General features: G+C 44.6%; 1 protein-coding gene across 2 annotated transcripts; it reads right to left on the minus strand.

The window, feature by feature from the left end:
• Positions 1 to 8,981: 8,981 nt before the first annotated feature.
• On the minus strand, positions 8,982 to 117,973 carry LOC122921102 (synaptotagmin-A-like). 2 transcript variants are annotated; one of them, XM_044271039.1, is made up of 9 exons: positions 117,915 to 117,973; positions 90,369 to 90,459; positions 62,159 to 62,236; positions 53,361 to 53,528; positions 51,903 to 52,015; positions 48,864 to 49,244; positions 42,898 to 43,017; positions 16,374 to 16,485; positions 8,982 to 11,096 (listed from the first exon to the last, which is right to left on the minus strand). In XM_044271039.1, exons 3-9 carry the CDS (start codon positions 62,172 to 62,174, stop codon positions 10,795 to 10,797), a joined length of 1,212 nt encoding a protein of 403 aa, XP_044126974.1. In that variant the 5' UTR covers positions 62,175 to 62,236; positions 90,369 to 90,459; positions 117,915 to 117,973; the 3' UTR covers positions 8,982 to 10,794. The 2 variants fall into 2 exon arrangements, with proteins under 2 accessions (XP_044126974.1, XP_044126973.1); XM_044271038.1 differs by lacking the exon at positions 117,915 to 117,973 and adding an exon at positions 115,910 to 115,982.
• Between the last annotated feature and the right edge of the window lie 26,206 nt (positions 117,974 to 144,179).

The following is a 144,179-nucleotide window of genomic DNA, read 5'->3' on the forward strand; positions in this document are numbered from 1 at the left end:
ACAGTACATTGCACGGCGCACGCGCAGTGCCCCAAATTGGAAGTAAGAGGACCGACCAAGCATCTCCCGGTTTCTAAAATCTATTCCAAACACCGGCCCCTGATAGGGGACAAAACAGAGCTTAAACTGGTAAGAACAGATTTTTTTCAATAAAAAAAAAAAAGAAGAGGATAGCCTCTGCGGAGCTGGGTATTTTTTGGCCGCGTTACTGAACGCTCATGCACAATGGCTGTAGGCTCATGCGTCCTTTTGCGGAGGTGAAAAACCTGGTCAGTCATACCCAAGGCAACATCATCGACCTCATCGCATATGCATTTTTTCTGGAGCGTGCCCTGCGAAGAGTGCTGGATCAGGCCGTAGATGAGCATGAACATGAAGAGGAAGAGTTGTGGTCACCATCACCACCAGAAGCAGCCTTGTCGTCGTTGATTGCTGGACCTGCGGCAACGAAGAGAGAGGAGTCTGAAGAAAAGGAGTCAGAGGAGGAAAGTGGCTTTGAGGAGGTGGAAGACCAACCACAGCAGGCATCCCAGGGGGCTCGTTGTCATCTTTCAGGGACCCTTGGTGTTGTACGTGGCTGGGTGGATAAAGAGACCCAGTGAGGACAAGGAACAGGACATGGCTAGCTTGGTATGCAACCTTGTGCAAATGGGGAGTTTGCGGTTGTGCAAATGGACTGTTTGCGGTGCGTTAAACGGGGAGTTTGGTCTGTCATAGTTTGGTGTGTCACTGTGAAGCGGGTGTAACCCTTACACTACCTGATCGATACAACATCACACCTGATGTTTTAAAGCACGTTATTCCAAACAATTTAGGAATGTTAGGTGATTTATGCCCTTTATGGATTAAAACCCGACTCTGCGTCAACTACTTAATTCTCCATGGGCGTTTTACCATGGATCCCCCTCCGGCATGCCACAGTCCAGGTGTTAGTCCCCCTGAAACAACTTTTCATTCACTATTGTGCCCAGAAAGAGTCCCTGTGGATTTTAAAATTCGCCTGCCTATTGAAGTCTATGGCGGTTTGCCCGTTTGCGAACATTTGCGGAAATTCGCGTTCGCCGTTTGCGAACTGAAAATTTTATGTTCGAGACATCTCTAATCTGTGGTCTGCTGGTGTTTGGTTCTTGGCTGAGTTCCTGTTGCTGCCATAGCTACTGGAAAGTTAAGTGTTTCTTTTACCTTTTGCATTTTGATTTGGTTTATCTGTGTGTTGTTTGTTTGCCGGCCTGAGGGAGACTCCTGGTACTCCTTCCTTTCTGGAGGAACAGGTAGTCTCAGTCCTGTCACTATTGCCAGGGTTTTATAGGGTGAGTTAGGACTCTAGGTACTCCTGCGTATGAACTCACCTACCTTTGGGTTCATACTGATAGACAGTCAGGACTGTGACTAGGGTTTTGACTTGGAGGTGTCGTTCTTTCTTCCCTTGCTTTCAGGCTTTATTCCTTGTTCCCTCTCCTTCTTCGTCTGGTGTGGTGTCTCCCTCCCTCACACGGAGTGAGACTTGGATCCCACAGGGCTGAAGCCCCACACAAGCTTCTCAGCCTCTTAGAGTTGACTCTTTCCGGGCTGAAGCTTCACAGTCACTTCCCCAAGCTATCGCTCTGACTTCCCTCATTGATGGCACTCTAGCCTTTCTGTGTTGCACAGATTCGACAACCGAGGACAGTGGTTCTCAGTACCAACTTCAGAAGACAGACTGTGAAGCTTCCACACAGGTACTCTTCACTTGTTCTAGTTTTCAATTACTGCTCTCACAGACTAACATGTCTTCCAGGCATCTTATGCAGTCTCACCAGACACCCAAAATGCTGATGCACGTTCTTGCAGCCCGCAAAACACGGACACCGGCCATGTGCATTCCGCAATTAGTGGAACAGAACGTCCGGTCCATAAAGGAACAGTCCTATCCTTTTCTGTAATACAGACAAGAATAGGACATGTTCTATATTTTTGCGGGTACCACAGAACGGACATATGGATGTGGACAGAACACCATGTGCTGTCCACGTCTTTTATGGCCCCATTGAAGTGAATATGTGCACATTTACCCACAAAACATACAGATCGGAGGTGGACTAAAAAATTATGTTCACGTGTATGAGCCCTAACTGGTTGCAAACACTGTCCCTTTAAAGACTCAACTCTGCCCCTATACCAGCGCTGCAGCACAGAGTTTCAGTGCCACCATGCACAGCATCAGGCTCCTCCAGGGCCATCACTGACATTGGCATCTGTTCCTGTAACCTGCCATCCAGGACAATACCCTTCCTGCTGTCCAGAAATGCTGAGTGCCCACTATCCCATGGACCAAGGTGTACAGTTTTTTCCAGTATAGTATATAAGTGCAGGATGAAGTGTTACATCTAGTAAATATAGTGGGGCACATTTATTAAAGGGGTTGTCCCATTTCGGCCTTTGGGGGGGGGGGGGGGACTAACCCACAGTAAGTGCCAATCCAAGGGGGCAGACTTATGGAAAGGATTGGGGAGTTTGGGAATAGAGTAATTTCTGTAGTATATTTGTGTTGCTCTCATTCACTGCTATGAGAGTTATAGGAACAGCAGAGCACCAGCTGCTTGTTTCCATAAGCCCACCTCCCAGGGTGAGTGCTTACTGTGCGCATTCCCAGCGCAGTCATGCAAGGGGTTATCCCATCTCTGCCTTTACAACTTGTTTTCAAAAGTACACCAGCCATCATCCATTTACTGACACCAGCAAAGACTGACATTGGTACCAGTAGAAGTGACAGGGAATTTCATAAATATGACATTTATTTAAAAATTGGCGAAATTCTCAGAGAGAGGCCTACATTTTGCTGATTGGCTCCCATCATCTGCTTCATTTTATTTGACTTCACCATGTTAAAGGGACACATCCTTCAACATTTTTTTTTATCAAATCTTAATGGCTTCATTAGCAGAGTGTTTGCCCCCCTTCCTTACCTGGCCAGTTTTTCAGTTTTAGCAATAGGCTATCTAACTGCAAATAGCTAATTAATTTCTAAGCCCACCTACATGTATTTGATATTATTTTTCATGGGATACTCTAGACCTTTCTTTTGTGCCATTAGATGACAGAATTTTTTTTTCAAAATATTTAAGGAAAAAACTAAAAATTCTGAATGCATATATTTACTTTCTATTTTTTCCTGTTACAAAAGGTTTCAAGCCAAAATATATTACTGTACGTACTGTGAAAATAGATGCTACTTGTGTAATTTATCTACTGGCTGGGCCCACCGCAAGGTTTCAAAAGACTAGAGTGCATTTTTAATTTTAGCTGCCTGTTTTTCTATTACTGGTTGTATGGCACCATACTGCCAGTACAGATGATGTTCTGCGCTAAATCATTAGAAGCCCCTTCAAAGTCAGTTTTTATGTTGTCCCACTAAGGCAATTATCTTGGAGAAATTTGGACATTTTAAATGCCATGTGCACCATTGAATTTTTAAATTATTGCATTGAACGGCTGCGGCTGCGCATGCGCAGTATGAGGGGATTGCAGATATAATCACAATCCTAAATGCAGGTTTCAGAGCCTCTTTTCAGTGGTTGTAGGACAGTCCATCACATTGTCTGGGAGAGGAGATCCTCTCCTCACTGGTCTGCAGGTTGTTGAAAGGTTATCAGTCCTGCTGGCTTGTTGGTGTACCGCAGAAAGTCTTAAGCCTTCTTCACATGGGTGTCGCGGGTGAGGACCGGATGCAATGCAGGTGCGTTCATGGAAAAATGTGCGAGTAGGCGAGCAATTTCAGTCAGTTTTGACTGCAATTGCGTTCCACTCAGTTTTTCTGCGCGAGTGCAATGTGTTTTGCATGCACTTGAGAAAAAACTGAATGTGGTACCCAGACTTCTTCACTGAAGTTCGGGTTTGGTGTTCTGTAGATTTAAATTTTTTCCATTATAACATGGTTATAATGGAAAATAATAGCATTCTTTATTACAAAATGCTTAGTATAATGTCAATTGAGGGTTACATTTTTTTTATAAAAACATAACTCACCTCATCCACTTGATCGCGCAACCGGGATCCTCTTCTTTGTTCTTTTTGAAGGACCTGTAAAAGGATTTTTGCTGACGTCATCGCGCACACCATCGGGTGGTGTTAACTTTGGCAGCACCTGGGCACTACTGAGGCTGTCAGCCAGTTCCTGGGCACTGCTGAGGTTAGCCCTGACTCTGCTAAACAGCCGATGCAGCCTGCACTGGGAAGTACTGAAAAACTTAAACAGTTTCACATATTCTAGCAGGAATAACGTTTCAAAATAAATTTAGCTTGGATTAACTCAGTCCCTGGGTTTCAACTCAGTGCAAAATAACTCAGTCCTTGGCAATTTGAGCCTTTGATAGGGTGAAGTATGTTTACTTCCCACCTCCCCCGCATCAGATGGATTAAACAAAACAAATGCCCCATTATGATGTTTGTCAATCCAACACTGCCAATGGAACCAAGAGGTCCCCTGCCAAAGGAAAAAAACATGCTAAACCATACACTCACCTAAAGAATTATTAGGAACACCTGTTCTATTTCTCATTAATGCCATTATCTAGTCAACCAATCACATGGCAGTGGCTTCAATGCATGTAGGGTTGTGGTCCTGGTCAAGACAATCTCCTGAACTCCAAACTGAATGTCAGAATGGAATGTAAGGTGATTTAAGCAATTTTGAATGTGGCATGGTTGTTGGTGCCAGACGGGCCGGTCTGAGTATTTCACAATCTGCTCAGTTACTGGGATTTTCACGCACAACCATTTCTAGGGTTTACAAAGAATGGTCTGAAAAGGGAAAAACATCCAGTATGCGGCAGTCCTGTGGGCGTAAATGCCTTGTTGATGCTAGAGGTCAGAGGAGAATGGGCCGACTGATTCAAGCTGATAGAAGAGCAACGTTGACTGAAATAACCACTCATTACAACCGAAGCATGCAGCAAAGCATTTGTGAAGCCACAACACGCACAACCTTGAGGCGGATGGGCTACAACAGCAGAAGACCCCACCGGGTACCACTCATCTCCAATACAAATAGGAAAAAGAGGCTACAATTTGCACAAGCTCACCAAAATTGGACTGTTGAAGACTGGAAAAATGTTGCCTGGTCTGATGAGTCTTGATTTCTGTTGAGACATTCAAATGGTAGAGTTCGAATTTGGTGTAAACAGAATGAGAACATGTATCCATCATGCCTTGTTACCACTGTGCAGGCTGGTGGTGGTGGTGTAATGGTGTGGGGGATGTTTTCTGGGCACACTTTAGGCCCCTTAGTGCCAATTGGCCATCGTTTAAATGCCACGGGCTACCTGAGCATTGTTTCTGACCATGTCCATCCCTTCATAATGGCTACTTCCAACAGGATAATGCACCATGTCACAAAGCTAAAATCATTTCAAATTGGTTTCTTGAACATGACAATGAGTTCACTGTACTAAAATGGCCCCCACAGTCACCAGATCTCAACCCAATAGAGCATCTTTGGGTTGTGGTGGAACGGGAGCTTCGTGCCCTGGATGTGCATCCCTCAAATCTCCATCAACGGCAAGATGCTATCCTATCAATATGGGCCAGCATTTCTAAAGAATGCTATCAGCACCTTGTTGAATCAATGCCATGTAGAATTAAGGCAGTTCTGAAAGCGAAAGGGGGTCCAACACTGTATTAGTATGGTGTTCCTAATAATTATTTAGGTGAGTGTATATCATAGTTTCATTGTACACTTACATATACTGTACATGTACTATTCTCAATTATTTGTTCAGTACTTGGCCTAATATGCAATAACATTTCCAAAATAAAAACGTATACATAAAGTAGGTTACACTTCATGGCGGTTCTCATCTTTGTTGTTAACACATTCAATAAACAATGGCAATCAATATTTTTCAATGGTCTTGGATGGCCTATCTCTCATAACACTACCATGCTACCACTTCCTTTTAGTTACTCATAACACATTGTGGTGTAAAAGCAAATAGCTGATTTTTTATGTGCTTTGTTATAAATTAATTCAGATCCGATTTTTGGGGGAAATTCTACGAAGCATCCAAATCGAATTTTTAAAAACTTTGCTCATCTCTACTCAGAAATGAAAGGGTGTTCGAACTTTGGTGTGGGAAGAATGGAGTGTGACTTCAATCTTTTATGGTTCAGGATATCCTGAAATTCCTGCAACAGAGATTCGACAAAGACCTAAAGACTGGCACAATTAATGTGCAAATATCAGCCTTATCAGCTTCATTGGGGAAGAAGTTATCTCACGACCCTCTAATAAAGAGGTTTGGTAAGGCAGTACAAAAAATTAGGCCTCAAGTAATTGACACACTTCCAAAATGGGACCTCTGTGTGGTTCTAGACCAGCTGTGCAATATTCCCTTTGAACCACTGCAGAAGTTGCATATAAAGTTCCTGTCCATCAAGGTCTGTTTCTTAATGGCAATCACTTCGCCCAAGCATGTGAGTGAAAAACTGTACAAGCTCTGGCATGTAATGATCCATATATGAGTTTCCTACAGGACAAAAGTGTTGCTGAGAACATTACCATAATTCCAAAAGAAAATTCCCTCATTCGATAATCTAAATCATCTGATAAAATACCAAATTTTTTCTCAGACCCTTCTTCTTCAGAAGAAAGCAGACTTTATTCTTTGGATGTAGACAGAGTTTTAAAGATATATGTTGAGAGAACAAAGGTGTTTAGGAAGACAGACCACCTATGTGTATCTCACTCAGGGAAAACAAAAGGAGGAAAAACTGAAGACAGCTTCTTTATCCAGATGGATAAAGGAGGCTATTACTAGAGGAGAGGTCTTGAAGCATCTAGGCCGATAAGAGCTCATTCAACTCGAGCTGAATTGGCAGAGAGGAATTATATTCCGACAGTCCCAGATCTGTAGAACAGCGTCCTGGAGCTCTTCAATACATTTGTGAAACATGACAGGCTGGACATACGGCAGGTGTAAGAGACAGATTTTGGCAGAGTGGTTATATATATATATATATATATATATAGAAAAAATGGGCAGCACTCCAGAAAGTAAAAAAATGCAAAAAGTCTTTATTTACCCCAGTGGGACTGCTGCCCATTTTTTCTTTTTATGTATTTCTGGATTGGCTTTGATCCGCATTGGGCCAGTTGCACCCACCAGCTTACACCAAGGACGGTGCTGCCATTGTCTTTTCATATATATATATATGTAAATATATATATAGATATAGATATATATATATATATATATAGATATATATATATATATATATATATATATATATATATAAGGTTCTGTGAGAGAACCGAAAAGTTGTCACTTGATATGTGTGAATAAAAGAGCACATTTTATCTTTCAAGGAGTGCTGCGGACTTTTTTTTGCTGTTTGCCGTCCTGAATCGAGGGACCATCGCGGGCACCCTACATTCTACACAAGTTCTCAAGGGAGTGCTGCCACAGTTTTCTTATGGATAGATATATATATTTATTAAGGGATTGTTCTCTCAAGCAGGGCGGCGGTGACAAATTCCTTTGCAGACAACAGGATTAAGTCCAAATGGTGTTTTATTTTATGACACTCTGGCAATTTACAGGCAAACCCAGTTATAATTCACTAGATGCAGTGAAGTTCCAGCACCACAAAACATAAACCAAAACAAAAAAAATCCTGCTCATCTGGGCTCTAACTAATACATATTAGTTCCTAGCTCACCTATTGAACGCAGTTCACAAGCAGAGAATCCGGCGTCTCTAGCCAGCAAGGCAGCCAGCTTCCTAGGCTCTTTTTTCCAGGCATAACTCTCTTAAACTGACAGCCTGGGATGTGCTTTTATTTTCCCCCCAATGATCCCAGCTGGCTACACCCGGGGATCTCTCAGGCTAGGGGAAACCTGCTCTGGAATGGGGGTGGACTGGGGAGGTCCCACTACCAAACCTACCTTCCCAGTCCAAATAAAATGCAGCCCTTGAACTTTAACAAAACTGTTTCAGCAACTTATACTTTGCTGAAACCACTTTAGCTTTTCTGGATTTTACTTACCTCACTCAGTTGAGGAACCAGGGTGAGATATACACCCCTTCCAAGAGTTTTCCATATACTTTAGCACAATATATATATATACGTCATAATGAAAAAGCTGATCAGCGGTAAGTAATATTGCTTTGGTAAGTAATATTAGTTACCCTAAATGCTCTTTCCTTTAGTCCAATCAGCAGCACATATTTTTCCGCCCAATTAAGAAATTGCTGCAACAGACCTTGAGTGCTTTATTGTGTCATTGGTGCTTCGTTATAAAGTACACAATAGGCGGTTCTAGGCTAGGGAGTGTTATAGGATCCCAAATTAATTGACATCTCCCCATAGGTGCTGCTGTTTGGGACTAAAGGAAAGAGAATTTACGGTAAGTAAATTTAAACTTTAATTTTTTACAGTGACAACTTTTAACGCCCTTAAGGGGCTAGAACCTGGGATCTTTTGATCCCTTTTCCTATTCACCCTAATAGAGATCTATTAGGGTGAATAGGATTTTGACGGGCTTCTTGCTGAGCTGTGCCTTGTGCACAGTGCAGCATGGAGGTTACCATGGCAGCCATGGGAAGCTTCAAAAGCATCCAGGCTGCCATAGTAACCGATCAGAGCCCCTCAATTTCACTGCGTGGGGCTCCGATTGAAAGGCAAAGGGAGCTGCATCCCTCTGCCTTACCTCACAGATGCCGCAATCAGTGTTGATCGTGGCCTCTGAAGGGTTTAAAAATAATTATTATTTTTAACCCCTCAATGGACATTTTACTAAGCATTCTGTATTAAGAATGCTATTATTTTCCCTTATAACCATGTTATAAGGGAAAATAATAAAATCTACAGAACACCTAACCCAAACCCAAACTTCTGTGAAGAAGTCCGGGTTCGGGTACCAAACATGCCGATTTTTCCCACGCGCGTGCAAAACGCATTAAAACGATTTGAACCCGCGCAGAAAAATCACGCATTTTCCCGCCACGTACCCGCATCTTGTCCGGCCTTCAGACACGACGTCCCCGTGTGAAAGAGGCCTTACAGTTACTGCCACTGCAGCTGCTAAAACCGCTCTCCCTTATTTATAATGATATGTGATTAATTAATTTGCAACAAATCAAATTTGATCAAATTAAATTTTTTGAAACTTCGCTCCTCTCGGTGCACTGTGTCACTGTGACACTGTGACAGTGACACAATGCTTTTAAAAATACAAACCTGCTGTACTTTTGGTCACAACTTTGAATCCACATGCAATATTGTCAACTTTAATGTAAGTTATTTATGACTGCAACTCACTTTACAATGCATTTGATCTTCAGACCTTTTCATTTTTTTTCATATTGTATGTTGCTGCCTTGTGCTAAAATAATTAAGTTTCCCTCATCAATCTGCACTCATTACCCCATAATGAGAAAGTGAAAACCAAATATTAGAAATGTTTGCAAATTTATTAAAAAGGAAAAACTTTGCATGGACATAAGTATTCAGACCCTTTGCTTCGACACTTGTCATTTAGCTGCGGGTCCTCTCATTTCTCTTTATCTTTGAGGTGTTTCTACACCTTGATTGGATTCCACCTGTGGTAAATTCAGTTACTTGGACAGGATTTGGAAAGACACAACCCTATCTATTGAACGCTCATTGGCGATGATCTGGCAGATTAATACTGCTGATTACCCGATGAACGAGTAAACACTCATACATCGGGTAATTGGAGTCTTTCAACATGTTTTAAAAAAAATTTTGCCTGCGGCAGATCGTGTCATGCAATCAGCACTCTGCCGCCAGCAAACAATTATTCGATATGGAGACAAGAGATGGCATCAGAAATCACTTGTCCCCATACTGAGGAGGAGATCGCTGCATGTAATAACAGCAGTCTCCTCCACTACCGAGCAGGCGATTGCAGGGAAGAAATGCTACCCTCCTGTCAATCGCCTGCAGAATCTGTAGGTGTATTTGGGCCCCTGCTTGTTGCTGATCACATCTTTTATGCCAACCTAAAAAAATCATTGTAGATCAGATCTAAATCAGCACATATAAACAAGCATCTGCAAATGTTACAACATGTAAGTGCCAGTAAGTGTGATTATCTCACTATGTCACCTGTCAGCACTGTGTAAATAGACCCTTATGTTCTTCGAAACATGGAAAACCATACAAAAGTGCACAATCTTTGTACAGCTGCATTCCATACAAAGCCATGTGAGGTAAGTGAAATGCGGTCTGTGTGACAGCCACATATCTCAGACTAGCAACAGCTCATGTTAGCCGAACTCCCTGCATCATAGTGATCTATGATCCTGTGAGTTCCCAGCCCAACCAAGGTTCTGTTGCCCATACTCAAACGATGCTGTGAGTATGGGACAGTAGACCCACAGTTGGGATGGAACTCACACCATCATAGATTGCTATGAGGCGAATTCGGCTCGCCGCCGCTGGGCCAGACAATGTGGCCATCCCACAGACCCTACGCGGCCATGTAAATGGACCTTTGATCAATGCCCTTTTTTCAACTGCTTCTTTCAGGCATTGTTACAATGTGTATTGTTGTTATGTACCATCATAAATCCACCTTGTGGTCATACAAGTATCTTTCTAGATCACCTTCTTAGAATAGAGCAAGGCACAGTTCATTATGCCTGAATGTGGCATGAGCATATAGATATCCTATAAGAAGCCTCTAGGTATTAAGCTAGTGTGGGTTGAAATCCCAGAAGTCGAGGGAAGAACAACCATTCACACATCTAACGATCTAGGAGACAGTAACAGAAATAGACAGCAGTCATTTCTTTAAATATAGAGTGGATGCCAGTCAGCTACTGGCTGACGTAGTGTCTGCATCATCATATCCCAATGATTATCTTTTACTTTTGTCTTCTGGCTGCCCAGTGTGGTTTGCCCAATAAGCTTCTTTCCAGTAGACAAAGTCTCATACAGTGAGATAAGGATCAAGCATTGAGTTTTACCCGGGTCAGGGAGGCTAAAAAGAAAAGTCTCATTGAAAACTGTCACTTTTGATTTTGCTCGTAGACTTGATTTCTGATGCTTTTGCTTTTGATGATTACTGAATACATCGATTCTGGCATATACATCTGAAAAGGAAAAACAAAGAAAATAATACATAGATTTTTTAAATGACCTATACAGTTATTATAATACATAAAATGATATATTTTATAGATTTCCTCAGCTGTTCTAAGAATTAGCATCAGGACCAGGCATGGTGACCAGGCATGGTGTTGGAACTGCAATACAGTCTCATTCACTTGATAAGCATTGCTGCATTTCCCAACTGAGCACTAGGATGGGGGGGGGGGGGCACAAATTTGGGAAAAAGTCAAAGATGTTCCAGTGCCTTCATTCTAGATATACTCGGCAGATTCTGCAGATAATCAAAGTGGTTTACATTTTTTTTTTGTGTTTATGACAAATGTCAATGTCTGATTTATGGTGATAAAAATGATGAACTTGCAAAAACTGCACATTGATGGATAGGTATGCCATTGGTGCTTGTGCTTATGGTGGGATATACTCTATAAAGGGGTATTCCTATTTTAGCCATTCATGACAGAGTGCCTGTCATATATGGCAGCCAGAGATGCAGTGGATACAGATACAGATGAGTTTCTGTAATGACCATAGAAGTGAATAGTAGCTACAAAAACAGTGTAGCGCAATGATCTGCGCTGTTAGGTCCTCAGCTAAAAAAAAAAAACACAGCTCGCTGTGCTATGGTGTTTCCATAGCTCAGATTCACTTCTATGGGATTTATGGAAATGTAGATCAGCCCACTCAGCTGCTCCCATAGTTCCAACCACCTGGGACCGCCAAATATGAATGGATGGACGTGAATACCCCTTTAAAACTGGGCAGGTTCTACAGAGAAATCACCCAGCCTTAATAGCTTCTGTAGAGCACTGGCAGTCGATACAGACTGACAAATAACATGAAGTCTCATTTTAAAGAGACTCTTCTCACCTCCAGCAAGCCCTAATAAGTACAGTAACGCACGTGTAGAACACCTACTGCTGACTCCAGAGCAGCAATTTGTATATCGATATTCACTCCCATTACCCCTCTGTGCACTGTAAACCAGCTGAGGAATGCATAGAGGGGACTCCTGCACATGCCCACACAATAAAGAGGACGCCGGGAGGAGTCTTCTCTATACAAATCATTGAGCAGGCACCTTGGTACAATGCCCAGGGGGTCCTGTGACCCCCCCCCCCCCCCCGTGTCGGCGATCGCAGCAAACCGTAGGTCAATTCAGACCTGTGGTTTGCTACGTTTCTGGGTTATTCGGGTCTCTGGTGAATAGGACAATGATCCATTTGCCATAAAGTCTTGTGGAAGACCTAAAGGGTTAACAAAGTTTGTAAAATCAGTTTTAAATACCCTGATGGGTGTAGTTTCTGAAATGGGGTCATTTTTGGGTGGTTTCTATTATGTAAGCCTCACAAAGTGACTTCAGACCTGGACTGGTCCATAAAAAGAGGGATTTGGAAAATTTCTGAAAAATTACTGAATTTGCTTCTAAACTTCTAAGCTATGTAAAATCCCCAAAAAATAAAATGGCATTCCCAAAATAATACAAACATGAAGTAGACATATGGGGAATACAAAGTCATCAAAAATTTTGGGGGTATTACTATGTATTACAGAAGTAGAGAAACTGAAACTTTGAAATTTGCTAATTTTTCCCAATTTTTTGTAAACTTGGTATTTTTTTGTGAATTTTTTTTTTCTTTTTTGACCCAATTTTATCAGTGTCATGAAGTATAATATGTGGCAAAAAAAACAATCTCAGAACGGCCTGGGTAAATCAAAGTGTTTTAAAGTTATCAGCACTTAAAGTGATACTGGTCAGATTTGCAAAAAATGGCCAAGTCCTTAAGGTGAAATAGGGCTCAGTCCTTAAGGTGTTAAATTTCATCTCCATTTGCCAATAACTCTTGTAGAACACCTAAAGGGTTAACAAAGTTTTTAAAAACTGTTTTGAATACCTTGAGGGGTGTAGTTTCTTAGATGGGGTCACTTTTATGGAGTTTCTACTCTAGGGGTGCATCAGGGGGGCTTCAAATGGGACGGTGTAAATAAACCAGTCCAGCAAAATCTGCCTTCCATAAACCACACGGCGCTCATTTCCCTCTACGCCCTACCGTGTGCCCGTACAGTAGTTTACAACCACATATCGGGTGTTTCTGAAAACTACAGAAGCAGGGCAATAAATAGTTTTGTTTGGCTGTTAACCCTTGCTTTGTTACTGGAAAAAATGGATTAAAATGGAAAATGTGCCCCAAAAAAAATAATCTTTGGGTGGTTTCTATTATGTACCCTCACAAAGTGATTTCAGACCTGAACTGGTCCTTAGAAAGTGGGTTTTTGAAAATTTCAGAAACATTTCAAGATTTGCTTCTAAACTTCTAAGCCTTGTAACAGCCCCAAAAAATAAAATGGCATTCCCAAAGTGATCCAAACATGAAGTAGACATATGAGGAATGTAAAGTAATACCGTATTTTTCGCCCCATAAGACGCACTTTTTCTTCCCCCAAAATGGGGGAGAAATGCCCCTGCGTCTTATGGGGCGAATGCGTGGAGTTTTACATCGCTGCCAGCGATGTATCAGTGAGCGGGGAGGGACTGGGAGGAGCTGGGGGCCGGCAATAGCGGCGGGGCGGTGCAGTCAGTGTAGTATAGCACCGCCCCGCCGCTCTGGTATACTAATATAAGAAATCATATTGAAGTAATAGTTATTAAACATGTCCCCAACTGCTATTACTACCTTCCCTCCTAATCGCTGCTGTAGAATTCAGGCCAGTCGGGCGGGCGGCAGCGTAACTCGTGTCACGTGCCTGCGCCGCCTACTTTATGAATGAAGTAGGCGGCGCAGGCAAGTGACGTCAGTGAGACGCGCCGGCCGGCCGTCCTGCCGGTCTGATTTCTACAGCAGCGATTAGGATGAACGGTAGTAATAGGAGTTGGGGGGCATGTTTAATAAATATTAATTCAATATGACAACTTATATTTTGTGCGGCGACGGGCGGGGGGGGTCGACAGTTCAGATTGCGATCTGTGGATGGCACTGTTACAGGGGGGGGGAGGGGGGATCTGTGAATGGCACTGTTATGGGCTGGGGGGGTCTGTGCATGGCACTGTTATGGGCTGGGGGGTCTGTGGATGGCACATATATAACAGTGCCACCCACAGACCCCCCCCCAGCCCATAACAGTGCCATCCACGGATCCCCCCTGTAACAGTGTCAGCCACAGACCCCCCCCTGTAACAGTGCAAGCCACAGATCCCCCCCCATAACAGTGTCCGTCATCCACAGATCCCCCCATAACAGTGTCCGTCATCCACAGATCCCCCCATAACAGTGTCCGTCATCCACAGATCCCCCCATAACAGTGTCCGTCATCCACAGATCCCCCCATAACAGTGTCCGTCATCCACAGATCCCCCCATAACAGTGTCCGTCATCCACAGATCCCCCCATAACAGTGTCCGTCATCCACAGATCCCCCCATAACAGTGTCCGTCATCCACAGATCCCCCCATAACAGTGTCCGTCATCCACAGATCCCCCCATAACAGTGTCCGTCATCCACAGATTCCCCCTATAACAGTGTCCGTCATCCACAGATTCCCCCCTATAACAGTGTCCGTCATCCACAGATCCCCCCTATAACAGTGTCCGTCATCCACAGATCCCCCCTATAACAGTGTCCGTCATCCACAGATCCCCCCCATAACAGTGTCCGTCATCCACAGATCCCCCCCATAACAGTGTCCGTCATCCACAGATCCCCCCTATAACAGTGTCCGTCATCCACAGATCCCCCCTATAACAGTGTCCGTCATCCACAGATCCCCCCCATAACAGTGTCAGTCATCCACAGATCCCCAGTAATAGTGCCATCCACAGACCACCATTAGTTCCAAACCCACAGCACACCTTTTGGTTAAAAATGTTTTTTTTCTTATTTTCCTCCCCAAAAACCTAGGTGCGTCTTATGGGCCGGTGCGTCTTATAGGGCGAAAAATACGGTAACTATTCCTGGACGTATTACTATGTATTATAGAAGTAGAGAAATTGAAATTTGGAACTTTGCTAATTTTTCCAAATTTTTGGTAAATTTGGTATTTTTTTATAAATAAAAATTATTATTATTTTTTTTACTCCATTTTACCAGTGTCATGAAGTACAATATGTCACGAAAAAACAATCTCAGAATGGCTTGGATAAGTCAAAGCTTTTTAAAGTTATCACCACATAAAGTGACACTGGTCAGATTTGCAAAAAATAGCCTGGTCCTTAAGGTGAAAATGAACCCGGTCCATAAGTGGTTAAAGTCTTGTGGAAATGCTTAGGGAGGCTAGAAAGGCTTCTTGTCAAGCTTTTCAATAAATATGCATCAATACAAAAAAAAAAATTTTTGGTAATCTGTTAATATCAATGTCATGCCTTCGCAAGCAGTAATATCTGGTTTATTGTGTGCATTTTCATATTCCCCATTGTAATGTATTGCCCGCTGCTAATTACTTTGCAAACAGCGCCATCTACTGTCACTATGCAGCCTGTTTCATACCACTTTCTATATCAGTAATTAGCTCCTCCTGAACTCTCAGAAAGAGTTTAGCTGCATGTCAACTCATTCTCCTGTCAACGTGTGAGGTTGGCAGAACAACCAGTTTTTCTGTTTTCTTGCAATAAAAAAATAATATAAACATTAAGGCCGCTTTCACACATCAGTGTCTGTTATAATATCTGTGACAATATGGGAAGTGGTTCAACCATGAAGAATCTGCATTTGTCCTCATGTTTGTTTTTTTCCCTTGAGTGTCATCCATATTCCACATACACTGCTAGGCTGAAAATTAGTTTCTAGAGTATCTCCTACCAATGGTCTGTGAAAATCATAGAACAAAGATGCCATCTTTGTTGTTCCAATGATTTTCATGAACACATAGAGACTTATCAAACTGGTGTAAAGTAGACCTGGATTAGTTGCCCATACCAACCAATCAGATTCCTCCTTTCATTGTTTACAGCTCCTTTGGACAGCTATGGGCATCTAAGCCAGTTCTACTTTACACCAGTTTGATAAATCTTCCCCATAGACTTCAATGGGTGTGTTTGCATCACGCACCAAAGTAACATATGCCTCCGAGGTTCCTCCACTGACGCGTGAACAAACACGTTAAAATCAATGGTATGAGTGCTGTGAAAGACATGTGAAAGAGGCCTTGGAGTTATAGGTCATAAACTAAAAGAGAAGGTTAGGCTTTAATTTGACCAATACTACATTCAATGGAAATTGTATTAAATCTAATACATCATAGCTCAGTCTTCGATTTTAATACATACCTCTCTCCTTAATGATGTTAGAGGAACTTGATCTGAACTTTAGTATCCCAACTTCTATTTTCTGTGCGGTAGGGAGACATTTTAGTGATATTAGAACCTCTCCAATGATGTCCTGTAAGTGAACGAAAACAAGAATATCTTATGGCCTATAAAACAGAATTTCCCTCTAATTTCCCTTTGAATGACACAACAGCAATGTAGTCTTAGACAAGTCCCAGGTTGACCATATTTCAAAATCTCTTATATACATAAGAGGACATTTATCATCCCCTGTATGCCAGAATTTTGTCATCATAAAGTAACAAATGCAACACACGTGTACTAGCCCACAACTGCAAAGTGTTAATTATTGATAAAAAATAATAAGTTAATGCTTTGTGTTATGCTTTCTGCATGATCCCAAGAGCTGTCTATAGGTGACGCAGCTTAGATATTGTGCCCTACTCAAAAGAAGGAAGTTTTTTTCATTTTCCCTCTGAGAGAGGAGCTGAGTAGTCTGATTGCATCATCTAGGGCTGTGATGGCCAACCTCCGGCACTCCAGCTGTGGTAAGGAAGTTACTGTGTGTGCATTTCATTTCTGTGTGTCCGTTCCGCAAAAAAATAGAACATGTCCTATTATTGTCCGCATTACCGACAAGGATAGTACTGTTCTATAAGGAGCCAGCTGTTCCTTTCTGCAAAATACGGAATGCACACGGATGTCATCTGTATTTTTTGTGGAACGCAAAATACATACGGTCGTGTGCATGAGGCCTTAAAGCACAAAAACTGATCATACTATCAGGTACTAACCGTGTCCTAAGACAGGTTACAGCTTTTCCCTGCAAAGGATACAATGCAAAAGAGTTGACAATGGAGCAGATTTACTAATCTTGTCTAATATTTAACACCTTACTTTTTTTTACTTTTTTTTAGACCCCCCTAAGTGGACCCAACATGCAATCATTAGATTAAAATTTGTATAAAGTAATAGAATTTTATCTATTACCATATACAAAGACCGGTATATCACAATTCAGGGCTGCCATCTTCTGGCCTGAATTGTAATATCACCCCAAAACAAGAATACACAGCAATATAATGTATAAAACACATATTTTATTATTCAAATATACAAAACTATATAAAATCCAGTACTAGCAACATACATACACAGGAATAAAGAAAACCCGACCACATACAGCCAGGTTCATAAATATTGGGAGATCGACAACTCTATACACCACCATAATGGATTTGAAATGAAATGAACAAGATGTGCTTTACCTGCAGACTGTCAGCTTTAAGTTGCGGGCATTTACATCCAAATCAGGTGAACGGTGTAGGAATTACAACAGTTTGCATATGTGCCTCCCACTTGTTAAGTGACCAAAAGTAATGGGACAGAATAATAATCAAAACCAAACTTTCACTTTTTAATACTTGGTTGCAAATCCTTTGCAGTCAATTACAGCCTGAAGTCCGGAACGCATAGACATCACCAGACGCTGGGTTTCATACCTGGTGATGCTCTGTCAGGCCTCTACTGCAGCTGTCTTCAGTTCCTGTATGTTCTTTGGCCATTTTCCCTTCAGTTTTGTCTTCAGCAAGTGAAATGCATGCTCAATCAGATTCAGGTCAGGTGATTGACTTGGCCATTGCATAACATTCCACTTCTTTCCCTTAAAAAACTCTTCGGTTGCTTTTGCAGTATGCTTTGGGTCATTGTCCATCTGCACTGTGAAGCGCCATCCAATGAGTTCTGAAGCATTTGGCTGAATATGAGCAGATAATATTGCCCGAAACACTTCAGAATTCATCCTGCTGCTTTTGTCAGCAGTCACGTCATCTATAAATACAAGAGGACCAGTTCCATTAGCAGCCATACATGCCCACGCCATGACACTACCACCACCATGCTTCACTGATGAGGTGGTATGCTCAGTATCATGAGCAGTTCCTTTCCTTATCCATACTCTTTTCTACCCATCACTCTGGTACAAGTTGATCTTGGTCTCATCTGTCCATAGGATGTTGTTTCAGAACTGTGAAGGCTTTTTGAGATGTCGTTTGGCAAACTCTAATCTGGCCTTCCTGTTTTTGAGGCTCACCAATGGTTTACATCTTGTGGTGAACCCTCTGTATTCATTCTGATGAAGTCTTCTCTTGATTGTTGAGTGTTTTTGATCTGGCCAACTGTTGTGAAGGGTATTTTCTTCACCAGGGAAATAATTCTTCGGTCATCCACCACAGTTGTTTTCCGTGGTCTTCCAGGTCTTTTGGTGTTGCTGAGCTCACCGATGCATTCCTTTTTTTTTAAGAATGTTCCAAACAGTTGTTTTGGCGAGGTCTAATGTTTTTGCTCTCTCTCTCTGATGGGGTTGTTTTGTTTTTTCAGCCTAATGATGGCTTGCTTCACTGATAGTGACAGCTCTTTGGATCTCATCTTGAGAGTTGACAGCAACAGATTACAAATGGAAATAGCACACTTGAAATGAACTCTGGACCTTTTATCTGCTCATTGTTATTGGGATAATGAGGGAATAACACACACCTGGCCATGGAACAGCTGAGAAGCCAATTGTCCCATTACCTTTGGTCCCTAAAGAAGTGGGAGGCACATATGCAAACTGTTGTAATTCCTACACCGTTCACCTGGTTTGGATGTAAATACCCTCAAATTAAAGCTGACAGTATGCAGTTAAAGCACATCTTGTTAGTTTCATTTCAAATCCATTGTGGTGGTGTAAAGAGCCAAAAATGTTAGATTTGTGTTGATGTCCCAATATTTATGGTCCTGGCTGTATAAAGTGTCATAAGTAGCGTTGAGCGGACACTTGAATGTTCGGGTTTGACGGGTTCAGCCGAACTTCACGAAAAACTTCCAGTTCGGGACCCGAACTTGACCCCAAACCCCATTAAAGTCAATGGGGACCCAAACTTTTGAGCACTAAAATGGCTCTAAAAAGTCATGGAAAGGGCTAGAGGGCTGCAAATGGCAGCAAAATGTGGTTAAGAGCATGGCAGGTGCTCTGAAAACAAATGTGGATAGGTAAATGACTTAAAATAACATAAAATACGTAAATCTAAAAAATATTAATCTTGATCTAGGATGAGGAGGTCCATATGGACTAGGAGATTGAGGAGGCGGTGAATGTGGATGTGGAAGCGGCGGTGGAGGAGGTAGCCAACACTGGTTTTTGGTTTTAATTTAAATTTTTTTTTGTTTAAATTAGGGTACACCCCAAAACATTGGGAAATATACCCTGTGATAACCCCCTCCAGCCATGCTAAACAAATGTTCAGACAATAAACTGGCTGCAGGGCAGGCCAGCACCTCCAAGGCGTAAAGGGCAAGCTCAGGCCATGTGGCCAATTTGGACACCCAGAAGTTGAAGGGGGCAGCCCATCAGTCAGTACAACCATGTCACACGTCCCAGTGACGTCCACGATCCAATTGGATATCTTCTCTATCAACTTTCGATGTTATTTTCTGCGCCTACCATGGTGATCACGGGTAGTGGGGAATCAAGGTTCCAGGCCGGAGAGGGAGCCTGAGAAAGGGATAGCATATCCAAGGGAGGTCAATGGATGAAATTTTATGTGATTGAGCGGAAATGTGGGACAAGTTGTTAACCAGCTCCCGACCGCCTAATGCAGGGATGCGTCCTGCGGGCGGGCGGTCTGTTCCTCCTTGACGCGCCGGCGCGTCATCTAGCGAGACGCGAGATTTCCTGTGAACGCGCGCTCACAGGAGCGAGCCTTCACAGGATCAGAAGGTAAACGAGTTGATCTACAGCCTGCCAGCGGCGATCATTCGCTGGCAGGCTGTAGATGCGATTTTTTTTAACCCTTGAAAGGTATATCAGATGCTGTTTTGTTAACAGCGTCTGATATACCTGCTACCTGGTCCTCTGGTGGTCCCTTTTACTTGGATCGACCACCAGAGGACACAGGCAGCTCTGTAAGTAGCACCAAGCACCACACTACACTACACCCCCCCTGTCACTTATTAACCCCTTATTAACCCCTGATCACCCCATATAGACTCCCTGATCACCCCCCTGTCATTGATCATCCCCCTGTAAGGCTCCATTCAGACGTCCTATGTGTTTTGCGGATCTGCAAAACACGGACACCGGCAATGTGCTTTCCGCATTTTGCGGATCTGCACATTGCCAGAACTATAAAGAAAATGCCTTTTCTTGTCCGCAATTGCGGACAAGAATAGGACATGTTCTATAGGCTCTACAAAAAACGCAGTGTTCGCCCGATCAGGCCTGATCTTGTGGCATACTTGCGTTCAGTCCGCCCCACCGCAGTGACAGAAATATATATTTTTTCTGATCACTGCAAAAACACCGTAAAATCGCTGCGGCGCTATAAAGATCACTTTTGAGGGGCACGGCGAGTCCAGATTTTTTTTTTGGGGCACAAGTTAGCGGACAAGTTAGACATTTATATTCCAGACTTCTCACGCTTTAGGTCCCCTTTTTTAACGCTGTTTATCCGGGAAAGGGGGGGGGGGTTGGGTTAAATGTTCTTTTTAGAGAGAAGATTTTTACGGACGCGGCGATGCCCAATATGTATGGCTCTCAGACTTTGGAGACACTAAGCAGGCATCTTCAAACTGCGGCCCTCCAGATGTTGTAAAACTACAATTCCCACCATGCCCTGCTGATAGCTGTAGGTTGTCTGGGCATGCTGGGAGTTATAGTTTTACAACATCTGGAGGGCCACAGTTTGAGGATGCCTGCACTAAAACTAATATTTTTGTGGAAAAAATTTGTTTCCGTGTCTCCAAAGTCTGAGAGCCATAGTTTTTTATGTTCTCTCGGGGACTGTTGGGGATTATAAAAATTTAGTACTCCATGGAAGTGTAATACTCCCTGAAGCAATCAATAACGCAGAGGCCCGGATGACCGGGGCAAGTGTCACTTTGAGTGGTGGTGTCCTTCCGTATCCCTATCCTGTGACACACTCTGCACTTTTTTGGGGTTCGTCCCTTCTTTCCAGTATGGGGGACCACACCTGGAAAATGTTGGCCAGGGACGATCCGGGCGCCTCCAATTCCCGAGGTACTCCGGCCTGCTCTTTCCCGGTCTGAAAAGATCAGGTCCTTGAGGACTGCCTCATAGAATTGGAGGAATGTCTCTGTGCTGCCAGCGCTTCGGGATAGTACAAAAGCGCTGTACAAGGCAACCTGTACCAAGTAGACCGCAACTTTTTTGTACCATGCCCGGGTTTTGCGCATGGCATTATATGGCTTGAGGACCTGATCAGAGAGATCAACTCCTCCCATATACCGATTGTAGTCGACGATACAATCGGGCTTGAGGACCGTTGCCGCGGTACCTCGCACAGGGACAGGGGTGATGCTGTTACCGTGGATTGTGGACAGTACAAGGACATCCCTCTTGTCCTTTTACCCAAACCAATAAATATACACTTATTGCATTTTTATTTATCAAAGACATGCAAACAATAAATTTAGAGAAAAATTTATATAGAAATGTAGTTTTATTTGAAAAATGTCATTTTTTTGCAAAGATTTCTGTCAATTTTGATTAATATAAAAAAAATTAAAAATGTCAGCAGCAATGAAATACCACCAAATGAAAGCTCTATTAGTGAGAAGAAAAGGAGGTAAAATTCATTTGGGTGGTAAGTTGTATGACCGAGCAATAAACCGTGAAAGTATTGTAATGCAGAATTGTAAAAAGTGGTCTGGTCCTTAACCACTTCAACCCCCCTAGCTAAAACACCCTTAATGACCAGGCCACTTTTTACACTTCTGCACTACACTACTTTCACCGTTTATTGCTCGGTCATGCAACTTACCACCCAAATGAATTTTACCTCCTTTTCTTCTCACTAATAGAGCTTTCATTTGGTGGTATTTTATTGCTGCTGACATTTTTACTTTTTTTGTTATTAATCAAAATTTAACGATTTTTTGGCCAAAAAAATGACATTTTTCACTTTAAGTTGTAAAATTTTGCAAAAAAAACGACATCCATATAGAAATTTTTCGCTAAATTTATTGTTCTACATGTCTTTGATAAAAAAAAAATGTTTGGGTAAAAAAAAGAAATGGTTTGGGTAAAACTTATAGCGTTTACAAACTATGGTCCAAAAATGTGAATTTCCGCTTTTTGAAACAGCTCTGACTTTCTGAGCACCTGTCATGTTTCCTGAGGTTCTACAATGCCCAGACAGTACAAACACCCCACAAATGACCCCATTTCGGAAAGTAGACACCCTAAGGTATTCACTCATGGGCATAGTGAGTTCATAGAACTTTTTATTTTTTGTCACAAGTTAGCGGAAAATAATGATTTATTTTTTATTTTATTTTTTTCTTACAAAGTCTCATATTCCACTAACTTGTGACAAAAAATAAAAAAATTCTAGGAACTCGCCAAGCCCCTCACGGAATACCCTGAGGTGTCTTCTTTCCAAAATGGGGTCACTTGTGGGGTAGTTATACTGCCCTGGCATTTTAGGGGCCCATATGCATGAGAAGTAGTTTGTGATCAAAATCTGTAAAAAATGACCGGTGAAACCCGAAAGGTGCTCTTTGGAATGTGGGCCCCTTTGCCCACCTAGGCTGCAAAAAAGTGTCACACATGTGGTATCGCCGTAATCAGGAGAAGTTGGGGAATGTGTTTTGGGGTGTCATTTTACATATACCCATGCTGGGTGAGATAAATATCTTGGCCAAATGCCAACTTTGTATAAAAAAATGGAAAATGTTGTCTTTTGCCAAGATATTTCTCTCACCCAGCATGGGTATATGTAAAATGACACCCCAAAACACATTCCCCAACTTCTCCTGAGTACGGCGATACCACATGTGTGACACTTTTTTGCAGCCTAGGTGGGCAAAGGGGCACACATTCCAAAGAGCACCTTAAGGATTTCACCAGCCATTTTTTACAGATTTTGATTTCAAACTACTTCTCACGCATATGGGCCCCTAAATTGCCAGGGCAGTATAACTACCCCACAAGTGACACCATTTTGTAAAGAAGACACCCCAAGGTATTCCGTGAGGGGCATGGCGAGTTCCTAGAATTTTTTATTTTTTGTCACAAGTTAGTGGAATATGAGACTTTGTAAGAAAAAAAAAAATCATCATTTTCCGCTAACTTGTGACAAAAAATAAAAAATTCTAGGAACTCGCCATGCCCCTCACGAAATACCTTGGGGTGTCTTCTTTCCAAAATGGGGTCACTTGTGGGGTAGTTATACTGCCCTGGCATTTTAGGGGCCCTAATGTGTGGTAAGTAGTTTGAAATCAAAATGTGTAAAAAATGACCTGTGAAATCCTAAAGGTGCTCTTTGCCCACCTAGGCGGCAAAAAAGTGTCACACATGTGGTATCACCGTACTCAGGAGAAGTTGGGGAATGTGTTTTGGGGTGTCATTTTACATATACACATGCTGGGTGAGAGAAATATCTTGGCAAAAGACAACTTTTCCCATTTTTTTATACAAAGTTAGCATTTGACCAAGATATTTATCTCACCCAGCATAGGTATATGTAAAATGACACCCCAAAACACATTGCCCAACTTCTCCTGAGTACGGCGATACCACATGTGTGACACCTTTTTGCAGCCTAGATGCGCAAAGCGGCCCAAATTCCTTTTAGGAGGGCATTTTTAGACATTTGGATTCCATGTATCCGTGGATCCGTAAAAATCATACGGACGCCTGAACGGAGCCTGACACGGGGGTGATCAATGACAGGGGGTGATCAGGGAGTGTATATGAGGTGATCACCCCCCTGTCATTGATCACCCCCCTGTAAGGCTCCATTCAGACGTCCGTATGTGTTTTGCAGATCCGATCCATGTATCCGTGGATCCGTAAAAATCATACGGACGTCTGAATGGAGCCTTACAGGGGGGTGATCAATGACAGGGGGGTGATCAATGACAGGGCGGTGATCAGAGAATCTATATTGGGGGTTAACCTGCCTGTCATTGATCACCCCCCTGTAAGGCTCCATTCAGACGTCCGTATGTGTTTTGCGGATCCGATCCATGTATCTGTGGATCCGTAAAAATCATACGGACGTCTGAACGGAGCCTGACAGTGGGGTGATCAATGATAGGGGGGTGATCAATGACAGGGGGGTGATCAGGGAGTCTATATGGGGTGATCAGGGGTTCATAAGGGGTTAATAAGTGACAGGGGGGGTGTAGTGTAGTGGTGTTTTGTGGTACTTTACACAGCTACCTGTGTCCTCTGGTGGTCGATCCAAACAAAAGGGACCACCAGAGGACCAGGTAGCAGGTATATTAGACGCTGTTATCAAAACAGCGTCTAATATACCTGTTAGGGGTTAAAAAAATCGCATCTCCAGCCTGCCAGAGAACGATCGCCGCTGGCAGGCTGGAGATCCTGTCTCTTACCTTCCGTTTCTGTGAACGCGCGCGCCTGTGTGCGTGCGTTCACAGGAAGTCACGGCTCTCGCGAGATGACGCGTATATGCGCCACTCTGCGCAGAGCTGCCGCCTCTGGACCGCAGATCTGCGTTAGGCGGTCCGGAGGCGGTTAAAGGGGTTTAACCTAGTGGGGCTGAGGTGGTTAAAGTGGAAGGATCGAATGAAAGGAGGGGGCGCACGTCAATTAAAGACGAATTTTGGAAATTGAAGTCCCTGTCACCTATGCAGAGCAGGGGTTTTTCATTGGCAAAAATGGGTTAATGTCACCCACCAATGGAACAGACGCCTTTTAAAAATTTCGGTCCCTGTCAACTATGCAGAGCAGGGGTTTATTCACTGAAAAACTGTGTTCATTTCACCCCCCCAGTTGAACAGACAATTTTACAAAAATTAAGTCTCTGTCACCCACTCTTTACCCCTGCCCTGTCGGTCTGCAGACTGCAGAAAGCCGCAGCAGTTGGCACCTGTGTTTTGTCATCATCAGAGACGTGCTGCGGTGGTCTTTACATGTCCTCATCCTGAAACATAAGTGGTTGGGCATCAGTGCACTCAATCTCTTCCACTTCTGGGGCAGGGCTATGTAGATGGCCCTGGGAAACCCTGCTAGCAGAGTCATCAAAAAGCAGAAGAGACTACTCCATCACTTGCGGCTCAGACTGCTTGGCTGATTTGCAAGGGGGTGAGGTGAAAGACTGATGGCCATGGGCTGCAGGTGCCAACTCTGATCTTTTAGCAGGAGACTGGGTGGGAGACAATGTGAAGGCACTGGAGGCACTGTCAGCCACCCAATCTACTATCGCCTGTACTTGTTCTGGCCTCACCATTCGTAGAGCCGCATTCGGCCCTACCAAATAACGCTGAAGGTTCTGTCGCCTACTCGCAACTGAGGAAGGTGTTTTACTTGTGCGTATAGCTGGCACAGATCGACCACGTCCTCTCCCTGCAACAGGAGCTCCACCAACAGCACCATGACCGGGGCCACATCCCTTATTTGATGCTCTCCTCATTCTTTGCGTTCACCCACCAACCTAACAGATGGTTTATGTCAGGCGACAATGTAAACAACAGCCAATAGTCAACAAATAAGTTCACTGACATTAAGGCAGTGCCGGTGTCATAAAGAGGAAAAATTTCTTGAGGTCACACAACAGTGTGACAGGCGAATTTTATACAATTACTTCATGGTCACAAAAATTTTTCATTTGTCAACCAACAATGTAACTGCAGTATTGACTGGTTGTATTTGACTGTGACAAATGCAGCAAAGGCCCCAAATGTAGTGTATTGCACAAAATGGGTGTTCTTTTAATACTAGAATATAACAGCAGTATTTAACGCTTGTATTGGACTGTCAGAAATACAGCAAATGCCGCAAATTTATTATCTTGCCCAAAATGGGTGTTTTTTTAAAACCAGAATATAACAGCAGTATTTAACGCTTGTATTTGACTGTGACAAATGCAGCAAAGGCCCCAGATGTAGGGTCTTGCACAAAATGGTTGTTGTATTTAAAGCTTGTATTTGACTGTCACAAATGCAACAAAGGCCGCAAATGTATTATCTTGCCCAAAATTGGTGTTTTTTTAAAACCAGAATATAACACCAGTATCTAACACTTGTATTGGACTGTCAGAAATGCAGCAAGGTCAGCAAATGTATTGTCGTGCCAAAAATGGGTGTTTTTTTAATAAAAGAATATAACAGCAGTATCTAACACTTGTATTGGACTGTCACATATGCAGCAAAGACCCCAGATGTAGTGTCTTGCACAAAATGGGTGTTTTTTTTAACCCAGAATATAATTGCAGTATTTAAAGCTTGTATTTGACTGACAAATGCAGCAAAGGCCCCAGATGTAGGGTCTCGCACAAAATGGGTGTTTTTTTAAACCCAGAATATAATTGCAGTATTTAAAGCTTGTATTTTACTGTCACAAATGCAGTAAAGGCCCCAAATGTAGTGTCTTGCACAAAATGGGTGTTTTTTTTTAAACCAGAATATAACAGCAGTATATAACACTTGTATTTGACTGTGACAAATGCAGAAAAGGCCCCAGATGTAGGGACTTTCACAAAATGGGTGTTTTTTTAAACCTAGAATATAATTGCCTTATTTACAGCTTGTATTTTACTGTGACAAATGCAGCAAAGGCCCCAGATGTAGAGTCTTGCACACAATGGGTGTTTTTTTAAACCCTGAATATTACTGCAGTATTTAAAGCTTGTATTTGTCACAAATGCAGCAAAGGCCCCAGATGTAGGGACTTGCACAAAATGGGTGTTTAGGGGTGCTGTCACAACCAGACAGCTGAGAAGCTCTGACAGAGGCCTTTCAGAACCTCCTCCTTGAGTTCTCTTTGTTGTGCTGTTCAGTTTCTCATCTCGTTAGCCTCTCTCAGCTGTCATGGAGTTGGACTGATTGCTTCCCTTTAAATCCCTCCCCATGGTGCATTGCTGGGCGGCTTATACTTCCTCCTGGAGTGTGTGTGCATGCTGATCTTGGTTTCCTGTCTGCTACAAAGTTAAGTGCTGAACATTGATCTGTTATTTTCTGTTTGCTGGATCCCAGGTGACCCTGACTCCCTCCGTGTCTGGAGTAGGGAGCCGGTGGTCGTGTCCCCTCCCTATTGTAGGGTGTTCAGGGGTTATATAGTCGAGGTACGTGGATATGCAAACCTCCACCTTTCGGATCTTTGCATAGGCTGAGCAGCCAGGGATAGTCTCAGGTCTTGTGCAGGGGTCTCCCTTTTGGTTCCTTAGCTTTGGATCCACTCAGTCATATATGCATGTTGCTTTGTCTTGTTTCCTGTACACCGTCCGTGACATTATAAGCCGCCAAAACCGTCTCAAGCATGGATCCGGTTTCACTTTTGGCTGAACGCTTCCAGGGTCTTTTATTGGAGGTGGCTGATCTCCGTAAGACTTTTTCTCAGCTTCAAGTGACCGGTTCAGCTTGCGTTCATGGAGTTTGTTCTGAGCCTAAGATCTCGCTCCCGGATACGTTCTCCGGGGGTAGTGAGAATTTTGTGCGTTTTAGAGAGGCTTGCAAACTCCATTTTCGCCTTCTTCCCCATTCCTCTGGTGATGAGGAACGGAGGGTGGGGATCATTATATCGCTGCTCAGAGGTAACGCTCAGTCCTGGGCCTTTTCGCTGCCGGAGGGGGCACGGCCTCTCCGTTCAGTGGATGAATTCTTTTTAGCCCTGGGTCAGATATATGATGATCCGGATCGTATTTCTCTGGCTGAGTCTAGACTACGTCTATTATGCCAGGGTAAACAATCCGCAGAAATATACTGCTCAGAATTTCGGAGATGGGCAGTTGATACTGGTTGGAATGATGCTGCACTCCGAAGTCAATTTTGCCATGGTCTTTCAGAGGGATTAAAAGATGCATTTGCCTTTCATGAGAGGCCTATTTCTTTGGACTCTGCTATGTCTCAGAGTTCCTCTCCTGCCAAATGGCGACCGTGTGCCTTTTTCTCGAAAAAACTCTCCTCCGCAGAGAGAAATTACGATGTGGGAGATAGGGAATTGTTGGCCATCAAGTTGGCTTTTGAGGAATGGCGCCATTGGCTAGAGGGAGCCAGACACCCTATTACCGTATTTACTGACCATAAAAATCTGGCCTACTTGGAGTCAGCCAAGCCTCTGAACCCGAGACAGGCCAGATGCTCGTTGTTCTTTTCTAGGTTTAATTTTGTGGTCACGTTCCGCCCTGGTGTTAAGAATGTGAAGGCAGATGCCCTGTCACGTTGTTTTCCGGGAGGCGGGAATTTTGAAGACCCGGGTCCCATTTTGGCTGAAGGTGTGGTGGTCTCTGCTCTTTTTTCTGAATTGGAGGCAGAGGTGCAGGCAGCCCAGTCAGAGGCTCCTGATCTTTGTCCTCCTGGGAGGTTGTTTGTGCCTCTCACTTTAAGACACAAGATTTTTAAGGAACACCACGATACGGTCCTTGCTGGGCACCCGGGGGCAAGAGCCACACTGGATCTCATCGCTCGGAGATTCTGGTGGCCTGCGCTTCGTAAGTCGGTTGAGGGTTTTGTGGCAGCCTGCGAGACTTGCGCTCGTGCTAAAGTCCCTCATTCACGGCCATCAGGTCCTCTCCTTCCCTTACCCATTCCTTCCCGTCCTTGGACACATCTGTCCATGGACTTTATCACGGACCTGCCTCGTTCCTCGGGGAAGACTGTGATTCTGGTGGTGGTGGACCGTTTTAGCAAAATGGTGCATTTCATCCCTTTTCCTGGTTTGCCCAATGCTAAGACGCTGGCGCAGGCATTTATTGATCACATTGTCAAATTGCACGGTATTCCTTCAGACATAGTCTCTGATAGGGGCACGCAGTTTGTTTCCAGATTCTGGAAGGCTTTCTGTTCTCGCTTGGGGGTTCGGTTGTCATTCTCTTCTGCTTTCCACCCGCAGTCGAATGGCCGGACAGAGCGCGTCAATCAGAATCTGGAGACATATCTGCGCTGTTTTGTGGCGGAGAATCAAGAGGATTGGTGTTCTTTTTTGTCCCTTGCTGAGTTTGCTTTAAATAACCGTCGTCAGGAGTCCTCTGATAAGTCACCATTTTTTGGTGCATATGGGTTTCATCCGCAGTTTGGGACTTTCTCAGGAGAGGGGTCTTCTGGTTTACCTGATGAGGACAGATTCTCCTCGTCTTTGTCATCTATTTGGCAAAAGATTCAGGATAATCTAAAGAGCATGAGTGAGAGATATAAGCGTGTGGCAGATAAGAGACGTGTGCTTGGTCCGGACCTGAATGTTGGTGATCTGGTGTGGTTGTCTACCAAGAATATCAAATTGAAGGTTCCCTCCTGGAAGTTGGGTCCTAGGTTTATTGGGCCTTACAAAATCCTGTCTGTCATCAATTCTGTTGCCTACCGTCTTGATCTTCCTCAGACTTGGAAGATCCATAATGTTTTTCATAAGTCCTTATTGAAACCTTATGTTCAACCCATTGTACCCTCGCCTTTGCCTCTTCCTCCGATTATGGTTGATGGGAATCTTGAATTTCAGGTCTCTAGGATTGTGGATTCTCGTCTTGTTCGCGGTTCTCTTCAGTACCTTGTTCATTGGGAGGGTTATGGTCCTGAGGAGAGGATGTGGGTCCCAGTGACGGACATTAAGGCCTCTCGTCTCATCAGGGCTTTCCATAGGTCCCATCCTGAGAAGGTGGGCTCTGAGTGTCCGGAGTCCACTCGTAGAGGGAGGGGTACTGTCACAACCAGACAGCTGAGAAGCTCTGACAGAGGCCTTTCAGAACCTCCTCCTTGAGTTCTCTTTGTTGTGCTGTTCAGTTTCTCATCTCGTTAGCCTCTCTCAGCTGTCATGGAGTTGGACTGATTGCTTCCCTTTAAATCCCTGCCCATGGTGCATTGCTGGGCGGCTTATACTTCCTCCTGGAGTGTGTGTGCATGCTGATTTTGGTTTCCTGTCTGCTACAAAGTTAAGTGCTGAACATTGATCTGTTATTTTCTGTTTGCTGGATCCCAGGTGACCCTGACTCCCTCCGTGTCTGGAGTAGGGAGCCGGTGGTCGTGTCCCCTCACTATTGTAGGGTGTTCAGGGGTTATATAGTCGAGGTATGTGGATATGCAAACCTCCACCTTTCGGATCTTTGCATAGGCTGAGCAGCCAGGGATAGTCTCAGGTCTTGTGCAGGGGTCTCCCTTTTGGTTCCTTAGCTTTGGATCCACTCAGTCATATATGCATGTTGCTTTGTCTTGTTTCCTGTACACCGTCCGTGACAGGTGCATCAGGGGGGATTCAAATGGGACATGGTGCCCAAAAACCCAGTCTAGCAAAATCTGCCTTCCAAAAAAACGTATGGCATTCCTTTCCTTCTGCGCCCTGCCGTGTGCCAGTACAGCAGTTTACGACCACATATGGGGTGTTTCTGAAACTACAGAATCGGGGCCATAAATAATGAGTTTTGTTTGGTTGTTAACCCTTGCTTTTTAACTGGAAAAAAATATTAAAATGGAAAATCTGCCCAAAAAGTGAAATTTTGAAATTGTATCTGTATTTTACATTAATTCTTGTGGAACACCAAAAGGGTTAACAACGTTTGTAATCAGTTTTGAATACCTTGAGGGGTGTAGTTTCTAGAATGGGGTCATTTTTGGGTGGTTTCTATCATGTAAGTTTCACAAAGTGACTTCAGACCTGAACTGGTCCTTAAAAAGTTGGTTTTTGAAAATTTCTGAGAAATTTCAAGATTTACTTCTAAATTCTAAGCCTTGTAACATCCGCAAAAAATAAAATATCATTCCCAAAATGATCCAAACATGAAGTAGACATATGGGGAATGTAAAGTAATAAGAAATTTTTGGAGGTATTACTATGTATTATAGAAGTAGAGAAATTGAAACTTAAAAATTTGCTAATTTTTCAAAATTTTGGGTAAATTTGGTAATTTTTTTATAAATAAAAATGCATATTTTTTTACTCCATTTTACCAGTGTCATGAAGTACAATATGTGACGAAAAAACAATCTCAGAATGGCCTGGATAAGTCATAGCGTTTTAAAGTTATCACCAGATAAAGTGACACTGGTCAGATTTGCAAAAAAGGGCTTGGTCCTTAAGGTGAAAAAGAGCCCGGTCCTTAAGGGGTTAATGGGAGAGGCATATAATTATGGAGATGAATTAGGTCTGGTTTTGAATCCTGATTATGGAGACACCTTTGGAAATATATTATCATAGAGTGTTACACTATTATGAGATTAATATTTTTTTTATATATTTTTATTTTTTGCGTTTTGCATCATGAATTATTTTATGTAAGGTTCTTATACACATATTTGTCTGATGTATATAACAACACATTTTGTTCTTCACTCAATCACTCTTTACACTGCACTTTTTGATACAATTTTATTTGTTTATATCACTTTTTTGCACTTATCTATTTTATTAATTATGTAGTCATTTAATATTAATTATATTTTTGAATAATTTTGTGATATTCACTTTGCAATCATGATGTTTTTTTATTTTTTACTTTATAATAATATATCATGTTAATATGTAAATGTACTTATAGAATACTAAAGTGTTGGAGAAATTAATAAATAGGAGATATTGGGAATATTATTTTACTGATTAGATCTAAGCACTTTGATTAAAACACACAAAACACATTAACTAGTATAACCATCTTATGTTTAGGCTGGATTAAACACGTGGTGACGTGTGCATCGGGCCTCGTTGTGACCCGGCATGCAAGTCCCAACAACTTCCAGCCTGTTCTCCTCCTCCATCCGGCCTTCCGATATCTTGTGGCCGCTATGAAATTGCCGCACATGTTATCAGAGTAAATTAATAGAACAAGGTTTGCTATTGATCAAGGTTAATCATGTTATGTGTAAAAGGAGTAGGGTTTGACTGTTCCTATGTATACCCGGAAGAAGCCTTAAGGCGAAACGGCGTTGGGTGGACGGTGCCGCCATAGCGGTCTGTAATCCATAGATGTGTCTTTTGATAATATTATTGTTTTCTATATTATATGTGATGTTATTTTATCGGATTCTTTGGAGTCCCTGTATGGTTACAATTCTTTTTTTGTTAGGCTAGTTGTCTTATTGATTTTTTGATTTACAAATGTGGATTAATTATGGCCTGATATGGTGGCGCCATATTCTTTCTTGGATTTCTGATCACTGCCAACTGTTATACTAGTGTAAATTTTTTTATTATTTACTAAATACTGAATTATCAATAAAGCCTATTTAAACAAAAACCTGTTTTAGAGGTACTTTTGGTTTTGGTGCATTCACATATGTAACGCTGTAAAAATAAAACCCATAAAAATATGGCAGATGTTTTTTTTTTCAATTTCGGATCATTTGAAAAAAAAAATCTGATTCCCACTACATCATATACAATATTTTTGGCACTAATAAAAAAAATGCAACTTGTCCCGCACAAAACAAGACCCATACAGCTATGTGATGGCTCTGGGATAGCAGGGATAAAAAAACAAAAATGGAAAACCACAAGGTCCTAAAGGAGTTAAAAAGTACCAATTTTTGGTACCAGCTTTTGGTATGCTTTGTAGTACACCATTAAAAATACATTATTGGGGTAAATTTATCATAAAGGGACTTTTTAAAAAGTTAGTTTTGCTTGAGTCTGCATTGGCATAATATTTGCTGAATTTATCAAATGTCACACTGCCATCAAATGCCACAGGGAGGAGGAGGAGAAGAAGGAGGAGGCCATTCGAGCACAAGCAATGCGTAGAGAAACGGCTGGTTTTTCTACACAGGTGACAGGAGAGGAGGAGCAGGAGCAGTCAGAGAAGCTACAGGGTGATGAGGAAGATGAGAGAGAGGACCCAGACACACCGTGGCAGTATGCAGTGGAGATGGAGACAGGGAGTCCCTCCGAGTCACTTGTTCAAATGGCCCGATGCATGCTCAGTTGCTTGCCTAGTGACAACCGAATTGTCACCATTTGGCAGAGGGATATTTACTGGCTCTCCACCATGTTAGACCCTCGCTACCGGTCCAAAATGGGGGCCTTTTTTACACCTGCTGAGAGTGAGGACAGACTTAACTACTATCGAGACATCCTATGTAGTCAGTTGGCTGTTGCCTTTCTGAGCCATCGCCCATCCTCATGCAGGTCTGACTTGGGGGGCCCTCTGCGCTATCAATCTACTGCCATGTCTTCTGGGGGGGCAGGAGCAGTACCAGCTCCATCAGCAGCAACTTAAGTCTAGAGTCGCTAATGAGCAGTTTTCCTTACCCGCCTACTGAAGAAACTACTCACCATCAGTTAGACAGAGCAGAACCTGAACCAGCAGGTTGTGGCATACTTGAAGTGCACCCTGCCACACCACATTGAAGATCCCCTGGACTACTGGGCAGCCATACTCGATTTGTGGCCGCAACTGGCTGAGTTTGCCCTTGACAAGCTTTCCTGCCCAGCTATCAGTGTGGCATCAGAGCGGGTATTTAGTGCGGCGAGGGCCTTAGTTACCCCAAGGAGAAATGTGGAGAAACTGACCTTTGTGAAGATGAATCAGGCGTGGATCAGCCAGGATTTTCAAACCAGGGCCTGATGCATTAGACTAGATCATCGATGGTGCCACACCTACACTTTGTCAAAAGAGACCCGTTTCTTCTGGCTACCTGCTTCAGCAACTATTCTGATGCTGCCACCCACCTGATGCCACACCTGCTGCCAGGTGCTCTTCTTACCATCCACCATCTTCAGTGGGTACTGGTATTGCCCCCCACCTCCCCACTCTGTCACTGGGCCACTTTGTGGTCTCCTCATGCTGCTACCACCTTACCACTATGTGGTCTCCTCATGCTGCTACTGCCTCACCACTATGTCACTGGGCCACTCTGTGGACTTCTCATGCTGTTCCCACCCTCCCCACTCCATGACTGGGCCATTATTTTGCCTTTTTGGCCTGGTTGACATAATCATTTATTTGACCCTTCTTCTGATCTGTCAGAAGGAAGGAAAAATTAGACGCACAAGGGATCCTGTCTATGTAACAACTGTGAGGCCTGTATGACATGGTCCCTATTTTGCATCAGAATTGGCTTATCATCTAGTAGCCAAAAGCAGGAGTGGTTACAAATCACAGCAGACATGCAAATATTCCATTCACATGTCATCTCTGTTTTGGATCCACTCCTGTTTTTTTTTTGGGGCATTAGCAATACTGATGGATTACTGACCAAATGCTGACCGAGTGAAGGCGGATGCTCCACAGACAGGATCCGTTTTTTGGGGGTTATTGTTCCGACAGATCAGAGGAAGGGCAAAATAATTAGTGACGTCAACACAAACTTACTGCTGACACCCTCTCTACTATGTCAGGGGGTTCTACTTGTATAAGCATTTAATAGAACAGGTTCTGTAGACATCTATGTGGCATCAGCTGATGACGGTGTAAAAGGAGTATTTTTTTCATTTTTAATCAGTGATAAATGTGTTTTTTGATTTTTACATTTTTTTCACATTTCTTTTGTTTTTTTGACCCAGACCCACTTGGTTCTTGAAGATCCAGTGGGTCTGATGTCTGTATAATACAGTACAGTACACTATATAGTGTACTGTACTGTATTTTCACTTTACAAAGTCTGATTAGACTTCTGCCTTTAGCAGAAGTCTAATCAGCACCATGTACAGCCTCTGATCAGTACCATGGAAAGCCGGACGCCTGTGAAGGCGTCCGGTTGCCATGGTACCCATCACTCGCTGCCACAGCAGAGCAGTGGGTGATGGGGAGGGAGGGGGGCCCCCTCCCTCTCCCATCGGAGGCTGAAAAGGCACAGCAGCACCCGATGGGAGAGGGAGGGAGCTCCCTCTCTCTTAACCTTTTCCATACAGCGGTCCCTACGGACCACGGCATGGAATGGGTTAAACGCATGGCATCTGTGCCAGCACAGATGTCAGGTGTTTCAAGCAGAGTGTCGGCAATGCGCTGACACTCTGCAAACCGCTCGGCTATCCTGAGAGAGGGGGTGGGCGGATGATCGCATGCCTGCCCGCCCCCCCCCCCAAGCACCGCCCGCCCCGCCCGCCCTCCCTGCCGCACTCCCCGCTGGCAGATAACAAAGAGGGCAGCGGGGGGGGGGTTAAACATTAAAATAAAGGTAATTTAAAGTTTCTGGTCCCTGCGGTTTGCTGCGATCGCCAACATGGGGGGGGGTCACAGGACCCCCGGCGCATTTAACCAAGGTGCCTGCTCAATGATTTGAGCAGGCACCGGGTTAGAATCACCGCCCGCCAGGCGGCGGTGATCGGAACTATACATGACGTACCAGTACCAGGACAACATGCTGTACCGATGCGTCATGTGTCCTGAAGAGGTTAAAGGATAACTGTCACATTTAGACCAAAATTTCTATTTTCAGATATGTAGTTACTAATAACAGGATATTCCCAAATCAATAACTATTATGCCTCATTCACACATCGGTGTTTGGTCAGTGATTTCCATCAGTGATATTGAGCCAAAACCAGGTGCTGCTCTAAACACAGAACAGGAGCAGATCTTTTCCTCATACCTTGTCTGTGGAGGCTCCAGTCCTGGCTTTGGCTCACAATCGCTGATGGAAATCACTGACCAAAACACTGACGTGTGAATGAGGCGTTAGACTTACTTACCCCATATTTAATAAGATTCGGCCCTTAGCAACCAGTCTGCACAAAACTACAATCTCACTCTCTTGTTAAGATGGCCGCCGATGCCTTCACCCTGAGACTAAAACAGCCTGCCCTTACTATCCACAATGCATTCAGCTCTTTTCATGAACGAGCTTCTGCACCTCAACCAATCCGAGCTCTCCCCACTTAAACACGCCCCCCTCCTCCTTCCATCACATACACGCCGATCTGATGGTATATTCTAACCTGGAGGCGTTCCCATAATGATGGGGACGCACCTCTGACAGGGCGCTGCCATCCGCGGCACCCGAGGGGATAATTGCGCGATGGCAGCTCCCTGTCAGAGGTCGGGTGCCTTCTACAATATTTACATTGGTGGGCAGTACTCCCCCCCCCCAGTATTAAAATCATTGGTGGGCAGTGCGCCCCCCCCCCCCCCTCCTCCCCAGTATTAAAGGGACACTGACAGGCCGTTAGAGCATATAAAGTGACATATATTCTTCTATTGGTCTTAATATGCTTAATTAAACTATACCATTATCACCCCTCGCTGCTTTTCCATTACTTATAAAAAGTGTTTTTTATCAATATGCACATTACCTTACTTTGTGCCCAAGGGGACAAATTGAATGATTTTAAGGGTTTAGGAAGAATGAATATAAAATTTGAAGATGGCCACTAAGGTGATACTAATCACCTTTATCAAAATATGACAGTTATACTTTAACTCAAAGAATTAAATGAGTCTACTAACTAGTAGACTCATTAGATTCTAAGTGTACTTTCACACTTGCGGCAGAGTGATCCGGTAAGCAGTTCCGTCGCCGGAACCGCCTGACGGATTCGTCAAAACGTATGCCAACTGATGGTATTTGTAAGACTGATCAGGATCCTGATCCGTCTTACAAATGCATTGAAATGCCGGATCCGTCTTTCCGGTGTCATCTGGCATTTATTTTTTTTCTCATTTTTTTCAGTCTCCGCATGTGTAGCCCGGAAGGACAGATCTGGCATTGCAGCATTTTGAATGTCGGATATACATTCCTTTGGAAAAAAAATGGCATTCTGGCAGGTGTTCCGGATTTTAAATCGTAGCATGCTGCGGTATTCTCTCCGTCCTGATCAGTCAAAAAGACTAAACTGAAGACATCCTGATGCATCCTGAATGGATTGCATTCAGAATCCATGGGGATAAAACTGATAAGTTCTTTTGCGGTATAGAGCCCCTAGGACGGACCTGTATGCCGGAAAAGAAAAACGGTAGTGTGAAATTGCCCTTAGACTCAGTGTACTGTGTGTGACTCAGTGCTTGCTTCACAGATCTGATTGGTTGCAGGGGTGGGCGGGGAGGGGCGGGGCACACTGCTACGTCACACTGAGCTGTTTCAAATGGATCAGCTCAGTCAGATGAATCGACTCCTCCAGTTCAGTGAAATGAATCAATTCAAAAGAACAATTCGTTCAGTGAATAACTGCTGTACAGACATAGCAATAGGAAGTATGCCCCAGTCCCAGCAGCACACAGGAATATGATGCTAATGTATCATACATATGTTACGGGGGGGGGAGGGTACCCTGTTAATAAATTTGCTGTGGGGCCCAGTCATTTCTAGTTGTGCCACTGGATGTAAGCCATGAACAGAATGAATATAGAGGAAGATTTATCATTTCCCTTGTTTCTGAAAAGTGGCGTTAAAAACTGTGTGTTTGCGACTTTTTAATTGTACCTTAAAAAAAAAAAAAAAGGGCGTGACAATTGCAAGGAGGGGGCGTGAACAGTCGCCCCAACAAATTTATGTTAATCTTTGCCAGTTTTCTGACTCAAATGAAGCTAGAAATCCACGGCAGCTCTAAGTTGTCATAGATTTTTGATTAGGTGCATGGACTGCCATAGGAGGGGGATCTGTTGAGTGGGGGGGACAGACCTTTGTTGCACAAGAACTGTGATGAATACATTTGTACAAATCAATCTGCTCACATAGCGAGGAGCCTCCTGTCTATATCATCACACGACTAAGGCCTCATGCACACGACCGTTGTGTGCATCCGTGGCTGTTGTGCCGTTTTCCGTTTTTTTTTGCGGACCCATTGACTTTCAATGGGTCCGTGGAAAAATCGGAAAATGCACCGTTTTGCAGCCGAGGCCGTGATCCGTGTATCCTGTCCGTCAAAAAAATATGACCTGTCCTATTTTTTTGACGGACAACGGTTCACGGACCCATTCAAGTCAATGGGTCCGTGAAAGAACACGGATGCACACAAGATTGGCATCCGTGTCCGTGATCCGTGGCCGTAGGTTGCTTTCATACAGACGGATCCGAAGATCCGTCTGCATAAAAGCTTTTTCTGATCTAAGTTTTCACTTCGTGAAAACTCATTTCCGACAGTATATTCTAACACAGAAGCGTTCCCATGGTGATGGGGACGCTTCTAGTTAGAATACACTGCAAACTTTGTACAAGACTGCCCCCTGCTGCCTGGCACCACCCGATCTCTTACAGGGGGATATGATAGCACAATTAACCCCTTCAGGTGCGGCACCTAAAGGGGTTAATTGTACTATCATATTCCCCTGTAAGAGATCAGGGCTGCCAGGCAGCAGGGGGCAGACCCCCCCCCCTCCCCAGTTTGAATATCGTTGGTGGCACAGTGTGCGCCCACCATCGCACCCCCCCCCCTCCCTCCCTCTATTGTAATAAATCGTTGGTGGCACAGTGTGCGCCCACCATCGGCCCCCCTCTCTCTATAGTAGTAACAACCATTGGTGGCAGTGTGCGGCCTCCCATTCCCCCCCCCCCCCATCATTGGTGGCAGCGGAGTTCCGATCGGAGTCCCAGTTTAATCGCTGGGGCTCCGATCGGTAACCATGGCAACCAGGAAGCTACTGCAGCCCTGGTTGCCATGGTTACTTAGCAATAGTACAACAGTAGAAGATTCATACTTACCTGCTTGCTGCTGCGATGTCTGTGACCGGCCGGGAGCTCCTCCTACTGGTAAGTGACAGTTCTTTAGCAATGCGCCGCACAGACCTTTCACTTACCAGTAGGTGGAGCTCCCGGCCGGTCACAGACATCGCAGCAGCAGGCAGGTAAGTATGAATCTTCTACAATTGTACTATTGCTGAGTAACCATGGCAACCAGGGATGCAGTAGCTTCCTGGTTGCCATGGTTACCGATCGGAGCCCCAGCGATTAAACTGGGACTCCGATCGGAACTCCGCTGCCACCAATGATGGGGGGGGGGGGAATGGGAGGCCGCACACTGCCACCAATGGTTGTTACTACTATAGAGAGAGGGGGGGCCGATGGTGGGCGCACACTGTGCCACCAACGATTTTTAACTATAGAGGGAGGAAGGGGGGGCGATGGTGGGCGCACACTGTGCCACCAACGATTTATTACAATAGAGGGAGGGAGGGGGGGGCGATGTGGGGCGCACACTGTGCCACCAACGATTTATAACAATAGAGGGAGGAAGGGGGGGCCCGATGGTGGGCGCACACTGTGCCACCAACGATATTCAAACTGGGGAGGGGGGGGGGGGGGGTCTGCCCCCTGATGCCTGGCAGCCCTGATCTCTTACTGGGGGATATGATAGTACAATTAACCCCTTCAGGTGCGGCACCTGAGGAGTTAATTGTGCTGATCACGGCCCCCTGTAAGAGATCGGGTGCTGCCAGGCAGCAGGGGGCAGTCATGTACACAGTTTTTCAGTATATTCTAACCTGAAGCGTCCCCATCACCATGGGAACGCCTCGGTGTTAGAATATACTGTCGGAAATGAGTTTCACCATGTAGCTCATATCCGACAGTATATTCTAACGTAGAGGCGTTCCCATGGTGATGGGGACGCTTCAAGTTATGTTCGGGTGTCCGCCTGGCCGTGCGGAGGCAAGCAGATCCGTCCAGACTTATAATGTAAGTCAATGGGGACGGATCCGTTTGAAGATGACACACTGTGGCTCAATTTTCAAACGGATCCGTCCCCCATTGACTTTCAATGTAAAGTCTGGACGGATCCGTCTGAGGCTATTTTCACACTTAGAAATGTTTTAACAATATAATGCAGACGGATCCGCTCTGAACGGAGCCACCGTCTGCATTATGAACACAAGTGTGAAAGTAAAGGGACTCCTGACTTTTCATTGAAAGTCAATGGGGACGGATCCGTTTGCAATTGCACCATATTGTGTCAACGTCAAACGGATCCGTCCCCATTGACTTGCATTGTAATTCAGGACGGATCCGTTTGGCTCCGCACGGCCAGGCGGACGCCAAAACGACTTTTTTTTCATGTCCGTGGATCCTCCAAAAATCAAGGAAGACCCATGGACGAAAAAACGGTCACGGATCACGGACCCACGGACCCCGTTTTTGCGGACCGTGAAAAAAAACTGTCGTGTGCATGAGGCCTAAGGCTACTTTCACACTAGCGTTAGCAGGGTCTGGCAGGCTGTTCGCACGCTGTTCCGGCGGCTCGGATGCGGACCCAAACAACGGTCGTGTGCATGAGGCCATGCTGACAGCTCAGAAAGGGTTAAAGCTCCTGGACTGTTGGTCTGGCTGTAATATCAAGTCTGTGATAAGAACACAGAGCAGAGGAGCCATAAAAAGGACAGACACTGGGATTGCTCACAGTTTGTGGTTCACAGCGCTTCCCTGGCACTGCTAAATCCTCACATGTTGGCAGGATCCTCTCAGTACAGGGGAAACAGAGGGGGCAGAGCCTGCAGTCAAATCAGCCATCACAGCTTCCCCTCAGTCTCCCTTCCTTCTGAAAAAGTTTCTTTATTTTAGCTTTTAACAAGTGTCCCTGCTAAGCCCCTGCCAGCCACTCTGCACAGCCAGGAGTGCCAGTCACAGAAGGAAAGCACCTCTGATACAAGCAGGGTGCTTTAGGACCCAGACAGCAGCAGTCCTTGAGGCATGGACAGGGTAGCTCCTCCATGGCATATGGAGGCATGGACAAACAGGCAGCTGTGAGAGCAGGACAGGAGGGGGCGTGGTGAGAGCGGGACAGGAGGGGGCGTGGTGAGAGCAGGACAGGAGGGGGCGTGTGAGAGCAGGACAGGAGGGGGCGTGGTGAGAGCGGGACAGGAGGGGGCGTGGTTAGAGCGGGACAGAAGGGGGCGTGGTGAGAGCGGGACAGGAGGGGGCGTGGTGAGAGCGGGACAGGAGGGGGCGTGGTGAGAGCGGGACAGGAGGGGGCGTGGTGAGAGCGGGACAGGAGGGGGCGTGGTGAGAGCGGGACAGGAGGGGGCGTGGTGAGAGCGGGACAGGAGGGGGCGTGGTGAGAGCGGGACAGGAGGGGGCGTGGTGAGAGCGGGACAGGAGGGGGCGTAGTGAGAGCGGGACAGGAGGGGGCGTGGTGAAAGCGGGACAGGAGGGGGCGTGGTGAGAGCGGGACAGGAAGGGGCGTGGTGAGAGCAGGACAGGAGTGGGCGTGGTGAGAGCAGGACAGGAGGGGGCGTGGTGAGAGCAAGACAGGAGGGGGCGTGTGAGAGCAGGACAGGAGGGGGCGTGTGAGAGCAGGACAGGAGGGGGCGTGTGAGAGCAGGACAGGAGGGGGCGTGTGAGAGCAGGACAGGAGGGGGCGTGTGAGAGCAGGACAGGAGGGGGCGTGTGAGAGCAGAACAGGAGGGGGCGTGGTGAGAGCGGGACAGGAGGGGGCGTGTGAGAGCAGGACAGGAGGGGGCGTGGTGAGAGCGGGACAGGAGGAGGCGTGGCTGCCAATAGCAAGGAAACCAGGCAGATGTGCTTAAGAAGATATATTGGTAAGTGTAATATCTCCCTACTTTCTTTATAGGTTTTAATAAGTGCTAACAAAGTGGCCAACCCCTTTAACATCTTGTAAGATACAAAACATCAGAACACATATAGCGCTACTTGCAACTTTATGGTCACTATTCTGAAATGACAGTACTCCATACCTTCAGTGAGACCATAGTAATCCTGGAAAATCCCTTAAAGCATATTTCAAGCTTACAAGAGTTGTTCTGGATAACTTAAGGTGTGCACATTTTCGTAAAATAAATATCCAGAATCTTATGGGGGGTTTTTTTTCCAGAAAGTTATGTCTTTTGTTAATCTTGAGGAGGAGAAGCAAGTTACTATATGGCCTATGGGGAGTTTTTTTTAACACTTAAAATGTGAATTCCCACATCAAGATCATATCTCAATAAACTGTACACAATGCCATAACATCAGTTAAACAATTTCTGTAAAATCCTACAACTGCTTCCATTTAGCTGCCAGTGGCCATGTCCTGGTTTAGTTCTTGTTTTAAAGGATTAGGGTCCATTCACACATCCATATGAATGGGTCCGGATCCGGTCCACAATTTTGAGGAACGGCGCAGACCCATTCATTTTCAATGGGGCCGCGGAACGGAAGTGCAGATGCGGACAGCACACAGTGTGCTGTCCGCATCCGCACTTCGGTTCCGCAGCCCAGCAAAAAAATAGAGCATGTCCTATTCTTGTCCGCAGACACGGACAAGAAAAGGCCTTTCTATTGGGCTGCCGGCCATGTGCGGTCCGGTGTTTTGCGGATCTGCAATTTGTGGATCGCAAAACACTTGCAGACGTCTGAATGGACCCTAAGCATGCGCAATACTATCCGGCAATTCAGTGCCCCTAATGCAGGGATTCTATCTCACGTGTTTGCTTACTAGGTCCGTCCTGAACGTCCAGGGCAGGCATGTGTCTGAGCAGGTGCAGAAGTCCCTTCTGCTGTCTAGAATGCCGCTCAGTGGATCTAATTCTGAGTATGTGCAACTAGCTTCCACCATGGCCCACCAATGGAGAATTCAGATGACCACACTGGTGAGGTCAGGGGAAATATAGAATCTTGCAATAGAATAGAAGTGACCTCACAAGCTCGAATGGACCACCAGGGCACCTACAATTGATTAAATAGATGAAGTTTATTATATAGTACATAAATGTACCTTTGTTTTATCCTGCAAATCTTCATTAAACTCCAAATTTTCAGAAATTTTTAGATCTTTCAGTGCAGTTCTTGTCTCACCAATCAGCGTGTGTCTGGAATATTTGTCAAAATCTTTCACCTTTGTCGAAAAGAAAAAATGATTAATTATATTTGATGTACTATATGTATTTGTGCATTTTCAATACAACTATCCCTAGTATTCCAAAATGTTTACTTGAACTACAGTATCTACAGTGTATCGTCAGCATTTAGTTCTTAGACGGAAATAAAGATCCCATTGAAATATGATGGTAGAGGCACACAGCTCACAGATTAAATCCAGGAGACATTTTTTTCTACTCCCAAAAAATGAATGACCCATATACTGACGGTACCCTCTGTTGTACATGACAGCTATTCATAAGTCATTCCCATCAGTAAAGAGACACACACAAAGATATTTCCCATGTAAGGCTACTTTCACACTTGCGTTCAGAGCGGATCCGCTCATATAATGCAGACGGTGGCTCCGTTCAGAACGGATCCGTCTGCATTATATTGTAAAAAAAATTTCTAAGTGTGAAAGTAGCCTGAACGGATCCGTCCAGACTTTACATTGAAAGTCAATGGGGGACGGATCCGTTTGAAGATTGAGCCATATTGTGTCATCTTCAAACGGATCCGTCCCCATTGACTTACATTGTAAGTCTGGACGGATCCGCCTGCCTCCGCACGGCCAGGCGGACACCCGAACACTGCAAGCAGCGTTCAGGTGTCCGCCTGCTGAGCGGAGCGGAGGCTGAACGCTGCCAGACTGATGCATTCTGAGCAGATCCGCGTCCACTCAGAATGCATTAGGGCTGGACGGATGCGTTCGGGGCCGCTTGTGAGCCCCTTCAAACGGAGCTCACAAGCGGACACCCGAACGCAAGTGTGAAAGTATCCTTACAAATTTGTACCTGTGCATTTTTTTCTTTTGTAGTCAGTGCTATTTATCATTAAAGGTTTTTTTATTTATTTTTTAACTGAAGACCTATCTGGATAAGTCAACTGTATCTGATTGACCAGGTATCAGACCCCCACCGATCAGCCGCTTGAGAAGGCAATGGCAATCACAGTAGCGACATGGTCTCCTCTCAGCTTACCAAGCTCAGCGCCTTATATTGTATAGCAGCTGTTCTTGGTACTGCAGCATAGCCCCATTCACTTCAATGGTGCTGAGCTGCTCATAGGCCATGTGACCAATGCACGTGACATCACATGCTAGGCAAAGCTGTGAAAAGGATACATTTAATATTTTAATAAAAATAAAAAAAAGAGGGGCAGATGACTAAAAAAATAAAAAAATATATTAAAAAAACTTTACTGAAATATAAAATTATTAAAAACAATTAACATCTAAGTATAAGATTTAAAAAGGGTTTTCTCCTGATGGCAACCTCTTCTCTTAGGCCTCGTTCACACTTCAGTGTTTAGTCAGTGATTTCCATCAGTGATTTGTGAGCCAAAACCAGATGCGGCTCTAAACACAGAACAGGAGCAGATCTTTCCCTTTTACCTCATGTCTGTGGAGGCTCCACTTCTGGTTTTGGCTCACAAATCACTGATGGAAATCACTGACCAAACACTGAAGTGTGAACGAGGCCTAAGGCCTCTTTCACACGAGCGTGACGGATTAGGTCCGGATGCGTTCAGGGTGCGTTCAGTGAAACTCGCACTATTTTGCAAGCAAGTTCAGTCAGTTTTGTCTGCGGTTCCGTTCAGTTGTTCAGTTTTTTCCGCGCGGATACAATGCGTTTTGATGCGTTTTTATCGCGCGTGATAAAAAACTGAAGGTTTACAAACAACATCTCTTATCAACCATCAGTGAAAAACGCATCGCACCCGCACTTGCTTGCGGATGCAATGCGTTTTTCAAGCAGCCCAATTCACTTCTATAGAGCCAGGGCTGCGTGAAAAACGCAGAATATAGAACATGCTGCGATTTTCACGCAACGCAGAACTGATGTGTGAAAAACAACGCTCATGTACACAGCCCCATTGAAATGAATGGGTCAGGATTCAGTGCGGGTGCTATGCGTTCACGTCACGCATTGCACCCGCACGGAAAACTCGCTCGTGTGAAAGGGGCCTAAGGCCTCTTTCACACAAACGATACAGATTGTGTCAGGATTCGTTCAGGGTGCGTTTAGTGAAACCTGCACCATTTCACAAGTTCAGTCAGTTTTGTCTGCGCAGGTGCAATCCGTTTTGATGCGTTCAGTTTTTTCTGCGCAGGTGCAATCCGTTTTGATGCATTTTTCACGCACGTGAAAATAAACTGAAGGTTTCAAAACAACATCTCCTAGGAGCCATCAGTGAAAAACGCATTACACCCAGACTGTGTTGTGTTGTTCACTGAAGCCCCATTCACTTCTATGGGGCCAGGGCTGCGTGAAAAATGCAGAATATATAACATGCTGCGATTCTCATGCAACACAGAACTGATGTGTGAAAAAAAACACAGACCCACTGAAATAAATTGGTCAGGATTCAGTGTGGGTGGAAAAGGTCGCTTGTGTTAAAGGGACCTAAAGACAGAAGCCATACATGCCAACAGCCCAATTCTGGTGGGACAATATTTACGAACAAAACCACATAAAAGGTGGGTGTTTTAGGGTCTTGGTGCTGACTTAGGCTACTTTCAAACTGGCGTTTTGAATTCCGTTTGGGAGATCCGTTTCAGGGCTCTCACAAACGGTTCAAAACGGATCAGTTCAGCCCCAATGCATTCTGAATGGGTAAGGATCCATTCCGCTCTGGATGCGGACACCAAAACGCTGCTTGCAGCGTTTTGGTGTCCGCCTGGCGATGCGGAGCCAAACGGATCCGTCCTGACTTACAATGTAAGTCAATGGGGATGGATCTGTTTTTACTGACACAATATGGTGCAATTGAAAACGGATCCGTCCCCCATTGACTTTCACGGATCCGTTTTGACTTAGATTTTTTTTAAAAGAATAATGCAAACGGATCCGTTCTAAACGGATACAAGCGTTTGCATTCTAGGTGCAGATCCGTCTGTGCAGATACCAGACGAATCCGCACCTAACGCAGGTGTGAAAGTAGCCTTAAGTCCAGCCTTGGCTCCTGGAAGTTCGCTCTGTGGACACTGCAAGGAAAATGTAAGTGAATTGTATGAGTAGCTGGGTCTCTGCCTATTGAAGATTCAGCCATTTCTGACCCTAAGCACATGTTTAGGCCTATTAGGCCTTACTTTTATTATTTACAAATGGTCAGTGAGACCAATGGAGCCTTTTACTGTATTACATGTGCTTTTAACTATCTACATAAAACATAACTTTTATTATGACTTACACATCTATTGACCAAAAAAATATTTTTATTAAATTGTCAGCTGTGTCACTTGGTTTCTTTTTGTTCAGTATCTTTTGTAACACTGTTACTCCCACAGAGTAATGTAGCGACTGCAGCGATAGACGAGCTGTTTCAATAACTTGCTTCTATCATCCTCTTTCTTTGTCCCTGCGCTACTCTTGAAACTTCCTTGTTAGTATATTTCTGATACCTAGTGCACTCGCTGTCTAAAAGTAATTTAAGCACTGCCCCCCGACATGTTTCGCCAGCTAACCTGGCGTCTTCAGGGGATTCTGCCCGAATCCCCCGAAGACGCCAGGAAGTTTCATTAGTAGCGCAGGGACAAAGAAAGATGATGATAGCAGCAAGTTATTGAAACAGCTCATCTATCGCTGCAGTCGCTACATTACTCTGTGGGAGTAACAGTGTTACAAAAGATACTGAACAAAACTAAACCAAGTGACACAGCTGACAATTTTAAACATTTTGTATTAGTCAATAAATGTGTAAGTCATAATAAAAGTTATGTTTTATGTAGCCAGTTAAAAGCACATGTAATAAAAGACTCCATTGGTCTCACTGACCATTTGTAAATAATAAAAGTCTGCCTATTGAAGGGCTTTCCTGAGCAGGAGATTTCCCTATAAATTCTCCATGCACTAATGATACAGCTCCTTTAAATTCTTTAAAAAATATATGGCACAAACAGGTCACCATGTTAAGGACTCATACACATGACTGTATGTGTTTTGCTGTCCGCAAACCACAGATCCCAGCCGTGTGCATGGCACCATTTTTTCAAACTCCTGTACAAATGTCCTATCCTTGTTCGCAAAATGGACAAGAATAGGACATGTTCTATGTTTTTTTCTGGGCCGCGGAACAGACATACGGATGCAGACAGCACAGGGTGTTGCAGCCCCAGTCAAATAAATGGGACCGCATCCAATCCACAAAAAATGCAGATCAAATGCAGACCAAACATATGGTCATGTGCATGAGCCCCAACACTGTAGAGATTTATTAAGCTAAATGTGCCAAAATCCTTATTCAAAATCCTTACTGTTTTAAGTGTAAAAGAGAAAGGAAAGGGAGCACTTCCAGGTATGATACCTCCTATGTCCGTATTAATTTCTGTGGGTCAATACACCTTACCAGATCGAGTTGTGCAGACCAGGCAGGACACTAGTGAAGGGCGAAGTTCCTCCACACTAGGGAGAAAGACCAAGCTGCTGCGCTCGTTTGCTGTACACTGCACGGAAGAGGCCAGAAGAGGAGTGAAGACAGAGAAGCTCCCAAAGGTAGCAGTGCTGCAACGGATACTTCGAGGTAGGTGTTTACTGTCTAAAAACACATTAAAAACAACAGCTACGCACTACGGTGGCGGTCCGCCACCTTCATCAGGAGCCTATAGAAGGTGGCGTACCACCAACGAAATGCGTAGCTGTTTTAGGCTACTTTCACACTCGAGTTTGGTGCAGATCCATCATGGATCTGCACAAACTGATGCGTTTAGATAATACAAACATCTGCATCCGTTCAAAACTGATCTGTTTGTATTATCTTTAGCATAGCCAAGACGGATCAGTCTTTAACACCATTGAAAGTCAATAAGAGGACGGATCCGTTTCCTATTGTGCCAGATTGCGTTTGGCTTAGTTTCGTCAGACGGACACCAAAACGCTGCAGGCAATGTTTTGGTGTCCGCCTCCAAAGCGGAATGGAGACGGAACGGAGGCAAACTGATGCATTCTGAGCGGATCCTTTTCCATTCAGAATGCATTAGGGCAAAACTGATCAGTTTTGGACCGCGTGTGAGAGCCCTGAATGGATCTCACAAATGGAAAGCCAAAACGCCAGTGTGAAAGTAGCCTTATATTTTATTTTTATCCAATAAACACCTACCTCAAAGTATCCTGTGCAGCTCGCTGTTTTTATCTGCTACCTTCGAGAGCTTCTTTGTCTTCACTATTGTAAGTGATGACTGAGAAGATTTGAGTCTGACGTAGGGACTACTAGAGGAGGCCTATCAAGACCAGCATAGCACACACCAGTCTCGATAATACAAGATAAATAAATCAATCAGCGCTTTGATGCATCTCACTAGACAGTTTTGTAAAGGGTCTATAAAAGAAAGTGAAAATTAAAGAGCCACGTCTTAACAACAAAAATTTTGACAAAAAATAATTATCAAAAGTAAGGCAATGAAGAGGTGGTGTAAGGAAAAAAAACTTTCACCCCTGCGTTTTTGCTGGATCCGTCAGCGTTATTCTGTCCACAATGGGGACGCAACCAAACAGAATGGAAAGCATGTTGCTGCACTCAGTTTAGTTCAGTTCAGTTTTGTCCTCATCGACAATGAATGGGGACAAAACTGAAGCATTTTCCCCCGCTTTTGAGATCCTATGACGGATCTCAATAGCGGAAAGGGAAAGCGCAGATGTGAAAGTAGCCTAACATGTCTAGCAAGATACACCAAAACTATGACACACTGATGAATTTGGCGCACCTTCTACCTGCCTGATCTAGTTTTAGACTAACTGAATTTAAGACCGTAACAATACTGCAATAAATCTCCCCTAATGTTTTTTTCATATTTAGCTAAAGAAATACCCTTAGATACTATACCTCAAGCTTCAGACTTATGGATGATAATGGGTAATTCTTCAGAGAAAATGAAAAGTCTTCATCAAATACAGGATTTCTGCTGTTTTTAACTACCCTGGTCTCACACTCATGGAGGACAGATTGAACTTCAGATTGTGAGGCTTTGGAGAAAACTCGAATCCTTAAAAATGGATCTCTGCTGTATTCTGGAAGATCTGTAGCTTCAATGACACTGAGGATTAAGTTAGATGTGTTTTTATTATAATGAAGATTAAACTTGAGTTTTCCTCTGGGCCCTTGATGATCAGAGTCACTGCCCACATCATCTAGGCTTTCTGTACTTGGTGGTGAGGGGGTCAGGTGTACTTCCAGTTTCTCCATTTCTTTCTGCATGAGTTGGATCTAGTACAAGGAAAAAGCAGAATACTACAAATAAGATCTTTTATTAAAGTCTCTGCTATCTTTATTTTTCGGAGAACTGAATAATGGGATAGTACATAACTACTTTACTGAGTGATTGTTCTGAGAAATTGTAAATGTGAGGAACCTGTTATGCAAGACAGTTGCAAGAATGTAGAAAACATTGTGAAATGGGTATTCTCATCTTAGATATTTGTGGCATATCCACATGATATGCCATAATTGATAGGTTTGCAGTTGGGATCCACATCTACCTCCAGAACAGACATTCCCAACCCTTGTCCCAACTGCTGAAGATCCTACTGCCATTGGAGATTTGGTCAGGAGAACTTCTACGGGAGTTCCAGAAACCGTGTAGCACAGGCATCTCTGGTTTCCATAATCCTGATCATTTCTCCATTTGCTGCATCTGCTTCACCAGGCAAGAGAGGGGTCAAGTGGCATTCTGGAGGTAGATCCTGCCGCCCCCAGAGGAAGGACCAGCATCTATCACACATGTATGGCAATATTCTGTGGGTAACTGGCTATGCCATAAATGTCTAAGATGAAGGGGTTGCCTTTCCATGAAAACAGCATCTAAAAATAAAGCTGGCAGGTCTGGTTTTTGAAACCCCTAGCAGGGAAAAAGAATCAGAACATGGAAGCCATTTAAATGAACAGCCAGAGTAGGAGATACGCTCTAGCTCATAGAGAGGGGTCACAAAATTCATATGCCCCAAAATGTTATATGGAAAGGGACTGATCCATCAGGAATAACTGGCCTTGCGTACTGGCTGTACTGAGAAGAAGAGAGGGATCCAGGCAGTGGCGGATCCAGGGGGGGGGGGCAACGGGGCAATTGCCCCCCCCCCCCCAAGCTGGCGGCGGCAGCTGGGCACAGGGAGATGAGCGCTTCCATCTGTTTTCGCATCCTCAGGACAGCGAAACAGATGCCTGCCTGCTGTGCTGCGGTAGGGGAGGGAGAGGCGTGTCCCTTTCCCTTCCTCTGATAGGCTGCCGGCCTAGTGCCTGCAGCCTATCAGAGGCCGGCGCAGGCGGCGCGATGACGTCATCGCGCCGCCTGAGCCATACAGCGTGGGACACAGGCCAGAAGAGGCCTGCATCGCGTCACTGACATGGAGGTAAGTATGTGGGGGTTTTTTTGTGTTTTTTTTATTATATACAATACTTTTACTGCCGGGGGCTGTTATTACTGGCAAAGGGGGGGCTGTTATTACTGGCAAAGGGGGGCTGGTGTTACTGGCAAAGGGGGCTGTTATTACTGGCAAAGGGGGGCTGTTATTACTGGCAAAGGGGGGCTGTTATTACTGGCAAAGGGGGGCTGTTATTACTGGCAAAGGGGGCTGTTATTACTGGCAAAGGGGGCTGTTATTACTGGCAAAGGGGGGGCTGTTATTACTGGCAAAGGGGGGGCTGTTATTACTGGCAAAGGGGGGGCTGTTATTACTGGCAAAGGGGGGGCTGTTATTACTGGCAAAAAACGGGCTGTTATTACTGGCAAAGGGGGCTGTTATTACTGGCAAAGGGGGGCTGTTATTACTGGCAAAGGGGGCTGTTATTACTGGCAAAGGGGGGGCTGTTATTACTGGCAAAGGGGGGGCTGTTATTACTGGCACCTGGGGGCTGTTATTACTGGGGGCTGTTATTACTGGCACAGAAGGGCTGTTATTACTGGGGGCTGTTATTACTGGCACAGGGGGTCTGTTATTACTGGGGGCTGCTATTACTGGCACAGGGGGGCTGCTATTACTGGCATAGGGGGCTATTATTACTGGCACAGGGGGGGGGCTGTTAATACTGGCACATGATTGGGGCCACTATAGGGGCATCTTCTGAGGCCACAAGGAAGGGGTATTTTTTATGGGCTCTCTGTACAGTACAATTTTATACTGGGACACATTATGGTGGGTACTATGGGGAAGGGGGGAGAGGAGTACTATGGGGTCATCTACGGGGGGCACTAAGAAGGGGTATTTTATACTTGCAAATTATGGGGGACACTGAAGGCATCTACTGGAGCATTTTATACTGGTACATTATGGGGGGCACTAGGAGGAAGGAGGGTGTGGAGCACTATATAGGGGTATTTTATACTGGCACATTATGGGGGCACTATGGGGACATTAGCTCAACTGGGGGCATTACAAGGGGGTATTTTTTGCACTGTCACATTATAGGGAGAATTATTACTACTGGGGGGGCATTATGGTGGGCTTTATTACTCCCCCATGGTATGACCCCCTAGTAGCAGCACCAGCCTCTCCCTGCTCTGCTATCCCTCTGCCCCTTCTCCAAATCCTTATTATGAAATCTTTCTCATTAGGATAAAACACAACATCAGCTCCGCCGAGCCCCCGGCCAATGTGTGGAAGTGGCGTCTGAGATCCCCAAGGGCCAAGCCAAGTAACTGTAAGTTTTCATGTGAAATATGTTTGTTATACACATATAGCCTACACTGTGTAGTCTGTTCTATAAGCACCATTGTTTTGTGGCGGCGGACAGAAAATAATCTGAAAGTGCCCCTCCCGAGACCAGGCTCTGGATCCGCCACTGGATCCAGGTAGGTTACTCAGTATTTTTTATGATAGATGACAAGATGTTCAAGGGTCTTTCTTGAACAAAAGCGGCCATTGAACTTGCCTTTGAGTCCTGTTCCTTTCTTGCAACCTGAAAAAAGGCAGGAGATAAACTTTTTACGAGAATGTTTCCTTCAGTTTTCTTTTCAACAACTGAACCGCTGATGAGCTTCTTGTCTGCGAAAGGTAACGGTCACATGTGAAGAAAAAAAGCAAAATCTTGTGCTCACCGACGTTATATTGCAGCCCAAATTACAAACACTGTTTTCTAAAATCAAGTCAACGCGTTTTTAACCTTTCATCATAAATCACCAAGCGCTGTTCAGGTTTCATGCTCTGGTATAGAAACAGAAAAACTGCAGCACCGGATCTGGCATATACTGGACATCAATTACTCCTACTGGATCCAACAGACTACAATCAGATCTATTAGGTTTCCATTATGGATCCCAGCATTCTGTTTTTTTCACAGATTCTGTGACGGAGACTCCTGCCAAAAACTCTGCCGCAGATGTGACCCTAACCTTTAGATCCCAGCATGCAAGTTACTAATGAGAAATACACTGAGGGAGCTATGCCAATATATTCATGACAGTTAATGGAGTAAATAGATTGAAAAATATGCTATTCTGGCCAAAAGCCATATTTATGAAGTCTCTGTGCCACCGTTTCTGAAACAAAATGGGTGGTATAGGCATGTTCAAGTTAGGCCTCATGCAAACGACCGTTGTGTGCATCCGCGGCCGTTGTTCCGTTTTTTTCCGCTGACCCATTGACTTTCAATGGGTCCGTGGAAAAATCGGAAAATGCTCCGTTTGGCATCCGCGTCCGTGATCCGTGTTTCCAGTCCGTGAGAAAAATATGACCTGTCCTATTTTTTTCACGGACAACGGTTCACGGACCCATTCAAGTCAATGGGTCCGGTGAAAAATCACGGCTGCACACAAGATTGTCATCCGCGTCCGTGATCCGTGTCTGTTTTTTCCTATCATTTCGAAAGGCAAACTTGACTTAGATTTTTTTTTTCATTTTTCATGTCCGTGGATCCTCTAAAAATCAAGGAAGACCCACGGAACAAAAAACGGACACGGATCACGGAACAACGAAAACCATTTTTGCGGACCGCAAAAAAAAACGTCCGTGTGCATGAGGCCTTAAGCACAAAGGTAAGGGTAATAGGGCTGGAAAGATCTAAACACCCTTCCGTAAGCAACTGGATCAATGGAAAACACATGGTGAGGGGCTACTATTTTAAGAGCAAAGCAGCTAGGATCAGGAAATGTCCCATTGCGTTCTGCAGTATATTAGTGGTAGAGAAATGGTGGATTAAGGAAACTACAAAATGTCCTTCCATATTGACTGAATGCCATCAGTAAAATACTGTATAAAATGTCACACAAACAATGCTTTTTTGTGGCATTTTTTTTTCACTTTTTTTTTGGGGGGGTCAATATCTTTCTTTTTTTTTTAGAACTGCTACATGCTCTAGTGTGGTGAGTTTTTATGTGAATGTACTGCTTACCTTTCACAGTTAATGTTGCTTTATATGAGTAATACTGGTGCATTTTCCATGCTAAAATAATGAGAGCAGTCAGGAACAAAGCAATTGCAAGACCCAGAAGGCTGTATTTCAAAGTATCTGAAAAATGCAGATAAACCTGCAAGGATAAATATCGGAAGTTCATGTTCCCTAGAAGAGAACACAGACAATATTTTAAATCCTGCATATGAAAGTTCTCGCCATTTCAAAACTCTGCTTGCTGTGAACAGATAAAAATGTAATGAAAAGTTAAGACACACACAATAGATCACCCATCTAGGCTTAGGAGCACAGAAAACAATATCATTTGTGGTCGTGGAAACCAAGTACGTGTCTGTCCTACCTAAGCTACCCTACCCCTAAGCGGTCAGTGTTGTGCCGTGACCGTGTCGTGGAGGGACGCCTGAAAGAGGGCATCCCCTTTGAGAGTAACAGGAGAAAAGGGTGGGTGGGAGGGAGGACTCTGCACTACGTACGTTTGTGGGAGGGCGCCGGCCGTTTAAGTAGGTGGCCAAGCCCCTCCCACAAATACAGGCCAATGAATCGGCCTTACACTTGTGGTCGTGGCAACCAAGTACGTGTCTGTCCTACCTAAGCTACCCTACCCCTAAGCGGTCAGTGTTGTGCCGTGACCGTGTCGTGGAGGGACGCCTGAAAGAGGGCAAAAGACATACTGGTAGGCAGAAGTATTTATTGCAAAGACGTTACAAAGCTAAAGTTTGAAATGCTGCCGACATTTCGGCTTCAGGGTGTGGTATGTAACGGTTGAAACAAGACGAGTGCCAACGCCCCAGTTTCTGAATGACATGCGCAGGCACTCGGTTCTTGGAGGCCGCGGATGCCGCGCCTATGCGGAATGAATGGCCCGAAATGGTGGCAGGGTCGCCGCCCGTGCTGGCCACTAGTGACCTAACGTGGGATATGAACTGCTGGGTGGTGAGCGGCACCACCCCGAAGGGTAACAGAGGACTGTTCGGTCCGGCCCCGGACAAGGCGGACCGTAACCGACGAAGCACCGTGACGGGACACCATTGATGTGCTGTGGGAAAGTAGGATATCTGGACAGGGGGTCCCAATTGGGAGGTTTTAGACGTCTTGAGCAGCAACGTGAACCCGTCGGAGTTCTGGACCAGTTGGCTGACCTTGAGGAATTTGTCGCTGCCTGGTGAACAGGTGAACTCCCCAGGTCTCAGGAAGCCGTAGAAGGCCAAGTAGATGGCGGATTTAAGTACCAAGCTGGCCAAAACCCCGAAAGGATTACCGTCCAAGGCATCAGACAGTTTGCGGAAAAGAGGGCCGGTGACCGGCTGCCTGCGTACTTGGCTTTGAGGCCCGCACTTGCTTAAACCCTTGAGGGCGGCTTTGACAGTGTGTAAGGTGAACACTGATGCTAGCTCGGGGTGGCTAAGAGAGAGAAAGTGTTGTACTCCCGCCAGGTATGACCTCACTGTAGCGTGGGAGAGCTTGCGTACAGAGTGGCAATACCCGATGAACGCCAGGATGTACTCTGGAAAACTGGAGTCCTCCTGAGGACATTCTCCTCGAAACCTGCAGAACGTCTTCCACCCGGTGTTGTACGCCCTGGTCGTGTTAGGCGAGAGGGAATGGCGTATTAGAGCGTGGGCCGTCCCAAGGTGGTCGGCTACACTAGCCTTAAGGACTCGAGAGGAGGGATGGTGGCGCCTGTCGCATCTGCCTCTGGCATTATCTGGAAGAAACGAGAGAAGTTAGCCCTCGACAAGGCGTCAGCAGCCCCGTTCTGCGCACCTGGCACATGCGCACTAAAAACATGAAAGTGGTGTTGCAGGGAGAGCTGCACTAACCGTCTGAGAAAACACATGACTTGGCTAGATTTCGACAGTCCACTATTAAGAATGTCCACTACGGCTGTGTTGTCAGTCACGAACAGGACAGACTGACGTGCCCAAAACTTGCCCCAAATGTGGGCGGCTACCACAATGGGGTACAGCTCGAACAGCGCCGAGGTCTGGAGGAAGCCTGGGATTTGTCCCACCTCGGCAGGCCATGCGTCTGCCACCCAGTGGGTGCCGAAAATGGCGGCAAACCCTGAGCCCGCAGCTGCATCTGAAAAGACTGTAGGCGACTGACACGACAGCTCGGGTACAAATGAGGAGACCCCGTTCCACTGGCTCAGGAAATGATCCCACATGTGGAGGTCCGCTAGGGCTTGACTGTCCAAGCACACTGGGCTGTCCTGTTCTGGGGCGGAACACAAGAGCGCGAGTAGGCGGGATATAAAAGTTCTGCCCTGTGGGATGATGCGCATGGCGAAGTTCAACATGCCCAGAAGAGACTGAAGGTCCGTCTTAGTGACCACGGTCGTGACTGCGAACCTGTGAATGACTCCTCTAATCCTTGTTAACTTGTCCGCCGGCAATCTAGCTAGCATGCGCTGGGAGTCTAATTCAATGCCAAGAAAGGTGATGACTGTGGCCGGGCCTTCTACTTTCTTGGGGGACACCGGGACATCTAGTTGGGAAAAGCACCTGAGTAACTTGCCCAGCCCTAGGGGGAGTGCCCCTGGCCTCTCAATCAGCAGGAAGTCATCCAGGTAGTGGATGACAAATTCACAGAGGACTACGTGTTCCAGGATCCAGTGGAGTGCCTGAGCCAACTGATCGAAGAGCCAGGGGCTACTCTTGGAACCGAAGGTGAGCTTAGTGGAGAAATAGTACAGGCCTTTCCACTTGATGCCGTGCCACTGCCAGAGGGCTGGCATGATGGGAAGCAACTTGAAGGCATCCGATATGTCGGCTTTGGACAGCCAGGACCCTGGGCCCGTTTTCATGATGATAGCGATAGCCTGGTCTATCGAGGCATATCTCATGCCCACTTCCTCCGAAGGAATGAGGGAGTTGAGGCTGGGGACCTGGGAGCCGTGTGGGGCCGACAAGTCGATGATGAGTCTCTCCTTCCCGCTGAACTTGCCTGTGACTACCCCCACGGGACTGACTCTCCAGCGTTGAAAAGGGGGCACACCAAAGGGACCGATTAAGAACCCCTTGCTCAACTCGGCTTCTATCAGTGCGTCTACAGAGGCGGGATTTCTTTCGGCTGACTGAAGGTTTTTGCACTCGTGTGTGGACTCTGGAGTTGTGATCAGTCCCGTGTGGAAACCCTCGTGAAATCCTGTCACCAGGAACTGAACAAACCCAGGGTTGTGGTGGCCTCGCAAGAATTCTTGTAGACGGCTGATATTGACCACACTCATGTAGCTTTTTACGGATTTTAATGAGCATGCTACTCGGGGGTGAGCCCTGAAACAATTGGTGCAGATATGCAACAACCGGCACTGCCCAAAATTACAGGAGGCGTAATTGAAGTTGTTGCATATCTGTGCCCTTCCTAGCTGAATGATGGGCCGGCCCAGCTTGTCTACTGAGCTGGGGGGCCTGAAGACCTCAAGAGGACCAGCTGCCGAGGTGGAGGGGTAGGACGCCGTGCTGACGGCGGACTTGTCGCACCACTCGACCGAGTGGAAGATAGATTGACAGGCGGAACAGGAGGGAGCCTTCAGACCTGCAAAGTGTCTGCAGAAAAGCTCAGTGTCCAGGTTGGACCAGTCGGTGATGTGCTGAAACTGGGAGAGAGCCGCTGCCGCCTTAGCTGCAAATGAGCAGTGGTAGTCGTAGAACGCGGTTCCTCCGTACCTATGACCCAACTCTGTGACCCTGAAGAGATAATGGTCTAGTTCCTCCCTCCTGTCCGGCCTGGCAGTGCAAATGACATCCCTGAAAAGACTAAATGCCATGACGAATTCCGGGATGGACAATTTGCGGTTGAGCCGGTGGTCGCGGCTCCTTAGTACCACCGACACTTCTCCACAAGCTATAACCCTGTTATCAGAAAGGTCCCTGGATGCTATGAGTAGAGACGCAAGATTGACATCCCTACCCTCCAGGATGTCCTTCCTGATGTTGAGCGGGACATAGTGGGAGGGAGTCACGTTAGGGACGGACTGGGCAGAATAAATGTCTGCTGTGGCAGAGGTGGAGGCGACCGGAACCTCAAGGGAGGAAACTGGTGCGACTGTGCTGCGAGCCTCGATGGACTCCAACCTCGCCTGCATGGATGTGACGGCCGACGTCAGACTGTTTAGCATGACGTGAATCTGAGTCAGCGATGTCTGCATCGTAGTTGCAGGGGGATCATTGGCACTGGGTGCCAGGGAGTCTCTCCACAGCCGATATAGTTCTGCTTTCCTAGCGGTTGCCCCGCCTTGTCAACTCCGCCATCAGCCTAGGAATTGTCCAATCACGTAGGGACGGTGTGCTGCCCCTCTCAGATGTCTGTGCTACGACCCCGTCCACCGACGCGTCGACAATGTCCGAAGCACGTGACATAGCGGCTGTGGAAAGAGTAACGTAACATGACCGACTAGCCTGATGGCCGCTGGCACCCGTGCAGCTGTCTAACCACGTACAGAAAAGTGAACAATTGCCGTGAGGTATGCACACTGAACCAGAAGAGCCGTGAAGGAATGGCCAGGAACCGCCACCCGGGAGTCCATGCAAGGAGACCCGACGTACTTACCAACTGAGAATCCCTATGCACTGACTTCACGGAAGTGTAATGAAATGAAAATGACCTGTACGTTAACAAGAAAAACATGAGACCCCAGCCTGGGCCAACCACTTCCCATCCCCCGACGTGTACCTCACTACCTTGGTAGCCAAGGAAAAATCAATTGAGATCCCACCAACTTCTCTCAGACTAACCACTGTATAGAACCTGGAAAACAACAACGGAACAAATGCAAAAGAACCAGTCAATGCGTGAGGCTCAATACCAGGACGTGTTCGTGAGGGGTATGGTGACTGGTGGGGGAGGGTGTTTTTTTTTTTTTTTTTTGCATTGATGATGGAAACAACCCCTACCTAACTAGGCGGCACGGCGGCCCGTGCCAGACTTTAATGTGGGCGGGGAGCGAGCCGTTGCCTGCACCGCCGTGCTCCATGGTAACCGCGTGGGGAACGCGGAGTTCCCTGGTACCATGAACCACGTGGGGATGGATATTGGCAACGGCCGACAATCCCTGCAAACATGAGACGAGTGCCACGTGGAGAGCTGACGCATGTCCCTGACAGGGCGCTCAGTGCGGGGCCCTCTCTGTCCCTGGGTGGCGCCGTCCGCCGGCTGAGCGCTTCTGCCGCGTGGGGAGCAGCGCAGCCCTCAGGCATGAGGTCGGCCCAGGGGGGCCCCTGGCGACGAGGGCCCCATCTTGCCGAGGCTAAGCGTGCCGCGTGGGGGGCCTCACCGGTCCCTGATGGGGCGCCCAGTGCGGGGGTGCCCCCCTTACTCCACGGGGGGCCGCCTCCCGCCGGCTGGGCACCTCCACCGCGTGGGGAAACGGAGCTGCCCCCTGGCATAGGGGGGAGGCCTAATCAGACATGCCTCCCCCCTTTGTGTGTGAGACGTGCCACGTGGGGGGCGCACCACTCCCTGATGGGGTGCCCAGTGCGGGGGTGCCCCCCTACTGGACGAGGGGCCGCCCCCCGCCGGCTGGGCACCTCCACCGTGTGGGGAAACGGAGCTGCCCCCTGGCATAGGGGGGAGGCCTAATCAGACATGCCTCCCCCCCTTGTGTGTGAGACGTGCCACGTGGGGGGCGCACCACTCCCTGATGGGGTGCCCAGTGCGGGGGTGCCCCCCTACTCCACGAGGGGCCGCCCCCCACCGGCTGGGCATCCCCACCGCGTGGGGAGAAAAATGCGCCCCCTGGCAATTGGGGAAGTGTGGTGTCGCCGATCCACAGCTGTCTGCGCTGCCCACCAGGTGAGGGAGCGAGGCAGCGCAGGCTGTGTACCGGCCGAGAAGAGGGGGGCGGGAGCGGGCGGGGAGTTTGGCCCTCATGTGACCACTGGCTCCGCCCCCCGCCGGAGAGCGGTGCCGAGCACGAGCCTGGGCAGTGGAGGAGGGGGGTGCCGTAAGCGTGGCTCCATCCCCCCCCCCCCCCCAGAGGCTGACGAGGTGCCGCATGTAGAAACGGGCAGGAGGGGTGAACCAGACGCAGCGTATGGCGGCCCCTACGTACCAAAGGGCCGACCACCGCACTCCTGCCTGCACTTACCCGATCCACCAACAGGACTGCCAGGTACGAGTGCACGCTTCCAAGGACTCTGCACTACGTACGTTTGTGGGAGGGCGCCGGCCGTTTAAGTAGGTGGCCAAGCCCCTCCCACAAATACAGGCCAATGAATCGGCCTTACACTTGACTTGAGGAATACAAAATCATCTGACATCTTCAGAAACCTCTTGTGCCTAAGGCTGAAAAATACATCTATCCATGTAGTTCATCCTCGGTATTCCAGCTTTGAGGAACTTTTAACATTTGGTTGCATCCACTCCCTAGCTCCCAGCTAATCAATTCCGACACAGAGGCTCTTCTAACCCTAAGTTCACACCTGAGCGTTTTACAGCGCGTTCAAACGCACTGTAAAACGCTCAACACATGAAAACCAATGCTTCCCTATGGGAATGGTTCTCACCTGGGCGTTTTACAGCGCGTACGATCGCGCTGTAAAACGCCCGACGCATAATCAAGTACTTGAGCTTCTTTGGGGCGTTTTGACGCGCGTTTGTGGCCATAGGACACTGCAGTCAATCACACAAACGCGCGTCAAACGCGCGTTTACTATTACAAAAAACGCGCATAAAAACGTGCGACAAAAACGCGCGTAAAACGCGCGTTTGAGAAACGCTCAGGTGTGAAAGCAGGGTTAGTGAGGTCCCAGACCTGTACACATCTGGACAAGGTCATGTAAGCCACTGCAGCCAATCACTGGCCTCAGCGATGACATGTCCCCAAGCGGCACATGAGCCAGCAGTGACATGCCACTGGATGGGTTTTATAAGAACTAGATTTGTTGTGAAACGTTATTGCACAATATTCAGGATCTGTGTTATATGGATGTAAAATGGCCATGTAGATTAGGGCTAAAATGCATATTGTTTGCTGAGGTTTTTTGTACCTCTCTTTCCTACTGTTTTCTACTAAAGGAGGGTCTGTAATCAGTATCTTAATTTTAATTCAACCCTTTTTTTTTCCCATTTTCGTTCCCAGCTTTCCAAAAAAACATAGTTTTTTTTCATTTTCTGTTCTATTAGCCGCATAAGGCCTCATGCACACGACCGTTGTTTTGGTCCTGCATCTGAGCTTCAGTTTTGGCGGCTCGGATGCGGACCCATTCACTTCAATGGGGCCGCAAAAGATGCGGACAGTACTCCGTGTGCTGTCTGCATCCGTTGCTCCGTTACGTAGCCCCGCAAAAAAAATATGCGGGCAAGAATAGGCATTTCTACAATGGGCCGCCTGTTCCATTCCGCAAATTGCAGAAGGGACACGGGCGGATTCCGTGTTTTGCGGATCCGCAATTTGCGGACCGCAAAAAAACACAGAACGGTCATGTGCATGAGGCCTAAGTGCTTGTTTTTTGTGGGACAAGTTGTACTTTTTAATGGCACTGTTTATTTTAACACAGCTTGTATTGGAAAACGGGGAAAAAATCTTTGTAGGGCAAAATTGGAAAATAATGGAGTTATTTGTACGTTTTTTAGGCTATGTTTTTCGCAACATTCATTGTGTACTAAAAATGACATGACCTTATTCTGCCAGTCAGTACAAATACAGTAATATCAAATTTACATTGTTTTTATTATTTCTTACTTTCAGAAAAATTTACAAATCTTTGAAAAAGAAATTTTTTTTTGCATCGCCATATTCTGACAGCCATAACTTTTTTTTTATATATTTCTGTCTATCTAGCTGTGTGATGTTTTTTTTTTTTTTTGCAGGGCAAACTACAGTTTTTACTAGTATCATTTTGAGGTACATATGACTTTTATTTAAAAAAATTTGAGGGACCAGGTGACCCAAAATGGTGAATCATGGAGTTTTATTAATTAATTCATTTATTTTTTATTTCACTATTTAAGTATTTAGCCCAAGCTAAGCCCTGTTTACTTCAATGGGGCTGAGCCGCACCCAGGCCAGTGATACTAGTTGTGACGTCACTGATCTGTGGTAAACACAGAGGCGGCCGCAGTGCTACTGCCAGCATCGCTGCCTTCTGAAACAGCTGATGGGTGGTGGTCCAGGGGGTCGGACCCCTGCAGATCGGATGCTGATGATCTATTCAGAGGATAGATCATCAGTAAAGCCTATTGCACACGACCATATGGCTTTTTCAGTATTTTGCGGTCCACAAGAAACGTATCCGAAAAAATACGGATGACGTCCGTGTGCATTCCGTTTTTTGCGGAACGGAACAGCTGGCCCCTGATAGAACAGTCCTATCCTTGTCCGTTATGGGGACAATAATAGGACATGTTCTATCTTTGATCGGAACGGAAAAACGGAAATACGGAAACAGAAGGCATACCTTCCATTTTTTTTGCGGATCCATTGAAATGAATGCTTCCGTATACGGAACGCAAAAAACGGAAAATAAATGGGGAAAAAAACGTTTGTGTGCAAGAGGCCTAAGAAAAAGCTACAGAACCCCTTTAACTTTTTTTAACAAAAATATAAAAGTTACGTTTTAAAACACATCATTACACAATTCTCTCTCTATAGTGTTTAGATATTCAATACAGAGAGAGATATCATAAACCCTTTAGGTGTAATTTAACACCCCAGTGGGTCAGATCTATACATATATATGCAGGGTGGTGGTGGTCAACTATAGCTTTTACACCAGGACTGAATAGCTTAAAGAGATATCACTAGTAAAGATAATATGGAATGAAGTGTATATTACCAAGCGAGCTGCACATTCCGGGTACAAGGTTGAAGTTTTACGTCAAAGAAAGGAATTTGCCACCATGCCAGATTATGCCTGAAAATAGAAAGCATTTAATTTAATAAAATAAGGTGTCTTAATTGATCTATACACACACAACTAATTCAGCAATGGTCAATGCTAAGATAGCTGAGGGTAACCCAAATTCAGAAAACACTGCACTATTTAATCCCAAGGGTACCTTATAATTAATACATAACTTTTATTATGAAAAAACTAAAATTGCCCTATTAATAGGTGTCTATATTACAATTGTGCAAAACCACATTAATCCTCAGCGCCACTAAAGACTAGGGATGGGGGGCTATGATACTGGGTCTCTTACATCTATTTTGCCCTGCCAAACCTAATATCCTATGTTGGCTAACTGTCCCTCCTTGTCCCTGCGCTGCGAGAGTGACTGCCCAGCTTCGTCAATTGCTAAGGGAAGGACCTTAATGCTAATCAATGATAAAATGTACGCAATTAGTCCCTAGTACATAAATAAGTAAGGGACACAAATGTCATTACAAATAATTGTCCACAAATTAGGCTAACGCGTTTTGTTGGTTACAAATCAACTCATCAGGGGACTCATCAATTCATAGAAGCCTCATTGTAAAGACACAAAGTATCACATTTGATTGCTCCCACCCAGGTTGGCGATGGTCAGTCGCCCCAATCCTGGATTTATATTGTATTCAGTACATAGTCATGCAAACCCAAACGAGGCTAGAATACATTAGCATTAGTCCAATGATAATTCAAACATCATAAAAGCCGCAAGATACTTAGCTCTCCTCCTGATATGTGGGTAAACATAGAGTGGAATCAGCCTCCTGCTGGGAGGAGGAGGAGAGCTAAGTATCTCGCGCCTTTTTTGATGTTGAAGGGGAGGGCATACTGCGCCACCAATGATTTAATACTCGGGAGGAGGGAGGGGGGGAGGGCGCACTGCGCCATCAATGATAAATAATGTTTAATGCTGGAGGCTGGGTACAGGCAGCAGAATCACATAGCCGTAACTCAGCCTCTATGACAGCAAGCTGCGACCGGGGTTAACTGCCACTGATCGCAGCTTCCTTTTATAGAGGCTGGGCGACGTGTATGCAATTCTGCACCCAGCCTCCTGCATTTGTATTAAACGTTCACTTTCATTGGTGGCGCAGTGCGCCCTCTCCTCCTCCGCCCCTCTCTCTCTCCTCATTGCTGGCAGCGGCGGCACAGGGGGAGGGAGAGAGTGACTCCTTCCCTGTGCTGCTGAGGAGAACACGGAGCGTGCGGATACGCTCCATGCTCTGTGATACTAGACTGCGCAGTAGCGCATCCTAGTATCGAAAAATGTCAAATACCGGTATTGAGGTCGATATCGGACAAATGTATCAAATGGGTATCGAAAACGCATGAGGAGTCAACACAGTGGCCCAGTTACAATATAGGAAGGGTGGCAACCACATGAGAAGTCAACATAGTGGTCAGTCACAGAGTGGTGAGGGTGACAAACTCATGAGGAGTCAACATAGTGGCCCAGTCACAGAGTGGTGAGGGTGGCAAATGCATGAGGAGTCGACATAGTGGCCAGGTCATAGAGTGGTGAGGGTGGGGGGCAACAGCAGTGGCAGTAACAGCACAAGATGGACGGCGGCATGAATATTTGGTGCACGGACAGCTATTAGATGTGCCAAATTGATCAGGCCTGTATCTTGAAATTAATTTGTACCATTTAACTCCGTTGGACTAACTAACTCCTTGAACGTCTTGTCTACTCTCGCTTAATAAGCTATCTCTCTACAAACTCTCTTCTTGACCCCTTAAAGTCTGCCTTTTGCCCTCTCCACTCTACAGAAACTGCCCTTACTAAAAAGTGTCTAACGATCACCTAACAGCAAAAAGAAATTGTGATTATTCTCTACTGATTCTTCTGGATATCTCTGTAGTGTTTGATACCGTAGACTAGAGATGAGCGAATCGAAGCTGATGAAGTGGACGTAGTTTAGAATTTCAGGAAAAATGAGATTTGCAAAGAATGCAAATTTCCTCGTGCTTGGCTACACGTGTGAGGACATGGGGCAAGGAACTCTGGGAAGGTGGTATCACCAAGATTGAGATGCCTGCATGCAGCCAATCAGCAGCCAGCAAGCCCTGTGATGCCCTATAAATACGTCGGCCATCTTACAGTCAGACATTTTCCAGCGTTCAGAGTACAGGGACAGACATGTGAAGGCGCTAGAGACAGCTATTCGAAAAACGATTAGTGCAGGGAGAAACGTCAGAAGGCGCTAGGGACATTGATAAGAAAGTGATTTACAAGTGCAGGGAACCATTATTTGGGCATCCAAATAGTCATTAGACAGTCATTCCAGCTTTTTGTTATTGAGCTGCAAGTCTTATGTTGAAAAGCCTTTAGAGCCTTATGTCTTAGTATCTTTTTCAGTACTACAAGAAAAATATATACGCATTTCACTTCTGCAGTTCTTTCTGTTCAAAGCGTATAGGGGATTATTTCAGTAACTAAGGAAAATATATACACAAACGCCTCCTTACAATGATCTACTCAATTGACCTAAAGGACACTGTTCCCCCCTTTAGTGTATCATTCAGTGGTTCTTCTTCTCCTCTTCCTCTTAATGTTGGCCTTTCTCAGGGTTCAGTACTAGGTCCTCTACTCTTTTCCCTCTACACAGCTCCCATCACACAAACTATAAGTAGATTTGGCTTTCGGTACCATCTCTTTGCTGACAAAACCCAACTATACACTTCATCCAGGGGCGTCACTACCATAGCGGCAGACCATGCGACTGCTATGGGGCCCAGGGCAAGAGGGGGCCCAGTTGGGATAATCTCTTCTTCTACTGGGCGTGAGAACTTTGTCCAGACTCTACCCTCTAAAGAAACAACTTGAAGCAAACAAGGCAATGGAAAAAGTGGCCCAAGGGTCATTGAAAGAGATTTATGCAGAAACCTGGTTTGATCCTTGCTATGGGGCCCTTACATCTCTATGTACGCCAATGACTTCATCCCCTGACATCACCACTGCTTTACTCCAAAGCACCAGTAATTGTCTGGCAGCTGCTTCTAACATAATTTCCTCTCCGTATCTAAAACGGAACTTCTTGTCTTTCCCCCATCTACTAACCCACCTAAACTTGATATTTCAATTTCGGTCTGCAGCACTATCATAACTCCTGTGCAACACGGCCACTGTCTTGGGGCCACGTTTGACTCGGATCTTGCCTTTGTTCCCCATATCCAAGCACGCTCTTGTCGTCTGCACCTCCGAATATCTCCAGAATCCGCCCTTTTCTTACAGTAGAAATGGCAAAAACTCTTGTTGCTGCCTTGATTTATTCTTGTCTTGAATACTGCAACGGATTACTAATCAGGTTCCCTGTCACTAAGCTCTCCCCAATTCAGTCTGTTCTAAATGCTGCAGCCAGGCTCATCTATCTATCCACCTGCTATAGTGATGCGACTAGCCTGTGACAGTCACTTCACTGGTTGCCCATCCACCACAGAATACAACTCAAACTTCTCACCCACACAGCTCTCCACAGTGCGCCACCTCCATACATCTCCATCTACCACCCTACTCGTGCTCTACTTTCTGTTGGAGTGATTCTCTATTAAAAAGGCTCTTGTTTTGCTGGACTTGAGCATATTACACGGGCAGCTATGCATCTGAATGGTAGCCATGTAATACTACATTTCTCCTGTAGTGGCCACTGCAAAGGAAATGCATGGGTGGCAACACGCATATATGGTATTAGTCGAGTTCATGTACTACCTAGGTTCTATAAATTTCCACTGTGTACTTGTGATGCAGATTAGTTTTCGGTCTAGTTCTATTATATAGCAATGACGTATACAGCACAGATGGCATTCTGTTATCATGAAAAGCTCCATATAGCAATAAATATGCTGTTTGCCTATGACCTTTCCTTAGTAAGCAGAGCACAGTATTGGTACCTGGAAGATTAGAATAGGGTTTGAATGCCCAATGTTGCCCAGAGACACTGGCTTTCTGAGAAAACTCTGCAGGAGTCATCTGGAGAAAACCACAGCTACTAGAATTAAAGGGAAATCACCTCTATTAAAAAGGCAGATACTGAAACATAATTTTCTAATGTTTTTTATTTTATGGTTGTATATTTTTGTTTTGTTGCTTATACATGATTACGGCGGTGGGCAGCAATCTTGCCTCTGGTGCAGTTCTGGTCTGTGAACAGTGTTATCCCTTCATTGTGCCCACCCTCACAGTAGTTAAGCCCTCATTGTGCCCCCCCCTCACAGTAGTTAAGCCCTCATTGTTCCCCCCCTCACAGTGGTTAAGCCCTCATTGTGCCGCCTCACAGTAGTTATTCCTTCATTGTGCCCCCCTTCACAGTAGTTATGCCTTCATTGTTCCCTCTCATAGTAGTTATGCCCTCTCTATGCACCCTCATGCTGGTTATGCCCACATTGTGTCCCCTCACAGTAGTCATGCCCACATTGTGCCCCCTCAATGTTAACTAAAAAAACAGAAAAACCAAAAACAAACAGTAACTACTCACCTAGTAACGTTCCTGAAGATGAGATCACCTCGAGCACTCCCCTGTAGGAACAGATTCCTGGCCTGCAGGCTCCTCCTACACCAGGGTTTTTCAACTCCAGTCCTCGGGACCCGCCTACCAGTCATGTTTTCAGGATTTCCTTAGTATTTAGCAGGTGATATAATTAGTGTCCATGCATCAGGACTTACCACCGGTATTCATTCTGTGGGATATTCTAAAATCCTGACCGGTAGGTGGGTCCCGAGGACCGGAGTTGAGAAACCCTGTCCTACACAGTCTGGCAGTGTGATATGTGCCTGAAGAGCTGAATGGTGAAGCAGGCAGCCTGGAAGAGAGAAGGAGCGCAGAGAGCTGAGAGGTCAATAAGTGAATGGACCAACAGCTTCCTGGTGCTCTAGCAATGAGCTCCTCCATCTTTATTAATGGAAGCACTCATTGCATCCGGCACCACCCTGACAGCTGGCACCTAGGGCGGACTTTCCCCCCTTGGCATGCCTCTGATGGTAACTCCAGTAGTCTGTTCCTTTGCCAGAACAGACTACTGCAGTTACAAAACGAAGATATGAACCTAGAATAAGAAGTGCATGCAATACTTAAGATGATTTTCCCGATTAAAATATTTGTATTGCATAATACTGTATATTCACCTACAACAAGGATCTGGAGATCAGTCATGGGAGTACACCAAATAACTTTGCTTAACACAGAGGATTTAAATCATTAGGCTTTAAAAGGTGTACATAGAGTCTAATCCTTGTAAGAGTAGATTAATACATAAAGCATGAGAATTTTAGAAAAGGTGATAAAAAGATTTGCATAACAAAAGCTATACTTCTGTCGAGAGCATTTGCCATGCCTGGTTCATGTAAAACCAATGAAATATTTGCTGGGTAAACATTTAACTTACCATAATAAACCTATTAGTTTAACCCTCTGCAGACAGTTTTGGCCTTAATAAACGAGCCCTATTTTTCCAATCTGCCACGTCTCACTATGTGGTAATAACGTTGGTGCTATGTGGGCGCAGATTTAGCACCTAGAGGCTCGGTCTACTAACCAATATCCCGCCCAGGTCCTCCGTTCTGCCCGCCCCGCTCCTCTTCAATGATGTCCAAGTTTCATGCATTGTTGAGAAAATCCCGCGCCTGCGCCGTTCACTTCTGTATTCGGCACAGGAGTGACGCTCCTGGTGCCGGCTTCCTCACTGTAACGTAGTCGGCGCAGGCGCAGTGAGGAAGCCGGCACCAGGAGCGCGGCCTTCCCTCACTGCGCCTGCGCCAAATACAGAAGTGAATGGCGCAGGTGCGGTATTTCCTCAACAACGCATGGACATCAATGAAGAGGAGCGGGGAGGGCAGAATGGAGGACCTGGGAAGGATACATTGTTGACCGAGCCTCTAGGTGCTGAATCTACGCACACATAACACCTAGAGGCTCATTAGCATATTGTAAAAGTGTGTATTTTAGCAGAACGGCTGCAGGGACAAATGTAATAAACATACTGTTATGTAGTGCTGACATTAGCGCATCTCTAATGTCAGTCAGCTACATAACACAAATTCTGATGGTAGAAACCCTTTAAAGGAAAATGGAGGTGAAATTTTAAAATGTCACTATTCGTGCAGATTTTCCATTTTAATAAATTTTTCCTGTAGCACAGCAAGGTTTAACAGCAAAACAACCCTCAATATTTATTACCTTCATTTTGCAGTTTACAGAAACAAGCCTTATGTGGTTGTAAACTGCTGTATGGGCACACGGCAGAGTGCAGAAGGGAAGGCACACAATATTGTTTTTGGAGTGCAGGTTTTGACGAATGGTTTTCGGGCACCAAGTTACATTTGAAGACACCCTGAGATACCACAACAGTGGAAACTCCCAAAAAGTGACCCCCTGGGGCGGGCTGGGCCAGGGGGGCATATGCCCCCGGGCCAGTCCACAGCATCAGATATTTAGGTTTCTGCAGCCCTTGAACTCAATTGTATCTGCATCCACTGGATGCAGATACAATTGAGCATGCGGCAGCGGTAGCCAAACAATGGAACCACTGGTTCAATGGCCCACCATTCCCGGCACGTCGATGTGATGTAGGTGGCACAATGAAGTTGTGGTGCCTTCGACGTTCCACAGGAGAACAACCGCCAGAAGAGGCCGAGTTGACATCGCTGCATCGTGGGAATGCATCAAGACAGGTGAGTAGAGACTGTCCTCTCCTTTTCTCTCCATGTGCCCTAACTCTAATACTGACCCCGACTCAAATACTGACCCTAATACTGGCCCCTAACCCTAATACTGACCCCTAATAAAGACCCTAATACTAATATTCACCTTAACACTAATCTCAACCATAAAATTGACCTTAACCCTAATACTGGCCCTAATATACTAACCCTAATACTAAACCCTAAGACTGACCCTAACCTTAACTACAACCCCCAATATCTCACGTTTTTCACACAGTGACCAGAATATATGACCAAAAAAATGAAGGGCAGGAGCAGCACTCAAATCGGCTTTCCAGAGCTTAAAACAGCTGAGCTAAAGACCCCAGATCCAAGGCGGTCAAGTTTAAGGCAGTAGAAAACATAGGCTACAGCAGCATCTCCAAACAATTACGGTACCTTTTTATTCTAAACTCCATGGCATTGTGTACAATAAAATGCAACGTTTTGGCTACATCTAGCCTTTGTCAAGCATACAATACAAGTGATAATACCCACATATAAATAGTTAAAAACGTGCACTCCCACAATGTTATTCACCCAATCAAGAAAAGAATCGATGGAGGGGATCTATTCAAAGCCAATAGAAATGGAGTCACACAGCCGTACCTACTTAATGTGTATACGCCTCTCTGGCTCACCTGTGTAGGCTTCCCATCATCACGGTTGTACAGGCCTCGACGTGCCTGTCAAGTAACTGCGCATGTCCATATACGTTGATTGTCCGCGACAGTGCGAAGGCTAATCAAATCTCGCGGGCTTGAACCAGCAGCATCACCAGCCAATGAGGGACGCCCGCACTGGCGACGTCATAGCCGACGTGCAGGTCACATGACCGACAATCGCGATCACATGACCGCTGTTTGTGTATATGCTGTTAATAGCCACGCTGTGATGCTGTCACAAACTGTCACGGAAAATACATATCTTCATGAGCGGGGCCACAGAGTATACTAGGAACTTGCCCACTATCACGAGGAGGGATGGTCAAATGTTATAAGCTGTAATGATGATTGGCACAATAATCCTATATTTAAGATGGCCCACATTAATCGGGCATAGGGACCATTACATAGATATACCTCAATCAATACAGGGATTTCACCAGGGGGTGCACATAAATATCCAATGTAAAAACATATGTATCAATACTTGTGACGGATGAAGGCCTATCTGATCCCTGCAACATTGAACTCAAGATTTTTAGTTCTTTTTTTCTAAGCACAGGTTCTCTGTCTCCACCCCTACGTAAAGCGCCCACACTGTCTATAACCCTAAAGCGCAATTGATTGGCAGAGTGTCCTGCCTCCACAAAATACGCTTTACGTAGGGGTGGAGACAGACGCTGTGCTTAGAAAAAAAGAACTAAATCATCATTACAGCCTATAACATTTGACCATCCCTCCTCGTGATAGTGGGCAAGTTCCTAGTATACTCTGTGGTCCCGCTCATGAAGATATGCATTTTCCGTGACAGTTTGTGACAGCATTACAGCGTGGCTATTAATAGCATATACACAAACAGCGGTCATGTGATCACGATTGTCGGTCACGTGACCTGCACGTCCCTCATTGGCTGGTGACACCGCTGATTCAAGCCCGCGAGATTTGATTAGCCTTTGCACTGTCGCAGACAATCCACGTATTTGGACATGCACAGAAGCCTACACAGGTGAGCCAGAGAGGCGTATACACATTAAGTAGGTACGGCTGTGTGACTCCATTTCTATTGGCTTTGAATAGATCCCCTTCATCGATTATTTTCTTGATTGGGTAAATAACATTGTGGGAGTGCATGTTTTTAACTATTTATATGTGGGTATTATCACTTGTATTGTATGCTTGACAAAGGCTAGATGTAGCCAAAACATTGCATTTTATTGTACACCGTGCCATGGAGTTTGGAATAAAATAGTAATTGTTTGGAGATGCTGTTGTAGCCTATGTTTTCTACAGAATATATGACCGTCCATATATATCTGTACCCAATGCATCTTTTATACCTTGTACCTGACACATATATATTGAGATGTAATATATGTATCGAGATGTAATAGCGAGGATTCACTTCTACACGATTAAAGGGATTCTGTCATCAGAATTTAGGCCTATAAGCTAAACATATGGCGAGGTCCCTACTAATACAGAACCTGATGCGCCCGTGCAATCTGGCTGAGGAGGCGGCTCTAATGAAAGGGAGGGTGGCGATTTCAATTCAGAGGGTGGCGCTGGGCACCGAAAGGAGATGGCTGCAGCCGGGCACCCTGCATCATGAGATGTCCCCTTGGACACATTTGTGACGTGAGTGACAGGTTATATAAACCTGTATTATATGATTATAGAGCCACAGGCGCATTAGATAATGTCACTTTAGGATTCTGTATTAGTAGGGACCTCGCCATATGTTTAGCTTATAGGCCTAAATTCTGATGACAGAATCCCTTTAAGGACTCATTTCTCCGGGCCCTAAGACAGAATCCAACGCCTACAGATGTCTTCAAATGTATCTCTGTCTACCCAGATCTTTCCACGGCAACCCTGGCCAAGCGAAAGGAATATGCCCTCCCACTAAAATTCATGTAAAATACTGTTGGGGGTTCCCAGTGAAGCTTGTGTTCTCATTTAACGGTAGCTCCCATGTGCTCAAGTTGCAGCAAGCTGCAAAGATGGGGTCTTCATACCAAGGAAGTTCAACTGGTGGACGAGGCTGTCAATCGACCTGACAAGATCATCCCAGACTGGGACACTGCTTAAACTGTGAGTTGTTCTGTACTCTCTGGGGAATGTAAGAACCAGGCATAAATGTGTCTGTCCATGGCAAAGATGATCCTCTCCTGCCCAGGGGCAGACTGGGAACATAAAGTGGCCCTGGGAAAAATACTAAAAGTGGCCCCGTTTTGTAGTTGGGTTCAAATTGAGGGAAGGCAGGGCCAGAAATACTATATTGTGGCATATTATACCACCCCAACAGAGCCAAATGCCACAGTCCACCACAAAGTACTGCCAGCAGCACAAAATACATCCCCAAAAACTTCCACTGGCCAGCTATGAGGAGGGCCCAGGCGGCCCCCTGGGGATCAGCCCACTGGGAAACTTCCCTGTAAGGTCTATGACCAGGGCCGGTGCTACCATAAGGCAGACCAAGCGGCCGCCTTAGGGCGCACCCTGGGGAGGGCGGAAAAATGTGACATGGAGGGGGAGAAATGTGACATGGGGGTCTGATCTGAGGTCTGATTAACATTTGGGGTCTGATTGGGGCTGTGAGCTGAGGTCTGATTAACATTGGGGTCTTATTGCTGATCTGACCTGAGGTGTAATGGAAAATATTTTTTTCTTATTATCCTCCTCTAAAACCTAGGTGTGTCTTAGAGGGCGAAAAATATGGTCCTTAAACCAGCCAATGTCTGAAGCAGAGAGAAGATACCAGGACCACAGAGAGGAGAAGCGGGGGGGGGCACCAAAATGTAGCTTTGCTTGTGTTGGCAAAAATCCTTGCACCGGCCCTGTCTATGACCAATCCGCCCCTGCTTCTGCCCCACTACCTCATTACTTTATCGACCACTAAGGTTGGACCGACCTGAATGGGCTTTTTGCCATGTTGGCTACCTGTTGTCCGCCATTTTTCCTTTGTTCTTTTTGTTTTTTTTCCTTTTATACAAGTTTGTTCCTGAGAAAGTCGCTGCCGAAACGTGTGGCAAACCACGCCAGACCTCACCTTTGTCTTTAAATGTAGATGGGGAATGCCCACTTGCACAGAGGGACTATAACTACATGCCATGGGGTTAAAGCTATGCTCTGAGCTAGTGAAATCCAAATGTGATGTAGCCTTTATACAGGAGTCACATTTGTTGGCGACGGATGTGCATAGATGCGTGCATCGTAGATTCCCGGTGACAGTTCACTCTGTTAGGAAGAGGAAGTCAGGGGTCTTCATTTGTGTTAAAACTTCTGTTGCATTTACCATGAAACAGTGTATGACTGACTTCACCGGTAGATATGTCATACTAACATGTGAAATTGATAGGCTATTGTATACATTGGTCTCGGTGTACGTTCCTAATGTCCGACAGCTAGTCTTTTGTAAAAAAAAAAAAAAAAACTATAAAAAAAAAACTATTAAAAAAAGTAGCTATAGGAGAAGTAATCATGGGAGGTGACTTTAATATGCCAGTTAATACGGATCTTGATTACCGCTCAACACAAAGTAGCCATCGTATTGACCTTTTAAGTGATGCTTAATGAATTACCTTATGATATCTGGAGGTGTCAACACGGGGGAGAGCGCGATTACACATTCATCTCTTCGGTTCACTTGTCTCAATCCCGTATTGATAACTTCTTAGTGTCAAAAGGCTTTCCACGTGGTCTGACCATGCGCCTGTGCACTTGATAATGGCCTTTCCAACCCCCCTGCCCCACAATGGAAATTGAATCCCTATCTGCTCAAATATGCTAAGAGGGTTGAGTAGTACATTGGCAGGTTGAAGGAATTTATAAGCTTTAACAACACCATAGAGGTATCTACTAACACCCTGTGGCTTACACACAAAGCCTATATGAGGGGTATTCTGCTGCAAGTCTGAAGAAAAGCAGAGAGCTGGCAGTGCGGGATGCCTTACTGCACTTACAATCCACAGAACAGAGGCACAAATTACACCAAACTCCCTTATCCTTAGCTGAGTTGCAAGGTTGTAGGCTGCATTTAAGATCCTTGCTCCTCTACCGACATGAACTTGGCCTGAGATGCCTCAAGACTAATTTCTATCACATGGGAGATAGAGCAGGGGCAGGTGCTAGCCCGTAGGTTAAACCGTAAGCAAGCAGATGTTAGAATAGACAGACTGCACTTTGCCAACTCAGTGGTCACCCATCCACAAGAAATCGCCAATGCCTTTGCAGAGTACTATTCCTCGCTGTACAATCTGAACCAAGATGACAGTACCCCTCAACCCTCTCAGCTGCCATAGCATCTTTCCTGGACACACTCTCGCTACCTACACTATCCCCAGCAGCTTTAGACTACTTAAATAAGCCAATCACGAAAACAGAAATATTGAGGATTATAAAAGCCACCCCAGCAATCCTGATGGATTTACGGCAGAATATTATAAAAATAATTCACCCAATCCTCCTTTCTTGTATGGAGAAGTTATTTAATGGCTTTATGACCTCTGGCTACATACCCCCTGACATGCTCTCTGCCACAGTTGTTATTCTGCCCAAACCAGTGAAGCCCCAACTACACCAGCAAATTTTAGACCGATCTCATTATTAAATGCCAACTTAAAAATATTTGCTAAACAGCTGGCTACCAGGATCAAAGCATTCTTGCCCTCCCCGATTGCCACTGACCAGGTAGGTTTCGTACCTGGCAGGCAATGTAGGGACAGCACTAGGCGTATGATAAATCTGCTGCAGGTAGCAGAATGGTCCAGGACCCCCACAGTCTTTGTCTCCTTAGACGCTAAGAAAGCGTTTGATAGAGTCCACTGGGGGTTCCTCGACCAGGTGCTACAGAAATTCGGGTTCACGGGCCATATATTGACAGCTGTTTCCGGTCTATACACTAAGCCTTCTGCCAGGGTTCTGGCCTCTGGATACCTATCCGAGGCTTTCCCAATCACTAACGGCACAAGGCAAGGATGCCTGAAATCACCCCTTATCTTCACCATGGTCATGGAACCACTAGCGGAACTTCTCTGCTCTTGCTCGGAGATATCTGGTATCCTTGTAGGTGAACGCTCTCATGTTATTGTCATTCAAAGACAATTCCAATATAATTGGGCCGAACACTCACTGTCCTACTTAGGTATAGAATTGACACCATCGGTTAAAGATTTGGTGGTGTCTAACTTTAGAAGCCGAAGAGTAGATTTGCAAAAATATTATGCTAAATACAATCAGTGCAGCTATCCTGGACTGCAAGAATAAATGCAGTAAAAATGCTCATATTACCAAAAATACATTTAAAAATCCTCTTAAGATCCCTAAACAGCTGATCACACAATTGCAGGAGGACATGCTCCGTTTTATATGGAGCAACTCTCGGCCTAGAGTTGCCAAAAAAGCACTACACCCCCCTCTCCGTTTGGGAGGACTGGGTGTCCCGGATTTATATAGCTATTACATTGCCAACCTGCTAAACCAAGCTACAGAATGGTGGTTACCTCCAGCGCCGCACCAATGGTTACACATTAAGCAGAATTTCACTAGACGGAAATCTCTGAAATTGCTACTGGCTGCCTATGGGCTAAGCCCGCACAGTCCTGATTTGCATCTGGGTACTATGCAGGCCACTTTCTTTGCTTGGGCTCGCTTACTCAAATCTACAGACTGTATACACCTAGATGCCCTCAATTTTCCCATTACAGTTCTTGAACATCACATCCCCACTTTTAGGGATGAGCGAACTCGAACTGTATAGTTCGGGTTCGTACCGAATTTTGGGGTGTCCGTGACACGGACCCGAACCCGGACATTTTCGTAAAAGTCCGGGTTCGGGTTCGGTGTTCGTCGCTTTCTTCGCGCTTTTGTGACGCTTTCTTGGCGCTTTTTGAAAGGCTGCAAAGCAGCCAATCAACAAGCGTCATACTACTTGCCCCAAGAGGCCATCACAGCCATGCCTACTATTGGCATGGCTGTGATTGGCCAGAGCACCATGTGACCCAGCCTCTATTTAAGCTGGAGTCACATAGCGCCGCCCGTCACTCTGCTCTGATTAGCGTAGGGAGAGGTTGCGGCTGCGACAGTAGGGCGAGATTAGGCAGATTAACTCCTCCAAAGGACTTGATTAACTGATCGATCTGCAGCTGTGGATCATTGAGCTGCTGATCCTCAATTGCTCACTGTTTTTAGGCTGCACAGACCGTTTGTCAGTCACATTTTTCTGGGGTGATCGGCGGCCATTTTGTGTCTTGTGGTGCGCCAGCACAAGCTGCGACCAAGTGCATTTAACCCTCAATGGTGTGGTTGTTTTTTGGCTAAAGCCTACATCAGGGTGAAGCTGTCACACCAAGTGCATTTAACCAGCAATAGTCTGTTCATTTTTTGGCCATATACAAAATCAGGGGCAAGCTGCGCCTGTCACCAAGTGCATTTAACCCTCAATGGTGTGGTTGTTTTTTGGCTAAAGCCTACATCAGGGTGAAGCTGTCACACCAAGTGCATTTAACCAGCAATAGTCTGTTTATTTTTTGGCCATATCCCAGTCTAATTCTGTCACTAAATCCATACCGGTCACCCAGCGCCTAAATACTAGGCCTCAAATTTATATCCAGCTAAATCTGTCCCTAGTGCTGTAGCTGGGCGAGTTATTTAGTGTCCGTTCAAGCACATTTCTTGTTCTGGGTTGAAATACAATTCCCAATTTAGCAATTTCATAATTTAGTGGTTTCTGCTATATCAGAGCTATTTGAAATCTATCCCTAAAAGGGTATATAATATTCAAGGTGCACATTGGGTCATTCAGAATAACTTCACACACACCCGCTACTGTGTATTTCCAAGTCTAATTCTGTCACTAAACCCATACCTGTCACGCAGCGCCTAAATACTAGGCCTCAAATTTATATCCAGCTAAATCTGTCCCTAGTGCTGTAGCTGGGCGAGTTATTTAGTGTCCGTTCAAGCACATTTCTTGTTCTGGGTTGAAATACAATTCCCAATTTAGCAATTTCATAATTTAGTGGTTTCTGCTATATCAGAGCTATTTGAAATCTATCCCTAAAAGGGTATATAATATTCAAGGTGCACATTGGGTCATTCAGAATAACTTCACACACACCCGCTACTGTGTATTTCCAAGTCTAATTCTGGCACTAAACCCATACCTGTCACCCAGCGCCTAAATACTAGGCCTCAAATTTATATCCCGCTAAATCTGTCCTTAGTGCTGTAGCTGGGCGAGTTATTTAGTGTCCGTTCAAGCACATTTCTTGTTCTGGGTTGAAATACAATTCCCAATTTAGCAATTTCATAATTTAGTGGTTTCTGCTATATCAGAGCTATTTGAAATCTATCCCTAAAAGGGTATATAATATTCAAGGTGCACATTGGGTCATTCAGAATAACTTCACACACACCCGCTACTGTGTATTTCCAAGTCTAATTCTGGCACTAAACCCATACCTGTCACCCAGCGCCTAAATACTAGGCCTCAAATTTATATCCCGCTAAATCTGTCCTTAGTGCTGTAGCTGGGCGAGTTATTTAGTGTCCGTTCAAGCACATTTCTTGTTCTGGGTTGAAATACAATTCCCAATTTAGCAATTTCATAATTTAGTGGTTTCTGCTATATCAGAGCTATTTGAAATCTATCCCTAAAAGGGTATATAATATTCAAGGTGCACATTGGGTCATTCAGAATAACTTCACACACACCCGCTACTGTGTATTTCCAAGTCTAATTCTGGCACTAAACCCATACCTGTCACCCAGCGCCTAAATACTAGGCCTCAAATTTATATCCCGCTAAATCTGTCCTTAGTGCTGTAGCTGGGCGAGTTATTTAGTGTCCGTTCAAGCACATTTCTTGTTCTGGGTTGAAATACAATTCCCAATTTAGCAATTTCATAATTTAGTGGTTTCTGCTATATCAGAGCTATTTGAAATCTATCCCTAAAAGGGTATATAATATTCAAGGTGCACATTGGGTCATTCAGAATAACTTCACACACACGCTTCTGTGCATTTCCAAGTCTAATTCTGTCACTAAATCCATACCGGTCACCCAGCGCCTAAATACTAGGCCTCAAATTTATATCCAGCTAAATCTGTCCCTAGTGCTGTAGCTGGGCGAGTTATTTAGTGTCCGTTCAAGCACATTTCTTGTTCTGGGTTGAAATACAATTCCCAATTTAGCAATTTCATAATTTAGTGGTTTCTGCTATATCAGAGCTATTTGAAATCTATCCCTAAAAGGGTATATAATATTCAAGGTGCACATTGGGTCATTCAGAATAACTTCACACACACCCGCTACTGTGTATTTCCAAGTCTAATTCTGGCACTAAACCCATACCTGTCACCCAGCGCCTAAATACTAGGTCTCAAATTTATATCCCACTAAATCTGTCCTTAGTGCTGTAGCTGGGCGAGTTATTTAGTGTCCGTTCAAGCACATTTCTTGTTCTGGGTTGAAATACAATTCCCAATTTAGCAATTTCATAATTTAGTGGTTTCTGCTATATCAGAGCTATTTGAAATCTATCCCTAAAAGGGTATATAATATTCAAGGTGCACATTGGGTCATTCAGAATAACTTCACACACACCCGCTACTGTATATTTCCAAGTCTAATTCTGGCACTAAACCCATACCTGTCACCCAGCGCCTAAATACTAGGCCTCAAATTTATATCCCGCTAAATCTGTCCTTAGTGCTGTAGCTGGGCGAGTTATTTAGTGTCCGTTCAAGCACATTTCTTGTTCTGGGTTGAAATACAATTCCCAATTTAGCAATTTCATAATTTAGTGGTTTCTGCTATATCAGAGCTATTTGAAATCTATCCCTAAAAGGGTATATAATATTCAAGGTGCACATTGGGTCATTCAGAATAACTTCACACACACCCGCTACTGTGTATTTCCAAGTCTAATTCTGGCACTAAACCCATACCGGTCACCCAGCGCCTAAATACTAGGCCTCAAATTTATATCCCGCTAAATCTGTCCTTAGTGCTGTAGCTGGGCGAGTTATTTAGTGTCCGTTCAAGCACATTTCTTGTTCTGGGTTGAAATACAATTCCCAATTTAGCAATTTCATAATTTAGTGGTTTCTGCTATATCAGAGCTATTTGAAATCTATCCCTAAAAGGGTATATAATATTCAAGGTGCACATTGGGTCATTCAGAATAACTTCACACACACCCGCTACTGTGTATTTCCAAGTCTAATTCTGGCACTAAACCCATACCTGTCACCCAGCGCCTAAATACTAGGCCTCAAATTTATATCCCGCTAAATCTGTCCTTAGTGCTGTAGCTGGGCGAGTTATTTAGTGTCCGTTCAAGCACATTTCTTGTTCTGGGTTGAAATACAATTCCCAATTTAGCAATTTCATAATTTAGTGGTTTCTGCTATATCAGAGCTATTTGAAATCTATCCCTAAAAGGGTATATAATATTCAAGGTGCACATTGGGTCATTCAGAATAACTTCACACACACCCGCTACTGTGTATTTCCAAGTCTAATTCTGGCACTAAACCCATACCTGTCACCCAGCGCCTAAATACTAGGCCTCAAATTTATATCCCGCTAAATCTGTCCTTAGTGCTGTAGCTGGGCGAGTTATTTAGTGTCCGTTCAAGCACATTTCTTGTTCTGGGTTGAAATACAATTCCCAATTTAGCAATTTCATAATTTAGTGGTTTCTGCTATATCAGAGCTATTTGAAATCTATCCCTAAAAGGGTATATAATATTCAAGGTGCACATTGGGTCATTCAGAATAACTTCACACACACCCGCTACTGTGTATTTCCAAGTCTAATTCTGGCACTAAACCCATACCTGTCACCCAGCGCCTAAATACTAGGCCTCAAATTTATATCCCGCTAAATCTGTCCTTAGTGCTGTAGCTGGGCGAGTTATTTAGTGTCCGTTCAAGCACATTTCTTGTTCTGGGTTGAAATACAATTCCCAATTTAGCAATTTCATAATTTAGTGGTTTCTGCTATATCAGAGCTATTTGAAATCTATCCCTAAAAGGGTATATAATATTCAAGGTGCACATAGGGTCATTCAGAATAACTTCACACACCCGCTACTGTGCATTTCCAAATCTAATTCTGTCACTAAACCCATACCTGTCACCCAGCGCCTAAATACTAGGCCTCAAATTTATATCCCGCTAAATCTCTCGTTACCGCTGTCCTGTTGTGGCTGGGAAAGTTATTTAGTGTCCGTCAAAGCACATTTTTTGTTCTGGGTTGAAATACAATTCCCAATTTAGCAATTTCATAATTTAGTCGTTTCTGCTATATCAGAGCTATTTGAAATCTATCCCTAAAAGGGTAGATCATATTGAAGGTGCACATAGGGTCATTCAGAATAACTTCACACACACGCTTCTGTGCATTTCCAAGTCTAATTCTGTCACTAAATCCATACCGGTCACCCAGCGCCTAAATACTAGGCCTCAAATTTATATCCCGCTGAATTTGAATACAATACATTGGGCCAAATAATATATTTGTTGTTGTGGTGAACCATAACAATGAGAAAAACATCTAGTAAGGGACGCGGACGTGGACATGGTCGTGGTGGTGTTAGTGGACCCTCTGGTGCTGGGAGAGGACGTGGCCGTTCTGCCACATCCACACGTCCTAGTGTACCAACTACCTCAGGTCCCAGTAGCCGCCAGAATTTACAGCGATATATGGTGGGGCCCAATGCCGTTCTAAGGATGGTAAGGCCTGAGCAGGTACAGGCATTAGTCAATTGGGTGGCCGACAGTGGATCCAGCACGTTCACATTATCTCCCACCCAGTCTTCTGCAGAAAGCGCACAGATGGCGCCTGAAAACCAACCCCATCAGTCTGTCACATCACCCCCATGCATACCAGGGAAACTGTCTCAGCCTCAAGTTATGCAGCAGTCTCTTATGCTGTTTGAAGACTCCGCTGGCAGGGTTTCCCAAGGGCATCCACCTAGCCCTTCCCCAGCGGTGAAAGACATAGAATGCACTGACGCACAACCACTTATGTTTCCTGATGATGAGGACATGGGAATACCACCTCAGCATGTCTCTGATGATGACGAAACACAGGTGCCAACTGCTGCGTCTTTCTGCAGTGTGCAGACTGAACAGGAGGTCAGGGATCAAGACTGGGTGGAAGACGATGCAGGGGACGATGAGGTCCTAGACCCCACATGGAATGAAGGTCGTGCCACTGACTTTCACAGTTCGGAGGAAGAGGCAGTGGTGAGACCGAGCCAACAGCGTAGCAAAAGAGGGAGCAGTGGGCAAAAGCAGAACACCCGCCGCCAAGAGACTCCGCCTGCTACTGACCGCCGCCATCTGGGACCGAGCACCCCAAAGGCAGCTTCAAGGAGTTCCCTGGCATGGCACTTCTTCAAACAATGTGCTGACGACAAGACCCGAGTGGTTTGCACGCTGTGCCATCAGAGCCTGAAGCGAGGCATTAACGTTCTGAACCTGAGCACAACCTGCATGACCAGGCACCTGCATGCAAAGCATGAACTGCAGTGGAGTAAACACCTTAAAACCAAGGAAGTCACTCAGGCTCCCCCTGCTACCTCTTCTGCTGCTGCCGCCTCGGCCTATTCTGCTGCTGCCGCCTCGGCCTCTTCCTCCGCCTCTGGAGGAACGTTGGCACCTGCCGCCCAGCAAACAGGGGATGTACCACCAACACCACCACCACCACCTCCGTCACCAAGCGTCTCAACCATGTCACACGCCAGCGTTCAGCTCTCCATCTCACAAACATTTGATAGAAAGCGTAAATTCCCACCTAGCCACCCTCGATCCCTGGCCCTGAATGCCAGCATTTCTCAACTACTGGCCTATGAAATGCTGTCATTTAGGCTGGTGGACACAGACAGCTTCAAACAGCTCATGTCGCTTGCTGTCCCACAGTATGTTGTTCCCAGCCGGCACTACTTCTCCAAGAGAGCCGTGCCTTCCCTGCACAACCAAGTATCCGATAAAATCAAGTGTGCACTGCGCAACGCCATCTGTGGCAAGGTCCACCTAACCACAGATACGTGGACCAGTAAGCACGGCCAGGGACGCTATATCTCCCTAACTGCACACTGGGTAAATGTAGTGGCAGCTGGGCCCCAGGCGGAGAGCTGTTTGGCGCACGTCCTTCCGCCGCCAAGGATCGCAGGGCAACATTCTTTGCCTCCTGTTGCCACCTCCTCCTTCTCGGCTTCCTCCTCCTCTTCTTCCACCTGCTCATCCAGTCAGCCACACACCTTCACCACCAACTTCAGCACAGCCCGGGGTAAACGTCAGCAGGCCATTCTGAAACTCATATGTTTGGGGGACAGGCCCCACACCGCACAGGAGTTGTGGCGGGGTATAGAACAACAGACCGACGAGTGGTTGCTGCCGGTGAGCCTCAAGCCCGGCCTGGTGGTGTGTGATAATGGGCGAAATCTCGTTGCAGCTCTGGGACTAGCCAATTTGACGCACATCCCTTGCTTGGCGCATGTGCTGAATTTGGTGGTGCAGAAGTTCATTCACAACTACCCCGACATGTCAGAGCTGCTGCATAAAGTGCGGGCCGTCTGTTCGCGCTTCCGGTGTTCACATCCTGCTGCTGCTCGCCTGTCTGCGCTACAGCGTAACTTCGGCCTTCCCGCTCACCGCCTCATATGCGACGTGCCCACCAGGTGGAACTCCACCTTGCACATGCTGGACAGACTGTGCGAGCAGCAGCAGGCCATAGTGGAGTTTCAGCTGCAGCACGCACGGGTCAGTCGCACTACAGAACAGCACCACTTCACCACCAATGACTGGGCCTCCATGCGAGACCTGTGTGCCCTGTTGCGCTGTTTCGAGTACTCCACCAACATGGCCAGTGGCGATGACACCGTTATCAGCGTTACAATACCACTTCTATGTCTCCTTGAGAAAACACTTAGGGCGATGATGGAAGAGGAGGTGGCCCAGGAGGAGGAGGAGGAGGAGGAGGAAGAGGGGTCATTTTTAGCACTTTCAGGCCAGTCTCTTCGAAGTGACTCAGAGGGAGGTTTTTGGCAACAGCAGAGGCCAGGTACAAATGTGGCCAGCCAGGGCCCACTACTGGAGGACGAGGAGGACGAGGATGAGGAGGAGGTGGAGGAGGATGAGGATGAAGCATGGTCACAGCGGGGTGGCACCCAACGCAGCTCGGGTCCATCACTGGTGCGTGGCTGGGGGGAAAGGCAGGACGATGACGATACGCCTCCCACAGAGGACAGCTTGTCCTTATCCCTGGGCAGCCTGGCACACATGAGCGACTACATGCTGCAGTGCCTGCGCAACGACAGCAGAGTTGCCCACATTTTAACCTGTGCGGACTACTGGGTTGCCACCCTGCTGGATCCACGCTACAAAGACAATGTGCCCACCTTACTTCCTGCACTGGAGCGTGATAGGAAGATGCGCGAGTACAAGCGCACGTTGGTAGACGCGCTACTGAGAGCATTCCCAAATGTCACAGGGGAACAAGTGGAAGCCCAAGGCCAAGGCAGAGGAGGAGCAAGAGGTCGCCAAGGCAGCTGTGTCACGGCCAGCTCCTCTGAGGGCAGGGTTAGCATGGCAGAGATGTGGAAAACTTTTGTCAACACGCCACAGCTAACTGCACCACCACCTGATACGCAACGTGTTAGCAGGAGGCAACATTTCACTAACATGGTGGAACAGTACGTGTGCACACCCCTCCACGTACTGACTGATGGTTCGGCCCCATTCAACTTCTGGGTCTCTAAATTGTCCACGTGGCCAGAGCTAGCCTTTTATGCCTTGGAGGTGCTGGCCTGCCCGGCAGCCAGCGTTTTGTCTGAACGTGTATTCAGCACGGCAGGGGGCGTCATTACAGACAAACGCAGCCGCCTGTCTACAGCCAATGTGGACAAGCTGACGTTCATAAAAATGAACCAGGCATGGATCCCACAGGACCTGTCCGTCCCTTGTCCAGATTAGACATTAACTACCTCCCCATAACCATATATTATTGGACTCCAGGGCACTTCCTCATTCAATCCTATTTTTATTTTCATTTTACCATTATATTGCGATGCTACCCAAAGTTGAATGAACCTCTCCTCTGCCTGTGTGCTAGGCCTAAATATATGCCAATGGACTGTTGCAGTGGTGGCTGACGTGAAGCCTGATTCTCTGCTATGACATGCAGACTGATTCTCTGCTGTCATGAAGCCAGATTGTCTGTTACGGGACCTCTCTGCTCTGCCTGTGTGCTAGGCCTAAATATATGCCAATGGACTGTTGCAGTGGTGGGTGACGTGAAGCCTGATTCTCTGCTATGATATGAAGACTGATTCTCTGCTGACATGAAGCCAGATTGTCTGTTACGGGACCTTTCTCCTCTGCCTGGGTTCTGGGCCTAAATTTATGAAAATTGACTCTTACAGTGGTGGGTGACGTGAAGCCTGATTCTCTGCTATGATATGAAGACTGATTCTCTGCTGACATGAAGCCAGATTGTCTGTTACGGGACCTTTCTCCTCTGCCTGGGTTCTGGGCCTAAATTTATGAAAATTGACTCTTACAGTGGTGGGTGACGTGAAGCCTGATTCTCTGCTATGATATGAAGACTGATTCTCTGCTGACATGAAGCCAGATTGTCTGTTACGGGACCTTTCTCCTCTGCCTGGGTTCTGGGCCTAAATTTATGAAAATTGACTCTTACAGTGGTGGGTGACGTGAAGCCTGATTCTCTGCTATGATATGAAGACTGATTCTCTGCTGACATGAAGCCAGATTGTCTGTTACGGGACCTTTCTCCTCTGCCTGGGTTCTGGGCCTAAATTTATGAAAATTGACTCTTACAGTGGTGGGTGACGTGAAGCCTGATTCTCTGCTATGATATGAAGACTGATTCTCTGCTGACATGAAGCCAGATCCTCTGTTACGGGACCTCTCTCCTCTGCCTGTGTGTGTGCTGGGCCTAAATATATGCCAATGGACTGTTGCAGTGGTGGCTGACGTGAAGCCTCATTCTCTGCTATGACATGCAGACTAATTCTCTGCTGACATGAAGACAGATTCTCTGTTACGGGACCTCTCTCCTCTGCCTGGGTGCCGGGGCCTAAATATCTGAGAATGGACTGTTCCAGTGGTGGGTGACGTGAAGCCAGATTCTCTGCTATGGAACCTCTCTCCAATTGATTTTGGTTAATTTTTATTTATTTAATTTTTATTTTAATTCATTTCCCTATCCACATTTGTTTGCAGGGGATTTACCTACATGTTGCTGCCTTTTGCAGCCCTCTAGCTCTTTCCTGGGCTGTTTTACAGCCTTTTTAGTGCCGAAAAGTTCGGGTCCCCATTGACTTCAATGGGGTTCGGGTTCGGGACGAAGTTCGGATCGGGTTCGGATCCTGAACCCGAACATTTCCGGGATGTTCGGCCGAACTTCTCGAACCCGAACATCCAGGTGTTCGCTCAACTCTACCCACTTTATCTCTCTCCAGATGGTTGGAATGTGGCATAGATACATTAGGTTGCCTTTTTGTAAATTCAGCAATGGTAGACTTCGAAACCCTACACTCTAAGCTACCTAACTCCCTTTTTCATCAATATCTGCAAATCCGTCACTTCTTCTCTACAATGCCCCAATCGGTACTTCAGAATAAAGCTAAACCACTGAACAGGCTTTTTGCCCAGGTATTGGATTAGTACGGATGTACCTACCAAACAAGAATTTATTACTCGTTTAAATGTGCTCATTGAAATGGAAAAAGGGGTTTATTTTTAAAGGGATGCTATTAAAAAATGTGATTCTATTTGGGGTCCGTGGGTACAAACGCCAGGTATACCTTCTAGACGACTTCTCCTTGCTGATGTGTGGAGGAATCTGCTGGGATGAACAATGTAAAGGATTGTAGGATCACGGTGATGGTTGTAGTCCCGTCTGTGATGGCACTGAGCGCTACAATGAGAGGAAGTACTGTTGGCTGTGTTTGCACTGGTGTGACTTGGGGGGGGAGGGAGTTGATATGTTTTGATGTATTTTATGTACATGCTACCTCTTGGTTCATTTCTTGGATGGACTGGATTCCACTTTTACTTTTTGGACATGTACATTCATACTGTCGTATGTTTAATTGCTATATATTTTTTTTCTTGAATATGAAAAATAAAAAATGATCTGATTAAAAAAAAAAAAAAAGAACAGGCTTTTTACAGCTAACTCCCCACTACGTACAAACCTATATTTGGTACTCCACCTTAGTAGCGATTAATACTGATATCAAACAGTAATTCATGCTCAAATGGGAGGCAGACCTGGGAAAAGAGTTCCCACTGCCCTCGTGGCAAGCTGCACTATACTGGTCTATGAATTGGCCATACAGAACAAAATAGGAAAATCCAACTAAGATGGTACTTGACCACAAACAGACTATCACACTTTATCCAAAATTATACCCACTTATGCTTGAGAGGGTGTGGGGAACCAGGTACCCCAACTCATATGTGGTGGCACTGCCCGTCTGTTAACAACTTCTGGTCGGCTATCTCCAACATTATAAGGGAGGTTACGGATCTGCAGATATCACTATCCCTGGAATTAGCAATCCTCTGTATAGGCCTTGCAGAGATTCCTACCTGTGCTCGCTGGATTGTGGCCCACATTCTTAATGCTTCTAAGAAAGTAATAGCTTGCCGTTGGAAAATGGCACACCCTTCTACAACCTTGGAGGTAGTGCGCCTGGTGAATTTCCACATGCATTGTGAACTTGTATTTGCTGCTACAATGCAATCCAGGAAAGTAGCACATAACCACTGGATGATGTGGCTCTCTAGCACCAATGCAACACCTTTACCTTCAAGTCTCAATTAATACTAAGTGGCATTGACATGTAATGCATGATACAATATTCTATTGTCCGTTATAACCCTGTACCGAAAGGTAGCTGCTTGATGATTTGTATGCCTCAACTATGTACCATGCACATACAGTATCCTCAGGAACTCCTCCGTATTGCTTTCACCATGTTATGTAAGACAGTAATTTGAATTTTTTTCTGAAAAACCTCAATACAAACTTATTGAAACTAAAAGAGGCATTATACATAAAGGGGGCACATAAGGGACACTATACATACAGTGAGTACATATAAAAAGGCGCTATGCATAAAAAGGGCACGTGTAAGAGGCACTTTACATAAAGGAACAAATATAAGAGGCACCATACACAAAAGAGGCACGTACAAGAGGCATTATATATAAAGGGGGCACGTATAAGAGGTGCTATGCATAAAGGGGGCCATGTAAGAGGTGCTATGCATAAAGCAGGCACATATAAGAGGCACTATACATAAAGGGGACACATAAGTGGCATTATACATATAGGAGGGCACATATAAGAGGTGCTATACATAAAGGGCGCACATAGAAGTGGCACTATTTATAATGTTGCTTTAAAGGGAGTCTGTCACCATATGGCCATATACAGCGCTTACATGGCTCTGTAGCACACCTATACAGGATTGTAACGGTACCTTTGTTCTTTTCTTTAGACTTGCACCAGCAGGAAAAACGAAGTTTAATTTATATGCAAATGATCACTCGCAAGTGCCCAGGGGCGGCATTCAGTGTGTAGGTGCCCAGGCTGCTCTGCCTTCTTTTCACTTTACTTCTCCCCAGCCTCTTCCTTTGCCCGCCCTCCAAGTCTCTTGCCTCATCGATAGGTCCGGACTTGGAGGGCGGGCAAAGGCAGAGACTGGGGAGGAGTAAAGTGAAAAGAAGGCAGAGCAGCCTGGGCACCTACACACTGAACGCCGCCCCTGGGCACTTGCGAGTGCTCATTTGCATATGAGTTACACTTCGTTTTTCCTGCTGGTGCAAGTCTAAGGAAAAGAACAAAGGTACCGTTACAATCCTGGATAGGTTTGCTACAGAGCCATGTAAGCACTGTATATGGCCATACGGAGGTGACAGACTCCCTTTAACACCAAATGTTTCATTTTCATAAGGGGTAACAGGAGACAATGCACCCCACACTTTGTTATACATTATTCCTGAATACGGAAACACCCCATATGCAGTCATAACCTGCATTTATAAACAGCATTAAGTGGGGAATGAAGCCCTACCTGGATTTTCTAACATGAAATTTGCTATAATCTTTTTAAGGGCCATATCTTTTCATTGACAGAGCTATGCGAGGGCTTGTTTTTTGCAGGACAAGATGTCGTTTTTATTGATGCCATTTTGAGGTACATACCACTTTTTGGTCGCTTTTTATGCCATTTTTGGGGGTGTGCAATTTTTTTTATGGTGTTCTCCATGATTATATACAGTATACCAGTATATATAATATAACGTTGTTTTGTGGGTCAGTACAGTTATGGCATATACCAATTTCATATCCTTTTTTTTTTTTTTTACGACTTTTTCAACATAAAATCACTTTTGTATTAAAAATAAATTATATTTTGCATTGCCATATACTATTATCCATAACATTTTTATTTCTTCACCAATGGAACTGTGTTATGCGGGACAGGCTGTAGTTTTTCTTGGTATCATTTTGGGTTACATATAACTTTTTGATCATTTTTTATTACATTTTTTGGGGAGGTGAGGTGAAAAAAACTGAAATTCTGTCATTGTTTTTGCATTTTTTTTTTGTTTACGGCGTTCACCATGTGGGATTAGTAACATGATCTTTATATAGATCAGGTCGTTATGGATGCGGCAATACCAATTATGTATAGTTTATTTAATTTTTTAATTTTTCAATAAATTATAAATGAGCATATATGGGACATGGCAATTTATGAAATTACATTTTTATTAAAAATGTTGTTCCTTTTTTATTTATTTTTACTTTCAGGGTCTGTCAGGCTTAGATACATAGCAATCCTGGATGCCTTTGTAAGGCGTCCAGCTGCCATGGTAACCATCAGAACGCTGCCACGGCAGCACGATGGGGGACAGAGGGAGCTCCCTCCCTCTGTTAACTCCATGGGTGCCGCGGGTGGCTACTGACCACGGCATCTATGGGGTAACACCCCCGGAATTGGTGCCAGGGTGGATCTCGGCCACTGCAGCATGGTGTCAGCTGTATGTTACAGCTAACACCCATTGCTAATGGCAGTGGCTCCATTCATGAGCCTCCGTCATCACATACAATTCCGGGCGACCACACGGAAGACTGCAGGGGGCATCAGCTATGCCTGATTTCAGGCTCTGATCTCCAAACTGAAACTGACATTTTTACACTACCTATGCTCCGATTGGTTAATCTGCACCAGTCCGATTAGTTCCTTGCCAGCTTCTCCCATGTCTCTGTACTCAGTGAGAGTGGAGACTCTGGGGCTGTGACACTTTACAGTGTCACAGCCCCGATTAACAGTTCGGACATAGTCATACGTCTGATTGCAACAACTTACCTGCAATCTGGACGTAGAGCTAAGTCTACTGTATTTGCCGCAAAGGGTTAAAGGGGTTGTCTCACATGAGACAATGATGGCATTTCACTAGGATATTCTACCAATGTCAGATCGGAGCGGGTCCCAGAGGTGGGACCCACACCTATCTCCAGAACACGACCACCAAAGTGAACGGTGGACAGCTGCACATGTGCGGCCACCCTCCATTCATTGCTATGGAAGTTCCAAAAATAGGCAAGTGCTGGCTCTGCTATTTCCAGCAGTCCCATAGAGGTAAAAGGAGTCGAAGCTTGGCTTGATCGGTGCACTCTCCATTCTTTTCTATGAGACTTCCGAAAATAGCCAAGCACTCTCACACAGCTATTTTTGGAACTCATAGAAATGAATGGAAAGCACAGAGGTGCACTCGTCTTCACTTCTGGGAGCATACTCTAGAGATCAGTGCAAGACCCAGAGGTGGGAGCCACACCTATCTGACATCAGTGCAATATCACTAGGAGTAGGATATGCCACCAGTGTCTGAGATTATAAAACCCTTTTAAAGCCTATAGACACCTTGCAGGGCTATTATTCTTCTTTGCATTTTACTCATTTTGGGACAAATAATTTTTTTAAATTGGTCTTCATTAACAATTTTCTAAAGATTTTGTTCGACAGTCTTCAACTTCCGTGCAATTACAGACCATTTCTTTCTGCTTTTCACTGAATCCGTCAGGGAGCTGCACTGATGACTCAATCTGCACTCCTTATTTGTATTATCCTGACAGCTCAAACACTCATTATAGCTAAATTCTTTTCAGTTTAAAAAAAAAATGTGTTTATGAGCTATCAGGAGTTCAGCGATAAGGGCTACAGTTCGAGCCATCAGAGCAGCTCTCTAAAGGATTGGCTGTTGGAATAGGCCGCTGCCACATTCCTCTGATGGAGGCTTATCTCCTGTGAGAACAAAAGGATCGAACATGTTGACTTAACATGCTCAATACTTCTTTTGACAACATCATCTGTTGATGGAAGCCTGGAATTACCCCATACACATAAGATAGTCACCAGGTTTGGCCAACTTTTGTGCTTGGGGAAACTATAGTTTGTACAAGATTTCACTTGTTAGAAAATGTGTCTTCTTCACCCACCTGAATAAAAGCATTCATAAGGTCACTTTCACACAGTCAGTATTTGGTCTGTATTTCACATCGGTATTTGTAAGCTAGGGTAATCTAGTTTTGTGCACATAACAAGGACCTCTTACAGAGAACATACCAGCTATGGTCAAGATACATTAGGACCAGATAAAAATAAAATATAACATTTTTTGGGAGATAATACACACCTGATTTTGGAAGGAGCAACATTTTTTCCATTTACCAAGATCAAAGACAGTTACTGTATCTCTCATGCTGTTCAGAATGTTTTCCGGTTTCCTATAATTACATGAAGCAATATTCATTAGTAACCAAGCAATCAAAAAGTAGGTTTTTGAGTTTTCAAATTATATTTCACTCTCCAACCAGGACTAATTTTGGAAGCTACAGGACAATCATCACGAACAAATCTTTCATTTACATGCAGCAATTATCCCCGCAATCATTGGTAAGATTGTTCGTCCCCATACAGATAGTTTGCCAGCGGCACACTCCTGTTTACACAGAATGATGTGCTGCCAACAATGATTTTATGTTCTGCACCAGCGACCTCCCTATCAAACTATTTGCATAGACACATAACTGATCAGAGGCTCCGTTCCAGCGTTATGATACTTTTTCTTAAGATGCGGATTAGGCCTTTGGTGCAATGAGGGCATCACGATTGCTCTTGTTGCACCAAAGCTCCCCTCCTTCCTATGGCCAGCTCCTCCCTCGTGCAGAGATTGGGTTGCATGGGCCTGCGCAAGTGTGGGTGACCAGAAGGGTGCAGTAGTCATACTCGCTGTTTCCTAAAACCCCCCTAGGCCGGCGTGCAGTGACAGCAGGGGTGCACCTCTTCCGTTCAGGGCACACTCTGGTTCTGAGGTTCTCCTGCCTGATGGCGGTTGATGTGCCCTTGATGTTCCTGTTTTAAGGTGCGAGGCAGGGTCCCGGTTGTCATGACGCCAGCACCTTGTGGTGCAAATCTAATGATGAGACCGGTGTCAGTATAACAAATCCACAGTACTTTACTGAAGCTGGTTATCAGGGGATCTACACAAGCACTAGTCACATAAAATGCAGTCTTTACAGTCAAATCAAGTTCCCAAAGTTTGTATATTCTCTCTCAATCAAACTAGTCAGTCTCTCCTTCTCCCAGCCTAAAGGGATACACTTTCCCTATTATTATTATTATTTTATATATATATATATATATGTATATATATATATATATATATATATATATATATATATATACACACACACACACACACAATGAAAGTCCTGACTTGAAAAAGGTTCTGTGAGAGAACCGAAACGTTGTTACTTGATATGTGTGAATAAAGAGCACATTTTATATTTTAAGGAGTGCTGCGGACTTTCATTGTCTGTTTTCCATCCCGAATTGAGGGATCACTGCGGGCACCCTATACCTTTAAAGCTACAAGGGAGTGCTGCCAGACCTTTTCCATGGATATATATATACTGTATTTATATATAATATCCACGGTATCCTTAGAGGAATACAGTCTCTGAGGAGGGGGCCATCCTGTGCTTTGGTTATGGTGGGCAGCCTGTAGCTTACACTGTTTCCACCACATGCAGAGGAGGCTGTAGCCAGATTAGCGGCGATTACCTTCTTTGCCAAAATCCGCAATCCCTTTTGGCTAAACCTTCTATAGATCTTCTCCCTTCTGAGGGCTGGCACATAAGTTTCTTGTGGGCTGTAGGGGAATGGAATCTACCTACAGGAACTGCTCTTTAACTTTAGCCATTAACTTCAGAATCTTCCTCCTACAGAGGAAGAGTGAAGTCAGCCCTGACTAGCCTAATTGGGAGCTCCCACTCCCTATACAACCTTATGGGATTTGTAGTACACGCACATAATACATGAAATACAATGATATTAACACTTTCAATGCTTTGTAGTACATTTCAGCACACTGCACTTGCTGCTTTGCCACTGCCTTGCCATGTTAATTGAAGCAGCCAGGGAGGTGTTGGTCACAAAAAGGAGCGGAACTTGGGTGCAACAGGAGCAGCGGTGAAAACCCAATTACACGAAAGGTCTAATTTGCATATTTATTTTTTTAAATCATAACTTGAGATTAAAGCCTCAGATCAACAAAAGAAAAACATTATTTTAATTAGGTGACCCACAGCTATGTGTCTATGCAAACAGTTCAATAGGGAGGTCGCTGGTGACAGATTCCCTTTAATGTAAATGCCAACATAAGAGTGGAGAGCCTAAAGGCAGCCATACACATTCAGTAGCTGTATCTCCTGACTCCCTCAAAACCCCCAATTTGGCTTGGCCTAATGTGTATGTGTATTTAATGGAGTAATGAGAGAAAGACTCTGCCAGACAGTTCTGATGGCAGCTTATCTCCTGGAAGGACAAAAGAATTGGGTGAAAATATTCATTTTGCCCAATATTTCATCTGTTGGGAGTTGAGAGCTCCCCATACAGGTTAAACTATCAGTTGAACCCACCGTTTTCGTTTGGTTGGACTGACGGTATGTACTTTATTGTGCATGGGGGCCTTAAAGGAAATGTGTTACCAAAAATGTTATTTGCCAGTTAAAATCAGGTAGTATTACATCTCCTTTTTTTAATCTGTTTTTACTTTCATTGTATTTTTTTTTTTTTTCCTAAACATTATTACGGGAGCTGCCATCTTGCCTGACCTGTTCTTAATAGCAGTTACAAAGCATTTTAAAATTGCTTTATGGCAGCCCCATGGGCTATAGAGACAATGGACAGGAGGGGACCCTAATGACTTATGGGAAAGTTTTCTAGGCATGTTCTGGGCCCTGTGCAGAGGTCATTGTACAAGGAAGGAATAGATACGTTTTGACAATCATGAGAATGGTGGATCCTGTCTTATCTGTACACAGAGATAATATCATTATAGACAGGATTAGTGATCTGTACAAACCAAGAAGTGGAGCCAATTATTAGACATAGTGGACAGTGAAAAGAATTGAATGCGCAGTTCGCGCCGGCATTTCGCACAGAAGTATTTCGTCAGCAACCTGCCAGCCAATGATCGTGGCTGGCAGGTTGCTGATTTTTAAAAAATCCAATCAGAGCGCCAGATAACAGATCATATTTGTAAATATGATCTGTTATATGGCTGCCTGCTCCTCTGCTGGTTCTTTTCGTCGGTTGGATCCAGCAGAGGAGCAGGCTACACAGTGAGTACACCAAACACTACACTATAGCCCCTGATCACCCCCCTGAACCCCAATTAACCCTTTGATCACCTCTTTGATCGCCCCTGTCAATCACAAGTGAAAAGAAAAAAGTGATCAGTGCAAACTGTCACTTTTTTTTTTTCACTGTTATTGACCGTTAGGTTTTAGGTATAGTTTAGGTCCCTTGGTTAGGTAGTTAGAGATCAGTTAGCGCCCAGCCCACCGCACCGCAGTCCGTTATTCGCTGATTAGCGTATCGCTAATCAGCATTTGTACTTTTATAGCATCTGGAAGTGATCAAAACTGATCACGGTCAGATCTATAATAGTATTAGTGTCACTTTAGTTCGCCCTCCACCCAAAACGCAGTGTTTGCCCGATCAGGCCTGATCTGTCGCCCACACGTGCGTTCGCCCACACCCGCCCCACCGCAGTGACAAAAAAAAAATTTTTTTTTGATCGCTGCACATTCACTTTACACGCACTGCGGCGATAAAAAAAATCAGTTTTGATATTTTTTATCAACCGCAGCGGCCTCCGGTACTTCGCTAGCCTCCCCTTTGTAAGACAGGCTTGCTTTTTTTTTCTTGGGTAGTCTCAGGGAATACCCCTAAATTTAGTTGCCCACATGTCTAAAAGGGGGTATTCCTCTGAAGAGGCCTACAGGCTTCTGACCCAGTCGGATGAGGAGTGGGAACCCTCATCTGATGAATCCAGCGGGTCAGAATACGAACCTGTAGAAAGCAGTGGCTCTCTGACCCAAAGTTCGGACGAGGAGGCTGAGGTCCCTGATAGCACCAGGCGTACCCGGCCCCGTGTCGCTAGACCGCAGGTTGCGCAGGATCCGCTTCAAGAGCAGCAGAGTGGGGCTGGTGCTGTCGGATTACGTGGTGAGGCATACACCAGCAGCCCAGCCCTCCCTGGACCTAGTACCAGCACTGCCGTACAACCTGGTGAAGTAGCGAGCACCAGAAGGGCAGTTGAAGCTGGTACGGTGGCACGTGCAGTAGTGACCCCGTCGCAGCCACCGCAAAGACGTGCCCGTAGAGCCCCTAGAATCCCAGAGGTGCTGGCAAACCCTGATTGGCAGTCCCCAACTTCAGCCGCACCTGTAGTTTTCCCTTTCACTGCCCAGTCTGGAGTTCGGGTTGAGACGGCTCAGATCGGTTCGGCCCTGGGATTTTTTGAGATGTTCTTGACTGCGGAGCTTTTAGACATAGTTGTGGCCTAAACAAACAGGTATGCCACACAATTTATCACCGCTAACCCGGGAAGCTTTTATGCCCAGCCTTTCCGGTGGAAACCAGTCCAAGTTTCCGAACTTAAAACTTTTCTGGGCCTCCTCCTCAACATGGGCCTGACAAAAAAGCATGAATTGCGGTCATATTGGTCCACGAACCCGATTCATCACATGCCCATGTTCTCTGCTGCCATGTCCAGGGCACGTTTTGAGGCCATCCTGCGGTTCCTGCACTTTAGTGACAACACCGCCTCCCGTCCCAGGGGCCACCCTGCTTTTGACCGGCTCCACAAAATTCGGCCCCTCAAAGACCATTTCAACCAGAAATTTGCAGATATTTATACCCCAGAGCAAAACATCTGCATAGACGAGTCCCTGATACATTTTACCGGGCGCCTTGGCTTCAAACAATACATCCCAAGCAAGCGCGCCCGGTATGGGGTCAAATTGTATAAGCTCTGTGAAAGGGCCACAGGCTATACCCACAAATTTCGGGTCTATGAGGGAAAAGATCAGACCCTGGAGCCGGTCGGTTGCCCTGACTACCTGGGGAGCAGTGGGAAGACAGTTTGGGACTTGGTGTCACCCTTATTCGGCAAGGGGTACCATCTTTATGTGGACAATTTTTACACAAGTGTGGCCCTCTTTAGGCATTTGTTTCTAGAACGGATTGGCGCCTGTGGTACCGCGCGAACTAGTCGCGCGGGCTTCCCCCAACGGCTCGTTACCACCCGTCTTGCAAGGGGGCAGAGGGCCGCACTGTGTAACGAAGAACTGCTCGCGGTGAAATGGAGAGACAAGCGTGACGTTTACATGCTCTCCTCCATTCACGCAGACACGACAATACAAATTGAGCGAGCAACCCGTGTCATTGAAAAGCCCCTCTCAGTCCACGACTATAACCTCCACATGGGAGGGGTCGACTTCAATGACCAGATGTTGTCTCCGTATTTAGTTTCCCGACGCACCAGACGCTGGTATAAGAAGGTGTCTGTATATTTAATTCAATTGGCTCTGTACAATAGTTTTGTTCTCTACAGTAAGGCTGGGAGAACTGGATCCTTCCTCAAATTTCAGGAAGAGATCATCGAGAACCTCCTGTATCCAGGAGGTTCCGTGGCCCCAACCACCAGTGTAGTTAGCCGTCTACACGAGTGACATTTCCCCAATGTCGTTCCTGGTACCTCAACCCAACAGTCACCCCGAAAAAGATGTCGTGTCTGTAGCAGGAGTGGAATAAGGCGTGACACCCGCTATTTCTGTCCTGACTGTCCGGACCACCCTGCCCTATGCTTTGGAGAGTGTTTCCGGAAGTACCACTCACAGGTACACTATTAGCATAGGGATCATCTCACCAGGACAGGCACACAGGGCTATTAGGGCCCATTCACTCACTGCTGCTGCAAACGTCTCCTTTCACATGGGACAAAGTGCATAACGCACTTCGCCACATCTTTGGGCGATTTGCGCTTTGCACATTGACCCATGGGGAAGGAGAGGTTTGTTCTATAAAGGTAAAAAAAATAAAAACACACCAGTAAGCAAACACGTTAATGTTCAGTTAAAAAAGTTAAAGTTTATATGTTCTGTTGCAAAGTTAATAAAATTATTGCGTTGCGGCCTGGTTTTTTCTTTTTTTTTTTTTTTTTTTTCTTTTTTTACCTTCTAGGTGGACCAACCGATTGACTAGCTGCAGCACCGATGTGCATTCTGACAGAAGCATTGCGCTGCTGTCAGATTACACGCAAGTCGGTGTATGCGGCGCTGCAAGACGGGATTTTCTCCTCTGCAGTGACAGATACGTTTGCCGAGGCATACGAGCTGAGGAGGAGGCGGCGTTCCTATGCTTTGGCAAGCACTTTGTATATATATATATATATATATATATAATAAAAAAATAAAAAAATCCCGGCAATGATTTATTCATCCACATCGATTGATGTGAATGGAGAAATCTGGTTTGCCAGGGCATACGAGCTAAGTGGGTATGGATGTAGGGCGGAGCTCCTATGTCCTGGCAGACTCCTTTCCCCTCCATTTTTTTTTTTTGGCAGAGATTTTTTCATCCACATTGATCGATGCGAATGAAGAAATCTGTGCCGTTCATTTTTTTCTTTCAGCCCAGAGGCTGAACGGAAAAAAAAATCTCATTACCTGTATGCTCAATATAAGGAGAATAGCAGAAACTCCTAATGCTGGCCATACATGTAATGATTGCGGAGACCCTCAAATGCCAGGGCAGTACAAACACCCCACAACTGACCCCATTTTGGAAAGAAGACACCCCAAGGTATTTGCTGAGGGGCATATTGAGTCCATGAAAGATTTAAATTTTTGTCCTAAGTTAGCGGAAAGTGAGACTTTGTGAGAAAAAAAAAAATATCAATTTCCGCTAACTTATGCAAAAAAAAAAAAAATTCTATGAACTTGCCAGGTCCCTCATTGGATACCTTGGGGTGTCTTCTTTCCAAAGTGGGGTCACATGTGGGGTATTTATACTGCCCTGGCTTTTTAGGGGCCCTAAAGCGTGAGAAGAAGTCTGGGATCCAAATGTCTAAAAATGCCCTCCTAAAAGGAATTTGGGCCCCTTTGCCCATCTAGGCTGCAAAAAAGTGTCACACATCTGGTATCGCCGTACTCAGGAGAAGTTGGGGAATGTGTTTCGGGGTGTCATTTCACATATACCCATGCTGGGTGAGAAAAATATCTTAAAAATAAAAAAATGGGAAAAGTTGTCTTTTGCCAAGATATTTCTCTCACCCAGCATGGGTATATGTAAAATGACACCCCAAAACACATTCCCCAACTTCTCCTGAGTACGGCGATACCAGATGTGTGACACTTTTTTGATGCCAAGGTGGGCAAAGGGGCACATATTCCAAAGTGCACCTTTCGGATTTCACCGGTCATTTTTTACAGATTTTGATTGCAAAGTACTTCTCACACATATGGGCCCCTAAATTGCCAGGGCAGTATAACTACGCCACAAGTGACCCCATTTTGGAAAGAAGACACCCCAAGGTATTCCGTGAGGGGCATGGCGAGTTCCTAGAATTTTTTATTTTTTGTCGCAAGTTAGTGGAATATGAGACTTTGTAAGGAAAAAAGAGAAAAAAAAGAAATCATCATTTTCTGCTAACTTGTGACAAAAAATAAAAAATTCTAGGAACTCGCCGTGCCCCTCACGGAATACCTTGGGGTGTCTTCTTTCCAAAATGGGGTCACTTGTGGCGTAGTTATACTGCCCATGCAATTTAGGGGCCCAAATGTGTGAGAAGTACCTTGCAATCAAAATGTGTAAAAAATGGCCTGCAAAATCTGAAAGGTGCACTTTGGAATATGTGCCCCTTTGCCCACCTTGGCAGCAAAAAAGTGGACACATCTGGTATCGCCGTACTCAGGAGAAGTTGGGGAATGTGTTTTGGGGTGTCATTTTACATATACCCATGCTGGATGAGAGAAATATCTTGGCAAAAGACAACTTTTCCCATTTTTTTATACAAAGTTGGCATTTGACCAAGATATTTTTCTCATCCAGCATGGGTATATGTAAAATGACACCCCAAAACACATTCCCCAACTTCTCCGGAGTACGGCGATACCAGATGTGTGACACTTTTTTGCTGCCAAGGTGGGCAAAGGGGCACATATTCCAAAGTGCACCTTTTGGATTTCACCGGTCATTTTTTACACATTTTGATTGCAAAGTTCTTCTCACACATTTGGGCCCCTAAATTGCCAGGGCAGTATAACTACCCCACAAGTGACCCCATTTTGGAAAGAAGACACCCCAAGGTATTCCGTGAGGGGCATGGCGAGTTCCTAGAATTTTTTATTTTTTGTCGCAAGTTAGTGGAATATGAGACTTTGTAAGAAAAAATAAAAAAAATAAAATCATCATCATTTTCCGCTAACTTGTGACAAAAAATAAAAAGTTCTATGAACTCACTATGCCCATCAGCGAATACCTTAGGGTGTCTACTTTCCGAAATGGGGTCATTTGTGGGTGTTTTCTTTCTGTTTGGGCATTGTAGAACCTCAGGAATCATGACAGGTGCTCAGAAAGTCAGAGCTGCTTCAAAAAGCGGAAATTCACATTTTTGTACCATAGTTTGTAAATGCTATAACTTTTACCCAAACCATTTTTTTTTTTTGCCCAAACATTTTTTTTTTATCAAAGACATGTAGAACAATAAATTTGGCGAAAAATTTATATATGGATGTCGTTTTTTTTGCTAAATTTTACAGCTGAAAGTGAAAAATTTCATTTTTTTGCAAAAAAATCGTTACATTTTGATTAATAACAAAAAAAGTAAAAATGCCAGCAGCAATGAAATACCACCAAATGAAAGCTCTATTAGTGAGAAGAAAAGGAGGTAAAATTCATTTGTATGGTAAGTTGCATGACCGAGCGATAAACGGTGAAAGTAGTGTAGTGCCGAAGTGTAAAAAGTGCTCTGGTCATGAAGGGGGTTTCACCTAGCGGGGCTGAAGTGGTTAAGTGACATTGAAAATTAAAAACATAACATTTAAAAAAAAATATATGTTAAACATAAAAAATGTATTCCCTTTAAGTGTGTCTTGTTCTTTTATGCAGGTTTTTTGTGTATGAAGTAAGCCCTGCTAGACACTATACACCAACCTACACTCACCTAAAGAATTATTAGGAACTGTTCTATTTCTCATTAATGTGATTATCTAGTCAACCAATCACATGGCAGTTGCTTCAATGCATGTAGGGTTGTGGTCCTGGTCAAGACAATCTCCTGAACTCCAAACTGAATGTCAGAATGGGAAAGAAAGGTGGGCTACAGCAGATGAATACCCCACCAGGTACCACTCATCTCAACTACAAATAGAAAAAAGAGGCTACAATTTGCACGAGCTCACCAAAATTGGACTGTTGAAGACTGGAAAAATGTTGCCTGGTCTGATAAGACATTCAAATGGTAGAGTCCGAATTTGGCGTAAACAGAATGAGAACATGTATCCATCATGCCTTGTTACCACTGTGCAGGCTGGTGGTGGTGTAATGGTGTGGGGGATGTTTTCTGGGCACACTTTAGGCCCCTTCGTGCCAATTGGCCATCGTTTAAATGCCACGGGCTACCTGAGCATTGTTTCTGACCATGTCCATCCCTTCATGACCACCATGTACCCATCCTGTGATGGCTACTTCCAGCAGGATAATGCACCATGTCACAAAGCTTGAATCATTTCAAATTAGTTTTTTGAACATGACAATGAGTTCACTGTACTAAAATGGCCCCCACAGTCACCAGATCTCAACCCAATAGAGCATCTTTGGGATGTGGTGGAACGGGAGCTTCGTGCCCTGGATGTGCATCCCTCAAATCTCCATCAACTGCAAGATGCTATCCTATCAATATAGGCCAACATTTCTAAAGAATGCTATCAGCACCTTGTTGAATCAATGCCACGTAGAATTAAGGCAAAAGGGGGTCCAGTAGTATGGTGTTCCTAATAATTCTTTAGGTGAGTGTATAATGTCAAATAGGCACATTATCTTGAGGTTTACTATGTTCACATTCTTGATCTTATCCTCCCCTCTACAGAAACTGCTGAGAAGATAGCAAAGAAAAAAGCAGTCTTTGTTCTTTGTAAACGGTTCTGCTTTACTTCCTGACATACTTCTTTGGAATTGTAATTCTTTTCCCTTTATCAGAGGGTAACGTAAAAGGACAGTGAGGGACATATTTAATAAAAAAATAAAAAAAGAACATGCAAATAAGTCCTTTTCCATTTTTATTTTCCTGTGGACACTTCATTTTAGAACTTTAAAAAAAATATTTAAACACAATTTCCATTCATTTTTATTGTACGTAGTAAGGTATGGAGGAGACAGCCGGGATGATGGATAGACAACCACCTTGTAAGAAAAAATAATAATAATTAAAATAACTACAAAGCTTTGATGTAATCATTATTATACCACCTGTAAGATACCTGCAGCATCTATGCTAATTATTTGGTACTGCTGGGGTAGTAGTTTGTGCTGCGCCGTGGCAATTGGCATAAACACATTGATAAATCTCCCCATACAGCTCTAAATCACTGATTCACTTCAGATAATATATTACTAAACTGGCTGCCTGCAGCCACCACTAGGGGGAGCAAGGTGCATAGGAATTTACAGTTACCATTGGCTGCAATGGAAGCTGTAATCATCTCTTTGCACTGGACAACAGGCACTTGACTCAGAATTTTTTTCTTTAATCCCTTTATTAACAATAACCACATTGGGACCATTCTTTATAGATTCTATGGCCAGGAAAGAGGGAAGCCAAATTATTTTATCTACGTAGGGCACCAAAATGTCGCACCTTGGCTCGGATAGAGGTTGCCATGATCATACAGCATAATACTACAATTACACAGCAATTAAACCAACAATTCATTCCTATGTGTATTGTGGAATGTTTATGAGAGAGGGACTCTCCCCCTTTGCTTGATAGACATGCCCGGGCATCGGCACCAAGATCTTACCTCTCCCTGTAATAATGCTTCTGATGCCTGGCCCTGTCAATCAAAGGGAGGGTTTCCATCTCTGCAGAGCAGAGGAGCTAAGGTACACTAGTGGCTAAGGCCATCGTCAGTGCACTTATGTTTTTATTTGAATAGGAATAAAAACACAGATTTTGCCCTACCTGGCACTACCCCTAGTTTAATAGGGTTGATTCTGCTGATATATGATCTGTAAAGAGGACTATTCATGCTAAATTTCTACCATACCTGAATTACTGGTTGTCCCCTCATTATAGATCAACTTTTTTCTGTCAGTTACCCCATTCCCCAATGTCCACCATATTATTTTCCATGCCTGATGATTCACCAGATCGTCTGCTCAGTGATCACTACTTCTATCTAATGTGTATAGTATAAATGTGGGGGCTGCATATAACCTGCACTCAGCAATATCCCGACACCTCTTGGATGATATCCACAATTGGATAATATAAACTTTCTTTATTTGTTGATGTCAGAGGTTGACTGTAACATCAAAGGTCCTACAGCCACTAACACGCTTGATGAAGGAGTTATAGGCTCTGAAACATGTCACGGAGGCCATCAATAAAGAAAGATTATATTATCCAATTGCGTCTGTGTTTGCACCAAGAGATGTTGGGATATTGCTGAATGGCACTTATCTGCTCTGTTCGCTCTCCTCCTTTGGTTGGCTTCCCCTCTCATGTCACCGGTGGCACCGACCAGTTGCACTTATATATACATGTTTCACTAGTGTTGTGCCCAAAGGTGAGCTTAATTATGTGGTTTTAAGATCCAGCTGGCTCTACTTATGACCCCATGAGTGCCTGTTCCCCTTTTCCATGTTTTTGCTTGATCTAAGTAGAGCCAACATGTATGACCACCAAGTTGTTGGGAATAACCATCTTGTTTTAAGTTTACTGTATAATCCCGATCTCTTTTTGATAATGGTATGGGTGACACTGTCAAGTTTCTTTTCATTCATCATACAATGTATTGATTGGAGACAGTGCTTACTGTATATACAGTACATGGAGGACTCTAATCCATTTATTCATGAACTGTCGATATCGTCATAAAATGCAGATCTAAAAAAAAGCATCTGCTTTACATATAATAACTACCAACCGTTGGCACCATTCAAAATCTAATATACTATTAATGTGTTTACGGCGATGATGGTCCTGGATAGAACTTTTTATCGAATAACTTGAAGCACACATGCCAGTAACACATATTGGTCAGTACTGGAGTTACTGAATATAGTTGCTCCAATTCAGAAGACAGACACGTCTCCCGAAGGAAAAAATAAGTAAAAGTTTGCAGGAATCTACTGTATGACCTGCAATCAACATTTTTCTCTAGGGAAAGGACAGACACCTAGCAATAGTGCCTATCCCACATTCTCCCTTTTAGGCCAGCCATTATACTCAGAATTGTTACCACTTACATAATGTGAGTAGACCAGTGACGGTTCAAGTGGTTGTATGTAAGTCTAACCGCCGGTATAACTAACGCGCATCAGTCCACCAAGATCATTTTCTATATCTCATTGCAACTTCCTCTATTCCACAGTGGATAAACCTTGCAAATACTCTAACTATATATACATAGGATAAATAGTCTGGGACTGCACTCATTCACCAGCAAATCCAGAAATAGTACAGAAGTTCCAATCATTTTCAAACGTGCAACGTGCCGCCCCCCAGGGTCAATCGGGTCACAGGTCTATAAGAATGCCAAGTTGTGTGGTGCAGCCTCAATAGTTTTCTGTGTGTGTCACGGTTCTCCTACCTGGATACCGTCACTCTGAAGCAATAAAGGGGAGAGTAATGGTGAAGGTGGAGAAATATTCGAGTCCAGACTTTTATAAAGTTCAGCAGCTTTACTTGAATCAACTTGCATCTGTACAAGAAGTGGTGTTTCTCTTGGTTCCAGCAGGTTTAGGTACAAACTGGCAGGCTAACTTAAATATTCCGCTTTATCTCTCTGCTGTGCTAAACTCAGCTTTAGTCTAGTCGCTGGCTATTCTGGTACCTCTGGAGTGGGGTGCCTTTGGCTGTTGACCCCCTTAAAAACACTGTTGGTTAATCTACAAGGAGTCAGGGTGATTCTCATCTCCTTCCAAATCTAGACTAGACTAAGACTGACTGAAAACGTCCTGCAGCCCCTCCTTTGGTAGGAAGCGGGACTGGTCCACTTCTGCCCAAAAGGGGGAGAATGGAATGGTAAGTTTCATTCTATCTCTCTGCCATATGCGCTGCCACCTGCTGGTGAACCAGGCATATAACAGTTACATAGCAGAACAGTTAATGCACAGTGTATGAGAATCTGGAATAAATACACAGATAACATTATGGTTAGCACATTAGAGACAGTAGCAGGGTGTAGGAATGGCAAAAAAATGCTTCTGTGTCCTGCATTTCATAATTCCCATAGACTTTCAGCTAACATTTGGAGCTGTTGTTTTTCACCACAAACTGCACTAAACACAGCATGTGCAAAGCCACAAGAAATCAAAAGGTCTGAAAAAGGACACTAAAAACTAAATAAATGTGTGAATCCAGCCTCAGGAAATGCCTCAGAGAATTTTTTAAAATAACTTTACCAGAGGAGTAGCCCCACCTAAATAAGGACTTGAACAGTAATTATATGCTCATTAACGCATTCAATCACATTTCTCAGATAGCAGTTGCTAGGTGGCTGTCGTTTCCCTAGAGAAAATGTAGTTTGCAGGTCATAGATTCCTGCAAACCCTTCTTAAAGGGGTTCTCCCATCTTATTAATCATCTTTCATTAAATTATTTATCCCCCATTTAATTTTTTTCTAAATATATATTATAAAAAAAAACAATTTTCTTTAAAATGTAATTTCCAAAAGTCATTGTTTATCTTGGCTGCCCATGGATACAGCCACCGCTTGCCGGCCGCATCCATGGGCCGTGCTTGCGCAGTAGTTTTCCTCTAGATGCGGCTCCAACGCGGCACAAAAGAATATAGTTCTGCGCATGCGCGGCCGCCCGAGACAAGTCCAGACAGCGTCGGAGAGGAGGACCAGGAGACAACTTCATAAGTGGTGGGTGAGTATTATTTTTACATGCACCACCAATTTCACCAACGATCGGGGGCTGATGGAGGCACTTGGGGGGGTGATGGAGGCACTTGGGGGGCTATTTGAGGCACTTGGAGGCTATTTAATGCACTTGGGGGGCTATTTAAGGCATATGGGGACTGTTTGAGGCATATGGGGCATATGAGAGATTATGGAGACATATGGGGGCTGATGGAGGCATATGGGGGCTTAAGGAGGCAGTTTGAGGCATATGGGGGCTGTGTGAGGCATATGGGGGCTGTGTGAGGCATATGGGGCTGTTTGAGGCATATGGGGGCTTATGGAGGCTTATAGAGTCTGTTTGAGGCAAATGGGGGCTGTTTGAGGCATATGGGGGCTTATGGAGGCACTTGGGGGCTGATGGAGTGATGGAGGCATATGGGGGGCTGATGGATGTAGCAGAGCTGAATATGCTGATTCAGTGTACTTGCCACTTGCACATTTCAAGAAAATGTCAAGCTGTATAACCAGTTTTCTTTTAGTATTTTAACTAAGTGTTGAATGGTATTTTGTCCTAAAGCTCATTGCTAAAGGCTACATCCCTTCTATAGTTTTTCATATTTCTCTGTAGACAGAAAGTGATACCTATGAAGTTCGTAGAGAAATAGACAATCCTATAAAAATTCAATGCCAGACAATTGTTTCATATCAACACTAGCAGAAAGAAAAATATACAAAAAGTGAAGCTCACTGACAGATGATGGGACCCTAATTATGATGGTGAACGAATATCAAAATGGGATCTGCGCAGTTTTCTTGTTACGGTTCCTCTGGCCACTGCTGCCTCCGTTGTTGGGGGAACCAGGGCTGCAGGGTGGCCTTCGATGATGTTGGAGCCCTGGGACAATGAGGAGGTCCACCTGGGCTCCTGAATATCAGGGCGTGCGGGCAGCAGCTCCACCTGGCATAATGGCATCTGCCAGTTATTTCTTGCCTCTGGCTCACCAGTACGTCACCAGCTCACAACAAACAGACCTTGCCCTGCTCGATGCAGTGCAAGGCAAGGGAAGAAATTTAGCAAGGGAATGCTCGTACATGGTAAAGGAGCGAAGCAGAGCTGATATGTGGGTTCAGCCATGAACCCTGACAAGCCTTTTAAGTTTCGCTTCCTAGGCTTCACCTAGAGCTTGAATAGTGAGACCATGTTCCATCCATTTATAGACTCATATTAGCATATTCAGCAATTAACCCCTTAAGGACCGGGCTCATTTTCACCTTAAGGACCAGGCCATTTTTTGCAAATCTGACCAGTGTCACTTTAAGTGCTGATAACTTTAAAACACTTTGACTTATCCAGGCCATTCTGAGATTGTTTTTTCGTCACATATTGTACTTCATGACACTGGTAAAATAAAGTCAAAAAAATTAATTTTTTTGCATAATAAAATACCTAATTTACCAAAAATTTGGAAAAATTAGCAAATTTCAAAGTTTCAGTTTCTCTACTTCTGTAATACATAGTAATACCCCCAAAAATTGTGATGACTTAACATTCCCCATATGTCTACTTCATGTTTGAATTATTTTGGGAATGATATTTTATTTTTTGGGGATGTTACAAGGCTTAGAAGTTTAGAAGCAAATCTTGAAATTTTTCAGAAATTTACAAAAACCCAATTTTTAGGGACCACTACAGCTCTGAAGTCACTTTGCGAGGCTTACATAATAGAAACCGCCCAAAAATGACCCCATTCTATAAACTACACCCCTCAAGGTATTCAAAACTGATTTTACAAACTCCGTTAACCCTTTAGGTGTTGCACAAGAGTTATTGGCAAATTGGGATGAAATTTGAGAATTTCATTTTTTTGCCTAATTTTCCATTTTAACCCATTTTTTCCACTAACAAAGCAAGGGTTAACAGCCAAACAATACTGTATATTTATTGCCCTGACTCTGCTGTTTACAGAAACACCCAATATGTGTCCGTAAACTACTGTACGGCCACACAGCGGGGCGTAGAGTGAAAGGTGCGCCGTATGGTTTTTGGAAGCCAGATTTTGCTGGACAGTTTTTTTGACACCATGTCCCATTTGAAGCCCCCTGATGCACCCCTAGAGTAGAAACTCCATAAAGTGACCCCATCTAAGAAACTACACCCCTCAAGGTATTCAAAACTGATTTTACAAACTTCGTTAACCCTTTAGGTGTTGCACAAGAGTTATTGGCAAATTGGGATGAAATTTGAGAATTTCATTTTTTTGCCTAATTTTCCATTTTAACCCATTTTTTCCACTAACAAAGCAAGGGTTAACAGCCAAACAAGACTGTATCTTTATTGCCCTGACTCTGCTGTTTACAGAAACACCCCAAATGTGGCCGTAAACTACTGTACGGCCACACAGCGGGGCGTAGAGTGAAAGGTGCGCCGTATGGTTTTTGGAAGCCAGATTTTGCTGGACAGTTTTTTTGACACCATGTCCCATTTGAAGCCCCCCTGATGCACCCCTAGAGTTGAAACTCCAAAAAGTGACCCCATCTAAGAAACTACACCCCTCAAGGTATTCAAAACTGATTTTACAAACTTTGTCAACCCTTTAGGTGTTGCACAAGATTTAATGGAAAATAGAGATACAATTTCAAAATTTCACATTTTTGGCAGATTTTCCATTTTAATATTTTTTTTCCAGTTACAAAGCAAGGGTTAACAGCCAAACAAAACTCATTATTTATGGCCCTGATTCTGTAGTTTACAGAAACACCCCATATGTGGTCGTAAACTGCTGTACGGGCACACGACAGGGCGCAGAAGGAAAGGAATGCCATACGGTTTTTGGAAGGCAGATTTTGCTGGACAGTTTTTTTGACACCATGTCCCATTTGAAGCCCCCCTGATGCACCCCTAGAGTAGAAACTCCAAAAAAGTGACCCCATCTAAGAAACTACACCCCTCAAGGTATTCAAAACTGATTTCACAAACTTTGTCAACCCTTTAGGTGTTGCACAAGATTTAATGGAAAATAGAGATACAATTTAAAAATTTCACTTTTTTGGCAGATTTTCCATTTTAATAATTTTTTTTCCAGTTACAAAGCAAGGGTTAACAGCCAAACAAAACTCATTATTTATGGCCCTGATTCTGTAGTTTACAGAAACACCCCATATGTGGTCGTAAACTGCTGTACGGGCACACGGCAGGGCGCAGACGGAAAGGAATGCCATACGGTTTTTGGAAGGCAGATTTTGCTGGACAGTTTTTTTGACACCATGTCCCATTTGAAGCCCCCCTGATGCACCCCTAGAGTAGAAACTCCAAAAAAGTGACCCCATTTTAGAAAGTACGGAATAGGGTGGCAGTATTGTTGGTACTAGTTTAGGGTACATATGATTTTTGGTTGCTCTATATTACACTTTTTGTGCGGCAAGGTAACAAGAAATAGCTTTTTTGGCACGTTTTTTTTTTTGTTATTTACAACATTCATCTGACAGGTTAGATCACGTGGTAATTTTATAGAGCAGGTTGTCACGGACGCGGCGATACCTAATATGTATACAATTTTTTTTATTTATGTAAGTTTTATACAATAACTTCATTTTTAAAACCCAAAAATTGTTTAGTGTCTCCATAGTCTAAGAGCCATAGTTTTTACAGTTTTTGGGCGATTATCTTGAGTAGGGTCTAATTTTTTGCGGGATGAGATGACTGTTTGATTGGCACTATTTTGGGGTGCATATGACTTTTTGATCGCTTGCTATTACACTTTTTGTGACTTAAGATGGCAAAAAATTGCTTTTTTTACACTTTTTTTTTCTTTTTTTTTACGGTGGTCACCTGAGGGGTTAGGTCATGTGATAATTTTATAGAGCCGGTCGATACGGACGCGGCGATACCTAATATGTATACTTTATTTTTATTTATAAAAGTTTTACACAATTATTTTATTTTTGAAACAAAAAAAATCATGTTTTAGTGTTTCCATAGTCTAAGAGCCATAGTTTTTTCAGTTTTTGGGCGATTATCTTGAGTAGGGTCTCATTTTTTGCGGGATGAGATGACGGTTTTATTGGTACTATTTTGGCGTACATGCGACTTTTTTGATCACTTTTATTACCTTTTTTGGGAAGTAAGGTGGGCAAAATTTCAATTTTCTCATAGTTTTTATTTTTTTATTTTTATGGCGTTCACCGTGCGGGGAAAGTAACATGACCGTTTTATAGATCAGGTCGTTACGGACGCGGCGATACCTAATATGTGTAGTGTATTTTTTTATTTTTATTTTTATTCAGTGATAAATGTTTTTTTATTTTATCTTAACTTTTTTCACTTTTTTTAAAAAAAATTGGACCCAGACCCACTTGGTTCTTGAAGATCCAGTGGGTCTGATGTCTGTAAAATACAGTACAGAAACTATATAGGTTTCTGCACTGTATTTTACTTACACTGAACAGATCTATGCTTTCAGCACAGATCTGTTCAGCACCATGGACAGCAGGACGCCTGAGCAGGCGTCCTGTTGCCATGGGAACCTTCCCCGTCTGTCACAACTTCGCAGACGGGGAAGGGTGAGGACGGGGCTTCGGGGGGCTCTCTCCCTCTCCCATCGGGGGGCTGCAAAGGCACAGCAGCCCCCCGATCGGAGAGGGAGGGAGCTCCTTGCGCTGTTAACCTTTTCCATACAGCGGTCCGTACGGACCGCTGCATGGAAAGGGTTAAACGGCTGACATCGCATCACCGATGTCAGCCGTTTATACCAGGGTGCCAGCAATGTGCTGGCACCCTGGTATAACCCACTAGACGCCAACGATTATGCAATGGGAGGCGGGCGGGGGATCGCGATCCCGCCTGCCGCACCGCCCGCCTCCCGCAACGCCCCCACCGCCTGCGACACCCCCCCTGCACCACCCGCCGCCATCAAATCATGCAGGGGTGCAGGGGGGGGTGCGCAATATTGATTTTAGGCACTCTGAAGTTTCTGATCCCCGCGGTCAGGGACCGCGGGGATCAGAAACTGCAAAAAGCGCAGCAAACCGCAGGTCTGAATTGACCTGCGGTTTGCTGCGATCGCCGACACGGGGGGGTCAAATGACCCCCCCCTGCATTGTTACGGGATGCCGGCTGAATGATTTCAGCCGGCGTCCCGTTCCGATTAACCCCCGCGGCGCCGGAATGCAGATTTTAAGTCAGGACGTACCGGTACGTCCTCGGTCCTTAAGGACTCGGGAAATAGGGCGTACCGGTACGTCCTCGGTCCTTAAGGGGTTAAGACAAATTATTCTAAAACAACATCATGCACAATCCATATAAAAAAAAACATGCAACACCTAGTGTTCTCAACAAGTCTCCCATTGCAATTAGAACCAAGTCCAGTCTTGATTAGCTTTTAGGTTCAGGCAGGAGTAGGCTGGATGGCCATGGAGAGGCTACAAGTATACAACTATGCAGCAAATGGGGTTCACTGCATTTTCCATAATAAAATATACAATTTTTAGATAAACTGGAGAATAATTAACAAAAATGTAATTCTGAGATTGGGATTCATTTCTAGATCTAGATTGAGCACTTGCGGGTGTAAAATATCCAACTGGTATATCCAGTATATCTCCCTAAGATTATTTGGGAGGTCAAACTTCCATCTCTCTAGTCCTGCTGGACAAGCTCTGTAACTTGTCCAGTGGGACTGAAAATGTCCACCTGTCATTACCAAAATGAATCTTAGTAAGATATCAGTTAGGTATTTTACACCCTCCGGGCTCTAGAAAAATACCATAATCTCTAGTTCTCTCATTTCTTAATTTATTTTTTTATTAATTGTGGTTAATTTGGTCTACTTCATTTTTTTGTATAATCTATTGGGGTGGTTTAACTACACCAGTTTCCAGTTGTATGAAACCCATTTTTTTCTCCTCCCTTTATTGGGAAAACGACTCATTAGATTGTTTATTTGTGTGTCTGTTTTGAGTATTCCTATAACATTTTTTTTTATTATGAAAAATGCAGCAGAACATTTTTGCATCCTTATAGCCTCACCATCCCCATCCAGCCTGAAATTAAAAATCTAAAGCTACTTTCACACTCGTGGTAGCCTTTTCCAGCATGCTGTTCCAGTGTTTGTCGTGCTGCGGCCGGACCTCCGGCCCGCTCCCATTATAGTGAACGGCACCGGAGTGGACTTGTGGTAGCACGGATCCGGCAAGCTGTTCCCCCGCCGGCAAGTGTGAAAGTAGCCTAAGCAAGACTGGGCTTGCCGGATTACCGTAATTATTAAGAACACTGGGAGTCATTTATGAAGTTTTATAATTATTTTTAGTGTAAAACTGTCGCATGAACCCTTTTTTGCCACTTTTTAAACACACGTGTGTCAATATTGGTCACAAGGGTGTTTTTATGCCGCCTTCAACACATAAAAGTGTCAAGGGAGTGGCCAGAAAAAGGTTGCAGTCAGCCAGTCTATATTCATAAGGTATGCCCCCTTGTTTGTCAACTCTTTTGTGCTGTCCACACAGAGGCATATCCATAAAATGGCTGCTGATGGAGGGTCACGTGACCAGGCAAATCACCTCCTTGTGATGCTTCCTCCATTCAAATACACTGTACGTGCCATCTCCACATTCACTGTTGGGAGTTTAGTGCAGCTGCAGTGCGTCTGAATGCAGGAGGCTGAGTGATTTGCCTGGTCACACGTGCTGCCACGCAGTTTTTACGGTCTAGCAGTTGTTATTACATGTTAGGTTACTATATTACTTGGTATCATCCTTACACCCCTGCTGTTTCTGGCTAGTTGGTTGCTCCCATCCTCCATTTCCTGCTGTAACTCCATTTTGTATAGTTGTTGTGAAGAGACTGCAGAGTGAGGGAGCTGCTGTGTAACTTCATTGGAAATTTACCTATGAAAAAGCCTCTATGTTTATACCTTTGCTACCTTGAAGCATAAAGTAGCATTTGGAAAACACCTCTGGAGTCTTTATTCACTGAGTAAGCTGTTAGGCCCCCTGCACACGATCAGGATTGCGTGTGGATTTTGCGCGCAGATTTTGCGCGCGGATTTGCGTACGGAAAATGCGCACCGTAGGTCAAGTACATTGTATTCTATGAGAATTTGAAATTCTCAATGCACACGATGCAGATTTTTTTCCGCGCGGATTTTGACCTGCGGTGCGGATTTTAAAATCCGCGACATATCAATTATTATTTTTTTTCCTGACCAGATTTTCTTCATTCACTTAGTGAAATCCGCATGCGGAAAATCCGCACCAAATCCGCACGCAAATCCGCATCAATTAATGCGGACTGACCGCACAGATTTGCCTGCGAACACCTGCGGATTTCAGTGCGGATTCTCCGCACATGAATCCTGAACGTGTGCATGTACCCTAACGCTGGGTTCAGACCTGAGCGTTCTGAAACGAGCGCTCTGTATGCACGATTGTACGGGCGTTTACAATCGCGCATACAGAGACAGGGGTGCACACATTGTCGCGCGTTCCCGAATATCTATGTGCGGGAACGCGCGACAAACGCCCAAAAAAAAGCTCAAGCACTTGTTTGAGCGTCGGGCGTTTTACAGCGCGATCGTACGCACTGTAAAACGCCCAGGTGTGAACCCTTCCCATAGGGAATCATTGGTTCTTGCCTGTTGTGCGTTTTACAGCGCGTAGGAACGCGCTGTAAAACGCTCAGGTGTGAACCCAGCCTTAAGGTGCTCATTCAACCTGCTGCACACATCCTTATAGACTGGGTCTACAAGAAGCTTGTCGCAAGTACAACCGATGCTGAGACAGAACATCACGCTCCATCATGACCTAGCCATTTTACGGACAGGACGTCCCTGTGGACAGCAAAGAAAACATGACACATAAGGAATCATATTCTTATAAAATATAGAAAAAGGCACAGAATTTTAAACAATGGCTATATTAGTAAGTGCCATATAGTCACCTTGCAAACACATTTGTCAGTACTAGCCAGAAAGTGGCTATTGCGGCAAATTGCGGGCCGCAATACACGGCCACAGTTCCGTGTGCATTCCGCATCACGAATGCGGACCCATTCACTTCAGTGGGTTCGCAAATCCGGAATTGCGGAACGGCCGCACAGAACGGGACCGGGACCTGTGGTGACGTCACTCCGGTCATCACATGGTCCATCACATGATCTTTTACCATGGTGATGGATCATGTGATGACCGGAGTGACGTCACCACAGGTGCTTTTCCTGCACACAGCACAGAAGACAGACAGAAGAGATGCCGGGCTGCGCGAGCAAGTGGATTAAGGTGAGTTAAATTATTTTTAATTTTTTTTAACCCCTTCAGCGCTATTGTACTATGCATTCTATATTCAGAATGCTATTATTTTCCCTAATAACTATGTTATAAGGGAAAATAATACAATCTACAGAACACCGATCCCAAGCCTGAACTTCTGTGAAGAAGTTCAGGTTTGGGTACCAAACATGCCGATTTTTCTCACGCGAGTGCAAAACGCATTACAATGTTTTGCACTCGCGTGGAAAAATCGCGCATGTTCCCACAACGCACCTTTTCCCGCACCTTTTCCCCTCTGATAGAGGCCTTAGGCCGAGTTCACACGAACGTGTGTGACCCGTGCTGCAGCCCGCAAATTGCAGGCAGCAATGCACGATCGCCGGCCGTAGGTCAGCCGCATCGAATCGCGGACCCATTCACTTTAATGGGTCCGCGATCTGCCCGTTCCGCAAAAAGATAGGACACGTTCTATCTTTTTGCGGAACAGAAATACGGGTAGTGCTTCCGTGGGGTTGCGTCCCGTATTTCTGTTCCGCAAAAAGATAGAACATGTCCTATCTTTTTGCGGAACGGGCGGATCGCGGACCCATTAAAGTGACATCTGTGCTGGCCTGATTAATTGGGAACAGCTGTTTTAATCAACTCAACAGGTGAAAAACAGCAGCTCTCTGCAGTTGGATTGTGGACAGTCATGGCTAAGACACAGGAGCTCAGTGAGGACTTGCGGCTGCTCACAAGTCAGGAAAGGGCTACAAGGCCATTTCTAAATGTTTTCAAGTTCCAGTGGCTACAGTGCAAAGTATTATTAAAAAATACAAGATGTTCCGCACTGTGGAAAATCTCAGAGGACGTGGTCGGAAGCCAAAAGTGACATCTGTGCTGGCCAGGAGGATAGTTAGAGAGGTGAAAAAGAATCCAAGGATCACCACCAAGACCATCCTGGTGAATCTGGGCTCTGCTGGTGGCAATGTCTCAAGGCAGACAATCAAATGGACACTGCACACTACTGGGTTCAACGGATGCAGACCAAGGAGGACGCCACTTCTCCAGATAAGGCACACAAAAGCTTGCTTGGCCTCTACAAAAGCTCATCTGGACAAAGAAGAAGACTTCTGGTCTTCTGTGTCATGGTCAGATGAAACAAAAATGTAATTTGATGTTTCCTTCATTTGGCGTTTAAAAAGGAGAAGCCTTTAACCCAAAGAACCCCATCCCCATTGTCAAACATGGTGGTGGGAACCTAATGCTTTGGGGGTGTTTTTCAGCCAATGGACCAGGGAACCTAATCACAGTAAACGGCACCATGAAAAAAGAGCAATACATGACGATTCTAAACGACAACATCAGGAAGTCTGCAGAGAAACTTGGCCTTGGGCACCAGTGGACCTTTCAGCATGACAATGACCCAAAACACACAGCAAAAGTGGTGAAGAAATGGTTAGCAGACAACAACATTAACGTTTTGGAGTGGCCCAGCCAGAGTCCAGACTTGAATCTAATTGAGAATCTGTGGAGGGAGCTAAAGATCAGGGTGATGGCAAGAAGACCCTCCAACCTGAAAGATTTGGAGCTCATTGCTAAAGATGAATGGGCAAAAAATAACTGTGGAGACATGCAAAAAGCTGGTCTGCAATTATAGGAAGCGTTTGATTGCTGAAATAGCCAATAAAGGCTTTTCTATTGATTACTGAGAAGGGTATGAATGATTTTGGACTGGACACTTTTTGCTCAAATGTAAATAAAAGCTGAGAAATGTTTTTTTTCCCACAATAATGCCTCTTGTACATCGTCTTATCTTTTGGGAGACACCTGGGTCATTTCCCGTCAAAAAATGACTTGCTGGTTGAATAAAAGTAACTTTAAGTCAAAATTTGCCTGGGGTATGAATAATTATGGGCAGCACTGTATGTATAAATATATCTTTCCCATCATCTATTTATCCCCAGGACGGTGACTGTGACGAGGGGACATCCTCTGCGTCTGGAGGAAAGAAGGTTTGTACACAAACATAGAAGAGGATTCTTTACGGTGAGAGCAGTGAGACTATGGAACTCTCTGCCTGAGGAGGTGGTGATGGTGAGTTCACTACAGGAGTTCAAGAGGGGCCTGGATGTATTTCTGGAGAGTAATAATATTACAGGCTATAGCTACTAGAGAGGGGTCGTTGATCCAGGGAGTTATTCTGATTGCCTGATTGCAGTCAGGAAGGAATTTTTTTCCCCCTTAAGTGGGGAAAATTGGCTTCTACCTCACAGTTTTTTTGCCTTCCTCTGGATCAACTTGCAGAATAACAGGCCGAACTGGATGGACAAACGTCTTTTTTCGGCCTTATGTACTATGTTACTATGTTATGTTAGTAAAAGAAGAATATTTATTTTAAACATTCCTATCAATTATTAGGCTACATTCCGCAAAACGGACAAGAATAGGACATGCTCTATATTTTTTGTGGGGTAGAGAACGGACATACGGATGCTGACAGCACACAGTGTGCTGTCCACATTTTTTGCGGACCCATTGAAATGACTGGGTTCTCCTCCAATCTGCAAAAAACCTGAACGGACACAGAAACAAAATATGTTCGTGTGTATGTAGCCTTAAATCGCAGAGTCATATAGAGGCATATGCAGTATTTTGTCAAAGGGGGATTCATTAACTCATACCAACCTTATTCAGTGCCCCATAACTTTACAGAACTTAGTCAGCATACCAAACAACAGACCCACATAACAGTACCAGCTAGTGCCCATAAACCCTCCAGCCACAGTCCTCCCTTTTGGTGTCTGGTCAATAGGGTTGCACGGTGCAGCCATGTACATGAGATCTGATATCACTTCAGCAGGAGTATTCAGTAAAGCATTGTGCCTACTGATGAACACGGTACGGTTTGTTCCGCCAACCCTGGGACACTTATCCTTAGAGCTTAGCGCTGTATTACACCAACAAATTATCTGTGGTCAGCTGGCCAATTACACACACAGATCTTTTGTTATTCACACCAACTATTGGTCTGATTGTACAGATACTGGTCAGATAATCTGTTGGTGTGATACAACCCTAACTCACACAACCATATTGTTCTTCGGTGTGTTATCAGACTGCATGTGAATAACATATAGAGCCATAGAAGCAGTGCTATTCACATGACCAGAGGAAGTCCTATTTAGGGTTGTGTCCCATGGAACAGGAACCTCCAGTGGTCAACAGGTCCTACGCAAACATATGGACCTCACTGTCGTATCAAAAATCTTTGTATATTGCGGCTGCAACACAGACAATTGTAAATACAAATGTGAGAATAAGCACTTAAAAAGGCAATCTCTTAAGCCCATGCCCCATTCATGCACCTGTGATTGGTCATATTCCCTAGTGCTGTACAATGTGGCACAAAACAAGGCAAAAAAAAAAAAAAGTTATAAACAACAATACGTACAAAAAAAAAAAGGTTGCAAAATACAGTGGATACAGCCAATACCAGTTTACTCACCTGTACTCACGACTGTGCAGGCTGCTGAGCTCACAGCGTTTCATGCTGGCATGGTATCTGCACAGAAGTTGATCTAATCATTTGCACTCTGGGAGGTGTAGTCTTTATACTACACGTTGTACAGTACTTTGTCACCACTCCCAGAATGAAGTGCTGTGTCAAAGACAATTCTGCCTCTAAACTTACTTTGACAACCCATTGAAAAGGATATCATTGCTAGACTGTGGACCCCTGCCTAGATGGACTGGCATTTTACTGATTGGAGAAAAAGTCACTACAGTACATGTTATTTCCAGCTTTTCAAATAATACTGTTTATACCCATACTGATAATACTGTTGTGAACAGGTCCTACTCAGGCAGAGCGGTACAGTACATGCTGAAGGTGGTTTTTCCTTAGCAACATTCAATTAGACTTCAGAGCCATTTTTAACTAAAAGTGAACTAAATTAGCTAATAAAGTTTATTACAAAGATACTTCTAATCATTTACCCTACACATTAATAAAGTCGATATGACATTTGTACTTTAGGCTAAAATGAGTCACTTCACTAAGTGGCTAAATGCATGTGAAGGGGATGTCCATTTTTCATTTGTTTTGCCACCAGCCATCTGTTCCTGTGAAGAAAACCATACCCACCAGAAACCCGCTGCTCCGGTTCGGCTCCCAGGCTCTCTTTACTCGTCTTCAGGTCCCAATTTGCCAACAGGGACACATGTGTCACTGCAGCCAATAATGTCACCACTAAGGCCAGTCACTGGCTGCAGGAGCTTACATGACCCCGTCCATGCGGAAGTTGACAGATGAGGACTGGAAGTGAGAGCCATGGGGCCAGAATGGAGTGACAGGGAACAGGCGAGTGTGGATTTCTTCCAGTTACAGCTGACTTGGGGATATATCTTTATATAAAAGCTGGACAATCCCTTTGAGGTATCAGAGTTACTGTATGTGTCAGCTATATTTATTAGAGATATAAATTCTAACTCTCTTGGCGTGATCTGTTTACCTAGGAGCAGTGGCAACATCACGTCAACAGCACATGACCACTGCAGCCAATCACCGGCCTCATGGGTGCACTGAAGAGGCCAGTGATTGGCTGTAGCAGTCACGGTAAACTGATCCTGGCAGGGAGAACCGGAGTCGCAGAACAAGAATCTGCCAGGTAAGGGTATTTTCACACTTGCGGCAGAGGATCTGGCAAAACGTATGCAAACTGATGGCATTTGTCAGCCGGATCCGTCTGACAAATGCATTAAAATGCCGGATCCGTCTCTCCAGTGTCATCTGAAAAAACGGATCCGACTTTTTTTTCACATTTTTTGCGGTCTAAGCATGCGCAGACCGCAATGCTGGATCCGTTTTGCCGGAAACACTCGGGGCCAGATACGGCATTAATGCATTTTAATGGGGAAAAAAGCCGCATGCTGCGGTATTATCTTTGTCCTGAAAAGGCAAAAAGACTGAACTGAAGACATCCTGATGCATCCTGAACGGATTGCCCTCTATTCAGAATGCATTAGGCTAAAACTGATCAGTTCTTTTCCGGTATTGAGCCCATAGGACGGAACTCAATGCCGGAAAAGAATAACGCTAGTGGGAAAGTAGCGTGGGTCGCCAGCATCCAAAGCAAAGCCAAAAATTGTGCCGCCCCCCATCCCTCACCAGCCTGTGGGCACGCCCCTTTTAACGGATAATGTAGTAGATCACTTGCAGTCCTATGTAACACCACAGATAATACAGTGATAACTCTCTGAGTACAGATAATGTAGTAGATTCACCTGCAGTCCTATGTAACACCTCAGATAGCACAGTGATAACTCTCTGAGTACAGACAATGTAGTAGATGGGTGTGAGCCCCCAGAATTCAGAACACGCACAGTGTGACCTGAAGTCTGGGGCCAGGATGCGGCAGGGTGCGCCAAATTCTCTATGTCCTCCCCCAACCCTACCGTGAAACAGCTATGTGGATGGACATTATTATATACAGTAGAATACAGCACCATACCTGTTATATCCAGTGACGTCTCCTGTGATGTAGACTTTACTCAACGTCTTCATTCAGAGATAAGACCGCCATGACACCTTCTTTCAGCCGCTTCTCGTCTCTGCAGAGTTTTACAGAAAGAAAATTTAGGTTCCTCACTTTCCTATCATTCTCTCCTCCTGGTGTCTCAACAACTCATCCTGCTGCCCCCCAATACTGTGCTAGAGCAAGACAGATAGTCCCCCATTCCCCATAATATAATTCCCCTTGTATATTAAAATGACCCCCTCTGTATTATTATTAATATAATGGCCCCCTCTTTTTTATTAATATAATGGCCCCCTCTTTATTATTAATGTATTATTAATGTAAATTGCCATTTGAGATTCTCAGTGAGGCCTGGCTGGGGCCTAATGAGGACTAACAATGGATATAGGCTACATGCACACGACCGTTGTGTGTTTTGTGGTCCGCAAATTGCAGATCCGTAAAACACGGATTACGTCCGTGAGTGTTCTGCAATTTGCGGAACGGCACGGACAGCCATTGATATAACTGTTTATTCTTGTCCGTTCTGCGGACAAGAATAGGACAGGTTATATTTTTTTTGCGGACCACGGAACAGAGCAACGGATGGGGACAGCACATGGAAGTGAATAGGTCCGCATTCAAGCCGCAAAAACTGCGTCTCTGATGCGGACCAAAACAACGGTCGTGTGCATGAGGCCTAATACAAAGGATTATCAGACATCCCAACCTGCAAAAACTCATTTCAGGGAGGTGCACTTCTCATTTCCGGGAGGTTTTCTTTTTTCATTTTTTTCTTTCACATACTTTTTATTACATTTTTCAACATATGCAGTATCTGCACACTTTGCTCTATGGTGTGGAGGACTGGGCTCATTACCCTGCCCAAATTATCATATTTATGTATATGTTTAAAGGGATTCTGTCACCACCTATAAGCCCTGTGAGCTAAACATATGCTCATGTCCAGGGTAGCATTCTGATTTTTAAGGTGGCCTTATAAAAGCTATTTGTGGCTTTATTCTGTGGAAAAACAGGTTTTACTAACCTGTCAATCATTGAATTAAGGTGCCCAAGCAGGGGAGGTCTGTGGATGCATGGTGCCCGGCCACACAAACCGCCGCTCGTGCCCAGCGCCACCTTCTACTCCTCAGTGCCGCCTCTCCCTCTCCCTCTCCCTCCCCCTCCTCCCGCTTTGAGATCCAGCGCGTGCGCACAGGCTCAGCCTGATGCGCCGTTGCGGACTGCTGGCATCGGCTTCTTCTTGCACTGTGCGCACGCGCCGAGAAGGGGGACACTGCTACAGGTTGCTGGAAAGGTTTACTGCGAGTAAACATTTCCGGGATATATTGTTTCACATGCGGGCGTCAGGGAGCCGCTATCTAATAGCGGGAGACTCCCTGAACGTCCGGGAGACTTGAGATCCCTGGATTATTACTGTGGGGGCCCAAGTAGAATCTGCTGCACAATAGGCCTATGGGAAAGAATATTACTAGTAGTACTCACTGTGCATATTCCACCTAGGCCTCCACAATAATAACATATTTCCCCCACAAAAATTACCTCTCTGGGCAGCAAGCAGTCATTAAACTGAAGAAATACAACTACTGCTGCCCTCACTGGTCTGCAGTTAGTGGTGCAGCAGGCCAGGCACTGTTTAGTTTATTAAAATTGTGCCTCAGCTCAGTCGCTCAGGCTGAGCCTCAGAGGGACTTGAAACGTGGTCAGTGACTGTCTGCAGAGATACTTGTCTGGACCTGAGACTGAGGGCAGACCTGGCTGGCTGCAGCCCTGAAGCTCACAGGGACCCAGATCAAAACCTGGTTCCAGAACAGGAGATAAAAGACGAAGAGGAAGCTGATAACCAAGCAGCAGGCAGTGAAGTGCCAGGAGAGCCAGTCCAAGCAGGTGGCAGTCAGGGTGCTGGTGAAGCATAACCAGGGATACTGAGACAGTACTGCTTCTGGGATGCCATCTGCCCACCTCTGCTGTCCATATACATGGGTAGGCCTATTATATATTGACAGCAGAGATGAGCAAATGGCATCCCAGAGGCAGTACTGTCTCAGTATCCCTGGTTCTCCTTCACCAGCACCCTGACTGCCACCTGCTTGGCGGACTTAGCCTGGCTCTCATGGCACTTCACTGTATTACCCCTTCATTATTCATATACTGCTTGCCCACCCCATACCTAACCCTCAGAGAGGGAGTGACACTGTCTGGACCAGTCCTGAAGTGGCAGTGCAGTCGACAGCCATCTTCTTCTTGCTCCGGCTCCGCATTGTCTTTCCCGCCTGGAAGGTGGGCGGAGCCTATCAGTGAAGTGTCATACTGCCGTGCGCGCCCTGATGATCAGGGGGCGCACTGCTAAACCGCCCCTCGCTCTGCTCTGCGCAGCAGAAGAAAAATGGAAAAACACAGTGATTAAAAGGTTTTTTTGCACCAGGAGCCAGCGCCCCCCTGCAGTTTGGTGCCCGGGGCAACCGCCCCCCTATGCTATGCCACTGGAAAGTACCCTAAGTAATGATCACTTTTTATTGCAGAAAGGTCCCCTGTGTTGTCCAATTTCCTCCTGAAACTGAAAAAATGTTGCATATTTGTTGCAGAAATAGCATCAGAAAATCCGTCCACTATATTTGGGGTTATTTCTGCAAGCCCTATTCAGATACTGTACATATGAAACAGTCTCAGACGTTTCTGCAGCTAATCTGCTATATCTCATCATTTTCCATGGTATTTTATATTTTTAGATCACATTTCCTGACCTTCTTTCAGCATTTCATCCTCTCTATTATGAAGTGCACAGTAGCTGACATTTATTACACGTTACAAATCCATTTCATTATGTCATAAGACCTGTAAAACCTGACTCCAGGAAATGTCAGGGACATACGGAGATAAAACCTGCATACTTCTCAGTTTGCTTAGAGCTATTTATCATATGTGTGTTTAGGACTGTGAACAATGATGTTTATCTAGGACGGCTTAATCAGACGAAAGGCGAATACACCCATCAAGTACACCTACTCTAAAGAATACTTCCTTTAACTGTTGAGGGAGTGTTCAACAAAAATAAAATATAGATCTGCTACTGAACAGCCTATAAAGCAGAAGAAATCCCAGCAACGTGTCTTGATTATAAGTATATACTTTTATTTCATCATCATAAAGTATATGATAGAAGCGTTTCGGCACACAGCCTTTCTCAGTCCAAATACATCATCATTATAAACCAATCGCCTATATATAATATGATCAATCAGAACACAAGTGAAGTAATACGCCCAACAGCGGGCGGTAACCAGCTCATTACTAATCAACATCCAGCTTTCACTTCATGCAGCAGACAAAGGACGCGATCATTAGAGAGGCTCAACGGGACGATGAGCTCTATGAAAAAAATGACATAAACAAGTAAGTCTGCATAGGCTTTATGGATCTTTACTGGATATATGGTGGCATGTGAGGTCACCCCATTTTATGGGCCTCGGAGCCTTCAGAAGGGCTTATCTGCCATTGCAACGAAACTGCTCCCACAACCGTCACCTGGAGTCCAGCAATCTTGGTAAATGACCGCTCAGATGCACCTGAGGGGTTAAAAGTACATTGTTGCCTATCAAGGACTCTGCCACCATGTAACTACTGTGTAAAGCAAACAGTCACCCGGGTTCCTGAGCTGGCACAATCTTTACAGAACTTGCCATACATGTACAGCGAATGTTGGGAAGAGGTTAAAAAGATCAGCCAGAGAACTGCACTGACAGCTGGATAGGTAACCCTTATCCCTAAACTCCTGACAGCTCATAAGCACTCAATATACATCAATTCTTATCAAATGCCCTTTCACACGAGCGTATTGAAATCTGTCAGCATTCTGAATCTGGAATACACACGGACCCCAGATGAGATATCATTCCCACTGTGTACAGTATTGAATCAGTAATTTATCTGGATGTGTATTCCTTCCTTCCTGCCTATATGATGCACTCCCATACATTATAATCGGTGTTTTTGGAAGCAAATACACACAAAAATAGGAAATGACACGCCCGTGTGAATAGCCCTATTTATTAACATTAGCAGAAGATTCTGGTACACAAAATATGCACTTTATACAGATTGCAAATAAGTTCATGTGAAAGAGGCCGTACTGATAAGGACTGAGCTCTAATAATTGTTATGAGCTGTCAGAAATTCAGAGATGAGGGCTACAAATTCGGCAATCAGAGCAGTTCTCTGATGGGATTTACTGTAAGTGGGAGCCTGGCAGTCTGCAAATACACATTAAATGAGAGCTGTTAATTTTTTATGAAGATCAACTGAAAAGAATGTTTTAGTCCAAAATAAGTAAAATGCAATAAATAAATAAAAAATGTCCCCAAATAGATTAAACTTTGCCCTCTTCATTGGCACTGGAAAAAAAGCAGACAATGTACTATGTCTGTACTACAACGTAAGACAATGGCATGGGAGCTGGGGCCTCCTCTGTACGTTCACTGCCGGAATACTATCTTATATAATAGTATAGATGTAATAGTTTCTGACTGGTGCTGCTGCTGCCTGCCACCCACTGCTCCTCTCCTCAATGTGTAGAAGGCCACTTTCATACAGCAGTATTTTGCTCAATATTTGTAATCCAAAACCAGGAGTGGTAACTACAGAAAGAAAAACTTTTATGTTTTGGATCCACTGATAAGCTTGGCTTACAAATATTCATACAAAATACTGACTAAAATACTCCAGTGTGAAAGTGGCCTTACGTGTGGAGGTTTCTGTTTAATGCAGATATGTAACAACTCTGAATATATATACTGAATATGTGTACATGTATTGTATGAATTACCCGTGTCTATTTGTGCTTGCATATATAAATAATGTTTATGGTGACTGCGTGCATGTCTGTGTATATCTAAATGTCGTTACTTATGGCCATGTTATTTCGGTCATCTATGAAAGTATTATTTGGGTACTACAATATTATTACTTGCCTTCCTTGTGGGGGTATTTTTTCAGCAATGTTTGGTGCTATTATTTTGGAACAATACATTTATCTACATTGTATTGGCACACTTTAAGTGTACCATATGGCTATATATTTTTTTGTTGTACAGTCATTTCATAGGCTTTTTCAGAATAGGCTGCCATATGTGTATAAATGAGTGATAGCACCGTATATGACCATTATATAACTTGTATCTGGCATGTTTTAGCAATTCCTTCTCTACACGTCACTCACTCAGAAGCATCATATTGGATATCATAGAAAAGTACTGAGCAATATAGATATAATTAAAGCACTCGGGTGAGATATATAACACTGTATATGACCATTATATAACTTGTATCTGGCATGTTTTAGCCTTTCCTTCTCTACACATGTCACTCACACTGAAGCACCATATTTGATATCATAGAAAAGTACTGAGCAATATAGATATAATTAAAGCACTTGGGTGAGATATAACACCACCCCTCCAAAGACATATGGTAGGATAGATCTGATTCTGCAGTACACAGGCAGCTCATTTTGATTTTAACAAGATGGATTTATTAAACATTTCATAAAGAAATTTAGTTTAGGAAAGGAAGCAGCTGATAACTGGATAGAAAAGCATTTTTCTCTGATATTATATATTACAAAGTTTTTTATAGTCACCTAAATTATTTATGCAAAATTGTATGAAACAGCAATGACAATTTTAAACATGTCACAATCTATATTTTAAAACAAATTCTAAAATGCTGCAGTTTTTGCACTGGACACTAAACCTAATTATACAGTAATACTTCCTGTTCTGTAGAGATCACTTGTCAGTCAACTTATCATCACAGACAGGATAACACTGAAAAATAAAACCTCTGCATAGATAATAGAGGACCTAGCATTTATAATAAGTGATAATCATAGCTCATCTACTCCTCACTGAACAATGGCCCCTGTACAGGTCACTCAGCATGTCTAGAAAACTCTCATAGAAGTAAACGAGTAATATTCTGTCCATTGTGGCCTATGGTCCATGTGGCTGCTGCAAAGCATATCTCTACATGCTGATACCAGGCAAGATGACTGCTCAATAATCATGAACTGAAAATAGAATGAAAAAAATCTACTATCAGAAATTAAAACTGATTATAAAAAAAATGAATATGTTTCTCTGTCTCATTTTAATTAGTAGAAAATACAAGTGATTTTTTAACCACCTGTTTTGCTCAGGCAGAAGAGGAAGGCGGCTATATTATGAGGTACCAGTATCTGCGCTAGGCTACATGCACACGACCGTATGTGTTTTGTGGTCTGCAAATGACGTTTCATATGGCATTGTAATAATGCCTATCCTTGTCCGCAAACTAGAAAAAAATAGCACATGCACTATTTTTTTTTTGGGGGGGGGGGGCCACAGAACGGACATACTAATGCGGACAGCTGTCTGCGTTTTTTGTGGACCCATTGAAATGAATGGGTCCACATCCTATCCGTAAAAAAAAAAAAGAACGGACACGGAAATAAACAACGTTCATGTGCATGTAGCTTTAAAAGCAGAGAATTCAAATTTCAAGAATTACAAATTGTTATAAACTTTCTCTAAATTTTTTTTTTTTTAAATAAAGGTGAAACATATTGACTCAAATTTACCACTACCATGAAGTACAATATGTCATCAGAAAACAATCTCAGTAAAAGTGTTCCAAAATGATTACCACATTAAGTGACAAATGTCAGACTTGCTAAAATTGGCTGGTAGCCTTAGGCCCCTTTCACACGGGTGAGTTCTCCGCGCGGGTGCATCGTGTGAGGTGAACGCATTGCACCCGCACTGAATCCGGACCCATTCATTTCTATAGGGCTCTGCATATGAGCAGTGATTTTGACACATCAATTGTGTGAAAATCGCAGCATGCTCTATATTGTGCGTTTTTCATGCAACGCAGGCACCATAGAAGAGAATGGGGCTGCGTGAAAATCGCAAGCATCCGCAAACAAGTGCGGATGCGGTGCGATTTTCACTCATGGTTTCTAGGTGACGATCGGGATGGGGACCCAATCATTATTACTTTCCCTTATAACATGGTTATAATAAAAAAATAATAGCATTCTTAATACAGAATGCTAAGTAAATTAGGAATGGAGGGGTTAAAAAATAAATAAATGATTAAACTCACCTCATCCACTTGTTCGCGCTGCCAGGCTCGTCTTCTTTCTTCTTCTTTGATGACCTGGGATGAAAAGGACCTTTGGTGACGTCACTGCGCTCATCACATGGTCTGTCACATGGTACATCACCATGGTGATGGACCATGTAATGAGCGCAGTGACGTCACCACAGGTCCTTTTCTTCCAGGTCCTCAAAGAATAAGAAAGAAGACAAGCCGGGCTGGGCAAACAAGTGGATGAGGTGAGTTTAATTTTTATTTTTTAACCCCTCTATCCCTAATTTACTTAGCATTCTGTATTAACCACTTAAGGACCACAGGTTTATACCCCCCTAGTGACCAGGCCCTTTTTTACACTTCGGCACTCCACAACTTTAGCGGTTTATTGCTCGGTCATGCAACTTACCACCCAAATGAATTTTACCTCCTTTTCTTCTCACTAATAGAGCTTTCATTTGGTGGTATTTCATTGCCGCTGACATTTTTACTTTTTTTGTTATTAATTGAAATTTAACGATTTTTTTGCAAAAAAATGACATTTTTCACTTTCAGCTGTAAAATTTTGCAAAAAAAACGACATCCATATATACATTTTTCGCCAAATTTATTGTTCTACATGTCTTTGATAAAAAAAAAATGTTTGGGCAAAAAAAAAATGGTTTGGGTAAAAGTTATAGCATTTACAAACTATGGTACAAAAATGTGAATTTCCGCTTTTTGAAACAGCTCTGACTTTCTGAGCACCTGTCATGAGGTTCTACAATGCCCAAACAGTAGAAAACCCCCACAAATGACCCCATTTCGGAAAGTAGACACCCTAAGGTATTCGCTGATGGGCATAGTGAGTTCATAGAACTTTTTATTTTTTGTCACAAGTTAGCGGAAAATGATGATGATTTTATTTTTTTTATTTTTTCTTACAAAGTCTCATATTCCACTAACTTGCGACAAAAAATAAAAAATTCTAAAAACTTGCCATGCCCCTCACGGAATACCTTGGGGTGTCTTCTTTCCAAAATGGGGTCACTTGTGGGGTAGTTATACTGCCCTGGCAATTTAGGGGCCCAAATGTGTGAGAAGAACTTTGCAATCAAAATGTGTAAAAAAAGATCGGTGAAATCCGAAAGGTGCACTTTGGAATATGTGCCCCTTTGCCCACCTTGGCAGCAAAAAAGTGTGACACATCTGGTATCGCCGTACTCAGGAGAAGTTGGGGAATGTGTTTTGGGGTGTCATTTTACATATACCCATGCTGGGTGAGAAAAATATCTTGGTCAAATGCCAACTTTGTATAAAAAAATGGGAAAAGTTGTCTTTTGCCAAGATATTTCTCTCACCCAGCATGGGTATATGTAAAATGACACCCCAAAACACATTCCCCAACTTCTCCTGAGTACGGCAATACCAGATGTGTCACACTTTTTTGCTGCCAAGGTGGGCAAAGGGGCACATATTCCAAAGTGCACCTTTCAGATTTTGCAGGCCATTTTTTACACATTTTGATTGCAAGGTACTTCTCACACATTTGGGCCCCTAAATTGCCAGGGCAGTATAACTACGCCACAAGTGACCCCATTTTGGAAAGAAGACACCCCAAGGTATTCCGTGAGGGGCATGGCGAGTTCCTAGAATTTTTTATTTTTTGTCGCAAGTTAATGGAATATGAGACTTTGTAAGGAAAAAAGAAAAAAAATGAAAAATCATCATTTTCCGCTAACTTGTGACAAAAAATAAAACATTCTAGGAACTCGCCGTGCCCCTCACGGAATACCTTGAGGTGTCTTCTTTCCAAAATGGGGTCACTTGTGGCGTAGTTATACTGCCCTGGCAATTTAGGGGCCCAAATGTGTAAGAAGTACCTTGCAATCAAAATGTGTAAAAAATGGCCGGGGAAATCCGAAAGGTGCACTTTGGAATATGTGCCCCTTTGCCCACCTTGGCTGCAAAAAAGTGTCACACATCTGGTATCGCCGTACTCAGGAGAAGTTGGGGAATGTGTTTTGGGGTGTCATTTTACATATACCCATGCTGGGTGAGAGAAATATCTTGGCAAAAGACAACTTTTCCCATTTTTTTATACAAAGTTGGCATTTGACCAAGATATTTCTCTCACCCAGCATGGGTATATGTAAAATGACACCCCAAAACACATTCCCCAACTTCTCCTGAGTACGGCGATACCACATGTGTGACACTTTTTTGCAGCCTAGATGCGCAAAGGGGCCCAAATTCCTTTTAGGAGGGCATTTTTAGACATTTGGATCCCAGACTTCTTCTCACACTTTCGGGCCCCTAAAAAGCCAGGGCAGTATAAATACCCCACATGTGACCCCACTTTGGAAAGAAGACACCCCAAGGTATTCAATGAGGGGCCTGGCAAGTTCCTAGAATTTTTTTTTTTTTTGCATAAGTTAGCGGATATTGATTTTTTTTAGTTTTTTTCTCACAAAGTCTAACTTTCCGCTAACTTAGGACAAAAATTTCAATCTTTCATGGACTCAATACGCCCCTCACGGAATACCTTGGGGTGTCTTCTTTCCGAAATGGGGTCACATGTGGGGTATTTATACTGCCCTGGCTTTTTAGGGGCCCTAAAGCGTGAGAAGAAGTCTGGAATATAAATGTCTAAAAATGTTTACGCATTTGGATTCCGTGAGGGGTATGGTGCGTCCATGTGAGATTTTATTTTTTGACACAAGTTAGTAGAATATGAGACTTAGTAAGAAAAAACAAAAACAAAAACAAACAAAAAATTTCCGCTAACTTGTGCCAAAAAAAATGTCTGAATGGAGCCTTACCAGGGGGGGGGGGGGTGATCAATGACAGGGGGGTGATCAATGACAGGGGGGTGATCACCCATATAGACTCCCTGATCACCCCCCTGTCATTGATCACCCCCCCTGTAAGGCTCCATTCAGACATCCGCATGATTTTTTACGGATCCATGGATACATGGATCGGATCCACAAAACGCATGCGGACGTCTGAATGGAGCCTTACAGGGGGGTTATCAATGACAGGGGGTGATCAGGGTAATCACCCCCCTGTCACTGATCACCCCCCCTGTAAGGCTCCATTCAGACATCCGCATGATTTTTTACGGATCCATGGATACATGGATCGGATCCACAAAACGCATGCTGACGTCTGAATGGAGCCTTACAGGGGGGTTATCAATGACAGGGGGGTGATCAGGGAGTGTATATGGGTGATCACCCGCCTGTCATTGATCACCCCCTGTAAGGCTCCATTCAGACGTCCGCATGTGTTTTGCGGATCCGATCCATGTATCCATGGATCCGTAAAAATCATGCGGACGTCTGAATGGAGCCTTACAGGGGAGTGATCAATGACAGGGGGGTGATCAATGACAGGGGGTGATCAGGGAGTGTATATGGGTGATCACCCGCCTGTCATTGATCACCCCCCTGTAAGGCTCCATTCAGACGTCCGTATGATTTTTTACGGATCCATGGATACATGGATCGGATCCACAAAACGCATGCGGACGTCTGAATGGAGCCTTACAGGGGGGTTATCAATGACAGGGGGTGATCAGGGTAATCAGGGTGATCACCCCCCTGTCACTGATCACCCCCCCTGTAAGGCTCCATTCAGACATCCGCATGATTTTTTACGGATCCATGGATACATGGATCGGATCCACAAAACGCATGCGGATGTCTGAATGGAGCCTTACAGGGGGGTTATCAATGACAGGGGTGATCAGGGTAATCAGGGTGATCACCCCCCTGTCACTGATCACCCCCCCTGTAAGGCTCCATTCAGACATCCGCATGATTTTTTACGGATCCATGGATCGGATCCACAAAACGCATGCTGACGTCTGAATGGAGCCTTACAGGGGGGTTATCAATGACAGGGGGGTGATCAGGGAGTGTATATGGGTGATCACCCGCCTGTCATTGATCACCCCCCTCTAAGGCTCCATTCAGACGTCCGTATGCTTTTTGCGGATCCGATCCATGTATCCGTGGATCCGTAAAAATCATACGGACGTCTGAACGGAGCCTGACAGGGGGGTGATCAATGACAGGGCGGTGATCAATGACAGGGGGGTGATCAGGGAGTTTATATGGGGTGATCATGGGTGATCAGGGGTTTATAAGGGGTTAATAAGTGACGGGGGGGTGTAGTGTAGTGTAGTGTGGTGTTTGGTGCGACTGTACTGACCTACCTGAGTCCTCTGGTGGTCGATCCTAACAAAAGGGACCACCAGAGGACCAGGTAGGAGGTATATTAGACGCTGTTATGAAAACAGCGTCTAATATACCTGTTAGGGGTTAAAAAATTCGGATCTCCAGCCTGCCAGCGAGCGATCGCCGCTGGCAGGCTGGAGATCCACTCGCTTACCTTCCGTTCCTGTGAGCGCGCGCGCCTGTGTGCGCGCGTTCACAGGAAATCTCGGCTCACGCGAGATGACGCCAATCGGCGTTAGCGTAGCCTGGGAGCGCCGCGGAGATGACGCCTTTCGGCGTTAGCGTGGCGCCAAGTGGTTAAGAATGCTATTATTTTCCCTTATAACCATGTTATAAGGGAAAATATTAAAATCTACAGAATACCTAACCAAAACCCGAACTTCAGTGAAGAAGTCTGGGTACCACATTCAGTTTTTTCTCATGCACGTGCAAAACGCATTGCACTCACGTGGAAAAAACTGAAGAATGTAACGCAATCGCATACAAAGCTCACTCTACTCGCAGGCAAAAAAAAAAAAAAACGCACGATTTTCCCGCTACGCACCTGCATCCTATCAAGCCCTCACAAGCGACGCCCGTGTGAAAGAGGCCTTAGGGATTAAAAATGGAATTGCGTCCCCTGAGTTGTGCGCCAACAAGATTTACTTCAGGCACATACTGAAAATCAAAAAAAAAAATAAAATTGACATCTTTGGGTGGGTTTTTTCAAATTTTAATGTGACTGTTAAGTCCCCTTTCAGACGAGAGAGTTCCACGCATCACACTTGCAGCAGTTCCTGTCCTGTATTAAATAACACTGACATAATACTTTTAGTGCTATCCAATACATTCCAGGACTCTAAGGGTTACATAGCATCATAAATCAATATAGTGCTATGCGAGCCCGTCAGTGCTAAGAGGACAGGAGCGGTCTCATACTCTGCAAGTCCGATGCATTGAACGCGCTCACCTAAAAGGGGCCTAAAAGGTGCCTGTCAGCAGATTTGTACCTATGACACTGGTTGACCTGTTACATGTGCACTTGGCAGCTGAAGGCATCTGTGTTGGTCCCATGTTCATATGTGCCTGCATTATTTTTCTCAGTAAAGTTTTTAAATATGCAAATGAGCTTCTAGAAACAATGGGGGCATCACAGTTGCAGAGAGAGCAGAGCCTCTATGTGTAACAGTAACGCCCCCATTTCTCCTAGAGGCTCATTTGCATATATTAAAACATCATATTTCTCAGCAATGCGGGCACATATGAACATGGGACCAACACAGATGCCTTCAGCTGCCAAGTGCACATGCAACAGGTCAGCCAGTTTTATAGATACAAATCTGCCGACAGATGCCCTTTAGGAACAATACCATTGTTTAGTTGTACTTCAAGGCTTCATTGTTTATTTGCTTTTATATGAGGTCATGACAGTTGAGCAAGCGCTTAAAGGGGTTCTGAACTTTGTTTAAACTGATGATCTATCCTCTGGATAGATCATCAGCATCTGATCGGCGGGGGTCCAACACCCGGGACCTCAGCCGATCAGCTGTTTGAGAAGGCAGCAGCGCTCCAGCAGGCCGCAGGCCCAGTGACGTCACGACTAGTATCACTGGCCTGGGCGCGGCTAAGCTCCGTTCCCTTGAATGGAGCTTAGCCCCGCCCAGGCCAGTTGGTACAAGTTGTGACATCACTCGGCCAGCGGTAAACAGTGGAGAGATCATCAGTTTAAACAAAGTGCAGAACCCCTTTAAACATACTGAATCCACGTGCATTTGTGTGAGCGCAGACTTGTATATCTGCAACACAAAAAAAAATAAAAATTACAGCTGTAAAAACACCCAATGAAATATTAAAACACTAAGGCCTTTTTCACACTTGCGTTGTCCAGATCCGGCGTGTACTCCACTTGCCGGAATTACACGCCGGATCCGGAAAAACACAAGTGTACTGAAAGCATTTGAAGACGGATCCGTCTTCAAAATGCTTTCAGTGTTACTATGGCATCCAGGACGCTATTAAAGTCCTGGTTGCCATAGTAGGAGCGGGGGAGCGGTATACTTACAGTCCGTGCGGCTCCCGGGGCGCTCCAGAGTGACGTCAGAGCGCCCCATGCGCATGGATGACGTGCCATGCGATGACGTCATCCATGCGCTTGGGGCGCCCTGACGTCACTCTGGAGCACCCCGGGAGCTGCACGGACGGTAAGTATGCTGCTCCCCGCTCCCCACTACACTTTACCATGGCTGCCAGGACTTTAGCGTCCCGGCAGCCAAGGTAACCACTCTAAAAAAGCTAAACGTCGGATCCGGCAATGCGCCAAAACTACGTTTAGCTTAAGGCCGGATCCGGATCAATGCCTTTCAATGGGCATTCATTCCGGATCCGGCCTTGCGGCAAGTCTTCAGGATTTTGGGCCGGAGCAAAAAGCGCAGCATGCTGCAGTATTTTCTCCGGCCAAAAAACTTTCCGTTCCAGAACTGAAGACATTCTGATGCATCCTGAACGGATTTCACTCCATTCAGAATGCATTAGGATAATCCTGATCAGGATTCTTCCGGCATAGACCCCCGACGACAGAACTCTATGCCAGAAGAAAAGAACGCAAGTGTGAAAGAGCCCTAAGCAGGCATTGCATTATTTAGCATTAGGTGGTTTCTGGTCCATAAGACTATCGCAAGAGTTCAGCATGTAAAGTACAGAACCTTTGTAATGCACACCCCTCCATGCTATGGTGATATGTGTACATAGTTCTGCAGCAACATGCCTACAGCTATCCTGTGCCCATGCTCGATACACTTTTCTACATCAGTGCTGTTATAAACACACTGAAAAGAACAGAGGAACGCCATATTTATGAAGACCTTGTACCGCCTTTTTTGGCATTAAAAAGTTGCAAACCCCGGTTTTGCAAATTTTCAAATGCCATTGTGACTTTTTTTGTTACAACTGGCATTTTTTTACTCCAGCATCGTCAGTTTCCTTAAAGGGAGTGTGGCAAGGGCAGATTTATCATTATTTATGCCAGGAACTGCAGTAGAAATGACGCAGATTTCAGATTGTCCATGGAAATGGCAAAGTGGACTAATGCTGGTGCTGCTGATGCAGTGGACCTCAAGGCATAGGTTTCCGTTAAGAAGATATTTATTGTGGGTTGTGTCTAAAGCTACGCATTTCAAGACTGGACTAGTCCCTTCTTCAGGGAGCACACATTAAATAGAGAAGGGACTAGTCCAATCCCAAAATACGTAGCTTTGCACACAACCCACAATATTTTCTTAACAGAAACCTATGCCTTGAGCTCCACTGCATCAGCAGCGCCAGCATTAGTCCACTTTGTCATTTCCACTGACGATTTGGGATTCCGAACAATCATTCCGGTTGGACAGCATGGTGGCGACACCCTACATTCATTCCATGCTTGTTATGCCTCCAGGACAAATGTGCTAGGTAAGTGGCAGTCATCCCAGGCCATCCACCTGCCCCCAGGTACTGCTCTGTGTGCGCTTTTGTGTGTATTTTTTACTAGATTATTGTAGATTTCAGACTATGGTAGAGGGTGCCGGAGGAGGCATGTAATTTATGACAAGGCGTGCACCTCATCATAAATTACATGCCTGTCAATACCTGCATAGCACATGCCAGTCTTGATAAATCAGGGCCATAGTCTTTGAACTTCCATCCACTTTTCCCGACACAGGGATTGGCCACTTTCTGGTAATAGTTGACCAATGTGTTTGTGAGATGATTATATAGCACTTACTAATACAGTCTTTGTTGAAATTCTGCATCATTTTCTATATTTAATAAGGTATGCCCCCTTGTTGGCCAAGTCTTGTATGCTGTCCACACAAACGAGGTCCTTTCCATAAAATGGCTGCTGATGTCTCCTCCATTAAAATACACTGCGCCTGCCATCTGTACTTGTTCTGTTAGGAGTTTAGTGCAGGTTGTTTGAATGGGGGAGACATCACATGGAGGCGATTTGCCTGGTTACATGACCCTCCATCAGCAGCCATCTTATGGATAGGACATCTGTGTGGACAGCACGAAAGACTTTGTAAACAAGGGAGCATACCTTATAAAATATTGAAAATAATGCAGAATTTCAACAAAGATTATATTAGTAAGTGCTATATAATCATCTCTCTAACACATTGATCAAAAGTAACTAGGAAGTGGCCAATCCCTTTAACTTGTGTTCAAACGGTGATCTGTGAACAAGACCTAAGGGTATATACGTACTTTGATTGCAGTTTCACCTTAAAGTGTAACTGTCATTCTTTTTTTTATTTTTGTAATGGATAGTGGCAGTGATACTGGCCATTTTTGTAATATACTTTACTTTAATTACTGAAATCGTACATTTTTATTAGAAAAATAGCTCCAAAGTGGGCCATTCTGAGCCTTAGCAACGCTCCTCTGTCTTCTGTTTACATAACAGTGGAGACTTGCTGACACTGACTGTGTTATGTAAACAGAAGACAGAGGAGCGTTGCTAAGGCTCAGAATGGCCCACTTTGGAGCTATTTTTCTAATAAAAATGTACGATTTCAGTAATTAAAGTATATTACAAAAATGGTTAGTATCACTGCCCCTATCCATTACAAAAAACAAATGACCATTACACTTTAACTGTCCAATAGTACAGAATTTGTTTTCTTCAATAATGTTTTTCTTGGTCTCAACAAGAAGGGAGGAATATCTATAGCAGTCCACATAATGTGACAAATCAAGATAAAAGCATCACATTCATGTCAGTACAATAAGTGTTTGGTGACATTCACACAACAGATTTCACAGCAGAATTTTGGAGCGGCCAGCGTGCCTCGTCATAAATTAGGCACTTCTTCTGGCAACACAGGGGCTAACAAAGAACGGCGTAAAAAGACAGTCTTTGATAAATGACCCCCAATATGCCACAGCTACCTACTGTGATCACACAGTGCAATAATTATGGTAAGCTTCATTTCTCTATTGCATCAGAACTGAGGGTAGGCTCACACTTGAGTTAAACGGATACAGCAGAGAACAGCCTGCTGCAGTTCACATTATCTGGCCTAGTCCAATACTGTCGGTCACCACCAGACCCTATTAACTATAATGGGAATCGGTAGGGATCCAGATGCTTTCCTGCGAAATGCCAGCTTTCGGCCAGACAAAAATCGTTGCATGCACCTATACCAAAAACTGGCACCTATGCCAGAGAGCAGCCAGATCCCATTGTAAACAATGGGGTCTGGCGGTGAACAGCAGTATCCGGCTAGGCCGGATTGGGTGAACTCCGGGAGGCTATTCTGTTGGAACAGCCTACCGGATCTTTTTAACGCAAGTGTGAACCAACAGGAGCAGATCTTTTCCTTATATCTTATCTGTGTAGCCTCCATTCCTGGTTTTGGCTCACAATCACTGATCAAATCACTGACTGCATGAAAGCGGCCTTAGCCAAATAAATCCAGGAGTGGACCCATAACACAGAAAAGGAGTTTGGGTGGTTGCACACTAAGGGGGCCATTTACTACCAGTTCTATTAGTTTTTGCGACAATGCCCACATGACAATATTTTGTCACACAGGCGTTTTTGCGTTGTGCTCACCACTTGGGAATGGCAGGGGCCAGAACATTGCCCCAGCAAATCTACTACTATTTACTAGGTGTCAAAAAAACTACCCCACTCAGGGGCTGAAGTACTTTTTACTCCTGGTGCATGGACTGCTGGAGGTGCACCTAATTTATCAAAGTAGGCTCTTCCTCCAGCAGTGCAGATTTTTTTTTTCTACCATAAAATGCTGTGGCCAGATGTTACATGTTGGTCAACAGAAAATTATAAAACTCTCTATAAACAATGCATTTTTGTAGCGGTCTCCTTACAGCAAGAAAAATATTACTAAAAACACCACTCAAAAAATGTGCTTATAAAATAAAATAAGCATGAATTTCATGGCATTTTTTACAAAACAATGGGGAAGATTTATCAAAACTGGTGTAAAGGAAACCTGGCTTAGATGCCCATAGCAACCAATCAGATTCCTCCTTTCATTTTTCCAAAGGGGTTCTGAAAAAATGAAAGGTGGAATCTAATTGGTTGCTCTGGACAACTAAGCCAGTGTTCCTTTACAACATTTTGTGACAGCACCCTTACCATTATATATTCTCTCTCTATATGTTCCTTATACAATGTAAGACCTTGTGAGAGATTATACATCGCGTTTGAATTGTTAATTAGCGTGTTTTTATGCAAAGTCTGACATGTGACTGCAAAGTGTCGCAGAATATGTTAGTGGTGTGTAAAGATTATTATTTTTGGTATTACTTAGGACTCATGCACACGAACGGACCGCAATGCAAGGGCACCAGACATGTGCCCACCATTTCAGAGATCGGCAAGATTCATTTCGCACTGCAACAAAATAGAACATGTTCTATTTCTTTGCGGTGCTGAGGCACGGAGCGAGTGCTAATGCACGTATATTGCCAGATGCGCTGTCTGCAACGCGGGAACGGGCTGAAAAACGTTTGTGTGCATGAGCCCCTATTAGGAAAAAATATATAAAAATCGCAGTTCTGTATTTTGTGCTTTTGGTCATTTATGGGGTTAAACAGGATAAGTCTATTTATACAGAACATTTTCAAATGGCACACTGCTCCAAGAACAAAGAGCAATGTATTTGAACAAGTCGCATGATTTTTTGTCTCCCTAAGCTCTGCTAAAAAGGAAGGTACTTCGCTGTAAAGTCATTGTAAAACAATGGTAACAAAAAGTCCTGCTACCCCTTTGTCCATTGGCATTATCTGGATGGTTTCACACATAGCATGACATTTGTGCACCATTTATCTTAGTATTTTATTTTCCTTCGTAAAAACACTGTAACGATATGTTTGATGTCAATTTGGAAATTAACACACCTCAAACAGTGTGGGTCGTTTTATGGCATTTTTTGGTTCAGTGGCAGTTTTTTTTTTTTTTTTTTTTTTTTTTTTTTAAAGCAGCATGCTCTAGGTGTCTCATAGGATTCTCCGTAGGACTGTAAAAAATGTATGACTAAACAAAAACAAAAAAGTCACAAAAAATATTTGTGACGGAAAACGATTCACACGGTGGATTTTAGGCTACTTTCACACTTGCATTGTTAATTCAGGTACTGAGATTCGGCAGAGGACCTCAATACCGGAATGAAACAGATCCCCTTTGATTTTGCACATCAAGATTCATTCGTTCGGTTAGGATGCAGTTGTGTGAAATCAAAGTGGAAAAAAACGGATCAGTCACTAAATACATTGTAATTTAATGAGTCACGGATCCGGTTTTTTAGGCTCCTAAAAAAAAAACTGTTATATTTTTATTTTTTTGCAGGGCCATGTATTTACATTTTTTTATCCGGCCGGGTATTTATGTATTTAATGTTTTTATTAATTCATTATGTATTCTTATATACATTTATTTTGTGATATAAAAACCAATAGAAGTATTTTAAACCGTAAAATACCAACACAGACCACAGGATAGAATTCAGATAAAACAACTTTCTGTATCCTGTAGAAACACAAATTACCATCCTTGGTTAGGATACAGGCATAAATCAATTTTACCTTTTTGGGTTTATATCACTAGGCCCCAATTGTTATTAATGACATGATTCCTATATTGTCTTGAAGAATGATCTAATGGTCCCTTGATTTGAAGGTGCTTCTTGGACTTTGATTTCTATTGACCTATATGTTATATGTTTTATCTGTCACATATGTTTTTTGTTTTATATGCTTTTGTTTTGAGTTTTATTCACTTTTTATACATTGCAGACCCATTCATTTCAATGGGTCCGCAAAATGCAGACACCACACAGTGTGCTGTCCGCATCAGTATGTCCGTTCCGTAGCCCCGCAATAAAAATAGTGCATGTCCTATTTTTTTCTAGTTTGCGGACAAGGATCCGCATTATTACAATGGATCCGCAAAAATAACAGATCCGCAAAAAAACGGATCGTCATCGGTTTTTTTTTTTGCGGACCACAAAACACATATGGTCGTGTGCATGAGGCCTAAGAGTGTCTTGAGCTTTATCCCTCTGGCTACCTCCCCCTGTGATGTGAGTTAATTGTCCATTTATTCGCATTTATTCGTTGTTTTTGTTCCTGTACTATCGGTGGTGCGTATCGGCCCACCATTTTATATTTGAAACCGATTATACCGCACAGTGGCACATTTTGCCACTTGTGATTTTAATTAGATTATATTGATGGTATATATTGGGGCAAAAGGAGCCCCTTCATTTTATCATTCTACACCCTAATATTCCTATAGCACTTTTGGTGTATCATAAAAATAGCAACTTCATTACTATACCTTCGAATTGGCGCCCCTGTGGTGGTTAGACCTTTCTTTTTCTTTTTTTTTCTCAATATCTAAACCAAACTGAAGCAGAAACCATGGCAGAAACAATTAGGTTAATTATTGCACGGACGTTAAGAAAAGTCGCAAAACGGATCTTGAAACTATTTTACGACAAAAATTGTTGTAAAAATGATAGTAAATGATCCACAATCCACAAAAAACAGCAAAATGGTTCTCTTTTAGCGTCCATTCACACGTCCGCAAAATGGATCCGCATCCGTTTCGCAATTTTGCGGAACGGGTGCAGACCCATTAATTTTCAATGGGGCCGGAATGTGCTGTCCGCATCCACATTTGCGGATCCGCACTTCCGCATCCGTGCTTCTGTTTTCCGCAAAAAAAATAGAACATGTCCTATTCTTGTCCGCAATTGCGGACAAGAACAGGCATATTCTATTAGTGCCGGCAATGTGCGGTCCGCAAAATGCGGAACGCACATTGCCGATTTCCGTGTTTTGCGGATCCGTGGCTCCGTGTATCCACAAAACACATTGCGGACGTGTGAATGGAGCCTTAATGGCTGTTTTTTCCACTGATGCCCTTCTGAGAAATGGCCATTAAAAACTATTCCCTTCAACTGTATGGAGACTTTCTGTCTATGAAAACGGACAAAATAGGACATGTCCTATTTTTCGACAACCGTCAGAAAAACAGCCATGTGAATAACCCCGTAGACTACCATTGTTCTTAAAACGGTCCTTTGCCGAATGTTTTTCACTGTTGCATAACTGTAGCCAAGGGGTGGCTGCACACATTGCAGTCTTATGTGCAGAAAATCTGCATGAAATCAGCACTAAAACCACATGGGGGAAAAAAACACATAAATCAGCACCATATATCTCATTTTTGTGCAGTTTTTGTGCCGTTTTTATGTGGATTTTCTGCAGATCTCACCCTTCCATTGAAAAGGGTTAAATGAAAAATACAGCTGACATGCTGCAGAAAAAAAGCAAAGTGTACATGAGATTTATCTGATACACTTTGCTGGTGCTTTATTGTGTCGCATTTTTTCTGCACAGATTGTTCATAACCTTAAGGTACGACCACATGGAGTGGTCATGACGCGGCCATGCTGTGTCCAAGTACCACGCGGCCAAAAGGGCTGCAGTGCAGAAGGCTTTAATTAAAGGGGTTATCCATTTCTCAAAAAATGTCCCCGATATGCCAGGCCCCTCACGCCGCTCGTGGTCCCCTGCTGCTTCTCCCTGTGTGCAGATGAAAACATCTTGTGTCGGGCGGAGGAACAGCCAATGGCAGGCAGGGACAGGGATGAGCCTCCCTAGCATTGCGGGTGACCCATTGAATGGCACGGTGTTCATTTGTTTAATTAGAGCCCACTGCTGCCCGCATCACAACCATGACTTAACCACACTGTGTGGTCGTACCCTTAGGCTAGGTCTACACGACGACATGTGTTGTGCGACAGATAGGGCACAACTACAGCGCGACAGTTTGTCGCACGACAATTTTTATAACAGTAGTCTATGGTGTCACCATGCGCGACAGTCACAGAAAAATCCATCTCGAATGGATTTTTTGCGACTGTGGCATCGCAGTCGCAACCTGTCACAGTGCGACACAATAGACTACCATTATAAAAATTGTCGCGACAAATGTCGTCATGTAGACCTAGCCATAGAGGGCTAATATTTTCAGTATGCATAATATAGGAAGGTGGTGAAATTTGTCACAGGACATCTGGTCCAGATAAAGGGGTGTTCTTTTCAAAGTGGTAGTATTTTGAAAAAGTGTCCCTTTTAGTATAAACCATGGTAAAAATAAACAATGACAATGATAAAACGATAGTAAAAATAACAATATTCAAAAGCAGGACCTTACCGTGCCGGCAGCAATGTGTTCTCATCTCAGCAGCATATGGCATATGTTCAAGAGTTTCCGGCATACCGTTCTAGATCAACAAGTTTAACCTGCCCCTACTTATTTAAAGCACACCTGAATTACTTAACTCTTTTGACTGCAAGGCATACCTGGAGAAAATTGCTATATTTTAGGGACAAAAGCTGCAAGCAAATCTCATGCTAGAGTGTTTTCACACGCACATTTTGCCACAGGTCTTCTGCAACTGAATATCAGTAGAGATGAGCGAACTTCTGTTTTCAAGCGCGGGAATGAATTTCGTTATGGATTCCGTTACCACAGACTATAACTTATAGTCCGTGGTAGCAGGATCCATAAAAGAATTCTTAGATAACCCGAACCTGAGCCTTGTACACAGAACATGAAAGCAGAAGTTTCAATTAAGCTGAATGCGGTTGTTTTGGCAGCAAGCACGTGGATTTCTGGAAGCCCCAAAAGGCTATCTGCACACGATGCGGATAATGGGGGTCATTTGCAAAGACCGGTATACAAGATATTGTCCCATGGGCTTTTAAAAAGTAGCAAAAAATGGTCTTGTGACAATTTTTAAGCCAAACAATGGCGTGAAAATGTTTGTAAATGACTCTCGATGTGCAATTTTCAATGTGGATTTTCGTGCAGAAAAACTCCAGCACTTTGCGTATTTTTTATTCATATCATTTGCACACACTGAGGCACATTTCTTATAGTGTCTGCACCTGTTTTTACGCATAAAAATGCTGTTTTAGGCAGTCTCATTTTTTTTATCTAATTACGGAAAATAAGCCTGTTTGGAGACTTTTACTCCTCGTTCATCTATTAAGAAGTTTTAAAATTATCCAGAAATGTTATAATTCTTGCACCATTTTTACACCTGAATTTGTCGCAAGAACAGTCTAATTGCTACTCTGCTCCAGGGCTGGCGTACTTTTCCTCATCAGCTTTGAGAGGTGAAGTGCGACTTTTTTTGCATTAAAAGTCGCACTTTCAGGGAGACTTTTCACAGCTCATTGGGGTCTTTTTTCATGCGCATACTAATTAGATGTAAATCCTCATTAACACGTCAGTGTTTTCCCATCAGTGATTATCAGCCAATACCAGGGTTGGAGCTTCCACAGACATAGGGTATGACCCTGGGTTCAGACCTGAGCGTTCTGAAACGAGCGCTCTGTATGCGCGATTGTACGGACGTTTACAATCGCGCATACAGAGACAGGCGTGCACACATTGTCGCGCGTTCCTGAATTTCTATGTACGGGAACGCGCGACAAACGCCCCAAAAAAAGCTCAAGAACTTGTTTGAGCGTCGGGCGTTTTACAGCGCGATCGTACGCGCTGTAAAACGCCCAGGTGAGAACCATTCCCATAGGGAAGCATTGGTTTCTCCTTGTTGAGCGTTTTACAGCGCGTAGGAACGCGCTGTAAAACGCTCAGGTGTGAACTTAGGGTAAGGGTAAGATATTGACCTGTTCTGTGTTTAGAGCCGCACCTGGTTTTAGCTCAAAATCACTGATGGAAATCACTGACCGAACACTGGCCTCATGCACACGACAGTATTTTTTCACGGTCCGCAAAAACGGGGTCCGTAGGTCCGTGATCCGTGACCGTTTTTTCGTCCGTGGGTCTTCCTTGATTTTTGGAGGATCCACGGACATGAAAAAAAAGTAGTTTTGGTGTCCGCCTGGCCGTGCGGAACCAAACGGATCCGTCCTGAATTACAATGCAAGTCAATGGGGACGGATCCGTTTGACGATGACACAATATGGTGCCATTTCAAACGGATCCGTCCCCATTGACTTTCAATGTAAAGTCAGGAGTCCCTTTTATACCATCGGATCAGAGTTTTCTCCAATCCGATGGTATATTTTAACTTGAAGCGTCCCCATCACCATGGGAACGCCTCTATGTTAGAATATACTGTCGGATATGAGTTAGATCGCGAAAACTCATTTCCGACAGTATATTCTAACACAGAGGCGTTCCCATGGTGATGGGGACGCTTCTAGTTAGAATATACTAAAAAACTGTGTACATGACTGCCCCCTGCTGCCTGGCAGCACCCGATCTCTTAAAGGGGGCCGTGATCAGCACAATTAACCCCTCAGGTGCCGCACCTGAAGGGGTTAATTGTACTATCATATCCCCCTGTAAGAGATCAGGGCTGCCAGACAGCAGGGGCCAGACCCCCCCCCCCTCCCCCTCCCCAGTTTGAATATCATTGGTGGCCAGTGCGGGCCCCCCCCCTCTCCCTCCCTCTATTGTAATAATAGGTTGGTGGCACAGTGTGCGCCCCCCCCCCTTCCTCCCTCTATTGTAATAATTCGTTGGTGGCACAGTGTGCGCCCCCCCCTTCCTCCCTCTATTGTAATAATTTGTTGGTGGCACAGTGTGCGCCCTCCGCTGCCCACCTGCCCCCCCTTCCTCCCTCTATTGTGATAATTCGTTGGTGGCACAGTGTGCGCACCCCCCCCCCCCCCCCGCTTCCTCCCTCTATTGTGATAATTCGTTGGTGGCACAGTGTGCGCCCCCCCCCCGCCCCCCATATTGGAATAATTCATTGGTGGCACAGTGTGCGCCCCCCCCTTCCTCCCTCTATTGTAATAATTCGTTGGTGGCACAGTGTGCGCCCCCCATCGGCCCCCCCTCCCTCTATAGCATTAACAACATTCGTGCCCAGTGTGCGGCCTCCCATCTCCCCCCCTCCTCCGATCATTGGTGGCAGCGGAGTTCCGATCGGAGTCCCAGTTTAATCGCTGGGGCTCCGATCGGTAACCATGGCAACCAGGGAGCTACTGCAGCCCTGGTTGCCATGGTTACTTAGCAATAGTACAATAGTAAAAGATTCATACTTACCTGCTGGCTGCTGCAATGTCTGTGACCGGCCGGGAGCTCCTCCTACTGGTAAATGACAGTTCATTTAGCAATGCGCGCGCACAGACCTGTCACTTACCAGTAGGTGGAGCTCCCGGCCGGACACGAACATCGCAGCTGCCAACAGGTAAGTATGAATCTTCTACTATTGTACTATTGCTAAGTAACCATGGCAACCAGGGCTGCAGTAGCTTCCTGGTTGCCATGGTTACCGATCGGAGCCCCAGCGATTAAACTGGGACTCCGATCGGAACTCCGCTGCCACCAATGATCGGAGGAGGGGGGGAGATGGGAGGCCGCACACTGGGCACGAATGTTGTTAATGCTATAGAGGGAGGGGGGGCCGATGGGGGGCGCACACTGTGCCACCAACTAATTATTACAATAGAGGGAGGAAGGGGGGCGCACACTGTGCCACCAACAAATTATTACAATAGAGGGAGGGAGGAGGGGGGGGGCACACCGGCCACCAATGATATTCAAACTGGCAGCCCTGATCTCTTACAGGGGGATATGATAGTACAATTAACCCCTTCAGGTGCCGCACCTGAAGGGGTTAATTGTGCTGATCACGGCCCCCTGTAAGAGATCGGGTGCTGCCAGGCAGCAGGGGGCAGTCTTCTACATAGTTTGTAGTGTATTCTAACTAGAATCGTCCCCATGGGAACGCCTCTGTGTTAGAATATACTGTTGGATATGAGTTTTCACAAAGTGAAAACTTAGATCTGAAAAAGCTTTTATGCAGACGGATCTTCGGATCCGTCTGTATGAAAGTAACCTACGGCCACGGATCACGGACACGGATGCCAATCTTGTGTGCATCCGTGTTCTTTCACGGACCCATTGACTTGAATGGGTCCGTGAACCGTTGTCCGTCAAAAAAATAGGACAGGTCATATTTTTTTGACGGACAGGATACACGGATCACGGTCTCGGCTGCAAAACGGAGCATTTTCCGATTTTTCCACTGACCCATTGAAAGTCAATGGGTCCGCGAAAAAAAAAACGGAAAACGGCACAACGGCCACGGATGCACGTGGTCGTGTGCATGAGGCCTGAGGCTTAACAATACGTCTAAGGCCTCTTTGACACAACCGTTTTTTTTTCCATTTACGTTTTTTTGCGTTCCGTATACGGAACCATTTATTTCAATGGTTACGCAAAAAAAAAATGGAAATGTACTCCTTATGCATATATCTTCCGCATCCGTCATGTTTTAGCGGAACCATCTATTGAAAGTTTTATGCCCAGCCCAAGTTTATCGATGTAATTACTGTATACTGTATATGCCATACAGAAAAACAGAACAGAAACACAACGGAAACAAAAAAACGGAACAACGGATCCGTGAAAAACGGACTGCAAAACACTGAAATAGCCATACGGTAGTGTGAAAGAGGCCAAAGCCATATGGTCGTGTGAAAGAGGCCTAAGGCTGAATTCACACGTCCGTGGAACACGGTCCGTGAGATACCAGACTGGCATCCTGCTTAGTGCAGGAGCGCACGGCGTCATTGGTTGCTATGACACTGCGTGCTTGGTGCCGCCGCTGCTGTACAGTAATACACTCGTATAAACCATAGTGTTTTACTGTACTGCGGCGGCAGCACAAAGCGTCATAGCAACCAAAGAGGCCATGCGCTCCTGCACTAAGCAGGATGCCAGTCCGGTATCTCAATGACCGTGTTGCTAAGTTGATTGTGGAAAAGACAAAGGAAGGACAAAGCCATTATTCTAGGCTCTAGGCGCCTTTGTATCAAGGTGAAGGATTTATTAGCTTCCGGCAGCCTC

This window comes from Bufo gargarizans, chromosome 10 (assembly GCF_014858855.1).
Source record: "Bufo gargarizans isolate SCDJY-AF-19 chromosome 10, ASM1485885v1, whole genome shotgun sequence".
Classification (NCBI taxonomy): Eukaryota; Metazoa; Chordata; class Amphibia; order Anura; family Bufonidae; genus Bufo; species Bufo gargarizans.

Excerpts from the sequence above, each read along its gene's own strand:
- LOC122921102 (XM_044271039.1), bottom strand. Across the intron at positions 52,016-53,360 it reads AGCAACATTAACTGTGAAAG|ACAAGAAGCTCATCAGCGGT; the intron begins GTAAGCAGTACA and ends TACCTTTCGCAG. Across the intron at positions 16,486-42,897 it reads ATTTGCAGGATAAAACAAAG|GACATCATTGGAGAGGTTCT; the intron begins GTACATTTATGT and ends GTTCACTTACAG.